Source organism: Amblyraja radiata, chromosome 5 (assembly GCF_010909765.2).
Source record: "Amblyraja radiata isolate CabotCenter1 chromosome 5, sAmbRad1.1.pri, whole genome shotgun sequence".
NCBI classification, from domain to species: domain Eukaryota; kingdom Metazoa; phylum Chordata; class Chondrichthyes; order Rajiformes; family Rajidae; genus Amblyraja; species Amblyraja radiata.
The window spans coordinates 17252182-17370867 of NC_045960.1; the positions used below are offsets into that span (position 1 = coordinate 17252182).

Genomic DNA, 118686 nt, shown 5'->3' on the forward strand with positions numbered 1-118686 from the left:
ATGGAAAACAACAAAACACACTACAAACAGGCTGCAAACATTCATTAACAGCTGCCTTAGGAGAATAACATCTGGTGGAGAGACAAAGTAAGCAATGTGGACCTGTGGAAAAGAACAAGCCAGGAGCCCATTGACTTACAAATTTAAAGGAGAAAATGGCGTTGGATAGGACACAGCCTCAGGAAACCTGCCACAAACATCACCCGGCTAGCCCTGAAATGGAACCCCCAAGGAAAAAGGAAAAGAGGTCGCCCCAGGAACAGCTGGAGAAGAGGTGTCTGGGGACAGAAATGTCTGAGAGTGGGCTCAACTGGGGAGATCTCGAAAGAACTGCCAACAACCGAGTGAGGTGGAGGACATTTGTCAATGGCCTATGCTCCATAGAGGAGCGTGCTACTCTGTACATTACCCCCTAGTGTGCAGGGAGTGGAGGAGAAAGTGGGATAACATGGAACTAGTGTGAACGGTTGATCAATGGTTGGCATGGACTCGGTGGGCCGAAGGGCCTGTTTCCAGGCTGTATCTCAAAACTAAATGCCAGAGCCTGCTGCCCTTTGAATCCCACTTGTTACCTCCCAGTCTCTGTCGTTGTCTCTACCCTTCCTTCCCCCACCTGACTGTTATTCGCCAAGCAATCCACCCTCACTGAGATCCATCTACTACTTATAGACACAGAGTGCTGCAGTAACTCAGCAGTTCAGGCAGCAACATGGATAGACGACGTTTTGGCTCGGGACCCAGTCTGAAGAAGTGTCCCGACCCGAAACGTCACCCATGCATCCATGTTCTCCAGAGAGATGCTGCCTGACCCGCTGAGTTTCTCCAGCACTTTGTGTCTATCTTTGGCATTCTCATTCTTCAGTGGATCAGAAAGTGCTCAAATGTCCTGAACCCTATGGTATAAACCAGCATCTGCAGTTCATTTTTGCTCCATCTATCACTTGCCAGCTTTTGCCACACTCCCCCCCCCCCCCCCCCCACATCTTTATACTAGCTACTTCCCCCTCTACTCTTTCAGTCTGGGTGAAGGGTCTCGACCCGAAACGTTACTGTCCATTTCCCTCCACAGATGCTGCCTGACATGCCGAGTTCCTCCAGCTGTTCGTTTTGTTTGCTACAGATTCCAGCACCGGCTGCCCCTTGGTGCTGGCAAACTTTCACCTGTCTATTCACGGGCAATAATGAACGTTCCCGACAACTGTCTTGATAATTGAGTGATGAATGTGCTCTCTATTCAATGATTGCATGAAAGATAAGTGGTAAAACAAACACACAAAGAAAGATAGCTTCAAACGGGTGGTTCACTCACTCTCGTTCTTATTTCCCTTTCCTGTCAAGCCTTCCTTGTAACAAACAACGACCAGGATTGCTGATCACGGCCCATATCGTCCTCGACTGGTTTTCCATCCAAACACCAGGAGGGGCTCACTCGCAGCCTCTCTGCTTCAACTGGACAATTGTTCTCCCTTTTTCCTTGTGAGGAGATTGTTTGATTAAGCACCGAACATTAAGTTGGTAAATTTTAAGGTCAGACATGTTCTTTAGACTTTAGAGATACAGCGCGGAAATAGGCACTTTGGCCCACCGAATCCGTGCGGACCAGAGATCACCCCCTACACTAGTTCTATCCTACACACTAGGGACAATTTGTAATTGTATACCAGCATCTGCAGTTCCTTGTTTCTACAACTATAATCAGTGCTTTGCTCTATCTGTTGTAGTCCAGTTCGGAGTACAGTTTGGAAACAGACCCTTCGGCCCACTGAGTCCATGCCAACCATCGATCACCTGTACACTCGTTCTATCCTATGCACTAGGGACAATTTACAGAAGCCAATTAACCAACAAACTTGCACGTCTTTAATGTGTGTAAGGAAACCGGAGCACCCGGAGAAAACCCACGCAGTCACGGGGAGAACGTACAAACTCTGTGCAGACAGGATCAAACCCGGGTCTCTGGTGCTGTGAGGCAGCAACTGTGCCACCCTGCATTCTCTAGCAAGACTATACTTTACCTACAACACTATTATGCGTTATTATGGTTGGGTTATCAAATATTACTGATTGTTAATTTATTGAATTATTAATTATTTTATATTTATTTGTTGCGTTATAGAGTTGATGGACCTGTAGTGTTGCAGCAAGTAAGAATGTTATTGTTCTATTCCTGGTGCATTAAACAATTAAACACTTTTGACAATGTGGCGGCCTTTCCAAGTCAAAGTTCTCTTGTGCTGACAAAAATTCCCAACTGCAACCCATGAACTTTCAGCCTCAGAACATCACCAACTGCAACCTTGGTTTGTGGAAATCATCACCACTGGTGTCCAGAGCAGTAGGGTGGAAGGGCTCATTGTTCCCTGAAGATAATAGTCATAGAGCACGGAACATGCCCCTTCAGCCCAACTCTTCCATGTCGATGAAGATGTCCTTGCTAATATAATGCCAGATCATGTCATAGGAGCAGAATTCGGTCATTCGACCCATCCACTCTACTCCGCCATTCAATCATGGCTGATCTATCTTTCCCTCTCAATCCCATTCTCCTGCCTTCTCCCCATAACCCCTGACACCCGTATTAATCAAGAATCTATTAATCTCAGCCCTTAAAATTACCCAATGATTTGGCCTCCACAGCCATTTACCTGTAATTGGTCCATATCCAACTTGTCTATCTTTGGTTTAAACCAGCATCCGCAGTTCCTTCTTACACATTAAACCTTTCCTCTCTAAACCTACCTGCTTCAACAACCTCCCATGGCAGCTCATTCAATATACACACCACCTTCTGAATGGAAATCTTGCCCCTCAGGTTGCCATTAATCTTCCTCTCTCACCTTAAACCTATGACCTCTGGTTTCTTGATTTCCCCAATCCTGGGTAAAATACTGCATTCGGTGGAGTTTGTTTTTGAGAAGAAAGACCTATGTACTGATTAGCCAAAACTCGTAATAGTCATAGTCGCACAGTGTGGAAACAGGCCCTTCGGCCCAACTTGCCCACAACGACCAACATGTCCTACCTACATTAGCCCCACCTGCCCGCATTTGGCCCATATCCATTCAAACCTGTCCTATCCATGTACCTGTCCAATTGTTTATTAAATGTTGGAATAGTCCCTGCCTCAACAACCTCTTCCGGCAGCTCGTTCCATACACCCACCACCCTTTGTGTGAAAAAGTTACCCCTCAGTTTCCCTCTCCAACTTCACCTTAAACCTATTCACGTTCTTTGAACAATAAAGGGCTCAAAGTGCTGGAGTAACTCTACGGGTCAGGCAGCATCTCTGGAGATTAAAGGGTGGGTAATGTTTTGGGTCGGAACCCTTCTTCTGATTTTTGGAGTAATTGAGTACTCCTTGACTAACAAAATGATCGCAAATGTATTTTTCACCCAAGTTACCCTTTGGATTCAAACCTTCTTACGAGAGTTAACTTGTGCAATTGTTCAGCCGGTCGGCATAGACATAAGTACTGGATTACTGAAGCCCACTTGACAACAGACTCCTGGAGACTTCAGATAAATGGGACTTCTGTGAGCGAGATTCTGGCTGAGCTGAATTTTGACCCAAGCTGCAAACCTGACTCCTAGTGTTCAATCCCGCAAGGTCCTGCAGGTTTCTAAGGTTTCACTTTGTGTGGAATAAACTGAAGCACAGTCACTTTAGCATTTCATGATTAATTTTACCTCCCTCTAACTTCCAGTGAGACGTAAGAGACAGGGCATGGAAAGCAGCATGAAATGGCACCTTTGTACAACATCCAAGAGTGTCTGCTGCGTAAGTTCTGCCAAGACAGGCCACAAAGAAAATGCTTCTGACAGATAAAATTAAGATGAATGCCGTGACTAAAAACATGATCAGCAATTGAGGCAAAGCAATAAAAACACAAGCAAAATGATCATATTCAGATGTAAAACAGAGGACACAGATTAAGGAATTATGAGTGGTTAAATCGTAAATCGGGATCTTTGCACCATTAGTTCGCATTATTAAGAACGGGGGAAATATTCAAAGAGTTAAATATTTTCTAACCAGAAAAAAAATCACAAAGTTAGACACAGAGTGCTGGAGCAAATCAGAGGGCCAGGCAGCATCTTTGGAGAACATTGATGGGAGACGTTTCGGAACATGATCCTTTTTCAGACCTGAAACGTCACCAATCCATGTTCTTCAGGGATGCTGCCCGACCGACTGAGTTACTTTGTGTATTTTTATTGTAAACCAACATCTGCAGTTCCATGTGGAAACAAAGAACTGCAGATGCCGGTTTATATCAAAGATGGACACAAAGTGCTTAAGGGGTCAGGCAGCAACTCTGAAGAAAATGGATGGGTGGCGTTTTGGGTTCCGACCCTTCTTTAGACTTTCTTGTTTCTCCAGATTCACATGGATGTCGCCTGGATTGGTTTAGTTTAGAGATGCAGCATGGAAACAGGCCCTTCGGCCCACAGAGTACACACTGACCAGTGATCCCCGCACATTAACACTATCCTACACATACTAGGGACAATTTACATTTATACCAAGCCAATTAACCTACAAACCTGTACGTCTTTGGAGTGTGGGAGGAAACCGAAGATCTCGGAGAAAACCCACGTGGTGACGGGGTGAATGTACAAACCCAGTATATACAGCACCGTACAGACAGCGCTGCAGCAACTCTACCGTTGCACCATTGTGCCCTGCCGAGGTCTTGACTTATCAGGAGATTTTGTGTAGGTTGGGTCTGTTTTCCTTGCAGCAAAGGAGGCTGAGAGATGATACATGAAATAATGAGAGGTGCAGATAGGGTCTAGATACCTACCTCAACTGCCTCCTCCGGCAGCTCGTCCCATACACCCACCGCCCTTTGTGTATAATGATGGTGTCTAGAATGAGCTGCCAGAGGAGGTGGTGAAGGAAGGAACAGTCGTCTCAGAGGCATCTTGACAAATGAATGAGCAGGATAGGAGGAATATGGAATTTAATGTAGGGTGGCACGGTGGCGCAGCGGTAGTGTTACTGCCTTTCAGCACCAGAGACCCAGGTTCGATCCTGACTTCAGGCGCTGTCTGTACTGAGTTTGTATGTTCTCCCTGTGACTACATAGGTTTTCTCCGGGTGCTCTGGTTTCACCCCACACTTCAAAGACGTGCACGTGTATAGGTTAATTGGCTTCAGTAAGTTGTAAAATTGTTCCTAGTGTATAGGATAGTGCTAGTGTACGGGATGAACCCTGGTCGACATGGATTCAGTAGGCTGAAGGGCCTGTTTCTGCATAGTATCTCTGTATCTCAGTTGCAAAGAACAAACCTTATCACTTCAGCTGCATAGTTAAAGATTTATTTAAAAGTTTTTTATATATAAAACCTTCTATAAGCTGCATGGGAATCATTTTTTTAGACGAGGTAAGATCAAAATGACTATCCAGGACAGCACCTAGCTCATTTAAGTTTAGTTTAGTTCAGCTTACAGATACGGCCCACAGGCCCTTCGGCCCACCGGGTCTGCGCCGGTTAGAGAATCCCCGCACACCAGCACTATCCCACACACTAGGCACAATTTTCTTTTTTTTTAACCAAAGTCAAATAATCTACAAACCTGTACGTCTTTGGAATGTGGGAGGAAACAGGAGCACCTGGATAAAACCCACGTGGTCACTGGGAGAACGTACAAACTCAGTACAGACAACACCCGTAGTCAGGATCGAACCCCTGTCGCTGGCGCTGTAACTCGACCTCTGCGCCACATTTTCCTTTTGCACAAAGAGGGAATAATCTTCAGCTGAGCTGCCAAGAGAGGCTGTCTGACATTTGTGCTAAAAGAAGTCCACTTTTCCCATTGGAGTGCAAGACCTTCCAAGCCTAGCAGCGCACAGCTCGTCGGCTTTTTATGAAAATTAATCACTCTCTGTGTCACGAGCACTTGAAAGGGCCATGTCCCGAAAGGGGGTAAAATTGAACACTTAACTGCAATCACTGCACTCAACAAAATTAGCAAAAGGTGAATTGTAAAACACCTCCAAACTTAGGGTAACAGCTCAGTTATTGAGAACAAAATGCTTTGCTCCTTTCATAGCAAAAAAAAATCAATTCCTCTATAACAATTTGGCAGATTGTCAAAGCTTTATATGAACTGATTTTAACAATCACTCCAGTGTTTTAAACCATGTTCCAGTTTTGATACAGCAAGCAGATTAATTAATTAGTGAAACCAAAAACATTTCTCTAAAGGTCTGCTTGCCCGGTAGAAATGTGCTTTGAGTTGATAAGTGACCAAATTAATCGCTGGGAAGGATGTCAAAACGCCAGGGCTGAGAACAGCTTTTAGTTCTCATAACTGAGCAAAGCAGAGATCTCTCAAAAGGACGTTTATGTTTCTCGCAAATGAATCACCTACATTTTCACAAGCCAACACATCCTCGGCTTTTAAAATGAATTAGATGCCTAATTGACGGGAGTGACACTTGCCTAAAAATTCGGGATCGTGTTGAAACATGTTCCTTCTCTCCAGAGATGCTGCCTGTCCCGCTGAGCTACTCCAGCATTTTGTGTCTACCTTCCATTTCACTTGAATGTGTTGACTTAAGATGATGACATCGCTCCTAATTATCTGAAATGTGCACCGTGTGAGCCGAGAGATAGGTGAAATTATGGTTTTCAAAAGTTTCAGACCAACCTCTACTCGCTGAGCTGAATCGAATGAAGGCAGAAGGGCTTCAATTTTACCCCCAGCGTTTGAGCACGCTGGCCCATTTATTTCTCTCTTTAAAAGTGCAGAGCACAGTTTGCTCACACTAGGTTTTCTAAGAACAATATGTTGAAGGCATTGGTTATTACATAGAAAGTGAATGGAGGCAAGAGGCTTTCACCTACAAGTACAAGGACATTCACCCGCCAGTACAATCTTTCATTCCTAGCTGTATAATGTACTCCAGCACGTAGTCCGAGAGAAGCCAGAACTGATTTCTTCAGTCTATTCATAGATTCCCCCACAAAGGACTGAAAGGGAATTACCACTGGCTCTGTTAGAGGCCAATCATCTGTCTTTTGGATGTTTTCGGTAAACGTAGTGTGGGTTGGATAGGAAACGTTCTCTTGCATCTCTGCTGTCTGGCAAGTGACCTCCCCTTGGTGGAAGGTAACAGGCAGCCCTTGCAGGGGCAGGGCACACATATAACACTTCTGCCTTTCCTGTCAAATCATCATAAAACGCTGCATTGATTTGAGTCAGATACAGCAGCTTGCAGAAACGTGCGCAGTGAGGCTTCAGATTTTTTTTTTTAAAAAGGGCACTTTCAAGCTGGGAAACCAAGCCAGTGGGGAATAATGTTTGCTTTACAGCATTGTCTCTGCCTGCACAACACAGACTGAAAGGCTACAGGAAGTAATACAGAACCTTATTACTCCAGTTCTGACAGAACATCAAGCAGCAACAGTTCGCAGTGCTTTGTACTTGGCAATTTCACCACAGAATTCCAGAGGATAAAAAGCAGCACAACTGAAAAAATTCCTCTGACAGATCTTTTCCTCAAAAAAAAAATCTTTGGATTGCATTTCATATACAAAGGACTTGACTTTCTGCACTGAGAACAGAAACGGAAAATGTTGATTCCATCATTGCTTTTCTTCAGCTGCAGTCTTTCCTTGGGAACTGGGTTTCACAAGATGGATAACACCGGGAAAAGGCACTATCAAATTCAGCACGGATCTTGCAGCTACACTTTCCTGCTGCCTGAGGTGGACAACTGTCGCTCGGTGCCAAACCACTTTGTGCCGAACACGGTGCAAAGGGATTCTCCGGAAGGGGACAACGGCGGCTCCGTACAAAGGCTTCAGCAGCTCGAAAATATCATGGAAAACAACACGCAGTGGCTGCAGAAGGTAGGCTGTTCGGTTTCCTCATCGACAAAAGGAAGCCATCCTTTCGGGAGCAATGTACCACTTGTGAATCAATACAAAAGAAAGTGTAGGAAGGAACTGCAGATGCAGGTTATTCATGGAGTAAGGTGGAGTGTACGGGAATGTGGCGGGTGGGGGAATTGCGATGTTGGAAGTGAGGGGAATATCACGATCTTGCCAGGGCTGGCAAAATGAGTGTATTGGAGGAAGGAGCTGTGGATGCTGGTTTGCACCGAAGATAGACACAAATTGCTGGAGTAACTCAGCGGGACAGGCAGCACCTCCAGAGAGAAGGAATAGGTGACATCTCGGGTCGAGTCCCTTCTTCAGACTCTGAGTTTACAGTTTTGTAGTTTGTGTCTGTCTTTGGTGTACACCAGCATCTGCAGTGCCTGCCTACACACTCGGAGCTCAGTGTTGGGCTAATGCATTGATTTGCCGATTTGTCTAGATACTCAGTAAACTCTCGTCATCTCGTGAGCTTTCACGGCATTATTCCTGTGGCTTTCAGCAGGACAAAAACATCTGCAGTATTTTGCTCTCGCTCGAGCAAATAACTCTTTGATTAGTTACTTAGTTGTTGCAATTCTTAATATTTGCCATATGACGGCAAAACTAATCCGGAATAGCACACCAGTGATTCACAGCCATTTAAATTTAAAACAACTAACATTAACTTCTAAAGAAAATTGCAGAACAGTTTTTCTTCATAAATGTCTCAATTAATAAGAATCACTGCTCTGAAGAAACTCCAATTGAGAGATAATGATTTCCCCATCTTCCTGGTGCTAAGTGTTGCAAATTAATAATAAGTATATCATATATAATAATAACAAATAATAAAAATAAGATTTGTGATATGTGCTTGACTAAGTGTCCAGCTATTCAAGCTCACGTGTCATGAGTAATGACATTACCCAAGTAGAATGTCAGCTCTTTTCTTTCTGTACCCTTCTTGCACAGAGAACTGTCAGTGATTCTGCAAGATTTAGCATGGTTTTAATGTCCACAAATTTTAGTTTAGCTTAGTTTAGAGATGCAGCACGGAAACAGACCCTTCAGCCCACCAAGTTCGTGCCGACCAGCGATCCCCGCACATTAACACTGTCCTACACACTAGGGACAATTCACATTTATACCAAGCCAATTAACCTACAAACCTGTACATCTTTGGAGTGTGGGCGGAAAATGGAGCACCCGGAGAAAACCCACGCAGGTCATGGGGAGAACGTACAAACTCCGTACAGACAGCACCCGTAGTCAGGATTGAACCCGGTACTCTGGGGCTGTAAGGCAGCAACTCTACCGCTGCACTACTATGCCACCCATCTCCGTTAGTAAGACAATCCTCTCATTCCAGGAGTTCTCCCGCTGAATAACTTCTGTACCGCCTCCAATGTTACTATATCTTTTTTTCGGTAAGGGGGCCAAAATTATATGCAGTATTGCAGGAGAGGCCACACTAACGCACTGTACAATTTCAACAAAAACTCCATATTTTTAAGAAAATGTGCAGAAGTAACTTAAATATAAGAAATGCATTGTGAAGTGTGCAATCTATACAAATCGAACTGTATCCATGGAAACATGAAGTGGCTGCGTAAAAGCAAAAATAAAACGTGCATTCATTCCACCAAGTTGTATTTCGGTATATTTAGAAGTGTATTTCACAACATTGCTGAGCATTTTGTGACTTGCTTCTGCTCCGAGCACAATGCCCGAGAACAATGTCAATATGGAGACTGTATCATGGTAATACATTTTTTAAGGCCTGCTTCGTCTCTCTTCACATCTCACATTTATAGAAGCACGAAGCGGCACCAAGTTACAGTCAGCATGAGCTGAAAAGACCGAAGGTAACCGTGTGTATTAGTTTACCTTCTGCTTTGTTATAACAAGCTTCACTCTTTAGACTTCTTTAGAGGCTAAAGAGGGTTACCGATACGAAATGTCACCGGCCATGTTTTTCAGAGATGCTGCCAGACCCGCTGAGTTACTCCAGCACTTTTGAAGCTCCATTCGAAACCTCCCCAGTGCAGCAATTCAAGATACAAAGCCTAAAGTATCACTGATGTGTCTATCCAGTAGATAGACACACAATGCAGGAGTAACTCAGCGGGTCAGGCAGCATCTCTGGAGAAAAGGAAAAGGTGACACTTTGGGTTGAGACCCTTCTTCAGACTGAGAATCAGGGGAGAGGGAAACTAGTGGTATGAAAAGATACAGAACAAATCCGACACCGAACAAGAGCCGGCACCGATGGCCAAAGAGGTCACACAGGTCCATTGTTGGCTGAGGAGGATGTGATAATGAAAGGATACGAACAGTGAAATTAGCAGGGGAGGGATGGAGAAAAAGGGAATGCAAGGGTTACTTGGAACTAGAGAAATCAATATTCATACCACTGGGTTGTATCCAGCAGCATCCACTTCCAAAACTTTGCGTTAACAAGGCTACAAAACACACCAAATTTCCATTTGAAGATCTTTACACTTCTGAGCCATGTCTAATCATCAAGTTATATTTATTGTGAAGAGAAACCACACAAAATCAGTTGTGCTAAGGAACAGTAAACTAAACATATTTTGTTAAATTAGAAACAAAGAACTGCCGATTCTGGAGAACATGGATAGGTAATGTTTCGGGTCGAGACCCTTCTTCCCTTTTCCAATTTTCTTCCTTCCACCCCCCCCCCCCCCCCCCCCCCTCCTCTCCGTCTGAAGAAGGGTCCCAATATGAAACGTCACCTATCCATGTTCTCCAGAGATGCTGCCGTTATGCCGTTATATGTTGAGTTATTCCAGAACTTTGGGTCCTTTTTTGTTTAAAGGATGAGTTTTCGCTAATCGGAATATATAGCAGCCAGCAAAATATTTAAACAGCTTCGATAAAGTGATCAAAATTTGTCAAAAAATAACGGCAAGTGAAGGCAACAATAGTATCGACAATTCAAAAAATAATTGTGCTCAGTTGCGGTTATTTGCTGAGATTTTATCCGGCCAGTTAGATTGTGTGCATTTTATTGTGCACATAACATTTTGGAACCCTTAACCTTTTCATCTTACGAGCACAACTTGCGAGATTTTATCTTTCCCTCACAACATTTGAAAGCAATGGGCCATTTGTGTACAAAGCAGAGTGGGAGCCTGGCTCCTGAAAGAAGGATGTAATAATATAGCACTTTAAAAAGAATAATAGGACTGACCGACACAGTGGCACAGAGGGTGGCACAGTGGCACAGCTGGTAGAGCCGCTACCTTGCAGCACCAGAGACTCAGGTTCGATCCTGACCTGGGGTGTTTGTCTGTGCAATTTGCACGTTCTCCCTGTGACCGCGTGGGCTTCCTTCAGGCAACCCAGCCAATCCAGACAATGTGTGGAGGTTGATCCGTCGCTGTAAATTGCCTCAGGTGCGTAGGGGAATAGATGAGAATGTGGGATAACATAGAACTTCCTTTAGGACAGGGTGGAAAGATTAAGGTGAGGGGGAGAAAGATTTAATAGGAACCTGAGGGGTGACTTTTTCACACAAAGGGTGGTGGGTGTATGGAACGAGCTGCCATTCGGCCCTTTGAGCCAGCACCGCCATTCAATGTGATCATGGCTGATCATCTCCAACTGTTTCTGCCTTCTCCTCCTATCCCCTGACTCCCCTATCTGTAAGAGCCCTATCTAGCTCTCTCTTGAAAGTATCAAGAGAATCGGCCTCCACCATGAGGCAGAGAATTCCACAGACTCACAACTCTCTGTGAGAAAAAGTGTTTCTTCGTCTCCGTTCTAAATGGCTTACCCCTTATTCTTAAACTGTGGCCCCTGGTTCTGGACTCTCCCAACATCGGGAACATGTTACCTGCCTCTAGCGTGTCCAAACCCTTAATAATCTTATGTGTTACAATAAGATATCCTCTCATCCTTCTAAACTCCAGAGTGTACAAGCTCAGCCACTCCATTCGCTCAGAATATGACAGTCCCGCCACTCCAGGAGTTAACCTTGTAAACCTACGCTGCACTCCCTCAATAGCAAGAATGTCCTTCCTCAAATTAGGGGACCAAAGCTGTACACAATACTCCAGGTGTGGTCTCACTAGGGCCCTGTACAACTGCAGAAGGACCTCTTTGCTCCTATACTCAACTCCTCTTGTTATGAAGGTCAACATGCCATTCGCTTTCTTCGCTGCATGCTTACTTTCATTGACTGATGAACAAGGATCCCCATATCCCGTTGTACTTGACACCATTTAGATAATAATCTGCCACCCTGTTTTTGCTACCATTAGATGCCCCCATCATTAGATGTCCCCATTATAATATTTACATGCTGGGCTAATAGTCTGTCGGGAAGGGGGAAGCCGCTGAGCAGACCTTGCTCTTCCCTGAACACCAGAGACTGGGAGGATGGAGCGGGCGATGATGGCGAGCACGATGGGTGAGGAGCGAGGCCGGTAGGGGAGGAGAGGGAACTGTGGTCTGGCCTACCGCACCCTAGAGGTCGGCTGCGGGAGGTGCCCCGAAGCACAAAGGTGGACGGGCGAGGAAAGGGACGTCGGTTCGCTGGACAATCCACAAGTCGAAGGGAAGGCGAAGGCTGGAGGCCCTGCAGCAGCCTGGGGCTCGCCTGGATCGGGCGCTGCACCACGAGACCTAGAGCGTGGACTGGACTTGGAAAATGGCCCCAAAACATGGCTCCTCTAGGATGCGGGATCAGTAGACAATTTCTGTACACTTTGCAATCAGAGATTGAGCGTAAGTATGGCAATACTCTACTGGACTCTTTGTGAGAAAAGAATTTCACTGTGCCCTTGCACGTGACAATAAAGCACCATTGAATCGTTTGGTGTTTCAGAGGGTTTTTCGATAAGATTCCAAACCAAAGATGGGTCAACAAGTTAAGAGTCAAGAATGGGAAATAGACCAAAAAAAAGTTGGAACAAATAGATCACTCTTAGCTTGGTAGGAGGTAACCAGTGAGGCACCAAATCTTTCTCTCCCCCCTCCCCCCTGCATGCTATAATTAGTCTGAAGAGTCCCGACCTGAAACGTCGTCTGTCCATTCCCTCCACTGATGCTGCCTGACCTGCTGGGTCACTCCAGCACTATGAGCTTTGCACAGGTACCATGGGGGTTTGTCCTTGAGCTCCATCTGTGCAAAATATATGTCAACTATCCTTTGAGGGACCAAATATCAGATTCATGAGTTTGCTTCCAATAGAAAGCTAGGCGGGATTGCGATATGCAGGAGGACGAAAAGAGGCTGCAAGGAGATTATAGACAAGCTGGATTAGCGGACATAGTGTGCCAGGAGCAAAATAATGTGGAAAATGTAGAGTTATCCACTTCAGTGCACAAAAGAGACATTTTTCAAAGGATAAAGAAATGGGAAAGCTGATGATCAAAGGGATTTACACGTCCTTGCATACAAGTAATTGAAAAGCAAGGTCCTAGCACAGCAAGTGATTTGCAAGGCAAATGTTATGTTGTTCTTCATTATAAGAGCATTTGAGTCCTGGAGTCAAGATATCTTCTTGCAGTTACAAATGTCTGTATTTACTGAGACCACAGCTGGAGTATTGTGTATTGGGCGCACGGTCGTGCAGCGGTAGACTTGCTACCTTACAGCGCCAGAGACCTGGGGTCGATCCTGACTATGGGTGCTGTCTGTACGGAGACTGTACGTTCTCCCTGTGACCGCATGGATTTTGTCCGGGTGCCCCGATTTCTTCCCACATTCCAAAGACATGCAGATCGGTAGGTTCATTGGCTTCTGTAAATTGCCCCTAGCGTGCAGGATGTGAAACTGTGATAACATAAACTTGAGTGATCGATGGTCAGTGTGGACTCGGTGGGCCGAAGGGCCTGTTTCCATGCTGTATCTCTAAAACAAATCCACTAAGTTCATAGTTGCTGAGATTAGTGTTGTCTTGTGTTCACTGGCCTTGAATCAGTTTGCCAGTTTGCTGTCAATATTGCTGCTGCTCCAACTGGTTACTGGGCACTGCTCCTGGAAACCTATCTGGCTTTCACTCTGCCACTGTGCAAATGTATATTTTTAAAAGTTTTTTAGTTTAGAGATACAGCATGAAAACAGGCCTACCGAGTCCACTCCGACCAGCGATCCCCGCACATTAACACAATCCTACACACACGAGGGACAATTTACACTTATACCAAAGCCAATTAACTTATAAACCTTTACGTCTTTGGAGTGTGCGAGGAAACCGAAGATCTTGGAAGAAACCCACGCAGGTCACGGGGAGAAGGTACAAACTCCGTACAGACAGTTCCCATAGTTGGGATCGAACCTGGGTCTGCGGTACTGCAAGTGCTGTAAGGCTGCAACTCCACCGCTGCGGCGCAGTGGGTAGATTGTCCCTAGTGTGTTGGATAGTGCTAGTGTATGGGGTGATCACTGATCAGCAGGGACACGGTGGGCCGAAGGGCCTTTTCCCACGCTGTATCTCTAAAGTCTGAAGTCACAGTTTCTCCTTACCCAAGTACATATTTGCCAATGAAAAGAATGCAGTAATGTTTCCCCGGAGTGCTTCTGTGTCAGCAGGTTTGTTGGATGTGGAAGGATTGAGTGAACCAGGCCTATACTCTCCCGTGGATAGATGCAGCATTTTGTGTCTATCTTCGGTGTACACCAGCATCTGCAGTTCCTTCCTATACTCTACTCTCCCGAGTTAGGTTACATTGGTAACTTCATTGAAACTGAGAAAATTCTTTCTGGGCTCGACAAGGGTGATGCTTCTTCTGGCTGATAAGTCTAGAACCAAGAAAGTCTGTTGCATGCGGTCAACAACGTACAACTGTGATGAGGAGACATTTCTTCATGCAGAAGATGGTGAAAGCTGCTGAGACTCATTCAGTGTGTACATTCAAAACAGAGATTAACAGATTGTGGAAAATTGAAGTACTCAAAAGGATATGGGGATTTAGACATTAGAGATAGAGCGTGGAAATAGGCTCTTCGGCCCACCGAGTCCACATCAACAAACGATCACACCGTACACTAACACTTTCCTACACACACTAGGGACAATTTATCATTTTACCGAAGCCAATGAACCTACGAACCTGCACAACCAAGGAGGAAACTGGAGCACCCGGAAAAATGGGAGTAGGCATACGGTCACGGGGAGAACGTACAAACTCCGTACAGGCAGCACCCTTAGTGAGGATTGAATCCTGGTCTCTAGCACTGTGAGGCATCAGCTCTAACACTACGCTATTGTCCCGCCCTTAGCACAGTTTTGTTTAGAGATGGAGTATGGAAACAGGCCTTTTGGTCTAGTGAATCCACACTAACCATCGATCACCTGTTCACACTAGTTCTATATTATTCCATTTTTGCATCCACTCCCTACACTCTAGGGGCAATCAACAGATGCAAACCTACAAACTCGTATGTCTTTGGGACGTGGGAGGCAACCCAGGCGGTCACAGGGAGAACGTGCAAACTCCATGCAGTCAGCAGCCGAGGTCAGCATGGAACCCGTGTCTCTGGCGACATGAGACAGCGGCTCCACATGCTGCATCACTAGTCACCCCCAATAACATTGAGAATAAAGGCACAGAAGCAGAAAACCAGCCATGATCTTGATGAACGGCGGAGCAGTGGAAAGGGTCAAATGGCTTAGTCCTGCTCCCATTTCTAACATTCTTTTGAGCTCTTCAAGAAGCTTAATGCTTGACCCGTTGTGCCATATGGCTCATCATACCTATGCTAACACTTCGGAACGACTGAACCAGACTTGCAGTCTCTCATTCCCTCCAGAGCTCTGAATGTGTTTCTCCTCAAGGCAGACCTCCAAAGCCTTTTGCAAACAATCTCTGCAGAAGACAAGAGTGCATTACAACTTGGGACTGCAAAAAAATAATAATTACCTGCCCAAAAATAATTTCCCAGAAGACTCTCTCTGGCAAACGCACAGCTTTGATATATTTGCATCAAAGTCTTTTGTGCGATAAACAAAAAAAAAACGTTTTTTGGATACCACAAGAGCGTTGACAGGAATTTTATTCCGATGCATACCCGGAGGAAATTAAAGACCCAGAGAGCCTGTCTCCGTGAGCCAGGACTGGTCTGACGAGCAGGAGCGAGGATCGGTTGGGAAAATGCAACCTAAATCCAAGTGCTTCAGGTTACATTACACTATGGTGGAGACTCCAAGCAAAATAAACCACACACAAAGTGCTGGATTGACTCAGCGGGTCAGGCAACATCTCTGGAGGACATAGCTGAATGACGTTTTGGGTCAGGAACCATCCTCAGTCTCCGAAGGAGGAGGAGATGCTGCCTGGGTCTTCTTCAGACTTTGTCTTCTTCCGTGTCTGAGGAAGGGTCCCGACCCGAAATGCCAAAAATCCATATCCTCCAGAGATGCTGCCTGACCCGGTGAGTTACTCCAGCACTTTCTATTTAAAATTTTTTTAATAAACCAGCACCTGCAGTTTAGACTTTTTGACTTTAGAGATACAGTGCGGAATCAGGTCCTTCGGCTCACTGAGTCCGTGCCGACCAGCGATCATCCTGTATACTGGCACTAGCCCACACTAGGGACAATTTACAATTTTACTGAAGCCAATTAAACTACAAACCCACGCAGTCACAGGGAGAACGTACAAACTCCATACAGACAGCACCTCTAGTCAGCAACTCTACCGCTGCGCCACTGTGCCATCGTAGTTCCATATGATTCCAGTTGAAGTGAAGGGGCGGTAGAGTTGCTGCCTTACAGCGCCAGAGACGCCGGTTCGATCCTGACTACCGGTGCTGTTTGTATGTAGTTTGTACGTTGTCCCCGTGACCTGCGTAGGTTTTCTCCGAGATCTTTGGTTTCCTCCCACACTCCAAAGACGTACACGTTTATAGGTTAATTTGCTTGGTATAAATGTAAATTGTCCCTAGTGTGTGTAGGATTGCGTTAATGTGTGGGTGGTCACTGGTTGGCATGGACTCGGTGGGCCGAAGGGCCTATTTCCACCCTGCATCTTTAAAACTACAAAATAAAACAAAAACAAAAAAATTAATTTGAAAGTAAATTAATATGTATCAATGTTCATTCGCAACAGAAATCATTGGTATTGGAGGTGTTGCTGAAGAATGTTCACCATACTGATCGTGCGTGATGGCGGCCATTGGCATTAGGAATGATGCTGCCTCATGCATTGTCCGATTTAATTACTTTTAAAGTATTGCTATGAGAGTGACACCTATTTAGTTTAGAGATATCGCATGGAAACAGACCATTGAATCGTCCGGAAAATCCATCATCTGTTCACACTCCGTTATCCCACACTCTCATCCTCTCCCAACACACTAGGATCCATTTACAGAAGTCAATTAACCTGTAAACCCGCAACGCCTTTGGGATGTGGGAGGAAACCGGAGCATCTGGAGGAAACCCACTCGGGTCACAGGGAGAACATGCAAACTCCATACAGACAGCACTCAAGGTCAGGATCGAACCCAGGCCTCTGAATCAGCAGTCTGAAGAAGGGTCCCGATCCGAAACGTCACCGGTCATTTTTCTCGAGATGCTGCCTGACCCGCTGAGCTACTGATGCTACTCCAGCACCTTGCGCCTGTGTCCAGGTCTCTGGCTCTGTGAGGCAGCAGCTTGACCAGGTGTGCCACTGTGCCGCTCCATTGATGTTCAGGAAAAAGGCATTGAGGCAGAAAGGCAGCCATGATGTGTCAACGAGGCTTGTCCAAGAGATATTGCGGTTATTTGGTGGGAACATTTTCAGGGATATGGGAGCAGAATATACTGCCTATCTTCCCCAAGGAGAAGGATTGTGTGGGACTAAAAGACTAGAATCTTAGCTTCATAAAGAGATGAGGCGGAACAGGTTTTGATGTATGGACGCGGCTTTGCAACCATGAGGGCAATGTGAGCAGACATATCTCAGGAAAACTAAAACAGAATGTTAAACTGCTTCCAGCAGTGGCGCAGCGGGAGAGTTGCTGCCTCACAGCACCAGGGACCTGGGTTCGATCCTGACTACGGGTGCTGTCTGTACAGAGTTGGTATGTTCTCCCTGTGACCGCGTGGGTTTTTCCAGGTGCTCCGGTTTCCTCCCGCATTCCAAAGACGTACAGGTTTGTATGTTAATTGGCTTTGGTAAAAAATTGTAGACTGTTCCTAGTGTGGTGTGGACTAGGTGTGCCAAAGGGTCTGTTGCTGCTCTGGATCTCTAAAATAAACTAAAAAAAACTAAACAGACATCCAAATGTAATAAACTAACACGGCAACAGTTTTGCAGAGAGCTAATGTTTTTGAATGATATCAGAAAGAAATATTAAACATTTTGGTTTGTGAATTGTCCTGATTTGAAAGATTATTCGCCTTTGATATGTAAGATAATTTGTAACCACTGTACTTTGTACTTTCCTTGTTGAATGCATCCATTTCTTTTGGGGATCTTTTAGATGCTGGGTCATCATGAACCACTTGCTCCTCAGATGGTAAATATTTGTGTACAATAAGCGGCATATAGAGAGCATCCTTACAACGGAAAAATTGTTGATGCAATAAACAGGCAGGGAGTTTGGGAAGAGAGTTACAGGATGAGGTTAAAACAGCTTGAGATATTGTCACAGATTGCCACAGAATGACCTGATGAATGGTGTCCATTTGCACTATACATGGGAACATATCCAGGATTCTGCAAAGTACACAGTTAATTACTGCTCTGCAGTTTGAGTGGGTCATCTATTCACAATCATTCACTTCATTGTGCCAATAAAATGCCCTGATGAGTTGATCTTCCTCTGCAGGCGGGGTCCGCTGATGCTGATACTTATGGGGGGGGGGGGGGGGGGGGGGGGGGGGGAGGGTGCGGCACGGTGGTGCAGTGGTAGAGTTGCTGGGTTCGATCCTGACTACAGGTGCATACTGTACGGAGATTTACGTTCTCCCGTTGACTGTGAGTTTTCTCCGAGTGCTCAGTTTCCACCCACACTCCAAAGACGTACAGGTTTGTAGACTAATTGGCTTGGTAAAATTGTAAATTGTCCTTAGTGCGCTGCGCGTAAGATAGTGTTAGTGTGCTGGGATCATTGGTCAGCGCGGATTCGGTTAGGACGAAGGGCCTGTTTCCGCGCTGCATCTCTAAACTAAACAAAAAGAAAGTGGTATGGATATTAATTTCTCTAATTTCAAGTTAGAGAACATCCCCTCTCTCTCCGTCTCTCATTGTACTAGTTTCACTGTCGTCCAATGTGTTTAATTGTCTGCATAATGCGTTTCCACCCAGCCCACAGTTAACAACAAGGGATCGTTTCATCATTACGTTTTTGCATATCTTTCATTCACTTGTTCAATTTCACTGTCTATATCTCACGGTTCCCTCTCCCCTACTCTCAGTCTGAATAAGGGTTTTGACCGGAAGTGTCTCCTATTCCTTTTCTCCAGAGATACAGTCTGACCCGCTGAATTACTCCAGCTTTTTGTGTCTATTTTTGGTATGGGCTAAAGGCGGGTAGGTGGGACTACTGGAGAAGGGGCATCTTGGTCGGCATGGGCAAGTTGGGTTGAAGGGTCTGTTTCCGTGCTGTATGACTCCATGACTCTAGTCATCTGCAAACTCTAAGACTACCCACTCATTCTTTAGACGATAGACTTTAGAGATACAGTGTGGAAACAGGCACCTCGGCCCACCGAGTCCGCATCGACCAACGATCACTCATGCACTAACCTACACACACAAAGGACAATTTTTATTACAACTTACCAAAGCCAATTAACCTACAAACCTGCACATCTTTGGAGTGTGGGTGGAAACCGGAGCATCCGGAGTAAACCCACGCGGTCAAAGGGAGAATGTGGTAACTCCGTACAGACATTGTCCCAGAGTCAGGGTCTGTGGTGCTGTCAGGCAGCAAATCTACCTGCTGCACCATGTTCCGCCCCATTCATCTGCGATTCAACTGGTAAACTCTCGGGAGAATAGGATTCAGGATAAAATTTGGGAGAAATGGAGAGCCAGCATAGAATTGATGGGCTGAATTGCCTCCCACCTCGCCCCCCTACACCGCAAAGAAATACAAGTTTCTTACAGTGTGGAAACAGGCCCTCTGTCCAACTTGCCCACACGACCAACATGTCCACACCGACCAACACATTAGTCCCACCTACCTACAGTTGGCCCATATCTCTCTAAACCTGTCCTATCCATGTACCTGTCTAAATGTTTCTTAAACATTATAATAGTACCTGCCTCAACTACTTCCTCTGGCAGCTCGTTCCATACACCTACCGCCCTTTGCCTGAAAAAGTTACCCCTCAGATTCTTATTAAATCTTTCCCCCCTCACCTTAAACCTCTGTCGTCAATGAAAATTCACAAATACACGAGAAAGCAGCTAATTTACCAGGAAATGTGCTCAATAAGAGTGTTTACATTACGGTAATAATCTTGCCAACTAGGGGAATTGGAAAAATAGATGAATAGTTTAAAGTAAGATTCGATCATGCTACAATCTGCCACAATCACTCCATCGTAAAGCACAGTAAAACTTTGCCAGTTCCTGCTTGCCACGAAGAAAGAATTGCTTCAAAACGCTATCTGCAAGGGGATCTGTAGCTCATGCCTGACTTGCAAGGAGTCTGGAATTTAAGTATCACTTCCCTTATTGTATCTGTTGGGAGCAGATGGCAGGTTGTCATCTTAAATAATTACTGCAATCATTGATAAATTGCTAGATTTTCACCAGGGTTAATAACACCTGATGTCACCGGCCGAGAATTAAAACATTTCCACAACACGCTCCAAAGAGTTTATAACCCAAATATTTATACAAAAAGGCAGAGCTATAGTGATAATCTCTTCATCTCAACAGGCAGTCTCTGCTCTGCTGAGTAAGATCTTTCCTTGTTGAAGACTCCATTCAGCTTCCCACCTGCTTTACATCCGCGGCACCTAGTTTGCAGAAAAAATGCACCATGCCTGGTGCATTACTGTATTTTGATCTATGCTGCCATTCAAAAGTAATGAAAATAAACAAGGGATTAAAATTGGTCTTCAACAAATATTTGGCACTGTCTCCTGTATTCTCTTCAGGCGGGTCTTTTAATTTTGGACAGGATTTGGCAATGCTTCTATCACCATTATGCTTAACATGAAACATATGAACTGAGAAGAAAATATAAAATACTAGACTAAGTGGGACCCGTTGGGTCCCAGTCACACGATAGGCCTGGTCCCCCAATGCAACCCATTCCCCAATGCAATATTCCACCATGGTGTGGGAGAGGGGGTGGTGTGGGGGAAGGGTGGGGGTGGGGGAGGGTGTGTGTAAGGGAGGGGGGGTGGCGTGGGGGTGGGGGTGGCGTGGGGGGGAGGGGTGGCGTGGGGGACGGGGGTGGGGTGGGGGGGGGGGTGGTTTGGGGGAGGTAGGGGGGCATGGGTGGGTGGGGTGGCATTGGGGGGGTGGAGTGGCGTGGGGGGGTGGGGTGACGTGGAGGGTGGGGAGATGAGGAGGAACGGGGAGGGGTAAAGGGGGGGTATGGGTGTGTAGGGAGGAGGGGGAAGTGGATGTGTGTGTGGAGGAGGGGGAGGGTGGAAGGGGGGTGTGCGGGGTGTGTGTTGGGGAGGGACTCCATTCAGCAGCCACTGGCCGCTGCACAACACAGCGACTTTCCCGACTCCACACTGCAACTTTCCCGACTCCACACAGCGGCTTACCCGACACCACACAACACCTCCCGACCACACAGCAGCTTACCCGACTCCACATTTGCATACTCAATCAGCACTTGTGGAATCAGCCCCGCCTCCAGGGCTTTATTCACCAGCGAGTGCCGGAAGGGGCGTTACCTTCATGGTGACTGACAGGCGAGAAGACCAATCTGCTGATCTCACAATTTTTTGAACATTCATAATATTTGTAATCTTCCACCAATTGGAACAAAACTTGGTGCGCTTGGAGGAGTGGAGAACGGTGAGTAAGGTGGCAAAATAATCCTAGCGATAAAGGGTACTGGTTTTTGCGCAAATTTAAAAAAAAAGGCAATAAAAAAGTGGTCAAGATGTGAGTTTTAGTAATAGTATAGATATTACCGACAAAGGACAAGTGCTGCTATTTGAGCCTTTAAAGTTGTTTTAAGCATCTTCTATGGGATTCCAGTGAAATAGTGGGAACCCTATTGAAGTCCTGAATTACTAACAGGCACGGTCCGAAGAAGGGTTCCAATCCGAAACGTCACCCATCCTTGTCCTCCAGATGTGCTGCCTGACAAGCTGAGTTGCCCCAGCACATTGTGTCTATCTTCATTCCCAACAGGCGACTTGTGTTAACAAATCTGCAGTATTGTGTTGGACCATCAAGTGATCCCATTTATCTCGGGTCGGAACCCCTATTGTGTGCATGGTAACCATCCAGCTAACACAAATCGTTCATCGCAAGCAGTTCTCGATAATCCCCACAAATGTGGTGAAATGAAGAATTTGGACACGCTCCATGTAAAACAATCGTTTCATGACTAATCCTGTTGCATTTTCTGAGAAACTAATCTTGAACTAATGGAAAGGGAGATGTGAATTTGGGATATTTTCTTGGATTTGCAATGAGCATTTGATTTGCTTCTACATTAGACTTTTTTTAAATATGAAGTCCGTAGCAGCTGATGCCAAATGTTGGCAATTAATGAGAAATGGAAAAGGGAGCAAGGATCGAGGGCTTGGACTCTGAATGCTTCATAGAAAGGAAGAGGGATGTATAAAGAGATACAGAAAACAAATGCGTGGGCAACACTGCGACAACATTTATATTGTCTAAAACCTTCTACTTTGAATCCAAGAAACATACATTAGAATATTATTTTACTTGTGTTTATCCAGGGGATTAGGATGTCCATATGTACAGTTCAGTAAAAATCATAATGAGGGTGAATTAATCAATAAGGCCTGATGAATGTTGACCGTAATGGGCTTGTCCAACTCTTTAGGCGACTGCCAGGTAGTTTTAATGGAATTCACCTACGGCACCTGCCAACAACCTACGACAGCATCTATGACAACCTACGACAGTACCTACGACAGCAAAAATGTTTTCAACATTTTTTGGGCCTGTAGTCGCCCAGGCCCATGATTTGGAGTATTACAGTATGTGCAGTTCTGGCCGCCCCATTACAGGATGGATGTGGAGGCTTTGGAAAGGGTGTAGAGGAGGTTTTACCAGAATCTTGCCTGGCTTTGGGGGTATTAGCTATAGGGAGAGTTTGGATAGACTTGAATTGTTTTCTCTGGAATGCCGGTGGCTGTGGGGAGACCTGAGAGAAGTATATTAAATTATGGGAGGTATAGATAGGATAGACAGTCAGAACCTTTTTTCTCAGGATGGAAAAATCAAATATATGAGGGCATAGCTTTAAGCTAAGAGGGGCAACGTTTAAAGGAGATGTGCGGGACAACTTTTTTTTTTACGCAGAGGGTGGTGAGTGCCTGGAATGAACTGCCAGGGTTGTTGGATGAGCCAAGTACATTAGTGGCATATGAGGCTTTTGGGGAGGAATATGAATAAGCAAGGAATGGAGGAAATAGATTTGGTTTAGATTAGAGATACATAATGGAAACAGGCCCTAGGGATCACCCGTACACTAGTTCTATCCTACACGCTAGGGACAATTCACAGAAGCCAATTAACCAATGGAGTGTTTAAGAAGGAACTGCAGATGCTGGAAAATCGCAGGTAGACAAAAGTGCTGGAGAAACTCAGCGGGTGCAGCAGCATCTATGGAGTGAAGGAAATAGGCAATGTTTCGGGCCGAAACCTTTCTTCAGACAATGGAGTGACTTAATGGAGGACAGGCAGCATCTCTGGAGAACATGGATAGGTGATGTTTTGGGTTGAGACTTCAAACAATAAAATAATGTCATTGTTCGTTGTCACTTGACACATAAATTCAGAGCACAGATACATCACTGCACCTCATTCCTGCAGACATTAAATAAACCTTGTATCAAGTAATTGCTGAACGTGTTTGGCATTTCACTTTCTTGCACGGCAAACCTGAGAAATATGGAGTGTGAGAAATATAAAATATCACATATCCATGTTCTCCAGGGATGCTGCCTGACCTGCTGAGTTAATCCAGCACTTTGTGAACCTTTTTTTGTTAATCAGCATCTGTAATTAATTCCTTGTTTCTACTGAAGAATACAGGGGCCAGAATGGCAACTTTCTGATCTTGGTGCTACTAAACACAGAAAGATTTATAAATAGATTCAGCTGCCTGCGCCAGGCAAGAACACATTGTGTAAGCACAAAAGAAGCAAGTACAATCCAGGCCCAAGAGGAGAGCTGAATTTCTCAGGCTAAAGCATCGAACATAAAGAGACATTGTTGATTGAGAGCAAATCCCCCATAGTCCAGGGACCATGGTTCGATCTTGTCCTCGGCTGTCTGTGTGAAGTTTGTACGTTCTCCCTGTGACCACGTGGGCTTCCTCCGGGTGCTCCGGTTTCCTCCCACATCCCACAGACGTGCGAGTTTGCAGGTTAATTGGTCTCTGTAAATTGTCCCTAGTGTGTAGGGAGTGAATGAGAAAGCAGTATAACAAAGAACCTGTGTGAACTGGTGATTGATGGTCAGCATGGAATTGGTGGACTGAAGGGCCTGTTTCCATGCTGCATTTTGATTTCAATTGTATGATCGTGATTAGTTTAGAGATATAGTGCGGAAACAAGCCTTTCAGTCCACCGAGACCAGTTTGAGTGTTGTATCAAATTATGTTCATAAGTGATAGGAGCAGAATTAGGCCATTCGGCCGATCAAGCCTACTCCGCTATTCACTCAAGGCTCAATTATGTCGAATGGGTTCAATCCAGATTGAGTGCTGAATAAATGGTAGATAAAGTAGTAACACGGAAATAACAAAGGATTCAGCACCCGCCTCAAGGAAGATGAGAGATTCCTCAAACAATATCTGTCTCTGCACTGGCCCTGGATGGAAGGAGCTAAATATTAGGTGCTGGGACATACAGCACTGGGCACATGACAGCACTGGGCTTGTACTCACTGGAGTTTAGAAGGATGAGGGGGGTGGGGGGGGAACCTCATTGAAACATACAGAATAGTGAAAAACCTGCATAGAGTGGATGTGGAGAGGATGTTTCCACTAGTTGGAGAGTCTGGGACTAGAGGTAACAGCCTCAGAATTAAAGGATGTTCTTTTAGGAAGGAGATGTGGAATTTATTAAGTCAGTGGGTGGTGAATCTGTGGAATTCATAGACACAGAAGGCTGTGGAGGCTGTCAATGGATATTTCTTAAGGCAGAGATTGATAGATTCTTGATTTGTATGGGTTTCAGGGGTAATGGGGGGAAGGCAGGAGAATGGGGTGAGGAGGGAGAGATAGATCAGCCATGATTGAATGGTGGAGTAGACTTGATGGGTCAAATGGCCTAATTCTGCACCTATCACATGACCTAATGAACTTCTATTAGAGATCACCAAACAGATAAGTGAACAGGGGCTTGGTGTGAGTTGGGAAATGGAAAGCACCGTTGGGGGTGACATCAAGTTAACGGAGGAACCGAGAGCACTTAACGCCGAGCCTACAGACAGCACAGGCACAGATGACGGCTGCCAAGCCAAATGATGCACCCAGTCATTAAGGAAAAGAGTTTGCGGCAGTGATTGGAGACAAAGGACCTCCCAACATGTAATTAAAGGGAATTGCTGTTTGGCTGCACAGAACATCAAAGTCTAACAAGTTACAGACAGACAGAGGGGTCTAAAGATAAGCTGGAACTGGTGAATGTGTTGGCTGACGTTCGTGAGCAGAGTGGGCAGTTCTGAAACAATGGACAGTGAGGGCACCACAGGGGCGCAGAGATAGAGTTGCTGTCTTACAGCGAAAAATATCCAGATTCGATCCTGATTCCGGCTGCTGTTTGTATGGAGTTTGTACATACACCCCATGACCGCGTGGGTTTCCCCTTGTGCTCTGATTTCCTACCACACTCCAAAGATGTGCAGGTCTGTAGGTTAATTGGCTTTGGTAAATTGTCCCTCGTGAGTAGCATTGTGTTAGTGCACTGGGGTCGCTGGTCAGCGCAGAATCGGTCAGCCGAAGGACCCGTTTCCATGCTCTACGTCTAAACTAAACTAAACTAAGAAGGGGCAAGGGTAATTACCTTGGGTAGATGTAGTGTACCTAATATGGTGGTGGTGGTGGTGTGGGGGAAGAGGAGTGGCGTGGGGGAGGGAAAGGTGGTGTGGGGGAGAGGGGCAGGTGGTGTGGGGGGGGTTGGTGGAAGGGGGGAGGATCGGGGGAGGGTGGAAGGGGGGATGTGAGTGGAGGAGGGGGAGGGGGGAAGGGGGAGGGGGAAGAGGGTGTGTGGGGGGAGAGGGACCACTCAGTGTTCACCGGCCGCGGCACCACACAGAACCTCCTGACTCCACATAGCGGCTTACTCGACTCCACACAGCGGCTTTCCCGACTCCACACAGCGGCTTTCCCGACTCCACACAGCGGCTTTCCCGACTCCACACAGCGGCTTTCCCGACTCCACACAGCGGCTTTCCCGACTCCACACAGCGGCTTTCCAGAATCCACTCTTGCGGACTCAATCAGCACTACTTGTGAACTCAGCCCCGCCTCCTGGGATTTATTCTCCAGTGGGTGCCGGAAGGGGCGTTACCTGCATGGTAACTGACAGGCGAGAAGACCAATCTGCTGATTTCACGATTTTTTAAACATTCATAACTTTTGTAATCTTCCACCGATCGGAACAAATCATGGTGCGCATGGAGCAGAGGAGTACGGTGAGTAAGGTGGTGAAAAAATCCTAGCGATAAAGGGTACCGTTTTTGCGCAAAGTTTTTAAAAAAGCAATCAAGATGAGAGTTTTATTAATAGTATAGGTTCTCTTAATCTACTCTTTAGTTTGTTTCCTACATTTCTTTTTCGTTTTGAGTTTGATGCAGCGTGGAAACAGGCTCTTCGGCCCAATGAGTCTGCGCTAACCAATGAACACTCTAGTTCTATCCTAAACACATTCGGGACAAATTACAGAGGCCAAGTAACCTACAAACCCGTAAGTCTTTGGAGTGTGGGAGGAAACCGGAGCACCCGGAGAAAAAACCCACACGGTCACAGGGAGAACACACAAACTCTGTACAGACAGCACTTGATGGCAGGTCAAACCCAGATTTCAGGCACCGTGATGCCCTTTTTTAGGATGTGGGAGGAAATTGGAGAACATGGAGAAAACAGGGGGAAAAAGTGCAAACACCACACAGAGAGCAGCCGAGGGCAGGATTGAACCCGGGTCTCTGGCGATTTGAGGCAGCAGCTCTACCCGCTGCGCCACTGCTCAGCATTCTATAAAAATAGAATTAGCAGCTGAAGAGGCTCCAGCCAGAATAAGGTTGAGTTGAAGAGGAGAGTGTCGCGAGCAATGCCAAGGCAGACAAGAGAAGGCATGCTGAGAAGGACAAAGAAAATCCACGTACGACAGAAACCCCAGGGCACATCACATGCTGCTGTGTGTTGAGATTTTTTTTATCCTTTTCATGATCTTTCTGACCCAGTTGTTCAAATACCACGAAACTGTGCAGGTTTTGGTGTCACCTCAAAAAGATATTTAGTTTAGTTTAGAGAAACAGCTTGGAAACAGGCCCTGCGGCCCACTGAGACCGTGCCGACCAGCGATCGCAGCACACATTAACGCAAATCCTACACACACCAAGGGAAATTTACAATTTACAAGAGCCAATTAACCTATAAATGTGTACATCTTTGGAGTGTGGGAGGAAACCGAAGATCTCCGACACACGTCACGGGGAGGACATGCAAACTCCATCCAGACAGTACCCGTAGTCAGGATCAAACCCGTGTCTCTGGTGCTGTGATGCAGCACTGTACCACTCTGCCACTGTGCCATCCACATGAACCACTGATTGGGAACCACCCAGACAAATCATCGTTCCTGTTTAGGAAAGAACTGCAGATGCTGGTTTAAGTCGAAGGTAGACATAAAATGGTGGAGTAACTCAGCGGGACAGGCAGCACCTCTGGAGAGAAGGAATGGGTGATGTTTTGGTCGGCTTTAACATCGGAGCCCCAGTTTGCCTAGACGCTGCAGTTGGACTGCTGGACCGCGGGAGAAGAACAAAGGGAAGAGATAAGACTTTGCCTTCCATCACAGTGAGGAGGTGTTGGAGATTCACTGTGATGGATGTTTATGTAAACTGTGTTAAGTGTGGGTCTTGATTTTTTTTGTAATGTAAAAACTGTAGAAAATGCAATTTTGTTCAAACCAAGTTGTTTGAATGACAATAAAAGGTATTCCATTCTATTCTATTCCATTCTATTCTATTCTATTCTATTCTATTCTATTCTATTCTAGTGTCCTTCATGATTTTGATGAGGGCTCTTTCAGTCATGTTTCAGGAGCAGAAGCCTAATGGGAAATGAGTCAATCGGGTTCTTGCAGGAAAGATGAACTTAAGGGCCTGTCCCACTTTCCCGAGTTACTCACAAATTCTCCCGAGTTTTCCCCTTGATTCAAACTTGGAGAATTACGGTAATAGCCAGCCGTAGATACTCGGGGCTATTTCTTTTACTCGTGGACATTTTTCAACATGCTGAAAAAACGTCCTGACTTACCTGATGCCCCGAGTACCTACGGCTGGCATTATGAGCCGCTACGAAATATCCACGGACTCCTACGGACATTCTCCGAGTTTGAATCAAGGGGAAACCGCGGGAGAATTCATGTGTAACTCGGGAAAGTGGGACAGGGGCTTTAGGAAACTCCAAATATTTTGAAGGGCTTTGTAGAAGAATAATAAGAGGCATAAATAGGGTAGACAGTGAGAACCTTTATCCCAGTGTTTAAAGGAAATGTGCAGGGGCAAGTCTTTTTATAACGTAGAGGGTGGTGGATCCCTGGAACAAGCTGCATATGGTGGTGGTGCAGATACAATAGTGGCGTTAAAGAGGGTTTTAGATGGCACAGTGGAGCAGCGGTAGAGTTGTTGCCTCACAGCGCCAGAGACCCGTGTTCAATCCCGACTATGGGTGCTGTCTGTACTGAATTTGTACGTTCTCCCTGTGACCGCGTGGGTTCTCTCTGGGTGCTGTGGTATCCTCCCACATTCCAAAGACGTGCAGGTTTGTAGATTAATTGGCTTGGGTAAAAATTGCACAATTTTACGATATTGCTGGTGTGTGGGGGAAATCATTGGTTGGCACGGAGTCGGTGGTCCATGCTGTATCGCTCAAGCCTAAAGTTTAGATAGGCACATGGATCTACAGGGGATGGAGAGATATGGACCACATGCAGGCAGAGGAGATTGGTTCATCTTGTCATCATGTTCGGTACAGATGTTGTGGGCGGAAGGGCCTGTTCCTGTGCTGTGCTGTTTTATGTTCTATGACAATAAGAAAACACTATTTAGATTGCCTGTACTGAGGAATCAAAGGTTTGCTGGTAAGGTTGATAAAGAGAAACATTTCTCATAAACTAAATCACAGTAACACTTGCTGAACTAATGGGATGTTCACACTTTCAATCATTACGATTGCGATTGTCTTTTAATACACTGGACCATGAGGTCTACATTAGATTGTCTACTTTCATGGTCCAGACACCTTTTTAACTCCACAATCGGGTGGCACGGTGGCGCAGTGGTAGAGTTGTTACCTTACAGCGAATGCGACTACGGGTGCTGTCTGTACAGAGTTTGTACATTCTCCCTGTGACCTGAGTGGATTTTCTCCGAGATCTTCGGTTTCCTCCCACACCCCAAAGACGTACAGGTTTGTAGGTTAATTCGCTTGGTAAATGTAAAAATTGTCCCCAGTGGGATAGTGTTAATATGCGGGCCTGCTGGTCGGCGTGGCCCCGGTGTGCCGAAGGGTCTGTTTCCGCGCTGTATCTCTAAACTAAACTAATCCGTAGTTAGCATCGAACCCGAGTCTCTGGCGCTGTGAGGCAGCAGCTCTATTGTTGCTCCACGCTGCTGCCCTATCCAAACGTATTGAAATAAAACTTATACTCACCTGAACATGCACGCTACAACATGAGAGGAATGTTTGCATGGATGTGCTTTATCCTCACATGCTGTGCAACCACAAACTCAGTTTCTGGCAGAACATTTCTCATTTAGCAAAGTAATAAAAGGCAATGGTCAACTTTTTTCTCTCCACAGTAATTCACCACAGTAATTGCAATACTCCGAGTGTCACCATTCCATTAGATGGATGGTGGTTTCCTTTACTCCGAACATTTATATTTCTTTAAACTGCACATGGGTCTTCAAGCAAAAAAGTTGATGCCTTTTTGCACCATTGAAGTTCACGTCACCTTGCGCGACTGAGCTCGACCAGAAATGGTCCAAGATATACACACATATGGGCTCAATTGCATGAGTGGAACATGGCACACGCACACCAGACACCCCAGGCTCCCAGTACAATCCCAATGTGTTTTTAGTAGAGAAAACAAACATCAAGATTTTGCGGGGGTTTTTGTCAAAGCATCAAGATTAAAGTTCATAAACTGCATATCACAAAACCATATGTTCACCATTCATGAGGAACTTCAACTCTTGCCCTGTGGAGTGGAATCGAGAACCAGAGGACATGGGCTTTAGGTGTAGGGGGAAAGATTTAAATGGAATCTGAGGCTTAACAAAGGGTGGTGGTTGATTGGAACGAGCTGCTGGAGGAGGTGGTTGAGAACTTGAGGCAGGGACTATCGCAACGTTTAAGAATCAATAAAGACAGGTACTGTACATGGATATGCAGGTTTAGAGGCATATGGGCCAAACGCAGGCAGATGGCACTAGTGTAGATGGGACATGTCAGTTGATGCGGGCATGGTGGGCCGATGTGCCTGTTTCCACGTTGTATGACTCAATGACTATAACTCAGCGGGTAGGGCAGCATCCCTTCAGACTTCAGACTCAAAATGTTGGAGTACCTCAGCGAGTCAGGAAGCATTTCCGGAGAAAAGGAATAGTTTTGGCCCATAACCCTTCTTCAAACTAAAAGATAGAGATGGCCAGAACAAAACAGTGCTGGCAACAGATGACCTCAGGAAGGGTGGAGCCCATCATGGCACATTGTTGGCTGGGGAAGTTGTGCTAACGAAAGGATGTGAAGAGTGGAACTACTGGGAAGACAAGTGGGGAGGGGGGGGGGGGTAGTGGGGTGTGGGAAAGAATGCAGGAGTTACTTGAAATCATGCTGCTGGGTTGTCAGCAGTCCAAGCAAAATATGAGGTACTGCTCCTTCAATTTGCATGTGGCCTCTCTTCAGACTTCTTTGGTCCCGACCTTAAACGTCACGTCACCTACCCATTATCTCCAGAGGTGCTACCTGACCCGCTGAGTTACTCCAACATTTTGTGTCTATCTTTTGGTACAGACCAGCATCCGCAGTTCCTTTTTATTATATTAAGCTTCATTTTTTTATTGTTTCCGTTTATCATGGAAAGGTTGTAACAGTTTAACACGGCACTGTTCATGCAGCCATTTGACTAAATAGTTTTCTATTGTTTATCGTTCTTTGGTCCATCGTAATATACTCGCTCCTGTTTATGTCTCTGCCTGCGTTCATCACATGCAAAACCTATGGTCTCATAAGAGTGCAGAGGAAGAAAACCCTATTTAAACAAGGTATGCCTGCTCTGTCATGAGACGCACAATAATAGTTTGATGATGGCTTCTCTCCATCACCCACACCCCTGACTTGCGTGAACACTTACATTAGTGGGTGGTGCAGCAGCAGAGATGCTGCCTGGTTCGCTCCTGACTAAGGGTGCTGTCTGTACGGAGTTTGTACGTTTTCCCTGTGAATGCGAGGGTTTTCTCCTCAGACTGCGAGTATTCGTTTTATTAATGATCTTGTACGACTCAACAAGGTCATCACTCAGGCTCCAACACCCAAAGAGAAAAGTCTTTGCCTATCCAACTTCTCCCTATAACCCAATGCCTCAAGTCCTGGTACCACCCAGGTGAATCTCTTCTGCACCCTTTCCAACTCTAAGTCTGAAGAAATCTGTAGAAGGGTCCCCATCCTTTTTCTCCAGAGATGCTGCCTGACCCACTGCGTTACTCCAGCGCTTTGTGTCTCTCTCAGTATACCTCTCCCTTCACCTACAGTTGGTAAATTAAACTATCAAAGTACTACTTAAAATGTGGAGACCCATGGCAGCATGCAGGATGACAGCTTTGGCAAATGACCCAATGAACAATCTAGTGTCACCACGGTGAGTGGTATAGACTAATATTCCATGTGCAAGAAAAACAAGTCGCCAATGTATTATTTCTCCGTCGAGAGTTCAGCCACATCCTCACTCACTGCTCACCCACTGTGATTCCTCCTGCCCTCTGCTTTTATATTTTTTATTCCCACACTGACCTATCTGTCCTGGGCCTCCTCCATTGTCAGAGTGAGGCCCTGCGCAAATTGGAGGAGGAACATCTCATATTTCGCTTGGGTAGCTTACACCCCAGCGGTATGAACACTGACTTCTTTAACTTCAGATAGCCCTTGCTTTCCCTCTCTTACCACCCCCTCCCCCGTCCCAGTTCTCCCACCAGTCTTACTGTCCCCGACTACATTTTATCTCTGTTCCGCTAACTCCCCTGACATCAGTCTGAAGAAGGGTCTTGACACAAAACGTCACCCATTCCTTCTCACCAGAGATGCTGCCTATCTCGCTGAGATACTCCAGCATTTTGTGTCTATTCAATTTACAAATTTTACTGAAGCCAATTAACCTACAAACCTTCACGTCTTTGGAGTGTTGGAGGAAACCAGAGCATCCGAGACCTCCTCACAGGGAGAACGTACAAACACCATACAGACAGCACCTGTAGTCGGGGTCGAACCCGGGTCTCAAGTGCTGTGTGGCTTCAAATCTACCGCTGCACCATTGTGCTGCCCTCAAATAGAACAATAAAGCAAATCAAATATTGATTTTGGATCAGTTCTGAATAGTTATGACAGTTACATTTAAAGCCATCTTATTTTTTTTATTTATAGAAGTTAAAAGTCACATGAAACTGCACCATAGGAAATATGCTTTTTGATAGAAAACGTGCATTATGATAGAACTTGTACCTCACTACTTATGCATATGAAAATAAATACTGGACTTGATTTGAACTCATCCTTGGCAGATCCTTCCTACCAATTCTCTTGAGAGTGTCACTGTGTTGGCTAACCCCATGGAGCTAGGCTAAGTTTTGAAGGTGGATCAGCGTTTCGTTTAGTTTAGTTTAATGATACAGTGTGGAACCGGACCCTTCGGCCCACCCACTCGACACCAACCATTAATCACCCGTTTACACCAGTCCCATCTTATCCCACTTTCTCAACCACTCCCAACACACTAGGAGGCGACTTACAGAGGCCGATTCATCTGCAAACCCGCATGTCTTTAGTACGAGAGAGGAGACCCGATCACCCGGAGGAAACCGTCGCGGTCACAGGGAGAACGTGCAAACTGCACACAGACAGAAACCAAGGTCAGGATTGAACTCGGGTCTCTGGCACCGTGAGGCGGCAGCTACACTAGCTGCAGAAGACTTGCACAATTCAGCGGCAGCTTTGGCTCAGTCCAATTTGGATGATTCCGGTTTTAAGTTGCACTCCAGAACATCTCCTCAAAAGATTTCAGCTGACACTTCAAAGCAGAACCGAGGCATTGATGAACATACTGATTCTTAGATGAGTAACGAAACTCGGAACCCAATGACTTTCTCCAGACAGGAGTTATTCCTATTGTCCTTAAGTTCTTATGAAACTCACTAAAACTGTTCGTAGGAAACATTTTTTTTTTGAATTAACAGTTTGAGAAAGCAGCTAGTGGTCTGTTTGTAGGAAAATAATTTCACTGTGCGCGTTTGCACTTCACACGTGTGACAATAAAGCACAATTGAACCATTGAAATAAAACAGTCTTACAGTGTGGAAACAGGCCCTTTGGCCCATCGTGCCTTGTCGACAAAGATGCCCCATCTACACTAGTCCCACCTGCCTGCGTTTGGACCATATCCCTCTAAACCTACCCTATCCATGTGCCTGTACAAATGTCTTTTAACTATCTGATAATTATCCTGTTGCTTCCAGCCGTGGGCAACTTGGTTGTTAGGCAATCTACATAAAATGTAGGCAGCATCCAGAGGTCACTGATCGACCGTGAAACACTTTGAAGTGACCAGAGACTTTGCAAGTCTCTCTTTTAACTCTGGCTTGGGGAAAGGAGATGGGAGTTCATTTTGCATCTGCTAGATTTTATTGAGAATAGCAGAAGAATGGTCTCTCTTCTCCAAACGCAAAACACAGTGGCAGAGTAACTCAGCAGGTCAGGCAGCATCTGTGGAGGGAACGGGCTTTCATCAGGCTTAATTAAACTGGTTTGAAGAAGGGACCCGTTCCATAATGCCATTGGTCTATTCCCTCCACAGATTCTGCCTGACCGTGAGTTCCTTCAGTGCTACAATTGCCCTGAATTCAATTGGCAGGCCAAATTCCCTCTGGGATAAATAAAGTGGTATTGTATCATTCAGTCCAAAGCAGGGCCTTGAACTGAAAAGTCACATATCCATATTCTCCAGGGATGCTGCCTAACCCCCTGTTACTCCAGTACTGTGTGTCTTTCCTCCAGTACTTTGCGTTTTGCACATTTTCCTCTAGTACTTGGCGTTTTATTCAAGATTCAGGCATCTGCAGTTCCTTGTGTCTCTCTTCTCCCAATATGTTTTAATGAACACGATTTTTTCAGAATATTTCGGCCGTTCGCCATACCTGTTGATGTATTGATAACTTTACAACATGAATGGCTGAGCTGCTGGAGGTCTTGGCGACCAATACTAATAATGAATTTTATATACCAGTCAAGAGAGACAGACTCACGAGTGTTTTGTTATATGTCCCAGATAGAACAACAAAATTCTTATTTGCCAATTCTTACCAGCAAGGCGTGCTTAAGATAGACACAAAGTGCTGGAGTAACTCGGCGGGTCAGGCGGCATCTTTGGAGAAATCGGTAGGAAGTAGGAGGTAGGTTGCTCTTCCAACCCCCAGTCTCCACCCTCCACTCTACTTTCAGTCTGAAGAAGGGATCCAACCCAAAATGTCACTCCAGAGATGCTGCCTGACAAGCTGAGTTACTCCAACATTTTGGTCTATCTTCTGTATAAACCAGCACCTGCAGTCTTCCTACACAGTGAGGTGTGCTTGTTTAGTTTAGTTCAGAGATACAGCATGTAAATATTCCCTTTGGCTCACCGAGTCCACGGCAACCTGCGATCACCTCGTACACTAGTTCTATCATACACATTAAGGACAGTTTACAGAAGCCACTTAATATACATGCCCGCCCGATTTTTGGAATATGGGAGGAATCCAGAGCACCCAGAAAAACCCATGCGGTCACAGGGGAGAGCATGCAAACTGTGTACAGGCAGCACCCGTAGTCAGGATCGAACCCGGGTCTCTCGTGCTGTAAGGCATCAACTCTACCGCTGCACCACCGTGCCACCACTGTTCCTGATTAGATTCTTTAACTTGCAATGAGATGTGAAGATGCAGTTGCACTGACAAAGACATGATCTTGCTTTCATGAGTTCAGATAGGTTACACAGTGATTTCCAAAAAAACATTCCTGCCTTCGATCCACAAATAAATCATTTTTTATGTCAGATGGATGTACGTCATCTTAAAAACAAATCCTACATTTTGTCATCCCATTGGCAGCTATACTGAGGGAGGTCATCAGTAAAAATGCAGATGCTGCTTGAGAGAGTCTCTCTCATTCTATAAATATGGTGTTTCTCATTTGTATCGTGTTCCCATGAATTTGGCAGTATTTCCAAATCTCCTTATGGGGATCCAAAAAGAGCACAGTTGTTTAGGTTACCACTTGGGATCATGCAGAGCGCAAATGAAACGACTCCGAAAAACTGAAGATTTCCCTCAACATCACCTTCAAATCCTTCTTCACTAACTGCATTGGAGCTTGGTATCAGGACTAAACCCCGCTTGTCCGTTTGCCCCATCGCAAGGATCAAGGGGCAGGGCAAATACTGTAAAGCATCTCATTTGGAGATACTTAACATCATTACTTTTCAAACTTGCAAACTTCACAGAGGTTTTTGTAAATGACAGTTAAACTCCGATAATTCGACAATAAGTGGTATGAATATTGATTTCTCTAACTTCAAGTGGTATGAATATTGATTTCTCTAACTTCAAGTAACCCTTGCATCCCCTCTTTGTCCATCCCTACCCCACCCAGGTCATGCCAGCTTCAAAGTCGTCTTGTTAAGTCTCATTGCCTGTACTTGTTCTCACCGAGCACACAGCTAACAATGGCCTGTTTCTTTATCATCGTTACTTATTTGCATATCTTTCATCCATTGTTCTATATCTCTCTACGTCACCGTCTGTATCTATCGTTTCCCTTTCCCCTGACTCACAGGCTGAAGAAGGGTCTCGACCCAAAAACGTCACCTATTTCTTTTCTTCAGAGATGCTGCCCGACCCGCTAAGTTTCTCCAGCTTTTTGTGCCTATCTCCAATAATCCGTATCCTGTTGTTCAGAAAGCCAGATGATGTGGCATCTGGTTGACCAAACGCTAATTCCCAGATCCTCATCTCTCCTGAAACTTCACGGTGCCCGGCTTCTGTACTCTCCCAGTGTGCCGGTCTCCTGTGCTGTCTTGAAACATTTTAGTCTTCAGAGATACCGTGTGGAAACAGACCCTTCGACCCACTATTCCGTGCCGACCATCAATCACCCGATCACACTAGTTCTATGCTATCCCACTTTCTCATCCCCTCCCGACACGTCAGGTGCAATTTACAGAGGCCAATTAACTTACAAACCTGCACTTCTTTGGAGTGTGGAGGAAAGCGGAGCACCCGGAGAAAACCCACGCGGTCACAGGGAGAACGTACAAACTCCATGGACAGACAGCACCCGAGGTCAGAATCGGACCTGGGTCTCTGGCGCTGTGAGGAGGCTGCTCTCCACTGTGCCGCCCAGGTAACCCTCCAGATCCCACTCGCCTGTGCCCCTTTGAAATGCTCCAGGCCTTGACACTCGTGTTCACTCAAAACACTCCGGACTCTGGCTTCTGTGCTCTCCTGAAACTCTCCATATCCCAGACCTCCGCACTCACCTGAATATATCCGGATACTAGTTTCCTGCACTTACTTGAAACTCTCCGCATCCTAGTGTCCTGTGTTCCCTTGATACTGTCCAGATCCGAATGTCCTGAGTTCACTTCAAATGCTCCAGATCCTAGTGTCCTGTGTTCCAGTCAAACGCTCCAGATCCTAGTCTCCTGTGCTCCCTTTAATCTCCCCAGGCCCCCGCGCTCTTGTGCTCCCTTGAAACAATAAATAATTTCACAATAGTTTACATTATTAAGAGCCCAAGCCTTGAAAGGTCATGCTGAACTTGCAGTGTTGAATGCGCAATAAGTAAAATGTTTGCCGATCCCACAACTTGCTGTCCTAAATAGCGGATTAGCCTCAATCTGTCCCTGCATTACTTCATAATTAGTAGATCATTGTTTGCAGTAATAAACTGGAATAATCGAAGAAAGAACTAAAGCCATGGATGATACATAATCAATGGTTATTATATACTTGGACTCTCAAGGGATACTTGGGAAATTTCCATGCCATTTTTCTTAAAATAATGAATGACAAATTTATCTTGCTTTCAAAACAGTAGGCGGAATATAGCAATAAATCAAAAATGATTTTATGACAGCAGACTGTGTCAATTAGCATTTCTATATGAATCTTGGTTGTGAGCTGAGGAGATAAGTGGCACGGTGGCACAGTGGTAGAGTTTGAACCTGACTATGGGTGCTGTCTGTACGAAGTTTGTATGTTCTGCCCGTGACTGCGTGGGTTTTCTCCCACACTCCAAAGACGTCCAGGTTTGTAAGTTATTTGCTTCTGTAAATTATAAAATTATTACGAGGGTGTAGGATAGTACTAATTTTGGATGAGAACATACATGGAGAGATGAGCAAGTTTGCAGATGATACAAAAGTGGGAGGTTTTTCAGATAGTGAAGATAGTTGTGAAAAATTGCAGCAAGATCTCAATTGGTCAGGTGGGCTGAGGAATGGTTGATGCAATTTAACGCAGAGAAATGTGAGGTGTTGCATTTTGGGAAGTCTAACGTGGGCAGGACCTACACAGTGAATGGTAGGGCACTGGGGAGTGTTGTAGAGCAGGGGGATCTAGGAGTGTAGGTGCATAGCTCCCTGAAGGTGGAGTCGCAGGTAGATCGGGTGGTCAGAAAGGCCTTTGGCACATCGGCCTTCATCAGCAGGAGTATTGAGTATAGAAGCTAGGAGGTCATGTTGCAGTTGTATAAGACGTTGGTGAGGCCACATTTAGAGTATTGTATTCAGTTCTGGGCACCGTGTTAACATAGAAACACAGAAAATAGGTGCAGGAGTAGGCCATTCGGCCCTTCGAGCCTGCACCGCCATTCAATGTGATCATGGCTGATCATCCAGCCATGTTATAGGAAATATGTTGTCAAGCTGGAAAGGGTACAGAGAAGATTTACGAGGATGTTGCCAGGACCAGAGGGTCTGAGTTATAGGCAGAGGTTGAGTAGGCTGGGACTCTATTCCTTGGAGTCCAGGAGGATCTTGTAGAGGTGTATAAGATCATGAAAGGAATAGATTGGGTAGATGCAGAGTCTCTTGCCCAGAGTAGGTGAATCAAGGATCAGAGGGCATAGGTTTAAGGTGAAGGGAAAAGATTTAATAGGAATCTGAGGGGTAACATTTTCACACAAAGGGTTGTGGATGTATGGAACAAGCTGCTTGAGGTAGTTGAGGCAGGGACTATCCCAACATATAAGAAACAGTTAGACGGGTACATGGCTAGGACAGTTTTGTAAAAATTGTATAACAAAATTTGCTACATCCATTGGCTTCCTTGTTATCTAACATGCTAGTTACTTTGTCAAAGAAGTCATCAATTGGTTGACCACAATTTCTCATCCATAAAATTATATTCACTCAGCTGTATAAGTATTCTGTTACCATTTCCTTCATTTTTCTAACAAACTGTCCTGAAGTCATTTTCACCCCCAATATTTTCAGTATTTTGCTGTCTTCCTCTCAGCTGGGACTTTTCCGAAATGCAATGTCCAATAACTTTATATATATAACTTTAATAACTTTAAGCAATAATATTCTATTTAATGTGATCTTGAGCGTACATAATATTTTCTGTGGTATTCATAACACAACAATAATAAAAAGATCTTAGTTTTGATTGCACCTACTGACATGCATACATTATTATATTACAGGTAATATGTACCAAGGGCAAATTTTTGTTCCAATGCGCCCAATCCCAATTACTATAGCGTTGAAGTGATTGAAATCCAAGTGAAGTTTAAATGGCATCAGAGAAATAAAACATCCGGAATGGATGATATTCATTATGTGGTTGGTTGGAGTCAGTATTAACACAATTACTATATTAAACTTTGAATCTTCAGATGTCCTTGCTCAAGCTAAAACTAAAGACAAATAATAACCTCCTCACACATTCCCCTGTAAGTATCTCTGTCACTCCTTTAAAATATGCCCCTTCTTTGAACAAGCTCTTAAACATAGCATCTGAATCAGTTTCCATCTGATTACACTCCTTGAGGATGTTCATCTATGTGTTCAATTAATAAAACAACAAGATTGGGGACATTTCTATTCAACCTGTCAAAGGAATTTGGGTGGGGGGTTAGAAATAGTCAGTGAACTCCTAATGAATAAATCAGACCAATTCATAACGAGTTGGTCTCCATTCGTCGTTTTTTTGGAATCATATGGTGCAACACAATTGTAAAAAATAACTGTTTCAGGACTGGACGAGGGTTGGTCAAGATTATAAATAATGATCTCCTTTTCTTTTTTATTTTATTTTATTTTCTCTATTTTCTTTCTCAACTTTCTTCATTTACTCGTTTTCTTTTTTCACACACTATACATTTCACATCATTCTATCCTTTACTATCTAACTTCTTTTTCTTATTCTAATCTTTTTTCAATGTAACAAAAAAAAAAAAAGAAGTTGTACATAAAATGTATTATGAAAATATATATTAGGCACTTTGGTGCCATATGACTGTACTTACTTCTAATAAAATAAAATATTAAAAAAAATAAAAAATAGTCAGTGAGATAAACTAACATTATAGCTGAGTGGCAAATGACAATAGTGCTACCTTCCCAATATTTAACTGAAGGAAATAATGGGTTATCGGGGCTGTATGTTGTGACAGACAGCCTGACACCTTGCATGTCATTTTAATATTACACTTAACCCATCCCCCTGGCTATTCCGGATTAATAAATTAAGGTTTTGTCAACTAATTACAAATCGGGCTAATTACAAATCAATAACATTAGCCAACTCTGAAACACGAAGCGCTGAGCATTAGGATCCAGACATCACGGACAACAGGCCCCAGTTCCCCGCTCACATCTGGCAGTGCTCTCCGTCTGAACCAGGGGCCGCGGAGCATTTTTTAAAGTGGGGGGGGGGGGGGGGGGGGGGGGGGGGGGCTGATCACTGATCACTGGCCTTGGGTGGTACCCAGCGAGGCAGTGGGGCGACCAAGGGGGGGAGGTTTGGGAGGGGGGTGCCCTCTTTTTGAAATTTGATGTATTAAAATTATGTTTTAGTGCATTGTAGAAGTATGATTTCAATGATTTTTGTTTGAAGTATTTTTAAGGTAACTTTTTAAGGGGTAACTTTTTCCATACAAAGGGTGGTGGGTGTATGGAACAAGCTGCCAGAGGAGGTAGTTGAGGCAGGGACTATCCCAACATTTAAGAAACAGTTAGACTGATACATGGATAGGACAGGTTTGGAGGGATATGGCCCAAAAGCAGGTAGTGTAGCTGGGACATGTTGGCGGGTGTGGGCAAGTTGGGCCGAAGGGCCAGTTTTCACACTGTATCACTCTATGACTACATTGTACTTCCACCATGCATGAATGCTTCAAAATCAAGTGATCGAGTTTTGAAGCCATATACGCAAGCATAGAAACATAGAAAATAGGTACAGGAATAGGCCATTTTGCCCATCGAGCCAGCACTGCCATTCAATATGATCATGGCTGTTCATCTAAAATCAGTACCTCTTTCCTGTTTTTTCCCCATATCCCTTGATTTCGTTAGCCCCAAGAGCTAAATGTAACTCTCTTGAAAACATCCAGTGAATTGACCTCCACAGCCTTCTGTGGCAGAGAATTCGACAGAATCACAACTCTTTGGGTGAAGAAAGTTTGTCCTCATCTCAGTCCTAATGGCCTACCCCTTATTCTTGAACTGTGTGACCCCTGATTCTGAACTCCCCCGACTGCAGTTACAGTAAGTGAAAATCTAGTAGGCAAGCAGGATGCTTTCTCCAACCACCCCCATTTGAAGGCCACTATCTTCCACCGCTTCTACCCAGTGCTTGGTACCTACTTCCAGCAGCCACTTGTTGTCCTCCAGGATGCTCCGAGCCATAGCCTGGTCCATGCCGGTCACCAGGGCGAATTCGGCACAGAGACTCTCACGGCAGCGGCACAATGCTTCCGACTCCTCTGATGGCCCGGGACTCTTGCACTGAGGCTGCTCCATGGCCGGAGCTGCAGCAAGCTACTCACCAGTCCCGCAAACACTCGCCAGCCCGGCTCCCCGTCCGCATCTGTCCCCGCCGCTGATTCTGCTTCCAGCATGCAGTTGATATTAATTTTGAAATTCTAGTTGATCACAATATTTCTCACGACAGAGCATGAGAACTGGGCGAAATGCGTGGGGTTTGTCTGGGTCCTCCAATTTCCTTCCACACTATAAAGATGTGCAGGTTTGTGGGTTAATTGGCTCGGTATACATGTAAATTGTCCCTCGTATGTAGGATAGCATTAGTGTACGGGAATTGCTGGTCGGCACAGACTTAGAAGGCCGAAGGGCCTGTTTTCGTGCTGCATCTCTAAGCCAAACTAAACTAAACCCTTTAGTATTTGTTGTTTCCATCACGAGAAAAGGGTTCAGACTGACTATCTTATCAATGGTGATTTTTGGGGTCAGGAAATGTTTAACTTATCCTTGCCTTTAAAATTCAGTAAATGGACTGAAAACTGTGATTTTCTTATTGCAGCTTGAAAACTATATCCAAGACAACATGAAAAGTGAAATGGTGCAGATCCAACAGAATGCTGTACAAAACCAGACAGCAACCATGTTAGAAATAGGAACAAGTCTACTCACTCAGACGGCTGAACAAACTCGCAAATTAACACATGTGGAAGCTCAGGTAAGTAGTTTACCTAAATCATTGCATTTCATCTAGAGGGGCACGGTGGTGCAGTGGTAGAGTCACTGCCTCACAGCGCCAAAGATCCGGGTTCGATCCTGACTATGGGTGCTGTCTGTACGGAGTTTGGACCACGTGGGTTTTCTCTGGGAGCTCCGGTTTCCCTCGACGTTCCAAAGGCGTGCGGGTTTGTCGGTAATTGGCTTCTGTAAACTGTCCCTAGTGTGTCGGGACACGAGGGGAATCGCTGGTCGACGTGGACTCGAAGGGCCAAAGGGCCTATATCCACACTGTATAACTAAAATTAGAACCAGGATGCAATGAAATTCCGTGTTCACAGCAGTTGCCACACCAGGCCGAGATGCATCCTGTCAGAAGACTTTCTGTGGCGCATCTGTAGAAATTCGAAATAATCCTCGTGGACTTGCTTAATTCCAAAGAAAATTAATAGGCTTTCGTGATCACTGCCTCGGTGAGCAGTGACCAGATTAGGTTGCTGGTGATATAGAAGCACAGGAACTTGAACTAACAAAGTAACTTGATGGAATCAAAGGTTAACAGAAGGCTTGGAAAATGGGGTGGAGTGGGAAAAATAGATCAGCCATGATCGAATGATGGAGCAGGCTCGATGGGATGAATGGCCTAGTTCTGCTCCTATGTCTTGTGAGTCATAGGGTTGCGGTGGAGGGTTGTTTCTCTGATGGGAGGGTTGTCAACAGTGGTGTGCCACAGTGATCCAGTGCTGGGTCCACTGAGGCCTGTAACTTATTTTAACTACTTTGATGACAATGTATTTAATGTATTTATACTGATGAAAAGTTCGCAAATGTAAGATACAGTCATAGAAACATAGAAAATAGGTGCAGGAGTAGGCCATTCAGCCCTTCGAGCCAGCACCGCCATTCAATATGATCATGGCTGATCAACCAAATTCAGTACTCCGTTCCTGCCTTCTCCCCATGTCCCGTGATTCTGTAAGTCATAGTCTTACAGTGTGGAAACAGGGCCTTCGGCCCAATTTGCACCACACTAGTCCTCGGGTTCCTATTAAATCTTTACCCCTCGGGTTCCTATTAAATCTTTCCCTCCTCACCTTAAACCTATGCCCTCTGGTTCTTGATTCCCCAACTCTATTTATGAATCTATTCCTAAAAAGCCTATAAACAAACTCAGAATAGAGTGATGAGCAACTTCTCCAATTATACACTAAATAACTCAATTCCAATAACAATAAAGTTTTCGAAGAATACCCACGGCTTTCGGATTTCCCTACCAGAGTAATTTAGTTTTCCTCAATAATTGCTTGCAGACCTCAGAAGAACTAAGTGAAAAGCAATAAATGCAAAAATGAAGTTCAAAGGAAGTTCATGCTGTGTTAGGATCAACATGAGATCTTAATTTCAAACAGTAAATGGCTACCTTTCTTTTGGGGAGTGAGTGAAGAGTAACTGTTGGGTTAATTGATAACACAAGGAGATAAACCAAATAATTGATAACACAAGGAGATAAACCAAGTTACTTATCTCTAAGAACACTTACATTTTCGCTGAGGCATCCGATTCATTGGAAATGTGAAACTCAATTACAGCAACATTTTACATTCATCTTCATGAACTTGTGGTGAATGTATGGTCAGTCACACCATACTACATTATAGTGCTGATAAATTATAATGTGAACAAGGGAGGTGATGAATGCAATATGAACACAATACCTCACATTTTGGTGGGTTAGCAATCAAGTAATAAAACCTTGAATTCTCAAGAAAACAAGCAAAGTGTTGTGCAACTGTGAGAAATGAAAAATGTGGCCAATCTTTTGAGTCACAGAGAAATTGAACCAAAAATGTGGTGTATTGCATCACAAGGGAATTTTTCATTTGCGAAGTTTAGATTTAATATCGACCATTTTGCTCTGTTTGAACAGCTGCCCCATTCCATAAATAATTGCTTCACCACAAGCTGTACAAACAGAGCTGGTTGAGGCACTTAAACGTGGAGCGTGAATGTTTAGGACAGCGCTTGGTCTTGGAGAAAGCGCTTGGAGAAAGGCTTGGGTGGGGGGGGGGGGGGGGGGGGGGGGGGGGGATTTCAAAGCATCAGGACCTCCGTTGATCAAGACAGGGGCAGCTTGAAGTGGTGAGGGAGGTGACATTGAAGATGCTCGATATCAGAGGAGATATCAGAAATAGGAAGCAAAACAAGATTGCGATGTTGAGTACATTGGACTTTAAAGATACAGCACAGAAACAGGCCAGTCAGCCCACCAAGTCTGCGCCGACCATCGATCACCCCATACATTAGCACAATCCTACATACTGGGGAAAATTTACAATTGTACCAAATCCAATGAACCAACAAACCTGTATGTATTTGGAGTGTGGGACAAAAACAGAGCACCTGGAGAAAACCCACGCAGTCACAGGGAGAACGTACAAACTCCGCACAGACAGCACCCGTGGTCAGGATTGAACCCGGGTCTCTGGCACAGTAAGGCAGCGACTCTACTGCTGCACCACTGTGCTGCCCCTTCACCACATCGAAAAGGTTCCATCACCAATGATAGATGATACCGGCATTTTATCATAGTTTCAGTTTTGCAATTAACTTTCAGGTGTGGCAATAACCGGTGCGGTGTAGTGGGGTCAAGGATCAATAAAAAAAGAATTCTGAGAAAAGGACACAGAAAGCTGGAGTAACTCAACGGGTCAGGCAGCATCTCTGGAGAACATGGATAGGTGACGTTTCAGGTCGGGACACTTTTTCACACTGTGCACTCTTCACTGTTGCACACTCTGCGGACAATGAGGTTCTATCATCACAGCCTGGAGGAGTGATCAGTCCAATTAGGAAATATAAATTAGATAATAGGACAGGAAAAAAACCTCACATAGCAGGTAGATAGATATATGTCCATAAAATGGAGATAAGAGAAACTGCAGTCTGAAGAAGAGACCCGACCCAAAACATCACATGTTCATGTTCTCCAGAGATGCTGCCTGCCCCGCTGTTACTCCAGTACATTGTGTTTTTTGTTGTAATCCAGCACCTGCATTTCTTTGTCTCTCTAAGGTTAAGATATTGTTTGAGGAAGAGCTGGCACAGGATACCAAGCACCTGAAACACTGCAGGATTTAGTTTAGTTTAGTTTAGAGATACAGCGTGGAAACAGGCCCTTCGACCCACTGAGTCCAGGCTGACCACTGATCACTGCACCATAACCAACACACACTAGAGAAATTTACAATAATAAGTCATTTAACCTACATACCTGTACGTCTTTGGAGTGTGGGAGAAAACCGGAGATTCCGGAGAAAACACACGGAGGTCACGGGGAGAACGTACAAGCTCCATGCAGACAGCACTGGTAGTCAGGATCGCACTCGGGTCTCTGGCGCTGTAAGACAGCAACTTACAGCATCACTGTGCTGCACAAGAATGATAGACGGTTTTTCTTTTGATGAATATCGCATCAACTGAAAATCTCTGTTTGTCAAATCTTGCCTCAGTAATGAGAAAAATTGCATTTTGGTTCTCATTCAACCCATCTTTGCATCTGATCAATATTTCCAAATTCCACCATTTCCACATTGACCCTTTCCTACATGGGATTTGTCCCTAGTTTTCTTTTCCCCTTTTCCTCCCCAGACTAATCGTAAACAGCCGCTCACATTTGACGTGTTTGCAAATGCAACTTATTGCTGAAGTTCAGCTTATCAGAAAGCGATTGAAAGTACAGCCCACCACTGACTTTCTGGCACCATTGGTTCCACAGCATTTCTGGATTATCCGTTTTGCCAGACCAACAGAGGTCACAACCTCGGTGGGGCCGAGATACCAGCCCGAAAAGTCGGATCTGCCGGCTCTGGCCGGGCCAGGGTTCCAGAGCCCCAGCCACAGGGGACAGGTTCGAACCGTCATTCAGCGTGGAAGTCCAGATGAGGTTGAGATTGGCCGCCTCACCTAGCCTTGGTGCCACAATTTCAGAGGAATTGCCGGGGGGTGGGGGGGTTAGAGGAGGAGACCACCAGTTGCTGGAAAATCGGTGGGGGACCTGTATTCTATTTACTGGTTATATCTCTCAGTTGATGATACCAGTGTACACGCTTTAAAAATTTCCCTGCATCGAATTATGACTTTTCTTCCCCTCAATATACTGCTCTTAATAAAGCACGGAAAGAGGCCCTTCGGCCCACCGAGTCCACACCAATCAGTGATCACCCCATACACTAGCACTATCCTACACACAAGGGACAATTTACAAATTATTTTCCTCCAAAGCCAATTAAACTGCAAACCTGTATGTCTTTGTAGTGTGGAAGGAAACCAGATCTCCTGGGGAAAACCCACGTGGTCACGTACAAACTCTGTGCAGACATTACCCATAGTCAGGATCAAACTCGGGTCTCGGGTACTGTAAGGCAGCAGCTCTACAGCCGCATCACTGTACCACATATCATCTCTGATTTGAATGGAAATTTGATTACAACAATGAAGGCTTCTGTGTCCTTATCTTTAATATATCTTTAATCTGATGGATGAAACATTGGGTTCCATGTTTAAAAACAAAACATAATTCTTGGACGCGGAGGAACAGATGTGATTTCCTGGATCAATCTGATGTCAGTTCCTCTGTGTTGTGACACTACTTGAAGACAGAACGGTGAAATATTAATTGTTTAATTTAATTTAGATCAGAGATACAGCATGAAAACAGGCCCACTGAGTCCACGCCGACCAGTGGTCGCCCCATGTCGAAGTCAAATTAACCTACAAACCTGTACGTCTTTGGAGTGTGTGAGGAAACCAGAGCACTCATGAAAACCCAGGTGGTCACAGGGAGAACGTAGAAACTCTGTACAGACAGCACCTGTGGTCAGGACAGAACCAGGGTTTCTAGCGTTTTGAGGCAGCAACTCTACCGCTGCGCCACCGTGCTGCTCCTCGGCTGATGATTGTTCCCGACACCAATGTGATACCACTTGTGACAGTATCATTGTGATGGCAGCAGAATAGCTTAGACACAAGGAACTGCAGTTGCTGGAACCTTGCATAGAACTCAAAGTGCTGGAGTAACTATGCGGGTCAGGCAGCTGGCTTGTTAGATAAAAGGTAGGCCTGGTGAAAGTCTAACCCTAGCACAAGCCACTTGTTAGTCTTTATAGGGAAGGGCAAGATTGGGTATAAAACTGGCAAAAAATGTTGATTTATTCTCAATGGTTCAAAGGTTTATTTATTATCATGTGCACCAAGGTACAATGAAATACATTTTTGCATATAGACCGGCAGGACTATTACCATACATAATGCTTCTCTGAATACAATGTCTAGCATTGCGGCTTTGCAGGTGACTCGCCCTCCTTTTCAACCTGAAGGGCTGAGACTTTCCTCCATTTCCTTTACACCGATCTTCCAATCTACCTCATAAAGCCCCATGCATTTATTGTAATCTGCTCTTTCTCTGCAGCTGTAACACTGCCGCTTCCTTTCTCTTTTGCACGACCTGATATTGTCATGCATGTTAGGATCTCACTAACAGTTGGTCTGTTCGGATAGCAAGCAAAATAGTTTTTTATGATATCTCGGTACACATGGCAATAATAAACCAATACCGTTTCAGTTCATATTTAGTATAGTTTAATTTAGATACAGCATGGAAATTGTCCCTTTGGCCCACCGAGTCCATGCCGACCAGTGATCCTTGTACACTTACACTATCCTACACACCCCAGGAACAATTTACAATTATACCAAGCCAGTTGGACTACATACCTGCAGATGTTTGGAATGTGGGAGGAAACCAGAGATCCCGGAGAAAACCCACGCAGGTTACAAGGAAAACATGCAAACTCCGGACAGACAGACAGACAGCACCCATAGTCAGGGTCGAACACGGGTCTCTGGTGTTGCAAGGCAGCAACTCTGACGCTGCGCCACCTTGCCGCCTGTTCCATACAGTGGAAAATAATATTTTTGCAACACTTCCTAACCCATTACATTTTCCAAAACATAACACGTTTCCAGGAGATATATCTGTTTGTAATTCAGCCGAGAAGCTTCTACTTCCTTATTCTAGATAAGCATTTATCTGCACCATCATTTTTCCAGTTTCTAAATATTGCTGCTCTTTCTGGTGAAAAGCTCCCTTCACAATGTTATTTCTTCATATCAAAAATACAATATTCAGCATTGAATTTTTCTTGAGAGCGGCACAGTGGCGTAGCGGTAGAGTTGCTGCCTTGCAGCGCCAGAGCCCTGGGCTCGATCCTGACTATGAGTGTTGTCTGTACGTAGTTTGTACGTTCTTCCCGTGACCTGCGTGAGTTTTCTCTGGGATCTCCGGTTTCCTCCCACACTTTGTAGTTTACTTGGCTTGGTATAATTGTAAATTGTCTGTAGTGTGTGTAGGATAGTGTTAGTGTGCGGGGATCGCTGGTTGGCGCAGACTCGGTGGGCCAAGGGGCCTGTTTCCCCGTTGTATCCCTAAACAAAACACAATTTTTCCCCTCGGAAAGAAGAAAAAGTCACAAACTCTCTTGGTGACAGAAATAACACTTGGCATGCACTGTAAGTTTTATCGGGTCCAATCAAAATAGCATTAGAGCCTTTAAAAATTTATTTTTTTTTATCCCAGGATAAACATTTCCATCTGATTTTTCCAGGTTCTGAATCAAACATCTCGACTTGAGCTCCAACTTTTGGAAAATTCTCTCTCAACAAACAAATTGGAAAAACAAATCATGGACCAAACTAATGAAATAACAAAACTGCATGATAAGAATGAGTAAGTAAACCATCAAGACAGCCAATAGCTCGCCTTTCATTTTGGCTACTATGCATCACGATCACTTTATCTTAGTTTGGTATCTCTTCCAGATGGGATGTCTGGAGTTGCCTGATTTGGTCTGTTAGACTCAGGGCTCCAGTGTTACATTTCGAGGACTTGACTCATTGAGTTGACTCACAATGCAGACCTGTCCTCAGCGTCTGTGTGCATTGTATGTGTCGCTGTGTGTATAACCCCCGGAATATTCCACGTTCAGTCGCTGCCTATGACAATGATCGATTTCTCAGAAAGGTTTTCTTCTGTGGTCTTGAGTCAAAAGTTTGGTTCTTTAGCCTTATTAAGAACTAAACTTAACTTACTTTAAAGACACAACGTGGAAACAGGCCCTTCGGCCCAACTAGTCCGCGCTGACCAGCGATCATCCTGCACACCACACACCAGGGACAATTTACAATTTTTACTGAAGCCAATTAACCTTCAAACCTGTACGTCTTTGGAGTGTGGGAGTAAGTCGGAGCACCCTGTAAAAAAACCCACATGGTCACGGGGAGAACGTACAAACTACATACACCTGTGCAGACAGTGCCCGTAGTCAGGATCAAACCCGTGTGTCTGGCGTTGTAAGGCAGCAGCTCTAACTCTACGCCATCGTGCCACCCCATGTTCATGACATGTGAGCCTGTTTGAGCCAGGCAAACACATTTTTGGTGTCAAATTGTACTGAACATGTGTACAATCAAGCCATTACACAACTAAGATAATATAAAGAGAAAAGACCCATCGTGCAGAATAAATTCATAAAAAACAGAATGAATTCATAAATCATAAATCACCAGTTCATTGGCTATATTTAAGAGGGAGTTAGATGTGACCCTTGTGGCTAAAGGTATCAGGGGGTATGGAGAGAAGGCAGGTACAGGATACTGAGTTGGATGATCAGCCATGATCATATTGAATGGCGGTGCAGGCTCGAAGGGCCGAATGGCCTACTCCTGCACCTATTTTCTATGTTTCTATAGGAGCAGAATTCGGCCCATCGGGTCTGCTCCGTCATTCGACCGTGGTTGATCTGTCTTTACCTCTCTACTCCATTCTTCTGCCTTCTCCCTGTAACCCTTGACGCTCTTACTAATCAAGAGCATATCGACCGCCGCATTAAAAATACCCAATGACTTGGTCCCCACAGCCGTCATTACCCACTGACTAAAGAAATTCCTCCTCATCTCCTTCATAAAGGCATTGTGTACAGAATTACAGCCATAATGTTACACCTTGCACTCCATTGGTATCAGATAGGAATAGTTGGTTGGCCAACCAATAGATCAGCCAACGATGAACAATTTTTAAATCAATAGGATATTTCAAATGCTTCAAGACACTATCATTTTAAGATACGTTCTTCAGCTAAGAATGCAGATCAATGAAAGAATTCCCAAGTTTGCTTGACTTTCAAAACAGTAGTAAAACAGGGAAATGGACAAAGTGACAGTGTGTAGCTTTCTGGCAGGGTTGCTGGTGGTTTGCATTCCACCCTGAAAGATGACATGGACAACCCGATACTATCTGCACTGCACTTTATCTGTAACTCTACTGAATAAACAACATTATTCAGTGATGCTTTTGCGTTTTTTCAATTTAAGAGTTCAAGTTCCAAAACCTCACGGTCTAGTTTTTTTCTAAGTTCCACTAATAATGTTTTTTTCACAAGCCAAGGATGTAGTCCCAATCTCCCAATCTACCTCATTGCCGCCTTTGCACTTTTTATTTATCAGAAGACATAGGAGCAGAATTAGGCCATTTGGAACCCGTTGAGTCTGCTCCGCCATTTGATTGTGACTGATCTCTTTTTCCCTCTCAAACCCATTCTCCTGACTTATCCCTGGAACCTTTGACACCTTCACTAATCAAGAATCTGTCAATCTCTGTTTAAAAATACCGAATGACTTGGCCTCCACAGCCGTCTGTGGCAATGAATTCCACAGATTCACCACCCTCTGACAAAATAAATCCCTCCTCATCTTGTTTCTAAAGGTACGTCCTTTTATCCTGAGGCTGTCCTAGACTCTCCTACTAGTGGAAACATCCTCTCCACATCCAGTCTATCCAGGTCTTTCATTATCCCGTAGATTTCAATGAGATTCGCCCCCTCATCCTTCTAAACTGCAGTGAATACAGGCCCGGAGCCATCAAACGCTCCTCCCTACTTTTACCTGCAATTTTTCTATCCTCTAATGCTATAAGACTATATTGTGCACTCTGGTATATTTCTCGTTGCATTAGCCGTTTTTGTTATCTCATGGCTCGAATCTCCTAATTATTAGTTATGTTCGTGTATCAGTTATTCCTTAGAAAAAAACAATCACTGGTTTAGTTTAGTTTAGTTTAGAGATACAGCGCGGAAACGGCCCTTTAGCCCACCGATTCCTCGTCGACCCCCATATACTGATCTTATCCACATGCTACGGACAATTTACAATTTTTACAGATGCCAATTAACCACCAAACCTGTACGTCTTTGGAGCGTGGGATAGGGAGAACGTACAAACTCTGTGCAGACAGCCCCCGCAGTGAGGATTAAACCCGTGTCTCTGGCGCTGCAAGGCAGCAACTCTACAACAGTGCCACCGTGCCGTCCCGGCACAATATACAGCATGATTTGACTGGATAGCATGCAAACAACGTTTTTCACTGCATCTCGGTACACATCACAGTAATGAACCAATACACTACAGAGCCAACTTACTCCACACGCTATACCTATTCCAGCATTCCCACCCCTGACCCAATCCCGTCATTCTGTTTGCCCCACCCAGCTGAGTTGCTGCCTTACATCGCCAGAGACAGGTTCGATCCGGACCACCAGTACTGTTTGCACAGAGTTTGTATGTTCTCCCCATTACTGCATGGGTTTTCTCTGGGAGCTCCGGTTTCCTCCGACACTCCAAAGAAGTACAGGTTTGTAGGTTAATTGGCTTTGATAAATATAGTAAATTGTCCCTAGTGTGTGTAGGAAAGAACTAGTGTATGGGAATTGCTGGTTGTTGCTGACTCAGTGGGCTGAAGGGCCTGTTTCCACACTGTATCTCTAAACTAAACTGAACATGGTAACACATCAGGAACTAAACCTTTGACCCAAAACTCCAGGATGCAAATCAACCAGGTAATTGGTTTATCCTAACTGTATAAATCAAATCTTGAAGTGTCACTACACAGGGCGATTAGAGACGGACGCATTTGAGCAAAGATATGAAAACAACATGAGAGCATTAAAAATGAAAGGAACCATATTTTCCTCTCATCACATCACGTTATTGGTATGTCAGTACTGAAGTCAACAGAAAGAATTTGCCTGATCCAATTAAAACTCAAAATGCATAAGTTGGAAAGGGTACGGAAAAGATTTACGATGATGTTGCCAAGACTCGAGAGCCTGAGCTATAGGGAAAGGTTTAGCAGGCTGCGACTCTATTCCTGGAGTGCTGGAGGATGAGGGGTGATCTTATAGAGGTGTACAAAATCATGAGAGGAATAGATCGGGTAGAAGCACAGAGTCTCTTGAACAGAGTGGGGGAATCGACGACCAGAGGACAGAGGTTTAAGATGAAGAGGAAAGATTTAATAGGAATCTGAGGGGTATTTCTTTCACACAAAGTGTGGTGGGGGTATGGAACTAGCTGCCAGAGGAGGTAGTTGAGGCAGGGGATATCGCAATATTTAAGAAATATTTGGACAGATACATGGATAGGACAGGTTTAGAGGGATATGGGCCAAACGCAGGCAGATGGGACGAGTGTAGATGGGACATGTTGGTCGGTGTGGGCAAGTTGGGCCTAAGGGCCTGTTTCAACACTATATGGCTCTATGACACAAACATCAATCATCCAATTTTACTATGGCTATTTTGCATGGGGCGGCATTGTTAAAATATTTTTCCGCTTTTCCCCGGGAGTTATCTGTACGCACTTTTATCTTAGTTGTGCTGAAAAATGTTGCTACAACTGCAAAACTGGGACTTTAATCATTTCAGTGCGAATGTTTGTACTTCTTCAGATCTTATCAAATACACTCAAGTTTCTTTTACAGTTTGACACCAGATTGTTTCCTCCCCCCCTCGGGTATCTCCTCCAGTCATCACTTGCTGCGAGGAATGAGTCTGCCTTGGGTTTTCATGCTGCCAGTTTTGTTTTTTGTTCCCTCATTGTTAGTTGTTGATCGTAAAGCTAGTTTCCATGAAGATACACACAAAAAGCTGGAGTAACTCAGCGGGACAGGCAGCATCTCTGGAGAGAAGGAATGGTTGACACTTCGGGTTAAGACCATTCTTCAGACTGGTTAGGGATAAGGGAAGCAAGAGATATAGACGATGATGAAACAAGAGATGTAGGTGATGATGTGATGTAAATGATAAAGAACAATGAATGAAAGATATGCAACAAAAGTAGTTGATCTTATATTTAAGGTAATCTTCACTGATTTATGAGGGTGTTCCCAATACTTGAGGAGCTTTATCTTAACCGATTAATCCTCACCGATAAATTTACTGACAATATTATACAAATAAAACAAGGCATGAAATTAATTGGACTTTAAAAGCTTCAAAAGATAAAAAGAGACTATACAACAGCTTGCATTGAGATTCCTCAGTAAAACCACAAAACTTGATTTCCACACATATTAAAATATTTTGCATTCCATTCTACGCAGTGCAAACTGGGGAAAATACAGATAGATTTTGTACATAATAAAAGTACACAAATTCTGCTCAAAAGAAAAAGTATTAATCTTGGGTTAATCTTCTCGTGTCTAATTGCAGCTGTTGTCTTTAAAGAGATACATTCAATTGCACGCATTATATCAAACTAAGGGGCAGAAAAAAGGGGGTGCTATTATTTGTCACTCTCACTTGAATTACGATCAGTGAGAGGACCTTATCTGAAATCTTGCTGGAATGGGCTGAATGGTGCTGGATCAGGTGACACTCTGTGGTCTTGTTCCACCTCCATACGGCAGGATGGAGAAGACCTACAAGGATGTAATGCTGAGGCTTTATAAGGCACTGGTCAGACCACATTTGGAGTATTGTGAACAGTTTTGGGCAGAGATGTTCATGTTATAGGAGCAGAACTAGGCCATTCTGCTAGGTCACAACTAGAGGTCTTTACCTCAGAATTAAAGAACGTTCCTTTAGGAAGGATTTTTTTTCTTCAGAGGATGGTGAATCTGTGGAATTCTTTGGCACAGAAGGTTGTGGAGACCAAGTCAATGGATATTTTAAAGGCAGAGATAGATACATTCTTGATTAGTATGGGGGTGAGGGATTTATGGGGAGAAGGCAGGAGAATGGATTTAGGAGGGAGAGATAGATCAGCCATGATTGAATGACAGAGCAGACTTGATGGGCGGATTGGCCTAAGTCTGCTCCTATCACTTATGACATTATGACCATTTGGCCCATCATGTCTACTCCGCCATTCAATCATGGCTGATTGTGCTGGCAATGGAGAGGAGGTTTTCGGGGATGATTGGGTTAACATATGGTGAGCGTTTGACGTCTCTGGGCCTGTACTTGATGGAGTACTCGTGAAAATGTGGGAGCACTTGTGGAAGGATTTGATAGCCTAGGGCCTTGGGCAGTTCAAAACGTTATCTGTGAGGAAGTAGCTCATTGTTCATTTGAAGAATTAATTTCCACGCAGAAGTTTGTGGATAAAATGAACGCAAGTTTAAATGAATGCTTTCACTGCACAAATATCCCAAACCTATGGTACATATGAAATGGAGTTAACATATGAATACATACACACTAAACATACGCTGAAAAATTGACTTCAGTCAGAAAACTATTACTTCAAGAAAAGCTAAAGTACCTTTGTTTAATTCTTATCAGTTTGCTGGAACAAAAAATCTCGGAGATAGAAGACAAACATGCAGCTGAACTCGAATCATTGAGACAAGAGAAAGCACAGCTCCAGGATTTGGTGACGAGACAATATGCCGTCATAGAGGAATTGGAGAAGCAACTGAACACTGCAACGATGAATAACAGCGTCCTTCAGAGACAGCAGCATGACTTGGAGGAGAGGGTTAACAATCTGATCAACTTGGTGAACCCCACCAGTCGTGAGTACTTGCGGCTTTAAGCTTCACCAGCACGTTATTTGTAAAGAACCAAAATAATCAATCTCAGAAGAGCACAGAACAGCCCTTAAAAATGTAAATCAAACTAAATGTTTAGAACAAAAGATACCTTAGTTTATTTTAGTTTAGAAATATAGTGTAGAAACAGGCCTTTAGGCCCACCATGCTGACTATCAATCACCCCATACCCTAGCACTATCCTACACACTGGTGACAATTTACAATTCACAGAAACCAATTAACCTACCTACAAACCTGCACGTCTTTGGAGTGTGGGAGAAAACCGGAGAACCCGGAGAAAACCCACGTGGTCACTGGGAGAATGTGAAAATTCCATACTAACAGCACCCATAGTCAGGATCGAACCTAGGTGTCAGGCCCTGTGAGGTAGCAACAGTACCGCTGCACTACTGTGCTGCCCTTAAATGCTGGAGTAACTCAGCAGGTCTGCCGCATCCCTGGAGAACATAGATCGGTGATATTTTGGATCGGGACCCTTCTTCAGACTTTGTAGGGCCCCAACCCAAAACGTCACCTATCCATGCTCTCTGGGATGCTGTTTGTCCCGCTGAGTTACTCCAGCACTTTGTGTCTATGTTTGTAAAAGAGCATCTGCACTTCTACTAATTGTTTCCAAAAATGGCTATTAGAACAAAAGATGGATAACAAAATATCAGTTGAAAAATGAAAGCATTTCATTTACGGCATACAACAGCAACGGTTTTCAAGGGGGCGGAGTTGGTGTTTACTCCATGCAGATGAAGAAAAATTAGCTCGGAAGCGGCCAACAAGAATTTCACAATCAAAAATCATTCCATAACTTTTCTCTGCAGCTTTGGAGGTTGAGGGGATGATTGATAGGAGCATGTCAAATTATGAGAGGCATAGATAGATAGGGTAGACAGTCAGGACCTTTTTCCCTGGGTTGAAATGCCAAAGACTAGCAGTACTGCTCTACATTCCATGTTCTGACCACAAAATGGTGTGCCATTGAAGAATCCTCTTGAATGGTGACAAATTGTTTTCCTGGATTAGTTTAGTTTATTGTTACGTGTCCCGAGGTACAGTGAAAAGCTTTTGTTGCGTGCTAACCAGTCAGCGGAGGGACAATACATGATTACAATCAAGCCATCCACCGTGTACAGATAAATGCTGCTGTTGGGGTAGAGATTTGAAAGAGTGGAGTGGATGTGATACGTGATTGCAGATCCACTTCTGTGATCAGCACACAAAGAGCCCCTGGCCTGGGCGCCATCTTGGATCCTTGGATCTCAATACAATCTGTCAATCTTAAAAAAAAACGCTGCCAATTTACCACATAAAAGCTTTCAATTGATTATCCTTTGTAAAACTCACATACTGAGCTTAATAGAGTTTGAGCCTACAGGGTGCATGATTTGACTGTGTTCTTTTTTTGAATAATTAGTATTAGTACAAAACATTAAACCGGGGCTCAGCAAAGCTAAAGTGCTGAAAGGATGAAACACGGAGTTCAAGTTTGGAAATTAAGCTGATTTGCACTTGTTAACAACATCAGACTGCTTTCATTTATATTTCTGCCTGCACAAATTCCCTGGAGATAGGAAACACTCAAATCGTACAGGGGGTTTACAGTTGCAAGCTGTTTTGGAAGCTATAAACGGTCACTTACATAAATCTTAACGCAAAAGCATTTCCTGTATCACTCACTGAAAGAGTGAATAAATATGAAAGGCATTGCGCAAAATTCCTTTTGCTATATCGCAAATATTACAACACCACCAGGGCTCATGAATTCCATCCTGTGGTTGCTATTTATGTCATATATTTCTCTCATAGCTATAATCATCCCCATAACAGAAAACCTCCCAATGACTCTCCAACATCAATAACCAAAATTTGAACTGATTCATTTTCTTGACTAATATATAATCACAATACATCTACTTCAATGGCTGCACGCTCTGGGAAACTCCTTAGGAATTTAACTTAACGATCAATTTGCTGGAAGAATCAAAGAACTCAGTAGCAGCCACAACTTTGCGATCACAATGATTAAATAAAGCTATGCTTCTTCTCGTTGTACCTTCAAATTAATTTAAAACATTCAGAGAGTCATAAACTCTATTGCAAAGTCATAGACTCTATGACTGAATGTTTCCAATTATTTTGAAGACACAATGGGTGGATGCAACTTTACCATGTAAGATGGTGACATTTTTAAAATGCAATTTCTTTTTTTTGTATTTCAGCCAGAATTTCGATTTTACGTCAAGAGGATCAAATCTATTTTAAAGATTGTGCTGACGTCTATAAATCTGGACGGACGAAGAATGGAATCTATACAATTTATGTGCCAAACAACAGGCAACCGTTAAAGGTAAGAGCTGACAATAACAGGCTGGGTCTTTGGGGTCCACAGTCTTTGGAGATACAGTGTGAAGGTGTTAAAGTGGTTTTTGGGTGTCCTGTTGCTTTTTATTAGTATGACTGTATGGCAAATCAAATTCCTCATAGGTTGCAAATCATACTTGGCTAATAAAGTATGATTGTGATTGTGATTGTGCCCACTGAGATTGCGCCGGCCAGTGATCTCCCGTACACTAGTTATATCCTACACACATGAGGGATAATTTACATTTGTTTCAACAGATGCCAATTAACTTAAAAGCCTGCATGTCTTTGGAGTGTGGGAGGAAACTGAGCACCCAGAGAAAACCCAGTCACAGGGAGAACGTACAAATTCCATACAGACAGCATTCGTAGTCATGTTCGAACCCGTGCCTCCGGCGCTGTAAGACAGCAACTCCAGCACTACGCCATTGTGCCGCCCAAAACCCACGCGGTCACAGGAGGAACATACATACTCTGTACAGACAGCATCGCTAGTCAGGATCAAACCCGGGTCTCTAGCGCTGTAAGGCAGCAACTCTACCTCTGTGCCACTGCATTGCGGTACTTGCGTTATGAATGATGTCCTTTAATACAACTTCACACAACCTATTTTAACCAAATATGTATGAATATATTGTCTAACTTTAATGGAGAAGTACACAAAGTGCTGGAGTAACCCAGCAGGTCACGCAGCATTTCCTGGAGAACATGGATAGGTGAAGTTTCAGGTCGGGATCCGTCTGGACTGGAATGTTTCAACAATCAACTTTCGTATAAGAATAGAACGTTGAACAAAAAACAGTAGAGAAGGTAGACACAAAAAGCTGGAGCATCTGCAGTTCCTTCTTAGCAGGACAGGCAGCATCTCTGGTCTGAAGGAGGGTCTCGACCCAAAACGTCACCCATTCCTTCTCTCCAGAGATGCTGCCCATCCCGCTGAGTTACTCCAGCTTTTTGTGTCAATCATCGGTATAAACCAGCATCTGCAGTTCCTTCTTACATAGAACAATACAGTCCAGGAACCGACCCTTCAGCCCACAATGTTTGTGGCAAACATTATGCAAAGACAAAACTGTATCTGTTTGCGCATAATCCACATACTTCTATCCATGTGCCTATCAAAAAGCCTCTTGAATGCCACCATCACATCTGCCTCCACCACCATGGGACAGCGGTAGAGTTGTTGCCTGAAGGGCCTGTCCCACTTGGATGTCATTTGCGCACCATTTATGCGACCAGGTAGCGTGTGGGTAGCGCGGGACGGGCGCATGGAGTGGCATGGAGGAGTGTGGAGTTGCGAGCGGTATCGCGCAGCGCTCCAGGATTTTGTTCTGGACTAAATCTTCGCGTGCCACCGGCCTGTCGCGGCGCAACGTCTCACCTCCAACAGCAGCAGAAGCAGGCAAGCCGAGCTCGGCCTGGGGCTCACGGCCGTTGCGGATCCGGATCCGCCCCCACTCCTACTCCCAGAGCGGGGCCAAGACCATTGGAGATAGACACAAAGTGCTGGAGTAACTCAGCGGGACCGGCAGCATCTCTGGAGAGAAGCAATGGGTGTCGTTTCGGGTCGAGGCCCTTCTTCAGACTGAAGAAGAGTCTCGACCCGAAACTTCATCCATTTCTTCTCTCCAGAGATGCTGCCGGTCCCGCTGAGTTACTCCTGCATTTTGTGTCTACCTCTGGAACTGTATTTCAGGCACCCACTAATCTGACAGGAAAACCATAAACAATGCATATTGAAACTAATCACTGTTCAATCTATAATGGTAAACAATTGCAGAAAACATTGAATTTAAGGCCTCGTATTCCGAAATTGCACTAATTCTCTTCTGCCTATCCATTTCGCATCAAAATCATCCTACGACTAAACATTTCATCATTCCTCTTGATTTCATCTTCCTAATCACAATGTCCATTTTGATCAAATTATGGCCTTTTTAAAAAAATACTAAGGGCTCCATTTAAAGGCGTTATTAAATTACGATTTTACTGCTTGTTAACAAATTCCAAAATGCAACACCAATAAGAGGAATTCGAATTAAATTTAGATTTTAAATAAATGGATTGTAAGTTGTTTAGTGGTTATTAGTAAGGTGGGTTGTATTTTGAAGAGTTTTTATTACACATGGCCGATAAAACACAGGGAACAATAACATCTTAGATTATTTTATGGATGAAGAAACGACTGAAAAGAGGCGCTTGCAGTGAAACATGGATAATTTTCCTTGGGGAAGTTGAACAGACATGAACAAAATCAGGAGTGATTTTGACACAGTAAATAAAGAAAATACTTTTCCATTACCAGCTACAGGGAGAGGTTGAGTAGGCTAAGACTTTACTCCTTGGAGCGCAGGAGGAGGGGTGATCTTATAGAAGTGTATAAAATCATGAGAGGAATATTTCCGGTAAATGCACTGAGTCTTTTGCCCAGAGTAGGGGCTTCGAGAACCAGGGGGCATAGATTTAAAGTGAGGAGGGGAAAGATTTAATAGGAACCTGAAAGGTCCTTTTTTTTATGCTAAGAATGTGGGTGTATGGAATGAGCTGCCGGAGAGGTAGCTGAGGCAGGGGCTATTGCAACGTTTAAAAAACATTCAGACAGGTACATGGCTATGAGAGGTTTAGAATGATATGGGACGAAGGTGGGCATGTGGGACAGGTATAGATGGGACATGTTGGTCGGCGTGGGGAAGTTGGGCCGAGGGGCCTGTTTCTTCTCTGTATGACTCTATAAGATGGATCAGTGAGCACAGGAGTGAGAGTTAAAATGATTGGCCAAAGGTGGTGGCAACCGATTCAAAAGCAACTTTCTAAAAGGAGCAGGATGTTGACATGAATAGGAAATATAAAAATGCAGAACAATGTTGCATCAGCAGGCAGCCACAACCCATTGTACAGGACGTTTCAGAGTCTGAGAAAGGGACGGTGGACTGAATAAACTCCCTATTGTGAAAGATTTTTTTCCAAGCATTGCCCTTGGTTAGTCAGATTAAAATTTTTAAGAGAATAGGAGTAATATTAAAGAAATTGCATCTTTGAAGTCACAGTACCCGACCGGTAACTACGAACAGCTCCTTTGCCGCCCAATCTTTACAATAATGTGCACAGCCCATGGCCTGGGATCCCAAGAGCATTTTAACGGGTTTGCTAGGTTTTGTTTAAATAGCACAGGTGAGACAGAGGTCTGGAGTGAATTACAGCACAGAAAAGAAAAATGGGCACCTCATATTCCGCTTGGACAGCTCACCACCCGACGGTGTGGGCATTGAATGCTCCAAAGACAGACACAAGATGCTGGAGTAATTCATCGGGTCAGGCAGCATCTCTGGAGAGAAGGAAGATGCTTCTTCAGACTGAAAGACAGAGTTGCGTGGGGGGGGTGGGGAGAATTGGAGGCGAGGAAAGACCAGAACTAATCAGGGCCGGCAACAGATGGCCTCAGGAAGGGTGGGGCCCATAATGGCCCAATGATGGCTGGAGAAGACGTGCTAACGAGAGGGATACAAGGATGTGAACAATGGAACTGGCAGGATTCATTGGAACGACGAGGGTAGGGGAAGGAGGGGGGAGAGAATGCAAGAGTTATTTGGAATTAGAGAAATCAACGTTCATATCATGGGGTTGTAAACTGCCCAATGATATGAACGTTGGTAATCTGTTCCTGAGGTAATCTGTTGCTGGCCCTAATTTGTTCTGGCCTTTTCTTACCTCCAGTCCCTCCCCCATGTGCAACCTCTCTATCTTTCAGTCTGAAGAAGGGTTCCGACCCAAAACGTCACCTGTCCATGTTCTCCAGGGATGCTGCTGCCTGACCTGCTGAGTGACTCCTGCACTCAGCATGTAAACCAGCATCTGCGGTCCCTTGTTTCTGCAAAGGGAAATGGGCTCAACTTGGATCAAATATAAAAGCCGCAGGACAATTTTAATTTCTTTATGTGAGAAATATCGGTTGAGTGTATGTGTTGCACCGTGCTTTGTGGCCAATTAAGTATTGCAGGTGTGTACTGACATTGTTATTTTAGCCAATGGGACAGTCAATGTATGACTCAGTGTGGTGCCTCATCCAAATGAACAGCAGCTTTCTCAAAGAACAACATAAATGCACTGCCTCAGAATTGCAGTGCGATGTTGGGTTATCTACAGATCCTGACAATGGGAGCTGTCTGTATGGAGTTTGCATGTTCTCCTTGTGACCGCATGGGGTACTCTGGGTGCTCCAGTTTCCTCGCACATCCCAAAGACTTGCGGGTTTGTAGGTTAATTAGCTTCTGTAAATTGCCCCTAACGTGGGGGGGGAGTAGATGGGAAAGTGGGATAGCATAGAGATACAATACAATACCGTTTATTGTCATTTGAACCTCAAATGAAGTTCAAACGAAATTTGGTTTCTGCAGTCATACAAGAAAAAAAACCCAAGACACACAACACAATTTACACATCAATGGTCAGTGTGGACTTGGTGGGCCGAGGGGCCTGTTTCCATGCTGTATCGTTAAACTACACTAAATCGGACTTGAACCGGAGTCTTCCTCCTCAGCAGCACTTCCATTGAGCCACAGCATCAATCACCATTTGTTGAAGAAACTTAATGGCTCGTTAAATACTGACAAAGTGGTGATATCCTTAATTAATTGAATTATCTCACCTCCTTTATCTTTCTGCCATGTATTCTGAAATCTAAGTATCACAGAATATCATATTGCAAACCTTGGTACCTCTCATGGCCTTTCAGATCATATCTATTTATTTCTTCTAATGTCACCACTACACTTCAATGCCTTTGCAGGAATTCAGATAAAGTGATTTAAAATGTTACTTTAAGAATGAACTTCCCCCCACCCTCACATCAATCTGAAGAAGGGTCTCAACCCGAAATGTCGCCTATTTCCTTCGCTCCATTGATGCTGCCTCACCCGCTGAGTCTCTCCAACATTTTTGTCTACCTAAAATGTTACTTTCCTCACTCTAAACCTATTTGCAGGCGTGCGCTTGCTCTGGTACTCCCATCCTGATTCCCTCTGGTTATCATCAGCCATCTTGCTTCTCTCCACAATACCACCCAAGACGGCGCCAAAGCTGATTGTCTCTCTGCGTGTTGGTACCAGAAGTGGATCTGCAATTATTCCTGACAATTGCTCCACTCTTTTAAAACTGATCCCAGGAAAGAGTGGGTTAACGTATGATGAGTGTTTGATGGCACTGGGCCTGTAATCGCTTGAGTTTAGGTTCCCCCCCTAGATTGCAGGGGGGGGGGACCTCATTGAAACTTACAGAATAGTGAAAGGCTTGGATAGTGGATGTGGAGAGGATGTTTCCATTAGTGGGAGAGTCTAGGACTAGAGGTCATAGCCTCAGAATTAAAGGACGTTCCTGTAGGAAGGAGATGAGGGGGAATTTCTTTAGTCAGAGGGTGGTGAGCCTGTGGATTTTTTTTGTCACAGAAGGCTGTGGAGACCAAGTCAATGGATATTTTTAAGGCAAAGATAGATACATTCTTGATTAGTACAGGTGGTTATGGGGAGAAGGCAGGAGAATGGCGTTAGGAGGGAGAGATAGATCAGCCATGATTGAATGGCGGAGTAGACTTGATGGGCCGAATGGCCTAATTCTGCTCCTATCACTTATGACTTTATCTCCTAAACCTGTTTAATCAGACTTTACTGGACTTTTTCTTCCACAAACCGTTATTCCCTTTACCCTGTACCTGTACACTATGGACAGCTTGATTGTAATCGTGTATTGTCTTTTTACTGACTGGCTAGCAACAAAAAAAAACCTTTCCGTGTACCTCGGTAGACATGACAATAAACTAAACTAAACCATGTCCTTTCCCTTTAACACTCATCAAGCAAGTGCAGAGAAATCAATGGAGGTCAGGTAGATGTAAGGAAAGGGAGGGTTGCTGGCTTGGAACTTGCCTGACCCAGGCAGCCATTCAGCATGTAAACAGTCCCTTAGGCCCAACTTGTCCACGCTAACCACAATGCCCCATCTACGCTAGTCCAACCAGTTCGCCTTTGGCCCATATTCCTCCAAACCTTTCTTGCCATGTTCTTCCCATCATTGGAAACCCTTTCCAGTCCCCACAATTCAGCTTAAAGTTCCTTCACATTATTCGAGTCTCCAGGGCAATAGTCACTAATTGATTTGTGCGAAGCCCATCCCACAGACCAACTCTCTCTCTCTCTCTCCCCAGCTCGAGGAGATGAGAGATGGAGGGGTGATAGTTGTAGCTCAAATTTATGTTCCCATTCGAATCCCACTGCCGATTCAGTGCTGGGAACATAATTGACTTATGTTAACTGACAACCTAACCTACAGATAGATGGAGTGTTTTATCAGTTATTCATTAAGAGCATTTTTACATAGTGTAAGGTTAGCTTTATAGGAAACTAAATGCACTTTGTGCATATAATAGTCATACAAATCGCTATTATACTTTTAGTCCCACCAAAATCAGATGTTAATGACAGTGAGGCAGCGGTAGAGCTGCTGCCTTACAGCGCCAGAGACCCGGGTTCGATCCTGAGCCCGGGTTCTGTCTCTGCGGAGTTTGCACGTTCTCCCTGTGACTGCGTGGGTTTCCTCTGGGTGTACCGGTTTTCTCCCACATCCCAAAGACGTGCGGGTTTGTAGGTTAATTGGCCCTCTGTAAATTGCCGCTAATGTGTAGAGAGTGGATGAGAAAGTGGGATAACATAGAACGAACGTGAACGGGTGATCAATGGTCGGCATAGACTCAGTGGGCCGAAGGGCCTGCTTCTGCGCCGATAATCTCTAAACTTCGGTCAAATTAATGCCAAATGAAATACGTTGTGGAGTTAAGGGAGAAGGGAATACACTGGAGTAGCTTGGTAAGCAAATTAAACCTATTGTGACCGCATTAAGTAGTGTACACAATATCATTGAATCATTAGTTTCAATAAAAAATTAAGTGAGAGCAAAATTTCAGGTTGATCGCGCATTAACAAGCACACAGACCAATTCTTTGGGTTTCGGTGGCAACAGAGAATCCCCAATGAGATGCGGTAATGTCCTTTGTTAATACGAAGAAAGGAATAAAAATAACACAATTGGTCACAAATGCTCCTGGAACACAGAATTCAGTATAAAGTGACCCCTTCGATTCAACGTCTGGCACATAAAGAGCTGAAGATGAGCCTTTCAATTTACTTCAGTACTTGCCAGCCGAACCGCGGGAGGCAAGAATAACTCTGAGGCCCTGAATCAGCATTTACACAGATTGGTCCCATACTCCTAAAAGGCTTCAACTGCTGAGGTACTCCAGCACTCGGTGTCTTTTTTGGTTTGTAAACCAACACCTACAGTTCCTTGTGTCTCCTTCATTAGTCTTGTTCATTAGACCACACACAACTGCAGTCTGGAACTTTATCAAACTGGGTAAACCTAGACTGGGTAAACCGGAGAAAACCCACGTGGTCACAGGGAGAATGTACAAATTCCATTCAGACAACACCCGTGGTCAGGATTGAACCCGGGTCACTAGCGTTGTGAGGCAGCAACTCTACCGCTGCACCACTGTGCCGTCCTGGGCTTCTGATTCTGATAATCCATGTAGCCCAGGAAGCTTTTTAACTGGGGTTCTCTGAGTTTTGCGGATTGTAACAGGTGCGATGGAGGTTTGGCGCTGAATGATAGCATAGGAAAGAGATGGGCTGGATTTGGACATAAAAATACTGAACCCCAGTTTTCTCTCCATGAATTACATTGTTGTGGTTTGTGGAGTAGATGATGCCTTGGGGAAAACCCACATGGTCACATGGAGAACGCACAATCTCCGTACAAACAGCACTCTAACCTCTGTTTTATTTGTGGCCATTGCCCAGTAGCTCTTCATGTGAAAGGTGTTTCATAGTCATACAATGTGGAAACAGGCCCTTCGGCCCAACTTACCCACACCGACCAACATATCCCGTCTACACTAGTTCCACCTGCCTGCGTTTGACCCATATCTCTGTAAACATGTCCTATCTATGTACCTGTCTAATTGCTTCTTAAACATTGCAGTAGCACCCGTCTCAACTACCTCCTCAGGCAGCTCGTTCCATACACCCACCCCCTTTGCGTGAAAAGGTCACCCCTGAGATCCCTATAAAATATTTCCCCGTTAACCTTAAACCTATGCACTCTGATTCTCGATTCCAAAGTATTCGATCAAAGGTATTTACCAAAATCAAAATGTCGCACAACACCACAAAACTGTCACATTTAACCATTGTGTGGAGAAAAGCTAGTTCCATGAAATGAACTCAATGTGTGGAGGATTCGCTTGAACATATCCTAGCCAATCCTCCTCCTTTGCTTCCATGCCAAGAACATGCTGACAAGGTGCCATTGCAAAGGATCAGAAATGCCTTCCAGAACATCTGGAACTAAGTTGTCAAATGTCATCCAGGAGTAAAATAATCCACTCGGAGAACATTGCATAGTTAAACTTTAACTGAACAAGCATCTGCCAAATAATTTAACTTGTATGTGCTTAATCTCCTTTGATTATGTTGGAGATGATAAATGAAGGCTCCATTTTCAGATAATCACTTGAAACATTTACAAGCCTGCTCATTCCAGACATTAATGATTTAAATCCTCTAATGCATAATTTAGAAGTGGCAGAGTTGCTGTTGAACAGCGCCAGAGACCCGGGCTTGATCCTGACTATGGGAGCTTGTCTGTACACAGTTTGTACGTTCTCTCGGTGACCACGTGGGTTTTCTCCGGGTGCTCTGGTTTCCTCTCACTTTCCAAAGACGCACAGGTTTGTAGGTTATTCGGCCGTGGTAAGAATTATAAATTGTCCCTGGTGAAGTGTGTGCCAGTGTACGGGGCGATCGATGGTCGGCGCGGACTCGGTGCGCCGTAGGGCCTGTTTCCGCGCTGTTTCTCAAGACTAAACTAAACTGAACTAAATTGAGAGCGAAATGCAACGGCCAAAACTCTTCTCTTGTATTCTTTATAAAATAGAGATGATGGAGTCTTTTATGTCAGATGGCAGGCAAGGCTTGGTTCAATGTCCAAGTAGAAAGATCACACCCCTAAGGACAGCAGAAAGTTTACGCCAGCTTCGAATTTTACGTTGAGGTCCTCAGTTAATATTTTTTTGATTTGAACTCATTCATTTCCGTTAAGTCTCGGGGGGCCGCCAATACCGATGGGGGGGACCCGGCGGTGAGGGGCGCCTAGAACCAAGGGGGAACCGGTGGGGGGGGGGCTTGCCTACTGCCACGTGTGGCGGCAGACCTGGTTCACCGCTGCGAGCAGAAGATAGGACTAGTCAATGAACATTATGTGACTTTGCCAGCACCAGAAACGTGGTGACTCTTTGTGTACTGCCCAGATGAAGTCTGCTGTATCATTTTACCCGGTTGTATGCAAAACAAAGAATCTCACTGTACTTAGGTACATGTGGCAATAAAGTATCACCATCATCAGATAGACTGGAGAATCTGGTCAAGTCAAGCGAGTGCTGCTCCCTCAGGTGCAGATGCATTGATTTAACAGAGACGTTCATGAATTATTTTGTCTGGCAATTATTTTCTCAGGGAAGATACTTGTGTTTGTTTTCAGTGGCATAAAGTCCAGTGACCATACTCTATAAATAGCAAATTAACCAGAGGCAAAATGAAGAAATTCTTTATCCAAAGGAAACATTGGACATGATAATAGTGCCATAGAGAGTCATACAGCACAGAAACAGGCCTTTCAGCTCAACTTGTCCGTGCCGACCATCATACCCCATCTATACCAGCCCTATTTCCCTGCATTTGATCCGTATCCCTCTCAACATTTCTTATTCGTGTACCTGTTCACGTTTCTTTTAAAAGTTTTATAGCACTTGCCCCAACTGTCTCCTTTAAACTTTTAGACTTTAGACATCGGCACGGAAACAGGCTCTTAATCTCCCGAGTCCACGTCGCAAAGCGATCACTAGCACTATCCTACACACTAGGGACAATTTACAATTTTACCGAAGCCAATTAACTTACAAACTGGCAATCTTTGGAGTGTGGGAGGAAACCGGTGCACCTGGAGAAAACCCACGCGGTCATAGGGAGAATGTTCAAACTCTGTACAGACAGAACCTGCAGTCCGGATCGAACCTGGGTCTCTGGCGTTGTAAGGCAGCAACTTTGCGCTGCGCCACCATGCCGCTCCGCTGGCAGCTCGTTCCATATACCCACCAACCTCTGAGTGAAATAGTTGCCACCTTTCCCCTCTCACAGTAATGAGAAAGCATTAGAAGCATCAACTCATGAAAGAGAGGCGGACGATTATCTGAAGAGAAAAAACTCTGAAGTTTGAAAGAATGCAGGGGAATGGAATTAATCTGTTCATTTGTATATCCTTCCATGATAACATTTTGAAAATGCTATGCCAAGTGCAAACTCCTTGCATAAATGAGTCCTTATTTTGTGTTTAATGTTAAACTTAATATAAACCCAAAAGTGTAGATCAGTTATAATTAGGAAATTGCTTTATAGTTGAAGCAGTTTACAAACTTTCAATGCCAAATAGTGAGGATTTTTCACACTTGCAGAACAACTTTTCACACTTGCAGAATGTGGACTGCATCTAAACCGTACAAGATGATTGCAGAATGAGCACTGGAAGTAACCTTAGGTGATTAGTGCAGCAATAATAGGGCAGGACAACGATGCAACAGTAGAGTTGCTGCCTCACAGCGCCAGAGACCCGAGTTCGATCCTGACTACAGATGCTGTCTGTAGAGTCTCATTGTACATTCTCTCTGTGACACGTGAGTTTTCTCCGGGTGCTCCAGTTTCCTCCCACACGCCAAAGACTTACAGGTTCAAAGGTTAATTGGCTTCGGTAAAAATTGTAAAGCTATTATTAGGTTTAAAGGCCTTGAATAATAGTTATAGTAGTTTAAAAATCAATCTCTAAACCCGCGACCGTCAGCAACCGCAGGGTCTCATAAAGCAAACAGCTGAAGTTAGGTTGTATATTTTTACATTAAAAAGGGCTTCTAAAGATCCCTTTATACAAAGTTTAATATTGCGAGTAGCTCAATTTGGGCCCATTATATCGCGCAGTATTTTTCTCGGCATTTGGGGCACAAATCTACCGCAATGTGAACGTTCTAAACCAGCGCGTTCCACAGAGACCCACTGGAAAGCTGATTTAAAATGGGCATTTATTTACAGCAATTAAACACTAAATTCCTTCCATTTGGCCTATAAATTAATGTAAATGAGATTTAAAAATCATGTTTTATTGTGAATTATTTGTGAATATTATTTGGACATTTAGGCTATTTAAAAATGTTAATAATTTATTAAGAAATGGATAGATGTTTAGATCTAGTAATTGAAGTCTGAAAAATTGTTCCTTGTGTGTGGGCTGGTCTGCGCTGACTTGGTGGGCCGAAGGGCCTGTTTCCATGCTGTATCTCTAAACTAAACTAAACAAATTGTCTTGGTTGTACTGGGGACTTTGGGCTTTTGTTTTGCACTAAAATTGACTTTTAAAATTGATTGAATGTTCTTTTATTTATCGTGTTATTTATTGAGTACTGTGTTTCAGACGTGTTGTGCTGCTGCATGTATAAGCCCTGTCCCACGGTACGAGTTCATTCCAAGAGCTCTCCCGAGTTTGCCCTGATTCGAACTCAGAGATTTACGGTAATGGCCAATCGTCGGTACTCGGGGATCTCGTGGACATTTTTCAACATGTTGAAAAATCGTACCGTGGGACAGGGCTTATGCATGCAACATGTTGAAAAATCTTCACGAGTCTTCCCGTGCTTACCTGCAGTTAGCGAGTCTTCCCGAGTACCTGCAGTTAGCGTTACGAGCCGCTAAGAGACGTCCCCGAGCTCCGACGTACCCGCTACGTTCATTCTCCGTGCTTACCATGAGTTTGATTTTTTTTAAACTCGGGAGAGCTCTTGGAATGAACTCGTACCGTGGGACAGGGCTTTAAGAATTTCATTGTTCTGCTTTGGGCAACATATGCCAATTAAACACTATTGACTGGATCAGAGCTAACTGTAGAGTGCTTGGCTTCTTACAAGTTTACAATTTATCATCTATTGATGTTTTCTTTGCACACCAGATTTTCATTCTATCTGTACTTCACCATACTTGTGCATAATTCCACTTTGGGAAACTTTGGGAAACCAGCGCTTTTGCACTATTGGAACATAACATTCAACTGTGCTTTGATGTACCCTCGCAAAATTCTTATCCAACGGTTCCAATTCATTATTTTAGCATTTAGGCTTTGGAGAGACAGCCAGCCAGCGATCACATTGTACACTAGCACTATCCCACATACTGGGGACAATTTACAATCCTGTGGTCGGGATTGAACCAGGGCCTCTGGCGCTGCAAGACAGCAGCTCTACCGCTGTACCACCGTGCTGCCTCCTTGGTGGTCTGGTTGGTGTTTGTGGTGTTTAAGAGCCTGATGATTGTTGGGAAGAAGCTGTTCCAGAAGCTGGAGATCAGAGTTTTCAGACACTAATTTCAGACTGATCCATTTGTCGTTATAAAAATAGGCATTCTGTGAAATGAAAATCCGTGGGGGAGGATGGACAGTGATACAACGGCGCCAAGACGGAAAAGCTAATTTTCAGCGCACGTGGAAAGAATATAAAACAGTAAGAACATTTTAAAGTCATCCTTTGATGCATGTGCTTGTGTAATGTGCTAACCCCTTGTGCAGTCTGGCTTAGAACGACGAAAGGAACAAGCCCGAGAGTAAGCTAGAAGTTTTGCTCAGACTGGTCGACCAAGAGAGGGTCCTCTATGTTGAGGTTATTGTGGAAGATGAGTCACCTTTGCTCTATGCCCACAGAATGGAAAGAGGACTCAGGTGTTATGTGCATGAAAGGCAGAGCAGACACGATGGATCCGTTAAGAGATGGACAGTCACAAAATGCTGGAGTAACTCAACGGGCAGGGAACATTTCTGGAGAAAAGGAAGAGGTGACATTTCGGGGTCGAGACCCTTCTTCAGGCGGAGAGTCTGTGGAGAGGGAAACTAGAGGGATGTAAAGGTACAAAGAACAAATGAATGAAAGGTATGAAAAGAACAAATCAAAGCCAGCAACGATGAGCAAGGAAAGGCAGAGCCCACAATGGTCCATTGTTGGCTGTAGAAAAGGTGATAACGAGTAGATACAAACAGTGAAACTAATCAGGACCCACAGTGAAACAAATAGGATGATTAGGGTGGGGGAGGGACAGAGAGAGAGGGAATGCAAGGGTTACTTGAAATTATAGAAATCAATATTCATTCCGGATATATCATAGAAAGATAGAAAGTAGGTACAGGAGGCCATTCAGCCCTTTGAGCCAGCACCGCCATTCATTGTGATCATGGCTGATATAGAATCATGGGTGAGAATCCAGAAATCGGAGGTGCAAAGGGACTTGGGAGTGCTGGTGCAGGATTCACAAAACAGTTAATCTGCAAGTCAAGTTGGTAGCAATGAAAGCAAACTCAGTGCTAGCATTTATTTCAGGAGGGTTGTAATGTTCAGGCTCTATAAGGCGTTGGTAAGGCCGCATTTGGAATATTTCGATTAATTTTAGGTACCATACCTGAGGAAGGATGTGCTGGCTCTGGAGAGGGTCCAGAGGAGGTTTACAAGAATGATCCCAGGAATGAATAGATTAACGTATAATGAGCGTTTGTCGGCACTAGGCCTGTACTCGCCAGAGTTTCGAAAAATGAGGGGGGACCTCATTGAAACATACAGAATAGTGAAAGGCTTGGATAGAGTGGATGTTTCCACTAGTGGGAGAGTCTAGGACTGGAGGTCATAGATTCAAGATTCAAGAGAGTTTATTGTCATGTGTCCCAGATAGGACAATTAAATTCTTGCTTTGCTTTAGCACAACAGAATATAGTAGGCATGAATACAATCTCAGAATTAAAGGACATTCATTTAGGAAGATGAGGAGGAATTTCTTTCATCAGAGTGTGGTGAATCTGTGGAATTCTTTGCCATGGAAGGCTGTGGAGGTCAAGTCAGTGGATATTTTTAAGGCAGAAATAGAGTTTCTTGATTAGTACGGTTGTCAGAGGTCATGGTGAGAAGGCAGGAGAATGAGGGAGAGATAGATCAGCCATGATTGAATGGCGGAGTAGACTTGATGGGCCGAATGGCATAATTCTACTCCTATTCCTCATGACCTTATGTATATATATATATATATGGATAGGACAGGTTTAGAGGGATATGGGCCAAATACAGGTGGATGGGACTAGTGTTGGTTGATGTGGGCAATTTGGGCCGAAGGGCCTGTTTCCACATTGTATGACTATGATTGTATGACTCTATATTTCTGCTCAACTTCATTGTGACAAAGTATATGGTCCTAAAGCCACAATTAGTAAAAAATATTGTGTATTCGTAATGAGGACATAATGTGTTCAACTGATATCAACTCCGTAAATCAAAATTAATTTCCCCCACCTGGTGACACATGATAGAGTAAACTGCAGCCCATTAAGATTTGCTGCCAGAACTTCTCACGCATCATGAATCAGACCCTGTTATCACAAAACGCCACTCGGTTGAATTGCGTTCATAAAGTTAAATACTTTAATCAGATTCTGGCTGATTCCTGGATTGTGGCCATCACTGTTGACCCTTTCCCCATGCGGACAGAGGTGAAAGGAACGGAGGTAGGTGGGGGATGTCATTTTTAAAGCAGAGATAGATAGGTTTTTATTAGTGCACGTGTCAGAGGTTATGGGGAGAAGGCAGGAGAATGGGGTTCGGAGCGAGCGATAGATTAGCCATGATAGAATGGCGTAGAATTTACGGGCCGAATGGCCTAATTCTACTCCTATCATTTATGACCTTATGACTACGGAATCAGGGAATATAGGGAGAAAGCAGGAACAGGGTACTGTTTTAGGATGATCAGCCATGATCATATTGAATGGCAGTGCTGGCTCGAAGGTCCGAATGGCCTATTCCTGCACCTATTTTCTGTTTCAATTAACATCTGAGGCATTTCATTCCAACAGGATTAACATCTGTAGCACACCATACTATTACAATTACAATGCTGTGGCATACCGTTAGTCTTCCTAATTTCTTTTCAGAGAGTCATGTACCAGGACACCTAAGCCCATCCAAACATCATTCAATTCCCTGTCCTTTTAAAATAACCTCCACATCTCTATTTTCCCTTTCAAAGTGGAAGGCCTTGCAATTTTCCAGATTATATTCCACCTGCCATGCAGTTACCCATACACTCAGCCTGTTGATATCCCTGGTGAAGCATCTCTGCATTCCCCTCACAGGCACACATTTGTCATATCTCTCTCTCTCTGCACTCAAAATTAGCTTCCTTCTCTGTAAAGTCCGTAAAGTCAGCCAATTCCTTGGTCTACACATGCATTGATTAGCAACAGTTTCAAATAACACCAAATTATTTGGTGGATAATTAGCACAGTTATATTCAGATCATCTGAAAACGGGATGATCATGACTATTTTATCCTCTTGGATGACTGTGTGCCATGGATGTTAATTGCTTGTAACAGTGTGTTACAGATGTTGATTGGATTGTAACAGTGTGCTGCAGATGTTGATTGTATTGTGACAGTGTGTTAGAGATGTTGATTGTGTCACAACAGTGTGCTGCAGATGTGTCACAAGTGTGCTGCAGATGTTGATTGTGTCACAACAGTGTGCTGCAGATGTTGATTGTGTCACAACAGTGTGCTGCAGATGTTGATTGTGTCACAACAGTGTGCTGCAGATGTTGATTGTATTGTAACAGTGTGCTGCAGATGTTACGTTGAAATGGTGCACTACAGATGTTATTTGAGTTGGAACAATATATTCTACATGTTAACTGTGTTGGAATGCAATGCTTTTGATACTATTTGTGATGTAAATGTGTGCTACTGGTGTTAATGATGTCAGGCAGGGATGCTACCGACCTTGATAGAGATGCAACAGTGTGCTGCAGATGTTGAGTTGGAACAGTAGACTATAGATGTTAATTACAGTTGAACTGTGTGCTACATGTTGACTGTGTTGGAAAGGTGTTGTCTATCTTCATTGCATTGTCTGACCTTGATAGAGATGCAACAGCGTGCCACAGATGTTGAGTTGGAACGATGCACTACTGATGTTAATTGCAGTGGAACTCTGTGCTACAGATGTTATGTTGGAATGGCATGCTATAGATGGAAAATATGTTGGAATAGTGTGCTACAAATCTTAATTGTGATGGATCAGTGTGCTGCAGATGTTAATTGTGTTGGAACAGTGTGCTGCAGATGTTAATTGTGTTGGAACAGTGTGCTGCAGATGTTGTGTTGAAATTGTGCGCGACAGATGTTATTTGCATTGGAACAATATGCTCTACGTGTTAACTGTGTTGTAACGGCATGCTGCACATGTTGTGTTGGAATGGTGTGCTGCGGATATGAAATACGTTAGAAGTGTGCCGCAGATGTTAATTGCATTGGCATGGTGTGCTGCAGATGTTACTTACGTTTGGATGGTGTGTGGTGGATATTAATTGTGTTGGAATGGTGTGCAAGAGATATTGTGCTGAACTGGTGTGATACAGCCGTCAATTGTGTTGGAATAGTGTTCTACAGATGTTGGGTTCTGTATTGTATGTTTGGAATGATGTTCTACAGATGTTATGCATTGGAATGAAGTGCTACAAATGTTAATGGTGTTGAAACGGTGTGTTATAAGATCATCAGCTCTTTCGCAAAGCATTCGGATTTCATTTAATCTGCATGGAATGAAGCAGGTCATGGTTACGAATCTGCTGTTATCAGACACCTGAACGGCCATCTCATCACCTAGAGCGCAGTCTAGACCACCATCTACCTCTTTGGGGAACTTTAAAATATCTTTATTCGGACTTCAATGTTATACCTTGCACCAAATGTTCTACCCTTTATCTGAGCACTGTAGATGGCTTGATTATACCCATGTGGAGTCTTTTCTTCGACTGAATAGCATGCAAACAAAAGCTTTTCTCTGTGCCTTGGCACATGTGACAATAATGAACTAAACTGCCATTTTCAGACGTGCCTATTATTTCTTAAAATGATTTGTCATCGGAGCTATAATTTGTCATTCATCTTCCAAGGGAAGGAATCCAAGGCGGCACATGTCTGGAACAGGAATGGGGGCCCCTAACGCCGCCCCTCGCTCGACTGGGTTGTTTCCCCAATGTTGGGGTGTGGGGACCCACTTTCAAACCCCTCTTCATCCTGACTTCCACCCTCCTGCTACTTCAAGCCCTCCCGCGCTCCTGCTTCCCTCACCTCTGCGGCCTCCACATAGAGGTCACCTTGAGTGCTGACCCCCCCCCCCCCCTACAAGCAAATACCAAGCAACCGGGGTGACAGGATGCTGCAATGCTTGTATATTATGGAACAAAATGGCTTGCAATGATGACCTCTCACTCCACGCCAGGGAAGCCTTTAAAGAGGCGATTGCGGGTTCTTGATTAGTACGGGCATCGGGGGAGAAGGCAGAAGGAGAATGGGCTTGGGAGGAAAAAATATATCAGCCATGATTGAATGGCGGTGTAGACTCAATGGGTTGAATGGCCCAATTCTGCTTCTGTCTTATGGGAGGGATAAACGCGGAATCCATTTGGCACATCAATGGCTTCCTGGCTAAAATCTATGGAACATTTTTTCACTACAAATGCACTAAGATGCTGTTATTGCTTCACAGGGATTTGGTGACCCTGCTGAGGAACATTGGTTGGGAAACGAAGTTATCTATCAAATGACCAAGCAAAAGAACTATGCTCTTCGGATCCAATTGAGAGATTGGGAAGCTAACGAGGCCTTTTCATTATACAACCAATTCTACTTGGATAGTGAAGCACAAAAATACAAGTAGGTATTTTAAATATAGCTTTTTTTGAACCGATGTGGAGGTACTTTGCATTTTACGCGGGGGTTACGTTCTTGAAAAGCGGCGCGTAATTTAAAAACGCGTACGTTGCACATATACACGACTGCGCTGCCAGGTGTAAATGCAAGCAAGTTATTCCAAAAAGACAAGCATTTAAATCAGCATTTGAACACATGAAATACATACATTTACCCTTTTGTTTAGTTTTGTGTAGAGATACAGCGCGGAAACAAGCCATTCAGCCCACTGAGTCTGCTCTGACCAGTGATCATCGTACACTAACACTATCCTACACATTAGGGACATTTTACTGAAGACAATTAACCTACAATCCTGTACGAAGGTAGATAGAAATGCTGGAGAAACTCAGCGGGTGAGGCAACATCTATGGAGCGAAGGATTGGGTGACGTTTTAGGGGCGAGACCCTTCTTCAGACCCTTCTTGTACAAACCTGTACGGGTTTGGAGTGTGGGAGAAAACCGGAGCACCCGGAGGAAACCCACACGGTCACGGGGAGAATGTACAAGCTCCGTACAGACAGCACCCGTTGTCTGGATTGAACCCGGATCTCTGGCGCTGTGAAGCAGCAACTCTACCCGTTGTGCCACCGTGCCACCCTATATCTGCCCTAAATCAATATGCAAATGTCATGCTAGATTTCCAATGCTAATGAGAACAATGTTAAAACACAGTTTAATTTTTTAAGTTACATAATACAAACTGAGCATCCTCACTGAGGACAGCTTGTTCGTGTAACATTGGTCACATATTTTGGACATGGATATATCACATTAGTGGCAAGGAGCAGATTTGATGTACTGCCTTTACAGCTCTCGGCACGCCTTTCCATTCCCGACCCAAAGGGTTCTGACCCGAAACGTCACCTATCCATGTTCTCCTGGGATGCTGCCTGACCCGCTCAGTTACTCCAACACTCATTTTTTTTTCCCCCATTCCCAAGTTGCATTTAGTTCACTCACTCTGAAATCTTATTGCTGCTTTCAGGTCGAAGTACTAGATGCAAAGATTATAAATAATACATGATTTTATTACAAATATTACATCTGATTTTACTACTGGAATAGCTTGAAGATGAGAGGGGTAAAGTTGAAAGTAAATGTGCTGGGTGTGCTTTGTTTTAAATACAGAGGTTGGTGAGTGCCGAGAACGCGTGGTGGTTGAGGCAGATATGACAGTGGCATTTATGAGACCTTTGGATAGGTTGCCATCTCCCAGTTGCCAAATCTTTCAAACCTCCCCCCCCCTTACCATTCCCATCCTGACCTTTCTGTCCTGGGCTTCCTCAACTGTCAGGGTGAGGCCAAATACATATTGGACAAACAGCATCTCATATTTCGCTTGGGCAGCTTATAGTTCAGCAGTATTAATATCGATTTCTCTAAATTTAAGTAACCCTTGTATTCCCTCTCTCTCCGTCTCTCCTCCACCCTCGTCGTTTATCTAGTTTCACTGTCGTCCTGCTCAGATTCACTCTTTGTATTCATTCGTTATCACCTTCTCCACAGCCAACAATGGACCATTCTGGGCTCCACCTTTCCTTGATCAGCGTTGCTGGCTTTAATTTGCCCTTTTCATACCTTTCATTTATTTGTTCTTTCTACAAATTTTCATACCTCTAGTTTCACCTCTCATAAGTTCTTAAGTGATAGGAGTAGAATTAGGCCATTTGGCCCATCAAGTCTATTCCACCATTTAATCATGGCTGATCTATCTCTCCCTCCTAACCCCATTCTCCTGCCTTCTCCCCATAACCTGTGTGTTCTCTCATGACAGTCAGTCTGGTGAAGCATCTCGACACAAAATGTAATCTTGTTCTTTTCTCCAGAGATGCCGCTTAACCCGCTGGCATTTTGTATCTGTCTTCCAAGCGACAGATGTGATTTATGATGAAATGGTGTGCTAGAGATGTTAATTGAGTTGGAACAGTGTGCTACAAATGTTGAGTTGTAATGGTGAGCTATGCATATGTCAGAAATGAAGGGGTATTAGTTTTGTGCAGGCAGATAAGAGATGGTCTTGGCACCATGTTCGGCACAGACATTGTGGGCCGAAGGGCCTGTTCTTGTGCTGCACTGTTCTACGTTCTAACTATTGAGCCACGGGAGGGGATTGGCTCAGTGGTACAGATTTGAAGGCCTTGGGAGAGATTAAACATCGAGCTGGCACTGGGAGAAGGAACACACGAATCACTACCGCACTCCACACAATCACACTCTTGCAAGAGGAATAACGAGCAGCAGTTAACAAAGGGCAATTCTCCAAATGCGCACGCCCGCTCGCCTGCAATTAGACAAACATCCAAACCAAGATAGAAGTAAATATTCCAAGGTGGCTGATTAAAATCTTGGTGAAAGAGGCAGATATTTAGCAGGGGCTCTAAGAAAGCGGAGAAGCGAGAAGGCTACATGTCAAGAGAAGAAAAATATCCCACAGCATAAGGCACAGACAAAGTGATGCAAGGGACAGGGTGGGGGTAGAGGGTGGGGTTTGACTTATGGAGGCGCTGCATTAAACTAAAAAACAAAATCATAAACAATTTTTCATACAATCTATGACAGCATTGATATCTCAATATGGTTTTACAACTGACAGAAGCAGTTTCCTCCCTTTGTGTGAAAGCAGTTAAGTGTTGCTGCATCAGGCTCGCTTCCAAACAAAGCAGTTTATTAGCCTTGTCCCCACCATCAAAAAATGCACCTTCTAACCTGTCGTGTCTTCAGGGTGCGTTGTAAACTGCATCAATAACAATTACACTTTTAACCCACGTAAATTGAAGCACCAGTGGAAGGTTGTGCTATGTTGTCCAACATCCAAGCTAAATATATTTTCATCTGGAAACAATTATTTATCTTGCGTGCTGCAGGCTTTGGAAAGATTCCGTATTATACCACAATATCGGCAAAATTAAACTGCAATTTCTGCAAGTAGGTCAGGACCATTACATGTTCATGTAAACTCCAACGTTAAGTAAACGGACACTTCCTCTTGAACATGGATTTTACGCTCATGACATAATGAATGATTTCACCATTTACGGTGGCGCAGCAGGAGATCAGCTGCCTTGCAGCGCCAGGGAGCCGGGTTCAATCCCAACTACAGGTGCTGTCTGTGCGGAGTTTGTACGTTCTCCCTGTGGCCGCATGGGTTTTCTCCAGGTGCTCCGGTTTCCTCCCACATTCTAAAGACGTACAGGTTTGTAGGTTAATTGGCTTGGTATGAATGTAAATTGTCCCGTGAGTGTAAGGTAGTGTTAATGTGCGGACATGGTGGCCGAAGGGTCTGTTGCACTCTGTATCTCCAAACTATACCAAACTAAACCAGTTCATTTGGCAAAATCTGATCATATGCCAATGACCTGAAGTTAAAAGGCTTAGATTAATCCATCCACTTACCTATAAAGTGGACTGCTGTATCCTGCAGAAGACTCCCAGGATGCGCTGTGGAGCCTAATGACCGGCAGGCCACCAAGTGCAACCCAGTGAACGGACTGCGGAGAATCATGAGGGAACCAGTGGAGCTGTCGAGAACAAAGATGAACCCGGCGTGGATGGGCTGCCGAGAACAAGAGGGACCCAGCGTGGGGAGACTGCTGAGAATCCAGAACAAGGGGTCACAGTTTAAGGATAAGGGGGAATTCTTTTAGGACCGAGATGAGGAAAGCTTTTTTCACACAGAGAGTGGTGAATCTGTGGAATTCTCTGCCGCAGAAGGTAGTTGAGGCCAGTTCATTGGCTATATTTAAGAGGGAGTTAGATGTGGCCCTTGTGGCTAAAGGGATCAGGGGGTATGGAGAGAAGGCAGGTACAGGATGCTGAGTTGGATGATCAGCCATGATTATATTGAATGGCGGTGCAGGCTCGAAGGGCCGAATGGCCTACTCCTACACCTATTTTCTATGTTTCTATGTAATAGACAATAGACAATAGGTCCAGGAGTAGGTCATTCGGCCCTTCGAGCCTGCACCGCCATTCAATGTGATCATGGCTGATCATCCACAATCAGTATCCAGTTCCTGCTTTCTCTCCATATCCCCTGACTGCTATCTTTAAGAGCTCTAACTCTCTCTTGAAAGCATCGAGAGAATTAGCGTGTCCAATCCCTTAATAATCTTATATGTTTCAATAAGATACCCTCTCATCCTTCTACATTCCAGAATATACAAGCCCTGCCGCTCCATTCTATCAACATATGACAGTCCCGCCATCCCGGGAATTAACCTTGTGAACCTACGCTGCACTCCCTCAATAGCAAGAATGTCCTTCCTCAAATTTGGAGACCAAAACTGCACACAATACTCCAGGTGTGGTCTCACTAGGGCCCTGTACAACTGCAAAATGACCTCTTTGCTCCTATACTCAACTCCTCTTGTTATGAAGGCCAACGTGCCATTAGCTTTCTTCACTGCCTGCTGTACCTGCATGCTCACTTTCAGTGACTGATGAACAAGGACCCCCAGATCTCGTTGTACTTCCCCTTTTCCCAACTTGACACCATTCAGATAATAATCTGCCTGTTTTTGTCATCAAAGTGGATAACCTCAAATGTATCCACATTAAACTGCATCTGCCCACTCACCCAACCTGTCCAAGTCACCCTGGCATCCTCATAGCATCCTCCTCACAGTTCACACATTTGCCTAATATGAATTTCCTTCAGTTCCTCTGTCATCCTAGATCATCTGGCCACGAGTACATCAGGGAGATTGTTTGTGTCTTCCTTAGTGAAGTACCTATTCAACTCGTCTGCCATTTCCTTGCTCCCCATAATAAATTCACCTGTTTCAGTCTTCAAAGGTACAACTTTGGACCCTTGAAGACTGAACAAAGTCCGGAGAACATGGACTGAACAAAGATGGACCCGGTGTGGGGAGACCACTGAGAACAAGAGGGACTATTGGGGAACTGCTGGAAACTATGAGGCACCCAACCTGTGCCTGTGGCCATGTGCGGCGGTGGGCCTGGTTTGCCGCTGCGAGAAGATAAGACTGCAATTTTGAAAATTTTGAAACTTTGTTGGCGTCAGAAACATGGCGTCTCTTTGTGTACTGCCTCGGTGAAGTCTGCTGTATGATTTTACTGGATTGTGTGCAAAAACAAAGAATTTCACTTTACCAAGGTACAAGTGACCATAAAGTATCATTGAGTATTGAGATCAGTGTATGGTTGAAACAAAGGTCTGCAGCTGCTGGTCAATACACAAAGGGACACAAAGTATTGTAGTAACTCAGTGGGTCAGGCCGCATCTCCGGAGAACATGGATAGGTGACGTTTTGTCACTTTCCTCAGACTGTACTCAACGGTACTCGAGAAGCTCGACACCATACAGACACCCTGTCTGTTTGATAGGCACCCTCTCCACAATTATTCGCTCACTCCATTGCCAACGCACAGCAGAAGCAGTTCACATGTTCTAGGAGCAGAATTAGGCCATTCGGCCCATCAAGCCAACTCCGCCATTCAATCATGGCTGATCTATATTTCCCTCTCAGCCCCATTCTCCTGCCTTCTCCCCATAACCACCCGCACTAATCAAGAATCTGTCGAACTCTGCCTTAAAAATATCCATTACTTGGCCTCCACAGCCATGTGTGGCAATGAATTGCACCGTCCGCAAACTGCTTCTGCACCATTTGTTGGTTCATGGGAACTGCTCCAGTACATCGAGCACGCAAGCGGACTGGACTTTGGACGTGTGGCACCAAAATATGGCTGCACCTGCATGTCACAGGGTCATACAGCGTGGAAACAGGCCCTTCAGCCCAACCTGCCCACACCGGCCAACATGCCCCAGCTACACCAGTCCCACCTGCCTGCGTTTGGCCCATATCCTTCAAAACCTGTCTAACTGTTTCTTAAATGTTGGGATAGTCCCAGCCTCAACTACTTCATCTGGCAGCTTGTTCCATACACCCACCACCCTTTGTGTGAAAAAGTTACCCCTCAGATTCCTATTCAATCTTTTCCCCTTCACCTTAAACCTATGTCGTCTGGTCCTCGATTCATCTACTCTGGGCAAAAGACTCTGTGCATCGACCCAATCTATTCCTCTCATGATTTTATACACGTCTACAACATCACAATTATACATCTCAATAAGATGTATAAATATTCAAAAGGAATTTTACTCTGCAGTTGCATATGTGAAAAATAAAGCAACAATGAACCATCTACAGGATGCACCACAGCAACTCACTGAGATTCCTTAGATAGCACCTTCCAAACTCAGGACTTCTACCAGCTAGAAGGACGAGGGCAACAAAATCATGGGAATTCCACCAGATGGAAGTTCCTCTTCAAACCTCACGCCATCCTGACTTGGAAATGCATCATCGTTCCTTCATCTTCGCTCAGTTGAAACCCTGAACTGACGTGCCGTGGCCTGTAGTGGGAGCCACCAAGCTGGTCGCCCGCGGCCGAATACAAGACCTGATGGACTACAACCTCTAATTAAGCTCTAAACTACACAGACCTGGGGTGCATTGCTTTTGTCTTTGAACAATTATTGTTTGTTTAGGGACATATGACAATAAAACACTCTAGACTCTTGCAGGGGAAACCAGGGAAGGGCAATTAAATGCTGGCTCAGGCTGGAAAGCCCACACACCTTGAATGAATAAAAAACACATGTAACAGAAACAATAACCTTGCAAAAGGGATAAATATTCAGTGCCTATTGAGGTTTTTCACAGAACCATTCATGAAATCGGTGGGAAACAATCAACCTCAGTGTTTAGTGAGCATCAACCGACAGCTCTGCATCATGAAATGAGGATTTCAGCAGGTTTTATCTCAAGTCAACTGCGCGCTTTTCTGAGAATAGATAAGATAAAATGCCCAAACACTGACTAAGTTAATCTTGATTAATGTTAAGTTTAGTTTAGTTTAGAGATACAGCGCAGAAACAGACCCTTCGGCCCATCGAGTCCGCACCGACCAGCGATCCCTGCACACTTACACTATCCTACACACACGAAGGATGATCTAGAATTATACCAAGCCAAGTAACCTACAAACCTGTACGCCTTTGGAGTGTAGGAGGAAACCGGAGCACCCAGAGAAAACCATGCAGGTCACGGGGAGAACGTACAAACTCCGTACAGACATCACCCGTAGTCAGGATCCAACCCGGGTCTCTGGTGCTGAAAGGCAGAAACTCTACCGCTGTGCCACCATGCCACAATGGCCCATTCAAGCCAGCGTCTGCAGTTCCTTGTTTCAACAGTCACACTCATCTTGGTTAACAATTGATGCAACTTTAAAATTCTAAACTTTTTTTCCAAAACACAATTTCTGCAAGCTTTGTGTTTTGCGGATAATAACTTATTTGCTAACTTATTTAAGATGCACACAAAGGAAAATTAGTAATGCACGGAGTTTGCCCCTCTCTTGAAAATTGACATTTTTTTAAACCAAATTATTTCAATCACCTTGGGTATCAAGAAGGTCAAGAGGGAAAGTCAAGATTGTTTTAATGTCATGTGTCCCAAACAGAATCATGAAATTATTACTTATTGCAGCACAACAGAAAATGTTAATATAGTACTCTAAACAATATTATAAACAGAAATAAGTCATATATATATTATACACACACGCACACATATAGATACACATGCACACATATATATACATAAACTACACACATACTAAATGTCATAGGGCTTGAGCAAAAGGGAGAGGTTGAGCAGGCTCGGACGCTATTCCTTGAAGCGCAGGAGGATGAGGGGTGATCTTACATAGGTGTACAATATCAAGAGAGGAATAGATCAGGTAGAAACATAGAAACATAGAAAATAGGTGCAGGAGTACGCCATTCGGCCCTTCGAGCCTGCACCACCATTCAATATGATCATGGCTGATATCCAATTCAGTATCCTGTACCTGCCTTCTCTCCATACCCCCTGATCCCTTTAGCCACAAGGGCCACATCTAAATCCCTCTTAAATATAGCCAATGAACTGGCCTCAACTACCTTCTGTGGCAGAGAATTCCACAGATTCACCACTCTCTGTGTGAAAAAGGTGGATGCACAGAGTCTCATGTCCAGAATAGAGGAATTGAGAACTAGCAGACACAGGTTTAAGGACAGGTTTAGAGGGATATGGGCCACATGCAGGCAGGTGGGACTTGTGTGGAAGGGACATGTTGGCTGGTGTGGGCAAGTTGCACTGAAGGGTCTATTACCACGTTGTAAGAGTGTGTGTGACTCTATAATAACTAATTGCAAGAGTAATATCAGTGGCCTTTGAACAAAGTGGTAATAAAATGCTGCCATGTACAACGCTATTTACCTTCCAACATTACCTTTTCTGTAAACATATAATGGAGCAGGCTTATCGGTAGTTAAATATACTGTTGACTTTACTCTTGGTAATGTCAATTGAACTAAATAAAAAGTTTCCCACAATCATTTTATTCGGTTCAATTAAATGTCTCAAAGCGATCCAAAAGCAACACATGAAATTAAAAACAGATATAGAATGAACTGAACTGCTCTCAATCCTGGAATATTACTTATCGTTAAATCAAAGTGGAAATTCAGTGAAGTATGAACCTCGTGCTTCACCGTTCATTGGTCCTGGGGCGGGCAGTGACCGAGGGCAATACGAGTGTGTAACTGTTAATGAATCTCTCAATTATCATAAACATCATAATTCCAATGAAGCTCAAAGATTGTAACAGAGAAAGAGTACACTGAACCTGGTCCGACGTATGTGCCAGGCTCATATCCCTCTGAAACTGTCCTATCCATGTGCATATCCAAGATAGACACAAAATGCTGGAATAACTCAGCGGGTCAGGCAGCATCTCTGGAGAGAAGGAATGGGTGATATTTCGGGTCGTGATCCTTCTTCAAACGTTGCCTGACTCACTGTTATTCCAGCATATTGTGTTTATGTTTGATATAAACCAGCATATGAAAATTTGTTTTTATCAAATAAAATTAATGATTAAATTGTTTCAAAAATTATCGTACAAATTGTAATACAAGATTAATGTCGACATGGGTGCTGCCTGTACTCATTACATTAAATGGACAAAAAAAAGTAACGACATTTTCCCTAATCTATTCTTTCTACAGAATACATCTTAAAGGTTACAGTGGAACAGCAGGCAAGATCAGCAGCTTCAGCCAATTAGGAAATTATTTTAGCACAAAGGATTCAGACAATGACAAATGCCTTTGCAAATGCTCACAAATGGCGTCAGGAGGTAAGGAGGAAAATTTGTCACTTCCGCTTACCTTTTTAATGAACGATATACTGCATGCTACGTCACGGTTGGGAAGTGTACAATGGGGTCACGATGAGTGGCCAGAAACGTCAGTCAGGACTGGTGGATTTATGATAGATAACCTCCTGTTTTATTTAGAAACAAAAGAACTACACGTGCTGGTTTATATCAAATATGGACACAAAGTGCTGGAGTAACTCAGCGGGTCAGGCAGCATTTCTGGAGATGATGGATGGGTGATGTTTTGGGTCGGGCGCTGCCCTCAGACTGGAGTAACTCAATGGGTCAGGCAGTATGTGTAAGAAGGAACTGCAGATGCTGGTTTGAACTGAAGACAGACACAAAAAGCTGGAGTAACTGAGCGGGACAGGCAGTATCAGCATCTCTGGATAAAAAGGATGAGTGACATTTTAAGTCAGGACCCTTCTTCAGTCCGAACAAGGATCCTGGCATAAAATGTCACCCATCTTTTTTCTCCAGGGAGATACTGCCTGAGCCGCTGAGTTACTCCAGCACTTTGTGTCTATCTTCTTTTTCATTTCCTGGAATTCCAGAAATTTACCTGTGCTTTAGGATCTTGGGCAACGTTTTTAGCTAAGAGGGTGATGAGTGTATGAAACGCAATGCCAAGAGTAGTGATTCAGGTAGATATGAAAGAGGCATTCAAGGGAATTTTGGATAGGCATGTGGATATGTGGGAGTGGAGGGATATGGATTGTGCACAGGTAGCTAAGAGATACCTGTAGTCTTGGTATCAGGTACAACATTGCGGGCCGAAGAGCCTGTTCTTGTGCTGTCATTTATGTCCCGGTTATCGGAATTTAACCTGGTTATAATTAAGCAGATTTATAGTGAATTAACTCAAATTATATATTTATTTGATCAGTATCTACAAAATTGTCTCATCCCTTGCCATGTTTGGGGGGGGAATGGACCAAATTCCACAATTGCAATGATTACCCCACAAAAATTAGTTCTGCTTGCTTAAATATAGGCTTGGTCAAGCACTTCCAAAATATTTAGCTTGTCAAGCTGAAAGATAGGTTTGGCAAAGTTCTGCAATTGGAAGTGGCAAGGTTATTTAGCATAAGCGGTTACTTGGCAGGTTGACATACAAGGTTTGATGCCTGAAAACAAGGCAGAAATATTTTTTTTGTTTAGTTTAGTTTAGAGATACAACGCAGAAGCAGGCCCTTTGGCCCACTGAGTCCACGACAACCACCGATCTCCCAGTACACTAGTTCTATCCTACACACTCGGGACAATTTACAATCTTTACTGAAGCCAATTAACCTACCAAACCTGTACGTTTTTGGATTGTGGGAGCAAACCGGAGCACCTGGGGAAAACCCTTGTGGTTACAGGGAGAACGTAAAAACTGTGTACAGATAGCATCCGTAGTCAGGATCGAACACGGGTCTCTGGCGTTGTAAGGCAGCAACTCTACCACTGCGCCACCCTTGGAACTAGCAACGTTAATTATTATAAAATGATATAAACTGTTACTTTGCAGCTTGGTATATAAGGATTTATGCCTGAAAACATGGCACAAATATTTGCAGACTCTCTCACACTAAAATACATTTCAGTATTTTGCCGTGAGTGAAGAGATATTCTGATGGGTTGCTCTAATCACGGTTTAATCACCCAATTAAACTAGACCTCTTTGCTTGGACAAAGCCGCAGCTGAGTTTATTTGTGAAACTAATTATTTGCTGTCGGCTTGATTTATGGTTTAGTTTAGTAATCTGTGCTGCATCTTGGTGGAACCAGTCTGTTGCTGAAGGTTCTCCTCAGGACGACCAGTGTGTCATGGAGGGGGTTTGCTGTATTGTCCAAGATGCTCTGCAGTTTGAGGAGCCAAGGAAAGGTGGAGCCCACAATGTGTAGGAAATAACTGCAGATGCTGGTTTAAATCGATGTTAGGCACAAAATGCTAGAGCAACTCAGCGGGACAGGCAGCATCTCAGGAGAGAAGGAATGGGTGACGCTTCAGGTCGAGACACTTCTTCAATAAGGGTCTCGACCCGAAACGTCCCCCATTCTTGCTCTCCAGAGATGCTGCCTGTCCCGCTGAGTTACTCCAGCATTTTGTGGAACCCACAATAGTACATAGTTTGCTGTGGAAGAGGTGCTAACAATGAGATACAAGGTTGTGAAAAGCAGCTTAAGGGCCGGTCCCACCAGCATGCGACTGCATGCGGCAAGCGCAACCTAACGTGGTCGCTTGAGCCGTATGGCCTCGTGGGGCTGGTCTCACTTCGATCGCTGGAGCCGTATGGAGTTGTGTGGGGCTGGTCCCGACATTGCGCGGGGCTCCGAAAAACTGACACTGTCCAAAAATTCCGCGCGGCAATGGCTGTCGGCCCGCAGCCGCATTGAGGCCGTACGCACCGCCTCGACGGGCATACGCAGCGTCTCGACGCCGTATGCAGCGTCTCGACGCCGGGAAGGGGAGGGGAAAGAGGGAGAAAGGAAGGACTACCTGAAATTGGAGAAGTCAATGTTCATACCGCTGGGGTGTAAACTACCCAAGTGAAATATGAGGTGCCGCTCCTCCAATTTACGGTGGGACTCACTCTGGCAATGGAGGAGGCCCAGGACAGAAAGGTTGGATTCGGAATGGGAGGGGAAGTTGAAGTGCTGAGTCACCGGGAGATCAGGTTGGTTGTTGCGAACTGAGCGGAGGTGTTGTGCGAAATGTAGTACCCATTATTTTTAAAACAGTACGGTATGGTGGCGCAGCGGTAGAGTTGCTATCTTACAGAGTCAGAGACCCAGGCTCGTTACATACTAAGGGTGCTGTCTGATCGAGTTTGTACGTCCACCCCATGACCTGCACGGGTTTTCTCCGGGGGCTCCAGTTTCCTCCCACACTCCAAAGACAAGTTTGTAGGCTAATTTCCTTGGCAAAATTGTAAATTGTCCCCAGTGTGCGTCGGAGAGTGTGAGTGAGCGGGGATCGCTGGTGCACGTGGACTCGGTGGACCGAAGGGCCTGTTTCCATGCTGTATCTCTAAACTAAACTAAACTTGACCCCTAGTTCTGGATTCTACCACAAAAAGAGAGGTCATCTTCATATCCATCCAACCAAGACCCCTCAGGAATTGTTTCAATCAAATAATCCAGTTCTGACGAAGGGTCTTTGACCCACACAATTATATATTTCTCTTCCCACAGATGTGGCCTGACCTGCTGAGTATTTCCAGCATGTTCTGTTTTTACATTAGATATCCCACATCTACAGTTCTTTTGATTTTCAACACTTAATCCTGTCCAAACTTCACGGCAAATGGAGATTGATTTCACATTTGTGAAGCACAGCGTGTTGTCAAAATACAGGAAATCAAACAAATCAAATTTAAGGTTAAATTCATTGCTTTAATCATCGCAAGCATGTCGAACTAGATTATCTTCAGAACACTAGCCTGGGAATTTCTGATTCAATTGGTGTCAAATGTCTCAGCAGCAAAAATGAAGGTAGTCTTTCACAGCCTGAATTCTAAATACCTACTGGTCCTGTTAAACCCAGAGAGAACATCCATAGCGGCCCAGTTTTCAACTAACGGTGTAAAAAAGGAACTGCAGATGCTGGTTTATACAGAAAATAGACACAAAGTGCTGGAGTAACACAGTGGGTCAGGCATCATCAGGAGGAGGAGGATGGGTGACGTTTCGGGTCGGGACTTTCTTCAACGAACTGTATCAGCAATGGGCTCATCAACATTTTATGAAAACTGTGCCATCAACAATGGGCGGCACAGTGGCGCAGCGGTAGAGTTGCTGCTTCACAGCGCCAGGGGCCCGGGTGCGATCCTGACCTCGAGTGCTGTCTCTGTGTGGATTTGCTTGTCTCCAGTGATCGCCTGTTTCCTCCCACATCCCAAGAACACGCAGGTTTGTAAGGTTAATTGGCCCTCTGTAAAATTGCCCCCAAGTGTGAAGGGAGTGGAGTAATCGGCCTCTGTGAATTGCCAGTGTTGGATGGGGAAAGTGGGGTAACAGAACTAGTGTGAACGGGTGATCGACGGTCGGCGTGGACTCGGTGGGCCATAGGGCCGGTTTCTCTTGCTGTATAGTTTAGATTAGTTTAGTTTAGAGATACAGCGCGGGAACAGGCCTTTCGGCCCACCGAGGCCTCTGCGACCAGCGATCCTGTGCACACTAACACTATCTTACACACACTAGGGACAATTTACAATTTTACCAAGCCAATTCGCCTGGAAATTTGTATGTCTGTGGGATGTGGGAGGAAACCGGAGTTCCTGGCTAAAACCACAGGGAGAACAAACAAACTCCATACAGACAGCAGCCGTAGTAAGGATCAAACGCGGGTCTCTGGCGCTGTAAGGTAGCTGTGTCATCGTGCTGCCTTATCTCTAAACTAAACAGTAATGACATGCAAAAAAACCATTGCAAATAAATACTGAGTTATGCTGAGAAAACATGAGCTGCGTTTGCCCTTAGAGATGTTTGGTTTCACCAAATTTTCCTAGGGATGCTCCTTCCCTTCACGACATTGCAGGAATGGTCCCGACTGTCCATCACCTTGGGAGGTTAACCCACAGTGCCATGCCATGCTACTTAAGGGTATCCTGTCACCATTGCTGATCTACCAAATGCAGCACACTTCCATAATTAGATTTAGGAGGAGATCATGCTGGTCTCTACAAGAACAATCTGTGCATCGTACATAACACTCAATAAATATAGATTTTTTTTTCTCTCCGGGTGCGTGGAGAGTTTACTCTTACACAGGGCTGTGGAAAGAGAATCAGTGCTTGCTAAGGTTGTTTCAGAGCAGTTTTGTTGGGTAGCGATCTTAGTCTTGCTGCAAACATGACAAGTTAGCGAGTGACGAGAGGTGTCACACTCCCAAGCAAACACTCATCCTGCAGTGTGGCACAGTGGCACAATGGTAGAGTTGATGCCTCACAGGGCCATAGACCCGAGTTCAATCCTTACAACGGATGCTGTCTGTACGGAGAATGTCTGTTCTCCACGTGACCGTGTGAGTTTTCTCTGGGTGCTCCGGTTTCCTCCCACACTCCAAAGACGTGCAGGTTTGTAGGTTAATTGGCTTCTGCAATTTGATCCTAGTGTGTGGGATAGAACTCGTGTATGGGTGATCGATGATCGGCGCAGCCCTCTTCCACACTGTATCTCTAAATCTAAAACTAAGGTAACCTCCCTCAAAGTACCCTCCTCCTCCATCTTCCTTCTGGAGAGCTTTCCCATCTCCTGCATGCATCCCCTCTCTCATCTTGAAGTCTGCGGTTAGAAAGAATTCAGCACAGCAGCAGTTCAGGGTTTTGATAAATACCAGCTCCATTCTCCATCATGTACAATGCTAGATGGTCATTCATCATTATTACTATTCTTTAATTAAAACCAGGAGAGTAAGGACATACATCAACATGAAATCCCACTTAGAAATTACTGACAAGGCATTTTACATGCTGCAGATGTATGCAGTAGCTCCTCACTACTTATTCCCTTGCCGATTCTCTCAAAGTATTCGGTGGTATTTTAGCTGCCGCACTTAACTTAGTGAACATCGCAATGTACGCAGCTGGTGCTATCTTAGATTGCCGGAGGAGAGCACGCAATATTAAACAGCTAAGAACCAAAAACGTAAAATATCTAAAACATCTCAAACTAAAGCTAAAAACATCTAAAATTAAACATCTTGCTGCTTCACAGCGCCAGAGATGCGGGTTCGATCCTGACTACGGGTGCTGTCTGTACAGAGATTTTACGTTCTCCCCGTGACCGCGTGGGTTTCCTCCCACGTGCCAAAGATGTTTAGGTTTGTAGATAGATTGGCCTCTATAAATTGCTCCCAGTGTTCAGGGAGTGGGATCACTTAGGTTAATTCGATTCTGAAAATAGGTGATTGCTGGTCAGCGTGGACTCGATGGCAGAAGGGCCTGTTTCCACAAAGTAACTCTAAACTAAACTAATCCCAATCTCTGAAATTAAAAACTAAAAATAGAAAACAAAAACAAGAGCTAATCCAACACATCAAGCTAATTTACTATTCCTAGGATTAAACGTTACGGCAGATTCAATTAGTGTTTTACAAGAATGATCGCAGGGCGAGTGGGTTAACGTACGAGGAGCGTTTGACGGGACTGGATCGGTACTCGCTGGAGTTCAGAAGGTTGAGGGTGGATCACAATGAAACCTACCGAATAATGAAAGGCCTGGATAGAGTGGATGTGGAGAGGATGTTTCCAGTAATGGGAGAGTCTAGGGCATTGCCTCAGAATAAAAGGACGTACTTTTAGAATGGAGATGAGGAGGAATTTCTTTAGCCAGAGGGTGGTGAATTTGTAGCATTCATTGCCACAGACGGCAGTGGAGGCCAAGTCTTTGGGTATTTTTAAGGCGGAGGTTGATAGGTTCTTGATTAGTAAGGGCGTCTAAAGTTAAGGGGAGAAGGCAGGGGAATGAGATTGAGTACAAAAGATAGACCAGCCATGATTGAATGCGGAGTAGACTTGATGGGCCAAATGGCTTAATTCTACTCCTATGTCTAACAGTCATTAGTTTTTCTGAGAAAGATTCAGTGAATATAACTGAAGGCGATTGCAGAAGATTTATATGCAGACCTATTAAATTCACTATGCTCCTCTCATAGGCTTGTCAGTCGAACTACAGCTCACAAAACTTTCCAAGCTTATGACCCAAACAATTGATTTAATGAAGTACGATTTCCTATTGAATCTGCCTCAACCACCATTTCAGGCAGCTCAATAAAATCTAACTGTGCAAAAATAAATCTTCTCGTTTCACCTCTCATTCCTTGACCAATTACCTTAAATCTGCTCTCAGCTTATCGATCTTACAGCAGACAGATGGTCATAGCTCTCTCTTGCCAAAACTTCCAATGATTTTGGACACCTCCATTAAACGCCTTTGCTCTATTGATTCATTTCATTCGTCTATGTATATTAACAAACCATTTAAATGATACCCACAGTATAATGAAAGGATACATTGTGCTTCCTAAGAGTATTATTCTCTAATTAAATCACATTCAAATGTATTGACATTAATTTGGAAATGATTAGTCAATAAGAATCTTTAACATGATACATTTAAGTTTAAATTAAATGTCCAGTGATAAAATTGGATTAGCGTGATGAAAGAATAAGCTAATTTTATTTATGTAAGATTTATTTAATGCCCCAGGGTCACCACCAATTAGAGTCAAAGAGTCACACAGCGTGGAAACAGGCCCTTCGGCTCAACTTGCTCACATTGACCAACATGTCCACACGACTACACTTGTCCCACCTGACTGCTTTTGGTCCATATCCCTCTGAACCTGTCATAGCCATGTAGCTGTCCAAATATTTCTTAAACGTTGCGATACCACCTGCCTCAACACCTCCTTCAGCAGCGCGTTCCATACACCCACCACCCAAACTGTATGAAATTCTGTTGCCTTACTGGGCAACCTTTTCAGACTGACTAGGAGCAAGTTTGAAATCATGGTCTCTCCCATCTTTACACTCATACACTTACCACTCCAAATGTAACCATCTGGAACCATTCAGACAGCTTCTGCTCAAAACTTTATTAATCAGATACTGTAATGCTGTTGTCCATCCATATCATAATGGTTACTATTGCTCAATGCAGGTAGAAAACCGCAGAGATTCAGGAGAAACATCCAAGACCCAAAAACCTAATTAATTGAATGCCTTGGCTGGGCTGCTATTTGAAGAAATAAGATAAATGGGGATACAGTAGGCAGGAAGCTAGAAATAGTGTGTTGGGATTTAGGTGCTGCAGGCATGGAAATACTTGCAGACCAAATACTTACATTTGACTCCAACCCTGAATGAATGTATACTTAATTGTCACATGTGACAAGTCACAGTGAAATTCTTTGCTTGCAAACCTTGCCCATGAAGGGCACTTGACTCCAATCCTGATGCTGAGGCTCTGATGCCAGGCAGAGCCATAGTAGTGGGTGACTCAATAGTTAGGGGTACAGATAGAAGATTCTGCGGCAGCAGCCGAGACTCCAAGATGGTGTGCTGCCTCCCTGGTGCCAGGGTCCAGGACGTCTCGGAGTGACTGCATGACAACCTCAAGAGCCTCAGATTAAAATGAAGTTCCTTTAAGAAGGAGATGAGGAGGAATTTATTTTGTTTGAGTGTGGTAAATCTGTGGAATTCATTGCAATCAACAGCTGTGGAGGCCAAGTCAATGGATATTTTTACGGCGGAGATTGAGATTCTTAATTAGTACGTGCATCAGGGATTATGGGGAGAAGGCAGGAGAATGGGGTTGAGAGGGAAAGATAGATCAGCCATGATTGAATGGCAGAGTGGATTTATTGGGGGCGAATGGCCTAATTCTGCTACTTGAACTTATCCCATTTGATGTTTGTCTCTCTTCACTTGCAGGATGGTGGTTTGATGCTTGTGGTCCTTCCAACCTGAACGGATTATACTACTCAGCAGGAGAGAATACAAAGAAATTCAATGGAATCAAATGGTACTACTGGAAAGGTTCAGGATACTCCCTGAAAGCTACTACAATGATGATCAGACCTGCCAACTTCGAATGATGGATTTAAATGGATGAATCGATTTTTGTCAGACCAAATAATGTACAAAGACATTTTGTATCAAATGTGTAAAGGACTCAATTACAAGCATGTTTAAAATGTTGATCAATATGTACACTACACGTTAATATTTTAACTTGCTATTTTGAAGTGAAGACAGGAATGAATGAACAGATATGGACAAAATTGCTTGTAAATCGCATTTCATCTAGTTTTGTATTAATTCTGTTTTATGAGGTTGTTTCTTTAATAAAGACTCCAATGTGGCTGACTGCCTGGAAGAGAAGGTTCTTTTTATAATCTCCCCCAGATTTCCCCCGCACAGAATCTAAAAGACAAATGTTGTACGTCTCTACTGGCATGTTATTAAGTGATCAATACATAAGCAGTTTAGTTTAGTTTAGTTTAGAGACACGATGCAGGAACAGGTCCATCGGCCCACTGAGTCCGCACCAACCAGTGATCCCTGCACACTAATACTATCCTACAGGTAGACAAAAAGCTGGAGAAACTTAGCGGGTGAGGCAGCATCTATGGAGTGAAGGAATGGGTGACGTTTTGGGTCTCGATCTGAAACGTCACCCATTCCTTTGCTCCATAGATGCTGCCTCACCCGCTGAGTTTCTCCAGCTTTTTGTCCACCTTTGATTTTTCCAGCATCTGTAGTTCCTTCTTAAACAATACTATCCTACACACTATTTTCAATTTTACCAAGCTACTAATCCTACAAACCTGTACGTATTTGGAGTGTGAGAGAAAACTGGAGCTCCCGGAGAAAACCCATGCAGGTCACGGGTAGAATGTACAAACTACGTACAGACAGCACCCATAGTCAGGATTGAACCCGAGTCCCTGGCGCTGCAAGTTAGCAACTCTACCACTGCGCCATTGTGTCGCCCCACAGTTCACCTATACTGATTTCAAGAGAATTTGTTCTTCTGCAGATTAATACAGATCACATTCTCCAGACAAAATGACTGGAACTTAGAAAGTCATAAATATTATTAAAAAGCCATGCACAAGTTGAAAATATCAGTTATTTCAAGATAATATTAGCCAGCATTAAGCCTTTGCTGATCTTGACGTATTTTTCCTTATAGTTTATATAACATCGAAAAATATACAGGAACTGCATCAAATATAGTTTAATTTTTGTATTGCAGGTATATACTAAGACTTAAAAAATACGTGAAATGCAATTGTAATATTCTGCGCAAGTTCTGCATTATCAATACCGAGTTGAAAATTTGATTATCCGTTTTGGGACCATTCTTTACCCATCAAACCTGCACATCTTTGGAGTGTGGGAGGAAAGCAGAGCACCCGGAGAAAACCCACGCGTTCACAGGGAGAACGTGCAAACTCTGTACAGGCAGCACCCGAGGTCAGGATCGAACCCGGGTCTCTGGCTGTAAGGCAGAAACTCTACCTTTGCGCCACTTTACACAAACTTTTATTTCACAGTTACAATATAGTTTCATCACCTTGGAGGGCAGAAATGTCCCATTTCTTTTGACTATCGGTCCTGACCTCAGGTGCTGTTTGCGTGGAGTTTGCATGCCGTCTCTGTGACCGTGTGGCTTTCCTCCTTGGTGCTCCGGTTTCCTCCCACATCCCAAAGACGTGCGGGTTTGTAGATTGACGGTTGCTATAAATTCCCGCTAGTGTGTAGGGAGTGGATGCGAAAGTGGGATAACATAGAACTAGTGTCGACGGGTGGCCGATGGTCAGTGGGCCAAAGGGCCTGCTTCCAAGCTGTATCTTTGAACCAATCATTGGTGAACTCCAGGCTGGAGATGGTGCGGATTGTTCAAGAGATGGCAAATTTCCGCTCCCTCAATTTTCATTCAAAGGACCGAGATGCTGAAGCATTCCCTATAACATATGAAGATGTTTACTCAAAACTCAAAAATTACCAGTGCAGACTTTCTTTTCAATTCCAAAAGCAACCAGAATATTTGCTTCTGACAGCGAGAAACGGAATTAATGTAGAGCTTCACGGACAGAAAAATGGAAAAGTGTAAACATAAGATTTTAGTTTAGTTTTAGTTTAGAGGTACAGAGCGGAAACAGGCCCTTTGGCCCATCGAGTCCGTAACTCCACAATCCCTGCACACTAACACTATCCTACATACACCAAGGACAATTTACATTTATACCAAGCCAACTAAAGGGCCTGTCCCACTTTCACGACCCAATTCACGACCTCTGCCGAGTTTGCCCTTGACTCATACTCGCAGCATGGTCGTCACAAGGTCACAGGAGGTTGTAGGTAGGTCGTGATGCTAGTCGTAGGTACTCGTTGCATCAAGTAGGTCGGGGCGTTTTTCTAGCATGATGAAAAATGTCCACGAGTAAAAAAGGTCGTGAATTAGGTCGTGAAAGTGGGACAGGCCCTTAACCTACCAACCTGCACGCCTTTGGAGTGTGGGAGGAAACTAAAGATCTCAGAGAAAACCCACGCAGGTCACGGGCAGAACGTGCAAACTCCGTACAGACCGCACCCGTAGTCAGGATCAAACAAGGGACCCGGGGCTCTGTCGCTGTAAGGCAGCAATTCTACTGCTGCGCCACCGTGCCGCCCAGTTGACAGGACAATTGTTCTGAAGAGAGAACATTGCAGGTAATTCTCCCAAGTATAAGTTCCCTCAATGCACATACATTTTGAACGACCAAAGGAATTCTCCTCAGCCCACCAAACATGATATGGAAATATTAAACATGAAACGTCCATCAGAAAAGTCAATACTTTTCAAAATCTTTCAGATACGTATACCCTTTGTTTCTTCCTTGTACGCTTAAAGAATTCACTTCCAACTCCAGATTTATAAACATATAAGGTTCATGCTAACAAATCTCTATTCTCATTACTTCAACTGGAATACTAAATTGAAGGCAAATTTCAATGTTGTGGTTACTTGCAGATGATAATCAACAACAAAAGATTGAAGCGTACAAGCAGTTTCCAGTGCGAAGGAAAGCTGCACTAGACAAGCGCACATAATAAAGATAATTTTAAGTATCTGCACACAATTGCTTGAGAGAATCTCCATTTCACCACATTCTTTAAACTCCAGTAAACTCCACAATTACAATACATAAGGTGCAAATAAAAGCATGAAATCGCATGGGATCCAGGCTGAGCTAGCCGGCTGGATTCAATAATGGCTTGGTGGAAGGAGTCATGGGCTGGCAGTGGAGGGATGTTTTTCTCATGGTAGGTCCGTGATCAGGGGTGTATTGCAGAGATCTGCTTGGGTTCCCTGTTGCTCGTCATCTATATTAACGATTTGGATGGCAATACAGCTCATGTCGTTGGTAAATTTACAAACAACGCTAACATTGGTGGCATATTGGCCAATGACAAAGGCAGTCGAAGCTTACAAATGGGGATAGGTTAACTGGGAGAATGGGCCAAGGAATGGCAGATGGAATTCAACAATGGCAAGTGAGAGGTGTGCATTTTGTCAAGTCAATCCATGGCAGGACTTATATAGTTTGGCCTTTAAAAGTGTCATAGAGTGAAGAGACAAAGGGATATAAGTAGATGCTGGAAGGTTGTCATTAAGTTGGAAAGGATGTAGAAAAGATCCAGAAGAATGAAGAATAGAAAATGCACACCTCACACTTGCCAGGTGTGTTACCTGGACATTCGAATCAGAAGGAAAGGCTGTAAAAGATGAGACACTTTTCCCAGGATAGACACAAGATGCTGGAATAACTCAGTGGGACAGGCAGCATATCTGGATAGAAGGAATGGGTGACGTTTCGGTTCAAGACCCTTTCAGTCTGAAGAAGGGTCTCGACCTGAAACATCATCCCTTCCTTTTATCTAGAGATGCTGCCTGTCCCGCTGAGTAACTCCAGCATTTTGTGTCTAACTTTGGTGTAAACCAGCATCTGCAGTTCCTTCCTACACAGTTTGCAGGTGACTGAAGGGTGACCTGAGGAGGTATATAAAATCATGTGGTGTATGTTTCATTCGCAAGAAGAAGAAGATGGTGCAGAGATAAGGCAATAGTCACAGTCCTTTTCGCAGAGTTGGGGAGTCCAGAACTGAAGGGCTGAGGTTTAAGACGAGAGGGGAAAGATTTTAAAGAAATCTGAGCATCAATATCTTCAAGCACGGGGTGGTGTGTTTATGGAACGAGCTGCCAGAGGAAGTGAGAGAGATGCAATTGCTTTAAAAGAACTAACGGGAGGATAGTTACATGGACATGAAAGTTTAAGAGGGATATGGGCCAAACACGGGCAAATTAAATTCGCTCAGCTGTAAAACCTTTCTGTGTGGACGTTGGGCCAAAAAGCTTGTTTCTGTGCTGTGTAACGCTACTCAAAAACTAAACAAGGGCTGTCAACAAAAATTACTGACTTACAGTTGCTGCAGGAAACTGAGTTGATAGTTCAAATGGTTCTTCAGGAACCCAACATCCTTGCTCCAAAGACTGGAAAACAGCAAAGAAATAAATCTGTAACAAACGTGATTTACGATGAATAAAACCAATTAATGTTGTGAGTCCATAAGTCAGAGTAGCAGAATTAGGCCACTCGGCCCACCGGGTGGATTCGCCATTCAGTCATGGCTGATCTATCTTTCCCTCTCCTCCATAATCCTGCCTTCTCCCCATAACCTTTGACACCCTCACTAATCAAGAACCTGTCAACCTCCGCTTTAAAAACACCCAATGACTTGGCCTCCAAAACCGTCTGTGGCAATGAATTCCACAGATTTACCACCCCGTGACTAAAGAAATGTCTCCTCATTTCTAAAGATATCGTGTACAGTGTTACAGCATGACAGTTATAACATCATAACATTACACCATTGAAGAAACTCCTCAAATTTCTAAAGGTATGTCCTTTTATTCTGAGGCTGTGCTCTCTGATCCTAGACTCTCACTCCAGGAGAGAGTGTTCCACATAAATAGGTTTCTAAATAACGGATAGGTTGCAATATGGAATATTGTAATAACTCAGTAACCCACTATTACTGAGGGTGACAGTAACAGTTGCATTCTGTGCTCTTAAAATGGCCTTCCCAACATTGGCGAGACCAAGTGTCGACGAAGCGATCATTTTGCAGAACACCTGCACTCTGTCTGCAATGGTGCAACCTTGACCTGAAAACAAAGAGAGACCCGGCGTGGTGGTGGGCGGGGGGAAGATAAGGCTCCGAGAGAACAATGAGGGACTGCATGGGGAGGGGGGCTGATGAGAAAACAAAGAGGGAGCCGGCATGGAGGGGGGCTCCGAGAACAAAGAGGGAGCCGAGCTCGGTACATGCAACAATAAAGTATCATTCCTTTCATCACACATTCTGTTGCATGTCATTTAATCTCCCACTCCCACACCGACCGTCTCCATTGCCACAGTGAGGGCAAATACAAATGAGAACGAGACAACGGCCGGCACAGTGGTGTAGCGGTAGAGTTGCTGCCTCACAGCACCAGAGACCCAGGTTCGATCCCAACTACAGGTGATGTCTGGACAGAGTTTGTATCTTCTCCCTGTGACCCTGTGGGTTTTCTCCGGGTGCTCAGGTTTCCTCGCACAGTCCAAAGACGTGCAGGTTTGTAAGTAAACTTGCTTATATAAATTGTCCCGTGTGTAGGATAAAACTAGTGCATGGTGTAATCGCTGGGCACCGTAAATTCGGTGGGCCGAAAGACCTGTTTCCGCGCGGCATCTCCAAACTAAACACATGACATTCGGCCGAGGTAGCCGACAACTTTCAAGTTCAAGTGAGTTCAAGTGAGTTTATTGTCACATGTCCCTGATAGGACAATGAAATTCTTGCTTTGCTTCAGCACATAGAACATAGTAGGCATTTACTACAAAACAGATCAGTGTGTCCATATACCATAATATAAATATATACACACATGAATAAATAAACTGATAAAGTGCAAATAACAGATAATGGGTTATTAATAATCAGAGTTTTGTCCGAGCCAGGTTTAATAGCCTGATGGCTGTGGAGAAGTAGCTATTCCTGAACCTGGTTGTTGCAGTCTTCAGGCTCCTGTACCTTCTACCAGAAGGTAGCAGGGAGATGAGTGTGTGGCCAGGATGGTGTGGGTCTTTGATGATACTGCCAGCCTTTTTGAGGCAGCGACTGCGATAAATCCCCTCGATGGAAGGAAGGTCAGAGCCGATGATGGACTAGGCAGTGTTTACTACTTTTTGGTATGAACAGTGAACGGTCCATTTTCAGGTAACACACACCTCATCCTCCTGGCTTTCTCTCCCTTTCTTCACCTGTTCCATTCTCTTTCCACCCAAATTAAAAGTATACATGTACACAGATAAAAAAGATTTACAGGGACATGGGTCAAATGTGGGCAGGTGGGGCCAGTGTAGATGGAGCATTTTGGTCGGTATGGGCAAGTTGGGCCTAACGGCCTGTTTGCATGCTGCCGGGCTCGGTGACTGTTACTAATGTTTGTGACACCCTCCACCTGCCCAACACCCACACCTATCCACCTGGGTTTCCTTTCCCTTACCTTCCTGTCCTGTGTGGTATGGCTGCCCAGCCTGCAGCTGTCCGTTTTTCATATTTTTAAAAAATTTTTAGTTAGTTGGGTGTTTTGTTTTTAGGAGTTCTAGACTTTTTTATGTGGGGGGTGGGAGGGGGAAAACTACTTTCTAGGGTCCCTACCTGATCGGAGAGGCAGCTTTTCTCCGGCTGCACCTTCGACCCGTCCTCGCGGCCTACCAGCAGGCCTGGAGCAGCGTTTCCTGAGGGGACCGCCCAGAACCTCGGCTTCGGCGGCGGCGGCGCTGAACTTAACATCGGGAGCCTGGGATCTCTTGCTGAGATCGCCAGTTGTGGAGCTCCATCCAGCACGGCCTTGTTGGCTTCGGAAGCCTCGGTCTCCAGTATGGAAGCGGCTGTTCCAGGTGTCCCAAGCCGCTCTGAGGATTCCTCCATAAAGGTGACTGCAAAGGCCTCAATAGGCCCGACTATGGGTGAACTGGGGATGGGGACTGGACATTGTGCCTTCCCCCACAGTGGGAACCATTGTGGGGGGATGTTTTTATGTTTATTGTTAAATTTCTTTAATGTTGTGTCTAATCTTTATCTGTGTGCTGCATGGTAAGACAAATTTCACTACACCATTTGGTGTATGTGACTATAAATGTCCTTTGTCCTTGGTCCTTTGTCCTCTGCCCAACATGGATCCATCTGCTCATCTTCTTCCACTTAACCTAGTGCCAACCCCTGCGTCACCCCTCCCTCTCCCCTCATTGTACCAACCATCTTTCTTCTTTCTTCTCCTTCGGCTCGAAGGGCCGAATGGCCTACTCCTGCACCTAATTTCTATGTTTCTATGTTTCTACACTACTGACCTGGGTTTGTTCCCGCCTACGGGTGCTGTCTGTATGGAGTTTGTACATTCTCCACGTGACCGCGTGGGTTTTCTCCAAGATCTTCGGTTTCCTCCCACACTCCAAAGACATACAGGTTTGTAGGTTAATTGGCTTGGGTTTGTATCCTTGGTACAGTATAAGTGTGAATTGTCCCTAGTGTTTGTAGGCTTGTGTTAGGGCCTGTTTCCATGCTATATCTCTAAACTAAACTAAATTACTACATGGATGTCAAGGGTTGCGGGGAGAAGGCAGGAAAATGGGATTAGGAGGCAAAGATCAACCATGATTGAATAGCGGAGTGGACTCGATGGGCCAAATGGCCCAATTCTACTCCTATAACTTGTGAACTCAGTTCTGACACCGGGTCTCAAACTTAAATGTAACCTATCCCTTTGCTGGTTGACCCGCTGAGTTATGCCAGAATGTAGAAACAAGGAACTGCAGATATTGGTTTATACGAAAGATAGATACAAAGTGCTGGAGTAACTCATTGGGTCAGGCAGCATCTTTGGAGAAAAAGAATGGGTGACGTTTTGGGTCGGGACCTTCTTCCAGAGTTTGCTGTTTGCAACAGGTCTATACTGACCCATTTTCACAACCTCTCAATTTCAGTTCTTCATTCAGGAATTTCGCATGCAAAGAATTAAAAGGCAAAATACATAACAAGAACTCTCGACAAGCTGCAGATATCTTCAAAAGATAGACACAAAAAGCTGGAGTAACTCAGCGGGACAGGCAGCATCTCTGGAGAGAAGGAATGATGAATGAAAGATATGCAAAAAAGTAACGATTATAAAGGAACCGGACCATTGTTAGCTGTTTGTAGGGTGAATGAGAAGCTTGGGTGGGGGAGGGATAGAGAGAGAGGGAATGCCGGGGCTCCCTGAAGTGAGAGGAATCCATATTCATACCACTGGGCTGCAAGCTGCCCAAACAAAATATGAGATGCTGTTCCTCCAATTTGCGTTTAGCCTCACTCTGACAATGGAGGAGACCGAGGACAGAAAGGTCTGTGTAGGAATGGGAAGGAGAATTAAAGTGTCCAGCAACCGGGAGATCATGTTGGTTCAGGCGGGCTGAGCTAAGGTGTTCCGCAAAATGATCGCCCAGTCCGAGTTTGGTCTCACCGATGTATGAATCCACATCTTGAACAATGGGTAGTGTAGATGAGGTTGGAGGAGGTGCAAGTGAACCTCTGTCTAACCTGAAAGGACTGTTGCAGTCCCTGTACAGAGTCGAGGGAGGAGGTATCGCGGCAGGTGTTGCATCTTCTGCGGTTGCTGGGGAAAGTACCTGGGGAGGGGGTGGTTTAGGTGGGAAGAGATGAATTAACCAGGGAGTTGCGGAGGGAACGGTCTCTGCGGAAGGCAGAAAGGGGTGGAGATGGGAAAATGAGGCTCGTGGTGGGATCCCGTTGGAGGTGGCAGAAATTTCAGAGGATTATGTGTTGTATGCAATGGTTGATGGGGTGGAAGGCAAGGACACCCAGAGAGTTGCGAATCTGTGGAATTCTCTGCCACAGAAGGCATTGGAGGCCAATTCACTGGATGTATTCAAGAGGGAGTTAGATTTAGCTCTTAGGGCTAATGAAATCAAGGGATAAGGGGAGAAAGCAGGAACTGGGTACTGATTTTAGATGATCAGCCATGATCATATTGCATGGCGGTGCTGGCTTGAAGGGCCGAATGGCCTATTCCTGCTCTTATTTTCTATGTTTCTATGACTAGGGGGACTGTCTCCATTGTGACTAGGGGGAGGGGGAGCAAGGGCGGAGCACTGAGGAGACACGAGTGAGGGCCTCATCTATGATGGGAGAGGGGAACCCCCGTTCCCTAAAGAATGAGGACATCTCGGATGACCTAGTATAGAACACCTCATCTTGGGCGCAGATGCGGTGTAGATGGAGGAATTTGGAGTAGGAGATAGAGTCTTTGCAGGAAGCAGGGTGGGAATAAGTGTAGTTGAGATAATTGTGGGAGTTAGTGGGTTTGTAATAGACGTCAGTCAACAGTCTATTTCCTGTGATGGAGACTGTGAGATGAAGAATACCTTCAGATGCCCTGATAGTTAATTCCAACCTTAACTTAATTTAGAAAATATTGCCCTCTACTGGCACTGACCCATTTCAAACAACTGTGTCCTTAACATCATAAACTATAGGCCAAGCTAATTCTGTAAACTGATCATAAACCAAATTCAAATTACAATGTCATTTGTTTTACAAATTGCAGCATAACAGAAATAATTGCAGATTAATTGAATAATCTTTATTTGTTTTCAATTGTGAAAAGGTTAAGACAAAATGGCTCAATAAGGAAACGTGAATTATTAAAATATTGCAATAATCATGTAGGAAAGGGCAGGAACGCAATATATCATGAACGGTAATAAAACAAACTAATAAGGTATATTGACCCAATGGCAAAAGCAATATTCTTACTTCATAGAATAATTAGATATCCATCCCATGTGGCAGAGCAGAAGGTAGCTTCCAAAGTTTGAATTGTAAGACTAGACAAATGTCATTTTGTAGTAATTTGTTGTAAAAACATTGTTGTAAAATGAATAACAAAAATGTTGGATGCATTTTCAGGATATTTAATGTTTTATGTTTGTTAATATATGAAGACGAGGCAATAGTTCTCTTGAAGGATTCTTATTCTGAAACATAACTGTTCCACCCCACATAAATGCTGTCCAGCTCTTTGGAATTTCCAACAGTTTTCATAAATTCAAGGAGCAGAATTAGGCCCATCGAGTCTACTCTGTCATTCAATCATGGCTGATCTATCTTTCCCTCTCAACCTCTGCCTTCTCCCAGAACCCCTGACACCTGGAATCTGACCCCCCAACCCAGCATTTTTTTTCTTTTTCGGACTACATCTTTTAGTTTAATATTTAGGAGTTCAGGAGGTAAAAGGAGAACATGGAATTTTAAGTAGATGCGTTAAAAGTAACACCGGAGGGAATTGATACTTTGGGGATCTACAGCTGATTGGGAGTCTTTAATGTGAATATCAAAACTTAGGACCAAAATGAAGATTGAGCATGCACATCAGCACTTGAAGACAAGTATAATATTTACATACTGAAACAATGTCGTCAGGATGACTTTTGTATTAGTTTACAAAAGTTAAAGGAAGAATCGGAGCCATCCTGAACAGAAAAAGAACCAACTTGTCCAAGCCTACCAGATGTCCCATTTAAGTTGGTCCTATTTGCCTACATTTGACCCACATCCCTCTAAACCATTCCTATCCAAGTACCTGTACATCTATCTTTCAAATGCTTTGCAGCGCCAGAGATTAGGGTTCGATCCTGACAACGGGCGCTGTCTGTATGGAGTTTGCATGCTCTCCCTCTGCATGCATGGTTTTCCTCTGACTGCTCTGGTTCCCCCCACATTGCAAAGACGTGCAGGTTTGTAGGTCAATTGGCTTCTGCCAATTGCCTCTCGTGTGGGATAATATAGAACTAGTATACTGGGGATCGCTGGTCAGCGCAGACTCAGTGAGCTGAAGGGCCCGTTTCCACGCTGTATATCTAATCTCATTTTAATCTCACCTTAATCTCATTTTAATATCATCTTAATCTAATATAATCCAAATTATACATCCAAAATGTTGTTATAGTACCTGACTAAACTACCTCCGCTGGCAAATAGTGTAACCGCCATTCTGATTGAAAATGTTCAGGCTCTCAGGTGCCTATTTCCCCTCTCACTTTAAACCTATGTCCTCTGGTTCTTGATTCCCCTACCCTGGGGATACCAATTCAGAACTGTCATGTATTTTGTCCTTTATGTATGGATGGACACCTTTCACTTAAGTGAACGTTACAGATGATTTTTCTGCAAGGTTAACCTACCCAGTCGAAGGACAAAGTCCAGCAGCCTTTGGCGATTCCAAACAAGACATCCATCGTGCGTCGTGGGCGCCCTGCCACGGCGTGAGTTGTCGTCTCCCATACTTTATCTCAGACAGAAAGCCACCCAACCGAATCACAACTTGAATTGCAATGGCCTGATTCCTGTTGAAGGTAACATACACTGTAGATGCAGGAACTGCAGATGCTGGTTTACAAAAAAAAAGTGATGGAGTAACTGGCGGGCCAGGCAACATCACGGATAAGCGACTTTTTGAGTCCGGCCCCTTCTTCAGACTGAAGACAGATCCCATTCTGTTCTGACGGAAGAAGGGTCCTGACCCAAAACATCACCTATCCATGATCTCCAGAGATGCTGCCTGGCCTGCTGAGATACTCCAGCACTTCATGTCTTTTTAGCGTAACATACAAAACAGTGTCAACAGTTCTCAAAGTTGTGCTATGAAATCTTAAGAGCAGTTTTCACAGATCCATGGGAGTTCAAGAACACTGAGTATTTCTGCAATGTCCATTTTTACAAAATGTAGATAAAGCAAAAAAAGCTAAAATTAAACTGTGCAAATAGATTACCCTTCCAATTAAACTTGTCTTGAATAATTAAGTTTCATTTTTTTTGAAACAGGTGTGTAATATAATGAAACGTCGGATGTGCAGACATACAGTATTCTGCATGATTTGTTCCCTTAACATCATAACGTTAATTGTTGTCAACAGGGAAGTCGTGTCACAAAGTTATCAGTGACCAAAGTTTGGTTGCTGTTAAGAAATTTGTAACTACACATCAAAAAAGTGCAAATTACAGCTGTTTTAGTGTACTTAATTGAATTTGAAATGTCTGAAGTGTACAGCATGTTAATGTAATTATAGTAACAGATTCCTACAGCATGATTTCTGGTGAATACAAAGTAATCCATTCTGCATGCAGATCCCAGTTGCTCTTTTTCACAATTAATTAGACATTGGAGCCTGATACTATCGACACATTTTTTATTCACTCACTTCTTTAAGACTAAACTGTCATTAGAGAACAACTCTAAGAGAACAGTGCAGAACAATATAGAAACAAATGTTGAAACTGCTGATGCTGATTTCTATCAAAGATAGGCGAGGAAGTATCCCAACACAAAATATCACCTATCCATTTACTCCAGAGATGCTGAGTTATTTCGTCACTTTATATCTGTCTTTAATATATAAACACAGGGCCGGCTTTCGGAGGTGCGGGGCCCAATTAGGAAAAATGTTCATAGAAATATAAATAAATAATTATAAACGAGACGTGTCGTGAGTAATATGATAATTCGGAGGATAGTTCCTTTCACAGCGTGTGTGGAGTCTAGCCAGGGGTAAAGTTGCGGGGAGGGCAGAAGCATTGAGAAGGAGAGGTTCGGGTTCATGCCAGTAACTTGGTCACTCACCGCTGCCGTGGCGCTCCGGGCGCCACCGCATTGTGACCGGGGAGGGAAGCAGCTCGCGTGGCTACGAGTGGCCTCCATCACCGGACAGCGGAACCGACTGCCATCTCAGCGCCTTCTGCCGGCCCGCTCACCTCTGGCAGTGCACTCCATCTGAACAGTGAGGGGACCAGCTCAAGAGCAAAGATCATAGAGCGGAGTGGGTCAGCAGGTGATGGATAACAGGACAGCGGGCGGTGGAGCTTACTCCTGTGTCAGCGCGAACAAGGGATCAATTGAGGTTACTCGCACTTACATATGGAGTAAGCCCCACCGCCCGCTGTCCTGTTATCCATCGCCCGCTGACCCGTTCTTGAGCTGGATGATCCCCGGCCGACCCCCTCCTTCTCAACGCTCCTGCCCTCCCTGCAACTTTACCCCTGGACAGACTACCCACACGCTTTGAAAGGAACTCCCCCCCCCCCCCCCCCCCTTTTACAGCCGCTTTCCATCAGCTGCTAGCAATGAGGGATAGACTTGGCTATACCTCAGTACAGCAACATCGTTCTTGATTAGAATTAGAATTAGATCCTTTATTTGTCATTCAGACCTTACGGTCTGAACGAAATGTCGTTACCTGCAGCCATACATATAATAATAAACAACAGAACAGACAGTAAACACAAATTAACATCCACCACAGTGAGTCCACCAAGCACCTCCTCACTGTGATGGAGGCAAAAATCTTAGGGCTGCTGTCTCTTCCCTCCTCTTCTCCCTCTGCGCTGAGGCAATACCCCACCGGGCGATGGTAAGTCAGTTCCGCGGCTCACCGAGCTCCGCGAACGGGCCGGTTCAAACTCCGCGGCCCGGGGTGGTCGAAGCTGCCGCCCTCCAGTCCAGCGGACGCAGCTGTTGACGATGTCGTCCACTGGCCCGCGACCGAACCCCAGACTCAGGCCGCCGCCGCCAGAACGCCGTCTCAGCCACCGGAGCACCGTTCCAGCCCCGAGCCGGGTCGCCCTCACGTGAGCGCCGTTCCACCCTCGAGCCAGGCCGCCCTCACGGGAGCGTCTCAGCCCCGCGCCAGGCCGCCCTCACGAGAGCGCCGTTACCCTCGAGCTGGGCCACCCTCACGGCAGCGTCTCAGCCCCTCACGGGAGCGCCGTTACCCTCGAGCTGGGCCGCCCTCACGGGAGCGCCATTACCCTCGAACCAGGCCGCCCTCACGGGAGCACCGTTACCCTCGAGCTGGGCCGCCCTCACGGGAGCGCCATTACCCTCGAACCAGGCCGCCCTCACGGGAACGCCGTTACCCTCGAGCCGGGCCGCCCTCACGGGAGCGTCTCAGCCCCTCACTGGAGCGCCGTTCCAGCCCCGAGCCGGGCCGCCCTCACGGGAGCGAGCCCAGGGCGAGTCCTGACAGACTCTGCCTCCGGATCCTCGAGGTCGCCAGCTCCGCCATTAGGCCTCAGCGCAGACGGAGGCAGAGAAGGGGGATACGACAAGAAAGTCTCATTCCCCCGAAGGGAGAGACAGAAAGCCCTGTTTCAACCCCCCACCCCCTCCTCCCCCCACACATAACACAAACCTAAAAACCAAAAACTTAACTAAACAAGACGGAAAAAAAGAACACAAAAAAGTAAAAACAAACGGACTGCAGGCGAGCCGCAGCCCTTCACCAGCGCCGCCACTTCCGGAATGGAACTTCGAATGTTGCTGTACTGAGGGATAAGGACCTAACCTTCGGCCTCCAAGATGCAGTTACATTTTCTAGCAATGTTACAAAATTTGAGATTTAAAAAATCAAGTCTGCAATTTATCCCATTAGATGAAGCATAAAGAGAAGTTAAATTTGACACCTAATTCACTTTCATATCACATTCATTCAATGTGATCATGGCTGATCATCCAGTACCCCGTTCCTGCCTTCTCCTCATACCCCCTGACTCCGCTATTTTTAAGAGCCCTATTTAGCTCTCTCTTGAAAGCATCCAGAAAACCGGCCTCCACCACTCTGAGGCAGAGAATTCCACAGACTCACAACTCTCTGTGAGAAAGAGTGTTTCCTTGTCTCCGTTCTAAATAGCTTACCCCTTATTCTTAAACTGTGGCCCCTGGTTCTGGACTCTCTCAACATCGGGAACATGTTTCCTGCCTGTAGCGTGTCCAAACCCTTAATAATCTTATATGTTTCAATGATACCTTCTCATCCTTCTAAACTCCAGAGTGTACAAGCCCAGCCGCTCCATTCTCTCAGCATATGACAGTCCCGCCATCCCGGGAATTAACCTACGCTGCACTCCATCAACAGCAAGAATGTCCTTCCTCAAATTAGGGGACCAAAACTGCACACAATACTCCAGGTGCAGTCTCACTAGAACTCTGTACAACTGCAGAAGGACCTCTTTGTTCCTATATTTGATTCCTCTTGTTATAAAGGCCAACATGCCATTTCTTAGCGCTAATGGCAGGTACTCGGGAAACGTGGTAACTCGTGAAAATTTTTCAACATGTTGAAAAATGTCCACGAGTAAAATATACTCAGGATGTAAAAATGTGATACTTTTTAACACGTAGTCATACCGTAGTAGCTTGTGAGTTTACCGTAGTAGGACCTGGTGTCCTATATCACTATTGTATGTTCATGATGGAAATAAGAATACTCTGTATATTCATTACCTTTAAATTGTAGTTTTATGTAATCCTCCCATAATTTCTGAGTTCCATTTCTCAATATCTATCAGACATACAGAATGTTGCAAGGTAATCTCTTGCCCAAACTCAGTTGTATCTTTCTATCTCAATAAATATCACAAAATATGCCATTGTTTCAGCCACATTATGACAAAATATAGAATGTAGGTTATTTGTTATCAGTCACCCCATCCCAGAAACAACAGTACTTAAAGAAGAACATTTGTTTTACTAATTTACGAGCATGTACCATACAGAGTCCGTTGATCCATATCCAACAAACTGTTGTGATAATTGCGTAAAAGGTATTATTGTCTAAGAAATTTGGTATGGAATGATAATCCATATCAGTACTCATTTAGGCAAGTCCAAAGCTATAGATACTTTTCCCCCACCCCCAATCCCCCTTGCCCGATCTTCATTGAACCTACCATTTGACAAATCTTTTACTCAGCTGCTGTAATGTTTCCTTCCTATCAAAATCTCTGTGTAGCATCTGTCCCTATCTTCCAATTCCCAATAAAAAACAACTTTCGACGTAAACATTTCGCAGCAGGATCGCTATATAAATGCAAATATATGGTATTTTATCCGAGCATCCCCTCCTCCCCCCCTACCACCACACAAGAAGTGTAACTTGAAGCGTTTGCATTTGGAGAAGTTCGATACGGACCAGGAATGTAAATTAATAGCTATGAATCAATTAACAGCGAGCTACGAGGTAAGATTGAAACACCTGTCAGAGGGCTAAGAAACAATCCTGTTGACGGCGTATTGTTTTAAGTGAGCATTTTGCAGCGACCACCATATTCTGGTTAAATATTCTTTCCACGGAAATCTCCTATTTCACTTTGAAATTATATTCATTTATAACCGTTTGTAACATCAGTAACCACCTTAATGTTTGTGCGTTTAGTACCGGGTTTGCTTGAAACTATTTATTGTAATGTACTGTATCTTTTAAAAAAAACTATATCAACCAGGTGTAAAAATTACACTGAATCAAACGATGATTGAAAATGTGTGGGAATCGACTAATCGCGATCCTGCTGCAAAATTTTTAAGTCGAAAGTTGTATTTTATTTCAAAGTGGGAATTTGAAGATAGGGACAGAGATGCTACACAGAGATTTTAAACTCGGGAGAGCTCTTGGGTGAACTCGCACAGTGGGACAGGGCTTGAGGCAGCATCTATGGCGCGAAGGAAATAGCCAACGTTTCGGGCCGGGTCTGAAGAAGAGTTTCGACCCCAAACGTTGCATATTTCCTTTGCTCCTTAGAGGGGGGGGGGGGGGGGGGGTGCAGGGAGTCAGATAGACTGCGCAATGACAGGGGGGGGGGGTCTCAGTGTGAGAGTGAGTCACCACCTGAGTACAGCGTTCCCACATCCCTCTTCTCCACCAAGCAAGGCACACTCCTCTCTCCCCTCCGCCTCTCCCCCCTTCCTTCCCTCATCCTCCCCCCTCTCTAAAGAAAGAGGGAGAGGGAGGGGGAGGGAGGTAGTGAGAGGTAGGGAGAGGGAGATCTAAAGGGTAACTGGTTTTGGTCTCCAATCACCTCACAAAGGGCAGCCAACAGTGGTGGTGAGGCAGAAGGGAGAACTCTCTCTCTCTCCAATTCTCTCTCTCTCTCTCTCTCCCTCTCTCTCTCTCTCTCTCTCCCCCTCTCTCTCTCCCCCTCTCTCTCCCCCCTCTCTCTCTATCCCCTCTCTCTCCAATTCTCTCTCCGCCCCTCTCCCCATCCTCTCTCTCTTGTCTCTCCAATTTCCTCTCTCTCTCTCTCCCCCCCCTTCCTCTCTCTTCTCTCTCCAATTCTCTCTCCAATTCTCTCTCTCTCTCTCTCTCTCTCTCTCTCCCTCTCCCCCTCTCCCTCCCCCACTCCTCTACCCCCAGCCACGCTTATATCTACAGTTCACTCCATGAGTGTGTGTGTGAGAGCCGAGCAGTGTTTCTCATTCTGACTCGTTTCTCATTCTGACTCGTATTGACAGTAATCGTGTCCAACTCTTAACTGAAAACGTGTTGTTTGCAAACCCCTCTCTCTGTCTCTCCACACTCCCTCCCCCCACACACACACACAGACAGAGACACACCCAGACACACATGCAGATAGAGACATACACACAGCCACAGAGACACAGAAACACAGACACACACAGCCACAGGGACACACACGCATACACAGACACAGTTAGACAGACACACACAGAAGACACACACACACACACACAGACAGACAGAGACACACACACACAGACACACTCACAGACACAGACAGACAGACAGACAGACACACACACACACACACACACACACACACACACAGGGGTAAATCCCACCCGTACCCCGGCCCGGACATTAACCCCAACACCAATGTTAACACAGACGCAAATCTCCAGCACCGAACGAGTTAACACAACACCCAGACAATTTTTTTTTTAAACCCCCAGATCTGTTTATCCAGATTGTCTCCCTCTCGCACTTATCCGGACTGTTGTCTTTCGTTTCTGCTTCAAGTCTTTTAACTCTATCCCCCCGCGACCAAGAGAGGGCCGGTACGCTGCCGATTTCATACAAATCTGACCCTTTCTCCCTCCCCCTCTCACTCACACACCGCCCGCCTGCCCGCTCCCGGCGTTTAGCGTTGAATACTCACGGCTGAGTTCGCTGCGGTGCTGGGGCTTGCTGCCCTGTTTGCGCCTGGCCAGAATCCCACAATCCCCCCAGAGCCTGGTACTATAGGCCGGTGAGCTTAATATCTTTGGTTGGAAAGTTACTGGAGAGTATTCTGATGGATAGGTTATACAGGCATTTAGACAGACAAGGGCTGATTAGGGATTGTTTTTTGAAGACATGAATAAAAAGGTCGATGTGGGCAGAGCTGTAGATGTTGCATACATGGACCAGCAAAGCATTCAACAAGGTTTTGCATGATAGGCTGCTGGAAGGTTAGATCGCATGGGATCCAAGGAGAGATAGCCGAATGGACAGAAAATTCCCTTCATGGAAGGAAAGTGGAAGGTTGCTTCTCAGACCGGAGGCCTGCGACTGGTGGTGCGCCTCAGGGTTCGGTGTAGGGCCCGTTACTGTTTGTCTCCTATATCATTGATTTGGATGAGAACATGCACGGTATTATTAGTACGTTTGTAGATGATACAAGGAAAAAGGGCACGATGTTTAGTGCAAGATGAAGTCCAGTACATTAAGAAGAGCATAGCCAGAGCAAGAAATGCTGCTGTTGGAGTAGAGGTTTAAAAGAGTGGAGCGATTGTAAAGAATGATTGCAGATCTGCTTCTGGAACCAGCACACAGGGAGTCGCGTGGCCTGGGCGCCATCACAATGACGCTCAATGCCCTGACTGCTGAAGGGAGCAAAACTTATGCCACATTTACCACTCCATCTATTTGTGTTGTTACTTTAATCCTTGATTATAAATCTGGAGCAACTGGAGTGCAACTGATCACAGCCTCCCAAACCCCAGAATGACCATTTGAATTCTACTGTTTCTTGTCCGTTAACCAAACTGTGTCAGTACACAACCCTCAATCTCACGAACAGGCACCTCGAGTTTTATGCGTGTTTGAGTTATGAGGTTTTAAAATAACGCGCCTGTTCATTTAATACCAAAGCCTGATACACACGCTCATTTTTGGAACAACCCACTCAAAGTTACAAAATGGGACACAAAGTGCTGGGGGTCAGCGAGTCAGGCAACATCTCTGGAGACCATGGATAGGCGACATTTCCGGTCGAGACCATTCTGATTGTATGGCGAGAGATGGATGAGACGAAAGGTGGAAGAGGGGAAAGGCAAGGCACGGCAGGGGATAGGTTGACATAGGCCAGGGTTGTTATGATAGACAGATGGTTGGAACAAAGTCCAGAGATAAGAACAAAAGTTGTGAGACTGGTTTGAAGAGTTGTCGATTGCAAAGCGAGAGGGAAGGAGGAGTGACGGAAGGAAGAGAAAACATGCGATAGAAGTTGGGGCACAGGGGAGGGAGGGAGGGAGGGATGGAGGGGTGAAAGAAGGGAGTTAGAGGTAATCTAACATTGGAGAATTCAATGTTCAGACCACTGGGCTGTAAGCTACCCAAGCAGCGTATGAAGCGCTGATCCTTCCTTACCATCTTATCTATTCTGCTGCCTCAAAAACAAATACATTTGCAAATATGATTTCCCTTTCCCATATGTATCGAACTCTCCCACTCCCATTACGGATATAAATGATTTGTAATTACATACGGGGTGCGGTTCAGTATGCAGCCATTGTATGAATTGGATAAATGAAGGATACACTTGCTTTGCTTAAATGTGGAGAATTAGACCCTCTACAAAAGAGGAATAGTTGAATAACAGAACAGGGTGGCACAGTGGTGCAGCGGTAGAGCTGCTGCCTCAAAGTGCCGGAGACCCGGGTTCAATCCTGACTACGGGTGCTGTCCGCACAGAGTTTGTACGTTCTCCCTGTGACCGCCTGGATTTTCTCCAGATGCTCCAGTTTCCTCTCACACTCCAAAGATGTACAGGTTGGTAGGTGAATTGGCTTTAGTAAAATTGTAATTGTCCCTAGTGTGTAGAATAGTTCTAGTGTACAGGGTAATTGCTGGTCGGCCCGGACTCAGTGGGCCGAAGGGCATGTTTCCGTGCTGTATCTGTAGAAGGACATGGGATTCTGGAGGAGAGATGGAAAGAAGATGGCAAAATATTGTGCCACAGCAGTCTACCAAGTTGGAGAGTTAACTAAATCAACAAAGACATTATTGGAAGTGTGTTGTATACTTCCAAATAAAGCATATTTAGCATTTGCAAGAATATAAAGGTAATAGACGTCTGTATAGGCAGGCCAGATGAGAAGAAAGAATACAGGAAATACTTTATCTTCATGCCTGATAACCCCAGTTACAGGAACTTACTATCAGCAAATTATGTTACACAAAAAAGCTGGAGAAACTCAGCGGGTGCAGCAGCATCAATGCCGAAACCCTTCTTCAGACTGATCGGGGGTGGGGGAGGCGGGGACAAGAAAGGAAAAAGGAGGAGGAGCCCGAAGGCTGGGGGATGGGAGGAGACAGCAGGGGGACTGAGGAAGGGGAGGAGATAGCAAGGACTAACAAAATTGGGAGAATTCGATGTTCATGCCCCCAGGATGCAGACTCCCGAAGCGGAATATGAGGTGCTGTTCCTCCAATTTCCGGTGTTGCTCGCTGTGGCCATGGAGGAGACCCAGGACAGAGAAGTCGGAGACGGAGTGGGAGGGGGAGTTGAAGTGCTGAGCCACCGGGAGGTCAGCTTGGTTATTGCGGACCGAGCGGAGGTGTTCGGCGAAACGATCGCCCAACCTCCGCTTGGTCTCACCGATATAGATCTGCTGACATCTAGAGCAGCGGATGCAATAGATGAGGTTGGAGGAGATGCAGGTAAACCTCTGTCGCACCTGGAACGACTGCTTGGGTCCTTGAACGGAGTCGAGGGGGGAGGTAAAGGGACAAGTGTTGCATCTCTTGCGGTTGCAAGGGAAAGTGCCCGGGGAGGGGGTGGTACGAGAGGGAAGGGAAGAATTGACAAGGGAGTTATGGAGGGAGCGGTCTTTGCGGAAGGCAGATATGGGGGGAGATGGGAAGATGTGGCGAGTGGTGGGGTCACGTTGGAGGTGGCGAAACTGACGGAGGATTACTTGTTGTATGTGACGGCTGGTGGGGTGAAAGGTGAGGACTAGGGGGACTCTGCCCTTGTTGCGAGTGGGGGGATGGGGAGAGAGAGCAGTGCTGCGGGGTATGGAAGAGACACTGGTGCGAGTCTCATCTATGGAGGAGGGGAACCCCCGTTCCCTGAATAATGAGGACATTTCAGATGTCCTGGTGTGGAACGCATCATCCTGGGAGCAGATGCGGCGTAGGCGGAGGAATTGGGAGTAGGGGATGGAGTCCTTACAGGAAGCAGGGTGGGAAGAAGTGTAGTCCAGATAGCCATGGGAGTCAGTGGGTTTATAGTGGATGTCGGTCAGAAGTCTATCACCTGCAATGGAGATAGTGAGGTCAAGGAATGGTAGGGAAGTGTCGGAAATGGTCCAGGTGTATTTGAGTGCCGGATGGAAGTTAGTGGTGAAGTGGATGAAGTCAGTCAGTTGTGTGCGGGTGCAGGAGGTGGCACCAAAACAGTCGTCGATGTTGCGGAGGTAGAGGTCGGGGATGGGGCCCTGGTATGTATTGAACAAGGATTGCTCGACGATCAGCAAATGATGCCTGGTCTGTGAGTAACAAGAGGTAAATCAGACATTTGCTCGACTCACTGTAGAAGCTGAAGGAGAACAGAAGGTGACATTGGGTAATCTGGAAAAAAATACTTTTTATGCATGGAATGATATTGTCAAAATATTTAACCAAGAATCAGTAAGAGGACAACCTAAAATGGTGGAGTTGTCACAATTGTCTACAGCATAGAACATGCATCACATCTGTGGAATATAGCACAAACAGAATGCATGCGTTGGATCATTGTGTCCAAAAGGTTTCTGCTGCCAACATACTTAAGAGGAGAAAGGAAATCCTGAAATAAAAGGCAGGCAGATGGGGATTTCTGCAGCACCTTTAATATCCCCAATTCATCTTGGACGGTATTAGTCGAGAATCAAAGGGGCAGCAGCACAGTGGCGCAGCGGTAGAGTTGCTGCCTCACAGCACCAGAAACCCAGATTTGATCCTGACAATGGGTACAGTCTGTACGGGTGCTATCTGTCTCTAAGGAAGTAGAAGTGTTGGTATGCTTCCTGAGCCATTGTTTCAATATGGGTGGTCCAGGAGAAGTTGCTGGTGATTATTACTCCTTGGAATTTGAAGCTTTCAAACATGTCTACTTTGGCACCGTCTGTGTACCACTTTGCTTCCTTCACTTCTCAGGAAGTAGAGGCGTTGATGGGCTTTCTTTATGATTGCATGTTACCTGGCTGCTATTATATGCATAACACATCAGGCAAGATGTGCTATCGTGTGCTTGATGTGGCAGGCAAGAAGTCTATTGGCTCCACATACAGCAATGAGATACAGGTAAATGTGTGCACATCAAGCGCAGTGGTGCAGAGGTTGAGTTGTTGCCTTACAGTGCTTACAGCGCCGGGGACCCGGGTTCCATCCCGATTATGGGTGCTGTCTGTACGGAGTTTGTATGTTCTCCCCGTGACCGCGTGGGTTTTCTCTGAGATCTTCGGTTTCCTCCCACACTCCAAAAACATACAGGTATGTAAATAGATTGGCTTGGTATAAGTGTCAATTGTGCCTAGTGTGTGTACGATAGTGCTTGTACGGTGATTACTGGTCGGTACGGACTCGGTGGGTCGAAGGGCCTGTTTCTGCTCCGTATCACTAAACTAAAAGAAACTAAAGTATTAACTCAAGATAAACCTTTGCTAACACAGTGGAATAGCTCCTACAGCTTTCCTGATATTGTTCCACAAGATTTTTCACACTCACTTCAGAGGCCAGAAAGCTTGGATGGAAAGTCTCAGGGAATACAAACACTGGTTTACAAGGTTTAAATTCTGACCAGATAGCAAAAGAAATAAATGATGGAACAGCACTGGAGTGAATCAAAGGAATATGTTTCTGGATTATTTGGTATGTTGAAAGAAATATTTGACACGCCGCAGGGGGTTGGTATTTGGGAACTTTTGGCTTACATCAGCATTGAACAGCACGTTGCGATAAGTTGAGACATGACATTTGTATCTAGAGTCACACCGTGCTCAATGTTTTATATATCAAGTCAAGAAGGCAGCCGTGATATTAATTACAACCTGCATTTCATTTGCAACACACCTTTCACAGCCTAGGGTTGCGGAGTCAATGTCATAATGCAACAAAAACAGGCCCTTCGTTCACAGAGTTTTCCCTCGCCATCCGGCACCCTTCTACATTTCATCCCAATTTACTCTTCCCAGATTCTCATCAACTCCTCTCCGATCCCAACACTCACCGATATACCAGAGGAAATTCACAACAGCAAATTAACCCAGCAGCCTGCGCATCATAGAGTTATACAGCACCAAGACTGGCCCTTCAGCCCAACTTGCCCATGTCGACCAAGATGCCCCATCTATGATAGTCTCATTTGCCCATACCCCTCTAAACCTAAAGCTTTCGATTTTCTCAGTCGTCACGGCCTCAACCAAGTTTTGGAGAACATTGTGTAGGAAGGAACTGCAGATGCTGGTTTATACTGAAGATAGGCACAAAGTGCTGGAGTAACTCAACGAGTCAGGCAGCATCTCTGGAGAAAAAGGAAAAGGTGGCGTTTTGGGTCGGAAACCTTCTTCAGATGCTGGATAAGATGGATGTCCACCATATCTTCTAAACCACGTTCAGTCTTTCCTTGGGAACATGCAGGGTACAGTGCAATTTGATGGTGCTACTGATCCCTATGAGAAGTAGAGTGAAGCAAGGATGCGTCCAAGCTCCCACTCTGTTCAGCATCTTCCTACTGTATCTGCCCTTCTGTCCTTTGCCTTCCTGATAGACGCAGTGGAGAGTATCTTTACACCAGAAGCGACAAACGGTTCTTCAATTTAGCAAGGATGAAAGCAAAGACGCTGATGATGCTCTTGACTATGGGTGCTGTCTGTATGGAGTTTGCAAGTTCTCCCTGTGACCGCGTGGGTTTTCTCCCGGTGCTCTGGGAGAACGATTTCCTCCCACACTCTAAAGCTGTAGAGGTTTATTAATTGGCTTTAATAAAATTATAATTTGTCGTATGTGTGTAGGATACTGCTAGTGTGGTCGGGGTGATCGCTGGTTTAAGTGGATTCGATGGGCAGAAGGGCCTGTTGTACCCAATGAATCCGATGTATCAATAAAGTCTAAAGTAAACAATATTTTCCCATTGGAACAAATAACCCACTTTCACCTCCACGTGGAATAACTGCTGATATTGCCGGAGTACTTTAAATGTTCCTACCTATTATTTTGAGCAAAACGTCTTCAAACCCTTACAAACACACAACTTGCTTATACAAACCAAAAAACGATAACCATTATGCAATTGCATTGCCATTTTCAAAGCTACCAGTTATAGTGCCTAAGTGCTCCATTTATTTCAGGCAGAGATAGTTGCTGGTGACATCCAGCTAAAGACTTCCATGTACTTCAGGCAGTAACATCTCATTAGAGGTGCTGCAGCCTTACCACAAAAGCTGTCAAGATGTCCATTATAACAACGCACTAGCTTTATATATAGAAACCAAGCTAATAACTGTGCTTTGCAACATAAAAGGGAAGATAAGATGCTTAAAGCAAATGTTGTTGCAAAGATGCCAATCCGAAATATAAATATGGGATACAGACATACTTTCGAAGCACTGGGCGAACTTTCCCAAGGATCTAAACTGGCCTTCACATGGGGCAAACTCCCAGGTCAGGGGAATTGGAACAATCCAAGATGCAATCAGTGAGAGCGAGATATATTTGGTTTCATCTAGTTTTTAAAGACACAGCTTGGAAACTGGCCCATCGGCCTACCGGGCCCACGCCAACCAGCACCAGCTCTATCCTAAGCACTATGAACAATTTACAGAAGCCAATTAACCTACAAACCTGCTCATCTTTGGAATGTGGGAGAAAACTGGGGCACCCGGAGACAACACAGGCAGTCACAGGGAGAACGTGCAAACTCCATACAGGCAGCACCCTGTAATCAGGATCAAACCTGAGTCTCTGGCACTGCAAGGCAGCAACTCTACCAGCTGCACCACTGCAACGCCCATATTTGTTCACTCCAGAAGCTTTCATGTGCTTCCTGTGTTCGTGCCTCAGTTCAGCTTAATTCTGGACGTCTAAAAAAAAGACAGTGTTGGAGTAACTCAGTGGGTCAGGCAGCATCTCATGAATCAGTGACATTTCAGCTTGGAACCCATCTTCTGTTTGGAGACATGTTTTCCAGTGTGTAACATGCTTGGACTTTCTTAAGTTGTTCAATCTCTTGTAGCATACATTACATGCATATGATATATCATAACATTCCCCCTTTTCACAAAAGAGAAAAACTTACAGATGTACAATGTATGCTCGCTTGGCACATATCTGTCTGGTGAGAAAAGAACACTTTT

The 118686-nt window shown here is 44.6% G+C and overlaps 1 protein-coding gene across 1 annotated transcript; it reads left to right on the forward strand.

Moving 5' to 3' along the window:
- Positions 1-7075: 7075 nt before the first annotated feature.
- Positions 7076-93515, forward strand: angpt2 (angiopoietin 2). Its single transcript, XM_033020682.1, has 9 exons — positions 7076-7863; positions 42046-42201; positions 48863-48984; positions 54875-55107; positions 57357-57484; positions 70037-70138; positions 75217-75383; positions 84506-84636; positions 93081-93515. The coding sequence occupies exons 1-9, from the start codon at positions 7585-7587 to the stop codon at positions 93242-93244; spliced, it is 1482 nt and encodes a 493-aa protein (XP_032876573.1). The 5' UTR covers positions 7076-7584; the 3' UTR covers positions 93245-93515.
- The last annotated feature ends 25171 nt before the right edge of the window (positions 93516-118686 follow it).

What these genes read in the sequence shown, in the direction of transcription:
- angpt2 (XM_033020682.1), top strand. Translation starts at nt 7,585, where the DNA reads ATGTTGATTCCATCATTGCTTTTCTTCAGCTGCAGTCTTTCCTTGGGA. An exon ending in CGTGGAAAGAATATAAAACA is followed by an intron (nt 70,139 to 75,216) that starts GTAAGAACATTT and finishes ATTGCTTCACAG; the next exon opens with GGATTTGGTGACCCTGCTGA. An exon ending in CTCACAAATGGCGTCAGGAG is followed by an intron (nt 84,637 to 93,080) that starts GTAAGGAGGAAA and finishes CTTCACTTGCAG; the next exon opens with GATGGTGGTTTGATGCTTGT.